Below are 115,000 nucleotides of genomic sequence, written 5' to 3'. Positions count from 1 at the left end.
ATCTGAACATTGTTTACAATCATGGCCACCAGCAGCCAGAGCGATTCGGACCGAGAAAGCGACGATATCCCCATTAATTTCAGCGAGGATGAAAGATTTGTGGATGAGGAAAGTGAGAGTGAAGGACTAGGGAAAAAAAAAAAAAAAGGACTAGAGGGCAGTGGGAGCGATTCAGATAGGGAAGACGCTGTGAGAGGCGCTGTGGCAGGACCACTCGGCCAGGCCCAACCGCAACAAGGGATAGAGCCATACCGCTTTGAACTCGACGCCGTCGGTGACGGTCAGGAGGACGCTGCTGATATTGATGCTTGAGTAGCACACAACATAGATCGCCTTCAGAATGGTATTTTTTTTTTCTCGAAATGATCGCTCCATAATACACTGTACTTTGTGTGTGTGGTCCAATCCAACCGTGTTCGCTTGACATCTCTGTTCCATAGTAAAGCTTCACCGTCATCTTTCGGGAATGTCAACAATGAAACACCGGCTGTGTTCCACCCATCCATCTTCTTCCGCTTATCCGAGGTCGGGTCGCGGGGGCAGCAGCCTATGTAGGGAAGGCCAGACTTCCCTCTCCCCAGCCACTTCGTCTAGCTCTTCCCGGGGGATCCAGAGGCGTTCCCAGACCAGCTGGGAGACATAGTCTTCCCAACGTGTCCTGGGTCTTCCCCGTGGTCTCCTACCGGCTGTGTTTGTGTTCCTAAAGCTGGCCGCAATACACCGCTTCCCACCTACAGTTTTCTTTTTTGATGTCTCCATTGTTCATTGAACAAATTGCAAAAGATTAACCAACACAGGTGTCCAGAATACTGTGGAATTTTGCGATGAAAACAGACGACTTAATAGCTAAGCACGGTGCTGGCACAAAATGTCCTCTACAATCCGTGACGTCACGCGCAGGCGTCATCATACCGAGATGTTTTCAGCTGGATTTTTCGGTGCGAAATTTAAAATTGCACTTTAGTAAGCCGTACTGGCATGTGTTGCAAGTGTTCATCATTGATATATAAACTATCAGACTGCGTGGTCGGTAGTAGTGGCTTTCAGTAGGCCTTTTAAGTACCAAAGATTGTCACACAAACACTAGGTGTGGTGAAATGTCTCGTCTGCATTTGACCCATCCCCTTGATCACCCCCAGGGAGGTGAGAGGAGCAGTGAGCAGCAGCGGTGGCCACGCCCGGGAATCATTTTTGGTGATTTAACCCCCAATTCCAAGCCTTGATGCTGAGTGCCAAGCAGGGAGGTAATTGCTCTCATTTTTTATAGTCTTTGGTATGAAGCATCTGTGTAAACATTTACACAGATGCCTAGAGTATATCCCACCCTCTTACCACTTAATGTACGTAATGACGTACGCACATGACACATGCATTAGCTTTAGCTGTTTGCTAATAATAGCAATTTGTACAGTTAGTGTTAGCTGCCATTGAATGTATATTCTTATTGTAACAACAATGTGACTGCAAATTGTTTGTTGCTTCACTTGGATAGTTTTGTATGTGTGCACTATGGGACCAAGGTACCAAAATGTATTTGGATAGTTTTCTAATAAAGGGGACCACAAAACAGGGGGCCACAAAAAATGGGACTGTTGGCTTTATTTTAACAAATAATCTTACGGTAAATTAAACATGTTTATTATTGCAATGTTGTCCTTAAATAAAATAGTGAACATACTAGACAACTTGTCTTTTAGTAGTAAGTAAACAAACAAAGGCTCCTAATTAGTCTGCTGATGTATGCAGTAACATATTGTGTCATCTATACGCCTATTGAATTGTCTACATAAAGGGTGGGCATTACGTCGATCGCGATCGACTGGTCGATCTCGGAGGGTGTGTCAGTCGATCTCAAGCCAGGCATAAAAGAATAGACATAAAAATGAGCAATCATCAATCATACCAAGACTTCACTTTCGTCAGTTGTTTGACATTCTCGGCACCCGAGGATCTTGTGAGATGACGCTGGCTGCTGCGAGCTCATATTTAAGAAAAAAATCACTAACAGGGCGGACGCAGAGAAACACATTTTATTTCTAGAGACTCCGTACCTACTGTCAAAACTCTAAAGACCGACTGCACAGTTCCTGTCTTCACCATAAAAGACCAGTTTCATCCTGCCTGTGCTAACAAAATAAGAGTCTCAGAAAGCTAGCGTGCACAAGCTAGCAAGCTACGGAGTTTGATGCCAATGTATTTCAGCGACCGCTTTCTCACTTGCTTGCCCACCCGCACACTCACTGACGTCACTCACCTGCTGCCAGACATTAAAGGGCCACACACATATGCTACTCTCATAACAAAGTGTTTAAAAACGAGTATGCAAGTTGGACAAATGAGATGCCAAATCCAACCACTTTCATGTGGTATTGGACAGAAAGGAGGACTTTTTTTTTTCCTCCATTTGAAAATGCGGACGTTATCAGCACCACTGTCTAATTCCAATCAATGCAAGTCATCAGAATCAAATACACCAACTTATATCCTTGTCTTCCTGAAAGAAAGGAATCTATGTGTGTTAAACATGCTTGTATTATCATTAAACACCATTAACTTGTTAACAAAAATGTCTCTTTCATAAATAAATAAATATAAATTATAAATATGAATGAGGTAGATCTCCTCGACTTGGTCAATTGAAAAGTAGCTCACCTGCAGAAAAAGTGTGAGCGCCCCTGGTCTACATTATTAAGGACAAGCTGTAAAAATGAATTATTAATCTACTTGTTCATTTACTTTTAATATCTGCATACTTATAACATGTTCTAGGGACAAACGGTAGAGAATGGACTCTGTTAAAATGTAATAATCACTTATTCTTCTGTTGTTTGGATACTTGACATTAGTTTTGGATGATACCACAAATGTAGGTATCGATGCGATACCAAGTAGTTACAGGATCCTACTTTGGTCATATTCAAAGTCCTCATGTGTCCAGGGACGTAGTTGCTGACTTTATAAACATAATATGCATTTTAAAAGAAGGACAAAAGATTTTGTGACGATAAAAAATATTGATGTAAACATAGTAGTATCGACTAGATGGGATGCAGATGGATGTTAGCCGCTAACTAGCTAGCCATGTTTTAAAGCACCTCTTTCTGAGGGTGTTTTAGGGTTATAACTTCCCCTTTATTGTTACTTTTTACGCCAAAATGCGTCCGTTCTTTAAAGGCCTACTGAAAGCCACTACTACCCACCACGCAGTCTGATAGTTTATATATCAATGATGAAATATCAACATTGCAACAGCGGTCAATACGGCCGCTTTAGTTTACTAAATTGCAATTTTAAGTTTCCCGCAAAGTGTCCTGCTGAAAACGTCGCGGAATGATGACGCGTGCGCGTTACGTCACGAGTTGTAACAGACATGTTCTCCCAGCACTGATCACGGCTAAAAGTCGTCTGCTTTAATCGCATAATTCCACAGTATTCTGGACATCTGTTTTACTGGATCTTTTGCAATTTGTTCAATTAATAACGGAGACTATAAAGAAGAAAGATGTTGGTGGAAAGCAGCGTATTGTGGCCGGCTGTAGCAACACAAATACAGCCGGTGTTTCTTTGTTTACATTCCCTAAAGATGACGGTGAAGCTTTAATATGGAACAGAGCGGTCAAGCGAACATGGCTCTCTACCACATGTCAACCGGCAGGTTTCGGTGAGAAACTTGTGGTAATAAGTCGGCTCTTACCGTAGACATGAGCGGAGCTTGTGTCGTTCCTCCTGCAGCTGCGACTCTCTTGGCTCTTACGTGGCTTCCCTCAGAGACACTGGCGGTCGCCACACCCATGGCCACACCCCAAGACTTTCAGGTACGACTATATAATCTCACTAAAACACTAGTAACACAATAAGCAGATAAGGGATTTTCCAGAAATATCCTAGTAAATGTGTCTAACATCTGAGTCGCTCCCACTGCTCTCATCTTTTTTTTTCTTCTTCTAGTCCTTCACTCTCACTATCCCCATCCACAAATCTTTCATCCTTGCTCAAATTAAATGGGGAAATTGTCGCTTTCTCGGTCCGAATCTTTCTAGCTGCTGGTGGCCATGATTGTAAACAAAGTGAGGATACGAGGAGCTCTACAACCTGTGACGTCACGCGCACATCGTCAGCTACTTCCGGTACAGGCAAGGCTTTTTTATTAGCTACCAAAAGCTGCGAACTTTATCGTGGATGTTCTCGACTAAATCCTTTCAGCAAAAATATGGCAATATCGCGAAATGATCAAGTATGACACATAGAATGGACCTGCTATCCCCGTTTGAATAAGAACATCTCATTTCAGTAGGCCTTTAAAGTCACATCCAACAATTGCGACAACCACTTTTTACTGTGAACTGAGTTCCGATTTTAATGATTTCTGCTGGTGGTGTGCCTCTGCATTTTTTCAATGCAAAAAATGTGCCTTGGTTCAAAAAAGGTTGAAAAACACTGAGCTAGCCAATGGCGTTGTTGGTATATTTTTGCTGCGATGAAGTTGTAAACATCACCTGTTATAAGAAGAGATATGATCTTACCTGTACTGGAACACCGCGTGTTGCTTGGAGCAGGATGGATGATCGATGGGAATGTCGGCAATTTTGCGCTGCCGCCCCATCAAATAGGCACTCTGTCGGTGAACGTACATGACTGGAAGCTGCTCATCATTCTTGAAAGGGTAGAGTCGCCATCGCCGCTTGGGAATGCGAGCCTCCGGCGGCTCGTTGTACTTAATCACCACGCCGCGGAACGTGTTCGTGTCTTCCGTAAGCGCTCCCGACAAACCAAAGTTTGGTTTCTCCTTGTCGGGGGGCGGCTCGGACGGACTGTTGCCTCCGCTGTCGGGACGTCCGAAGTCAAGCTCTTGGTTTTCTTCGCGCTGCCGGCGGGTTTCCCGGCGCTGGTCGTCGTGATGCCGACGCTCAGCCTGCTGGGAGGAGGCGGCGTCGCGGTCCCGCCGCCGGTCGCCGTTGCGGTCTCTCTCCGGAGGCCGGTCCGATTCCCACCTGCTGCGCCTTTCCTCCGGCAGCTCGGTTCTTCTTCTGTGGTCCTCTCCGGCGGAGCGATGCTCCTCACGCTCCTGTGTTCATTTTGTGAGAAAGAGGAGCAAGTTAGGGAGCACACATTCATATCTTGCTGGACCTGGACATATGACATCACTCTTACACACGCACACACACATCAGTGAGTAAGCGTGCATTGGGTGTTGACTTTTAGATTATTTTCATCCTTTTTAAATATGATTGCGAAATGTGTGTGTTATGATTACATCACAATCATCATGACTGAGCTGCAGGTGCACGCATGCCATTTTTTGTCTTTTGTTTAGCTCTGGCTGAGGACTGTGGTTTTCTGACTAGTTTTCTGTAGTCCGGTTCAATTGCACTGGAGCACAACAATAGTTGCACAATATGGCCCATATAGTCAATATATAAGCTTTCAATACTATCGCCTATGGTTGTCTCGATACCAACATTTTGGTACTGGTACCAAACTGTAGACAGATTTTGGTTTTTCGTCGACAGTTGCTCTGGTTTCTCGCAGTAGTTCTTGATGAGGGCTGGAAGTAGAAAGGACGATACAGTACACGTAGGGCTGGACGATATGGCCTTTTATTAATATATCAAGTCGACACCTCATCACAGGGCCAACACAGATAGACAACATTCACACTCACATTTACACACTAGGGACCATTTAGTGTTGCCAATCAACCTATCCCCAGGTGCATGTCTTTGGAGGAAGTATACACACATACACATATATATATATACATATTATATATATATATACATATTATATATGTCAATCAGAGGTGGGTTGTAATGCGCTACATTTACTCCGTTACATCTATTTGAGTAACTTTTGGGATAAATTGTACTTCTAAGAGTAGTTTTAATGCAACATACTTTTACTTTTACTTGAGTATATTTATAGAGAAGAAACGCTACTTTTACTCCGCTTCGTTTATCTACATTCAGCTCACTACTGTTTTTTATCGATCTGTTAATGCACGCTTTGTTTGTTTTGTTTGTCACACAGACCTTCAAAGTAGGATCCATCACATGCCTGCGTTTCACCAATCAAATGCAGTCACTGGTGACGTTTGACTCCGTTTCACCAATCAAACAGAGCCAGGCGGTCACATGATTAACTGCACACTTTTTCTTTATATAAACCTTTATTTATAAATTTCAACATTTACAAACAGTTGAAAATAATAATCAAAGTAAGTACAAAAACCGTACAAAACAGCGCCAGGGGTTGTTAATTCAAAGTAACTACAATAGAATGCAAGAAAAAAAAAAAAAATATATATATATATATATATATAAAATAAACAAAGTGCAAAACCATAGGCTCACTCAATCTCAGTAAATAATTTAAATTTGGAACACAGCATCATCATTTTCACAGCTTTTTGCTTGTTAGAGGTAGAGTGTTTTAATGTAGAGTTATAAATCTTTTTTAAAGGCACAAAAAACAGGTCGGGTATTGACAAACTTACATTTATGAATATAAAATTTAGTCAATAGTATAATGAGGTTGCAAAGGTAAAATTCATTTTCAAATTTTTTTTTTCAATAAAGTGTAAAACCAAATATATATTATTTAATATATATTATTGTTTTAGTTGCTTAAGAGATATTCCTGGCTCTGAATTTGTTCATTGCTATTTTTATGTTTTTGTGCATTACTTGTTGCCGTCATCATTAAAGGGGAACATTATCACCAAACCTATGCAAGCGTCAATATATACCTTGATGTTGCAGAAAAAAGACCATGTATTTTTTTAACCGATTTCCGAACTCTAAATGGGTGAATTTTGGCAAATTAAACGCCTTTCTATTTATCGGTCTTTTAGCGATGACGTCAGAACGTGACGTCACCGAGGTAACACACCCGCCATATTCATTTTCACATTACAAACACCGGGTCTCAGCTCTGTTATTTTCCGTTTTTTTGACTATTTTTTGGAACCTTGGAGACATCATGCCTCGTGGGTGTGTCGTCGGAGGGTGTAACAACACTAACAGGGAGGGATTCAAGTTGCACCACTGGCAAGCAATCTGTCGCCAGACCCCCATTGAATGTACCAAAGTGTCTTCACATTTTACCGGCGATGCTAAGACAGACATGGCACAGAGATGTATGGATAACCTGCAGATGCATTCACGATTAAGTCAACGAAATCACAAAGGTGAGTTTTGTTGATGTTGTTCACTTATGTGCTAATCAGACATATTTGGTCAAGGCATGACTGCCAGCTAATCGATGCTAACATGCTACGCTAATCGATGCTAACATGCTATTTACGCTAGCTGTATGTACATTTGAAACTAGATACCCATATTTAATGCGAAACAAACACTTACCAATCGACGGATTTAAGTTGCTCCAGTGTCACAAGATGCGAAAGTCCTGATCGTTTGGTCCGCACATTTTACCGGCGATGCTAATAAGGCAGCCATGCTATGGGCCACTTCATTAGGTACACCCACGCTATGGCCGAATAGCGTCAATAGCTATTCGCTCAATAGCTTCAATTTCTTCTTCAATTTCGTTTTCGCCATCCGCCTCCATACTCCGACCATCTGTTTCAATACATGCGTAATCTGTTGAATCGCTTAAGCCGCTGAAATCCGAGTCTGAATCCGAGCTAATGTCGCTATATCTTGCTGTGGTAACCGCCATGTTGTTTTTATTGGCAGCCCTGTATGACGTCACAGGGAAATGGATAATGGTTTCGAAGATAGCGTAAATAAGGCAATTTAAAGCTTTGTTTATTTATATTCCGGGACCGGTAAAATTTTGAAAAAAAAAACTTCAAAAAATACAACAAGCCACTGGGAACTGATTTTTATTGTTTTTAACCCTTTTGAAATTGTGATAATGTTCCCCTTTAAAAGGAACAGGTTACTCATCAGTTACTCAGTACTTGAGTAGTTTTTTCACAACATACTTTTTACTTTTACTCAAGTAAATATTTGGGTGACTACTCCTACATCTCTAAAGTAACAGTACTCTTACTTGAGTACAATAACTGGCTACTCTACCCACCTCTGATATTATATATATATATATATATATATATATATATATATATATATATATATATATATATATATATATATATATATATATATATATATAGTGTCTTAATTAGATTATCCAGAGAATAGTCCTCTATATCGTGGTAGAGTGCAATATATGTACAGTGAGAGTAAAAAGTATTTGATCCCTTGCTGATTTTGTTGGTTTGCCCACTAGTTAAGACATGATCATTCTATACTTTTAATGGTAGATGTATTCTAACATGGAGAGACAGAATATCAAAACAAAAATCCAGAAAATAACTTTCAAGAATATATTTTAATTCATTTGTATTTCATTGAGGGAAATAAGTATTTGATCCCCTAGTGTGCATTAGGATTTCTGGCTTTCACAGAGCAGTTAGACACTCCCAATCACCTTGGGAATTGAAGACTGAATTGAAGACACCTGTTCTAACTAATCACCTGTATAAAAGACACCTGATCAGAGACTCAGACAGATTCCAAGCTCTCCAACATGGGTAAGACAAAAGAACTCTCTCAGGACCTCAGAGACAGGATTGTTGACCTGCACAAATCGGGAATGGGCTACAAAAACATTAGCAAGATGCTGGGAATCAAAGTAACAACCATTGGTGCAACTGTTAGAAAATTTAAAAAGTATAACATGACCATCAACAGACCTCGATCTGGTGCTCCACAGAAGATTTCACCTCGTGGGGTTGCAATGATCATGAGAACTGTGAGAAATGGTCCTGCAACCACTCAGCAGGAGTTAGTGAATGACCTCAAGGCAGCTGGGACCACAGTCACCAGGAAAACAGTTGGCAACACTTTGCGACGGAACGGGTTAAAATCCTGCAGTGCCCGAAAGGTACCCCTGCTTAAGAAGGCACATGTGGAGGCCCGCCTAAAGTATGCCAATGATCACCTCAAAGATGCACAAAGTGATTGGGAGAAGGTTCTATGGTCAGACGAGACCAAAATTGAACTATTTGGCCTAAACTCTACACGTCGTGTGTGGAGAAAGAAAAATGCTGCCTATGACCCAAAGAACACTGTGCCCACCATCAAGCATGGAGGTGGAAGCATTATGTTTTCGGGGTGTTTCTCTGCCAAGGGCACAGGGCTACTACACCGCATCAGTGGTAAGATGGATGGAGCCATGTACCGTGCAGTCTTGAGGGACAACCTCCTGCCCTCTGCCAGGAAGCTGAAAATGGGCCGTGGTTGGGTCTTCCAACATGACAACCATCCAAAGCATACAGCAAAGGCAACAAAGGAGTGGCTCAAAAAGAACCATATTAAGGTCATGGAGCGGCCCAGCCAGTCTCCGGACCTCAATCCTATTGAAAATCTATGGAGGGAGCTGAAGGTCCGAGTTGCCAAGCGACAGCCCACCAACCTGAATGATCTCGAGAGGATCTGCAAAGAAGAGTGGGCCAAAATTCCCCCTGATATGTGTGCTAACCTTGTGGTTAACTACCACAAACGTCTGACCGCTCTGCTTGCAAACAAAGGCTTTGCCACCAAGTATTAACTGCTTTTGTCTAGAGCAGGGGTGCCCATTACGTCGATCGCGATCGACTGGTCGATCTCAAGCCAGGCATTAAAAAATAGACATAAAAATGAGCAATCATCAATCATACCAAGACTTCACTTTCGTCAGTTGTTTGACATTCTCGGCACCCGAGGATCTTGTGAGATGACGCTGGCTGCTGCGAGCTCATATTTAAGAAAAAAAATCACTAACAGGGCGGACGCAGAGAAACACATTTTATTTCTAGAGACTCCGTACCTACTGTCAAAACTCTAAAGACCGACTGCACAGTTCCTGTCTTCCCCATAAAAGACCTGTTTCATCCTGCCTGTGCTAACAAAATAAGAGTCTCAGAAAGCTAGCGTGCACACGCTAGCAAGCTACGGAGTTTGATGCCAATGTATTTCAGCGACCGCTTTCTCACTTGCTTGCCCACCCGCACACTCACTGACGTCACTCACCTACTGCCAGACATTAAAGGGCCACACACATATGCTACTCTCATAACAAAGTGTTTAAAAACGAGTATGCAAGTTGGACAAATGAGATGCCAAATCCAACCACTTTCATGTGGTATTGGACAGAAAGGAGGACTTTTTTTTTCCCTCCATTTGAAAATGCGGACGTTATCAGCACTACTGTCTAATTCCAATCAATGCAAGTCATCAGAATCAGGTAATACACCAACTTATATTCTTGTCTTCATGAAAGAAAGGAATCGATGTGTGTTAAACATGCTTGTATTATCATTAAACACCATTAACTTGTTAACAAAAATGTCTCTTTCATAAATAAATAAATATAAATTATAAATAGGAATGAGGTAGATCTCCTAGACTTGGTCAATTGAAAAGTAGCTCGCCTGCAGAAAAAGTGTGAGCGCCCCTGGTCTAGAGGGGTCAAATACTCTTTTCCCTCAATGAAATACAAATGAATTAAAATATATTCTTGAAAGTTATTTTCTGGATTTTCGTTCTGATATTCTGTCTCTCGGGCTTCACGGTGGCAGAGGGGTTAGTGCGTCTGCCTCACAATACGAAGTTCCTGCAGTCCTGGGTTCAAATCTAGGCTCGGGATCTTTCTGTGTGGAGTTTGCATGTTCTCCCCGTGAATGCGTGGGTTCCCTCCGGGTACTCCGGCTTCCTCCCACTTCCAAACACACGCACCTGAGGACAGGTTGATTGGCAACACTAAAATTGGCCCTAGTGTGTGAATGTGAGTGTGAATGTTGTCTATCTGTGTTGGCCCTGCGATGAGGTAGCGACTTGTCCAGTGTGTACTCCGCCTTCCGCCCGATTGTAGCTGAGATAGGCGCCAGCGCCCCCCGCGACCCCGAAAGGGAATAAGCGGTAGACAATGGATGGATGGATTCTGTCTCTCCATGTTAGAATACATCTACCATTAAAAGTATAGAATGATCATGTCTTTATTAGTGGGCAAACCAACAAAATCAGCAAGGGATCAAATGCTTTTTACCCTCACCGTATGTGTGGCAAAAATCACAAGACTACTTCATCGCTACAGAACTGTTTCATGAGTGAAGTGAATTATATTTATATAGCGCTTTTCTCAAGTGACTCAAAGCGCTTTACATAGTGAAACCCAATATCTAAGTTACATTTAAACCAGTGTGGGTGGCACTGGGAGCAGGTGGGTAAAGTGTCTTGCCCAAGGACACAACGGCAGTAACTAGGATGGCACAAGCGGGAATCGAACCTGAAACCCTCAAGTTGCTGGCACGGCCGCTCTACCAACCGAGCTATACCGCCCGGAGGGGTTCCCTCTCCTGATGATTGAGGGAACCCCTCATGAAACAGTTCTGTAGAGATGTAGTAGTTTTGTGATTTTTCCCACACATACACATACATATATATATACATTTATTGTTTTTATTTTTATTTTAGGCCATATCAGCCATCCAAAGCATAAGTACGTGTTGTTGTAAGTAATAAACTAGAAGTGAATTACCCGCTTTAACTTGACGTCGGCACTGCGATGAGGACTTCTCCTCCGCGGGCTTCTGCTGCCTCGTCGGGCCGGGGAGGTCTCCCTCCTTCCCGCAGAGCGGTTCCTCGTCCTGCCGGGCGACCTGCTTGGAAACAAACACTATTATTATTATTATCATCATTATTATTATTATTGTCCTGGGGATAGGTTGATTGGCAACACTAAATTGGCCCTAGTGTGTGAATGTTGTCTGTCTGTCTGTCTGTCTTGGCCCTGCGATAAGGTGGCGACTTGTCCAGGGTGTACCCCGCCTTCCACCCGATTGTAGCTGAGATAGGCGCCAGCGCCCCCCTCGACCACAAAAAAAGGGAATAAGCGGTAAGAAATGAATGGATGGATTATTATTGTTATTCCCATTATTGACACACATGTTGCTTAGCTAACACATGCTAATGGCTACGCTAGCAAGAAAAGGACACGGCCCATTGGTTGACAGAACATCAGGGAATTTAAAAAAAATGCAAAACTAGAAACCTGGTTTGATCAGGTAAGTTTGAATAAAAAAAGGCAGAAATATAAACCTGCTCGGTCTCCTCCTCGCCGGGCTGCTGGTTCTTCTTCGCGGCCTGTCCGGGCTCAGCTTCTCCTGCTTCACCTTTACTTTCACCTCCGGGGACTCCCTTCGCTTGTGTCGCTTTTCTTTGGCCATGATTCCACAGTTTCAAAGAAGGAGTCTCACTTGGATTAAGCGTGCATTCTTCTCTCCGTAATCAAACAAACAAAGCACAGGACTGCAGCAGCTGAACGTCGGTACTGATTATGTCCTTTGTTTCCGCTTCCGGTCGGAGGCGGACACACCGTCTTGTCCACGGACATGTTATGAGGGTACACACTGGGGCGCGGACGAGACGTGCCGCCGCCATCTTGGAGTGGTGATTCGCTCCACTCAGTGCAATTCATTTAACAGAAGCAATGTTAAATGTGTGTCAGCACATTTCATTCATCTTAGCTCACTTTATATATTCACTAACTGAATATATAAAGGGATAAATATCCAAATGTATTGCTATTCTTTATAAAGTAAGACACATGCTGAATGAGAGATGCCTGCGTATGTTGTATTATTCTTTTATTTTTCCATATTTAACGTGTTGTGTTGAAATTTGGAGAAATGTTTATAAAACAAACATAGACCCAATAATACAACTTCGAATAAGGGTCATTAGAATAATACACAAAGTGTGCTACTATGAACATACCAAACCATTATTTATAAGTTGTTTGTATACTCTAGCCTTTAAATAGACTCCCTTTTTAGACCAGTTGATCTGCCGTTTCTTTTCTTTTTCTCCTATGTCCCACTCTCCCTTGTGGAGGGGGTCCGGTCCGATCCGGTGGCCATGTACTGCTCGCCTGTGTATCGGCTGGGGACATCTCTGCGCTGCTGATCCGCCTCCGCTTGGGATGGTTTCCTGCTGGCTCCGCTGTGAACGGGACTCTCGCTGCTGTGTTGGATCCGCTTTGGACTGGACTCTTGCGACTGTGTTGGATCCATTAAGGATTGAACTTTCACAGTATCATGTTAGACCCGCTCGACATCCATTGCTTTCCTCCTCTCCAAGGTTCTCATAGTCATCATTGTCACCGACGTCCCACTGGGTGTGAGTTTTCCTTGCCCTTATGTGGGCCTACCGAGGATGTCGTAGTGATTTGTGCAGCCCTTTGAGACACTAGTGATTTAGGGCTATATAAGTAAACATTGATTGATTGATTGATAAGTTCAAATGTATTAAAATGTTCAGACATTGTATTTTGAAAAACAATGGAAATTATGTTTCCAGTAAAGAACAACAGCCTTCCAGCTTGTATTCTTAGGTTATTTCATTTAAGAGGAGAAAACTATAATTTACGGGTGATATTGATTTTTGAAATAGGTAAAGCGAGAACGGATATAGAATACAAATGTATTTCAGTTTTAGGAGTTAAATGGTGGGACAAGCTCAGTGATGAGCTGAAGACATGCACTTCTTTGTTAAGGTTTAGGAAAACCTTGAAAGGTGAAATAACTGAAAATTAAATTAAAATATAGTAACAATTACTTTCATCCCATTGAATTTTTTTTTTTTTTAACGTTAAATAGGTTGTATTTGTATAGCGCTTTTCTACCTTCAAGGTACTCAAAGCGCTGTGACACTACTTCCACATTTACCCATTCACACACACATTCACACACTGATGGAGGGAGCTGCCATGCAAGGCGCTAACCGGCAGCCATCAGGAGCAAGGGTGAAGTGTCTTGCTCAGGACACAACGGACGTGACGAGGTTGGTACCAGGTGGGGATTGAACCAGGGACCCTCGGGTTGCGAACGGCCACTCTACCACTGCGCCACAGTTGTTGTTCCAGGCAATCTAATTTTCAGTGAAGGTATAGGATAGGCCTACCGTATTTCCTTGAATTGCCGCCGGGGCGCTAATTATTTTAAAACCTCTTCTCACTCCGGCACTTACCAAAGGCATGCAGTAAAAATTTGAGTGTGATGTAAGCTTGGACCTTAAATCCTACTGAATAGCTCCTAATCTTCTTCTCTTTATGCGATTTCAAATTAGCGGTATTGAAATCAGCCTCCTCCATTTTGAAAATGATGACAGGGGAAGTGTCACTCGTGACGTGACGAGTTTGACCCTGCAGTAATTCTAGGCAGGCGCATACTATATACCCTGCGGCAATTCAGGGAAATACGGTATTCCTTTTTCGGTCATTTTTTTTATTTTCTTTTGTGTGTGTACAGTATGTGTATGATTGTTTATGTATAAGCTGTACTGTAAAACTGATCACACAAAAATGGTTGATTGATTATATGACCAAAATAAACTTATTTCATTCATTCAATACCAATGATTGTCACGCTCGTTTTTGTCACACGTGTAGCTGTGACAAAGGCGTGTTTTATTATTCATAGTTTGCTTAACAGTAATAGAATATTTGCATATGCTATAAATCAGTGGTTCTCAAATGGACAGTCCCGCAAAAGAGGACCTGTCCTAAGGAAAGAGGACGTATGGTCAGTCTAGACTTGTATAATACTGTATAGAACAGGGGTCACCAACACGGTGCCCGCGGGCACCAGGTCGCCCGTAAGGACCAGATGAGTCGCCCACTGACCTGTTCTAAAAATAGCTCAAATAGCAGCACTTACCAGTGAGCCGCCTCTTATTTTTTAAATGTTATTTATTTACTAGCAAGCTGGTCTCGCTTTGCTCGACATTTTTAATTCCAAGAGAATTTGAAAATCCAAGAAAATATTTTAAAGACTTGGTCTTCAATCAATCAATCAATCATTTATATAGCCCCAAATCACAAATGTCTCAAAGGACTGCACAAATCATTACGACTACAACATCCTCGGAAGAACCCACAAAAGGGCAAGGAAAACTCACACCCAGTGGGCAGGGAGAATTCTCATCCAGTGGGACGCCAGTGACAATGCTGACTATGAGAAACCTTGGAGAGGACCTCAGATGTGGGCAACCCCCCCCCCCCTCCTCTAGGGGACCAAAAGCAATGGATGTCGAGCGGGTCTAACATGATGCTGTGAAAGTTCAATCCATAGTGGCTCCAACACAGTCGCAAGAGTCCAGTCCAAAGCGGATCCAACACAGCAGCGAGAGTCCCGTTCACAGGAAACCATCTCAAGCGGAGGCGGATCAGCAGCGTAGAGCTGTCACCAACCGATACAGGCGAGCGGTCCATCCTGGGTCCCGACGAGCGGTCCATCCTGGGTCTCGACTCTGGACAGCCAGTACTTCATCCATGGTCATCGGACCGGACCCCCTCCACAAGGAAGGGGGGGACATAGGAGAAAGAATGCTTAAATAAATGCATTTCTTTATTTTTTTTACTTTGCTTCTTATAACTTTCAGAAAGACAATTTTAGAGAAAAATACAACCTTAAAAATGATTTTAGGATTTTTAAACACATATACCTTTTTACCTTTTAAATTCCTTCCTCTTCTTTCCTGACAATTTAAATCAATGTTGAAGTAAATTCATTTTTTTTTATTGTAAAGAATAATAAATACATTTTAATTTAATTCTTCATTTTAGCTTCTGTTTTTTCGACGAAGAATATTTGTGAAATATTTCTTCAAACTTATTATGATGAAAATTCGAAAAAATTATGCTGGCAAATCTAGAAAATCTGTAGACTCAAATTTAAATCTTATTTCAAAGTCTTTTGAATTTCTTTTAAAATTTTTGTTCTGGAAAATCTAGAAGAAATAATGATTTGTCTTTGTTAGAAATATAGCTTGGTCCAATTTGTTATATGTTCTAACAACATGCAGATTGGATTTTAACCTATTTAAAACATGTCATCAAAATTCTAAAATTAATCTTAATCGGGAAAAATTACTAGTGATGTTCCATAAATTATTTTTTCAAAAAAGATTCAAATTAGCTATTTTTTCTCTTCTTTTTTTTCCGGTTGAATTTTGAATTTTAAAGAGTCGAAATTGAAGGTAAACTATGTTTCAAAATTTAACTTTCATTTTTTTCCTGTTTTCTCCTCTTTTAAACCGTTCAATTAAGTTTTTTTTTTCATCATTTATTCCCTACAAAAAACCTTCCGTAAAAGGAAAAAAAATGTACGACGGAATGACAGACAGAAATACCCATTTTATATATATATATATATATATATATATATTTATTTATTAAAGGTAAATTGAGCAAATTGGCTATTTCTGGCAATTTATTTAAGTGTGTATCAAACTGGTAGCCCTTCACATTAATCAGTACCCAAGAAGTAGCTCTTGCTTTCAAAAAGGTTGCTGACCCCTGTAGCCGCTGTCCATCTGATTGTCTAGTTAGCTAACCTTTATTACCACCCTACACAATCTGGACTTTGGTCCTAACTTTTACTCTGAATTGATTAAACAAGTTGAAAAAGTTATTGGGGTGTTACCATTTAGTGCTCAATTCCACACAATATGTACTGTACTGTGCAATCTACTAATACAAGTTTCAATCAATCAATCAAAAAAAAAATCCCTGTTGGCTTTAACAATCTTTATCTTCATCATTTTTTTCAACTTTTTGTTATTCAAGTATGACATTTTCAAATGTAATCAATTTAACTGACAAGCAATTCTATTATGGTCATACTCTTGTTTGCTAGCGGCTAGGATTTCAGTACTATTGAAGATCGTTGCTCCTTCTCAACTCTGTGCTAATATTCTTTTCACAAAATACAACCAATAGTACGTTAATTTTAAATCTAACTAGTGAAAAGTAATCCCACGATTCCTATTTCCAACAGTCCGCTCATTTGTTTTCTAGCTGTCAAATGTAAGTTTAGGCTGCTCATCACCACTTCAAGATGGCGGCACAACTTCTCGCGTCACAGCAGCCAATGTTAGAAAATGGCTACGGTCTCGTCCGTACACAACAGGGTTTTAGTCACTTGGTTCCGTTTGTCTTGTTTACCGACGCACTTTCATTGACAAAGTGCAAAATATCGCTTATAAAAATAAAAAAAAAACAAATAAAAAACAGTGAGTATTTTATGCTTGTGCTAAATAAGATTTATAAGTCGAAGGTACCGCAAATCTGGCTGGAATCCTCTCCAACTCCACACGGACCAATTAAATGGAACACTCGGATAATGTTGCCATAACGACGCTAAACGTCAACGCGAACTTTTTTTTTTTTTCCTCCTCGCAGAAATTCCATCTTTTCGCAAATATAATTACTTTACCGACTTTAGATATAAATATTTGACAGTTTAAAAGGCGTGCAGCATGGAGTCTCTCCTCAAATATGACACTCCGCTTCTACTCACCAAAGGCAATGTCAGGAAATCAGTAAAGGTGAGTGTGGAAAACTTTTAAACACAAAATTGCACGGAAAAAAAATTACTTGTTAATATTAGTGGAATACTAAACAAGCAAGCACCATTATTTTTCTGCTGGATAGCACTGTAAATAGCCTTAAGATGAATTAACACTGAATATACAGTATATTACTAAAATGATGAACACTCAAGCTCTGTTTTGTCCTGCTGGATACAAAACTGACAAAAGTGGATTTAAACAATATGAGGAATAAATACCCATTAGATTATTTTAAGCACGATAACAGTTTGCCATGTTACTGTAGAAGTGTGTATTTTCAGGTATTGTAATACCATTCAGTGACGTGCAATACCACTCATTTCTTTACGATCCGATACGGAGTAAAATTCAGGCTGGTATCGGCCATACCTGTGCAAATATACCTAATATGTCTGCAAAAAATTAAAAAAAGTTGTGTATTTCAAATAATAACGTGGCATATAGAATACACTTATTTATCATATTGTATTTATTATTATTATTTCTGTAAAATTCAGGCTGTTATTGGCCATACCTATCTGATACTTTGTGCAAATATACCTAATGTCTGCTAAATTTGAAAAAAAAATGTGTATTTTAAATAACATGGCATAAAGAATAAACTTATTTATTGTATACAGTATTATCTATTATTATTTCTAATTCATTTTAATATATACACACCGAGTAAAATTCAGGCTGGTATCGGGCATACCTATCTGATACTTTATGCACATATACCTAAGATGTTTGCTAAAATTTAGAGTTGTATTTTTGAAATTATAACATAGCATAAAGAATACACTGATTTACTTTTCACAGTAGTATTTTTTTTAAATTATTTTTTCATTTTAATATTATATACCGAATAAAATTCAGACTGGTATCGGCCATACCTACCTGATACTGTGTGCAAATATACCAAATATGTCCGTACATTTTTTTTAAAAGTTGTGTATTTCAAATGACAACATGGCATAAAGAATATACTTATCATATAGTATTTATCATTTTTATGAATTAATTCTAATATATATATATATATATATATATATATATATATCAGGTAGATATTGGCCATACATACCTGATACTTTGTGCAAATATACAAAATGTCTGCTAAAATTTTAAAAGTTGTGTATTTCATAAGGAATACTCTTATTTCTCATAAAGTATTTATTATTATTATAATTAATTGTAATATACAGTATATATATACATATATATATATACACACCGAGTAAAAACCAAACAGGTATTGGCCGTACCTACCTGATACTTTTGGCAAATGTACTTAATATGTCTGCTAAAATTTAAAAAGTTGTGTATTTCAAACAATAACTCGCCATAAGGAATGCACTTATTTATTATATACAGTAGTACTTTTTAATTATTATCAATTAATTTAAATATGTATATACCAAGTAAAATTCAGACTGGTATCGGCCATACCTGTCTGATACTTTGTGCAAATATACCAAAGATGTCTGAATTTTTTTTTTAAAGTTGTGTGTTTAAAATAGCCGACTTGTCCAGGGTGTACCACGCCTTCCACTCGAATGCAGCTGAGATAGGCTCCAACGACCCCAAAGGGAATAAGCGGCAGGAAATGGATGGATGTGTTTCAAATAATAACATGGCATAAAGAATACACTTATTTATTTATAATTAATTCATTTTAATATATTTATCTTTTTATTATATAATTGCTTAGTTATTATATAATTATTTAATTAAAATTCTGAAGTATAATAAAAATATAGCCCAACTAATAGGACATCATACAAAGTCAACAAAAATTGTGTCTAACACCATAACAAAAATATCAATCAATCAATCAATTTTTACTTATATAACCCTAAATCACTAGTGTCTCAAAGGGCTGCACAAACCACTACGACATCCTCGGTAGGCCCACATAAGGGCAAGGAAAACTCACACCCAGTGGGACGTCGGTGACAATGATGACTATGAGAACCTTGGAGAGGAGGAAAACAATGGATGTCGAGCGGGTCTAACATGATACTGTGAAAGTTCAATCTATAATGGATCCAACACAGTCGCGAGAGTCCAGTCCAAAGCGGATCCAACGCAGCAGCGAGAGACCCGTTCACAGCGGAGCCAGCAAGAAACCATCCCAAGCGGAGGCGGATCAGCAGCGCAGAGATGTCGCCAGCGGATACACAGGCAAGCAGTACATGGCCACCGGATCGGACCGGACCCCTTCCACAAGGGAGAGTGGGACATAGAAGAAAAAGAAAAGAAACGGCAGATCAACTGGTCTAAAAAGGGAGTCTATTTAAAGGCTAGAGTATACAAATGAGTTTTAAGGTGAGACTTAAATGCTTCTACTGAGGTGGCATCTCGACTGTATCGATAGATAGATAGATAGTACTTTATTGATTCCTTCAGGAGAGTTCCTTCAGAAAAATTAAAAAAGGAAATAAAGCAACATAATAAAAGCATTAAAATAAACGAATGAATAAGAACTACTGTTGGAATACAAAGCAGGTCTAAGTTCAGTTACATGAACATGTAAACAAAGGCATTGGACACAATGCCTCGTTCATTTTTTTAATGACACACATTGTCCAAAATAACTAAAATATCAAAAGTATTGATGTTTGGATTTGAGACTCAATATCAGAACAGAAAGATTTGTTATCTGCATTGTCGATATTTCCGTATCGATCCATACATCGCTAATAAAATTTTTATTTAGGTTCATTGAAAAGTTTCCCTCTATTTAGACGGGAGGTCACACGGAGAAAAATCTACTCCCAAGTGGGCCGGACTGGTAAAATCACGGCACGATAACTTAAAAATAAAACCAACTTCAGATTGTTTTCTTTAACAAATGGAACAAGCACGTTCTGAAAATGTACAAATCATAATGTTTTTTTTTACTAGTTAATAGTGTTCTACCTTTAATTGTTGTTATTTATCCAACCATCCATTTTTCTACCACATTTTGGGGTGACGGGGGGTGCTGGAGCCTATCTCAGCTGCATTCGGGTGGAAGATGAGGCACACCCTGGACAAGTTGCAGGTCGTTATTTATCATTTCTGAATAAATGTGACAATATTTATCAGTCAACTCATTGGTGTTAATTATCAATCTATAAAGATTAAAAAAAAACTATCAAAATCTAATTACAGGATGTTATTTATGTAGTTTAGTCATTTTCCTCGACTGATGTACTAACACGTGGTTTATTTTCAGTTTCACATATGTAGCATCGTCTACAAAGAATTGCTATTGCGACATCTAGTGGACACTTTTACAACAGCAGTTTCTTAGTTGGCTATTTTTTACACTTAAACTCAACCCGCGGGTCGGATAAAACCTGTTCCTGGGGCTTACGTTTGACACCCCTGCTCTCCAGGGACGTCCTTTCAAAGTGAGCCAGCACCAGCCGGCGGACTCCCCGGTTCCCCCGCCCCCTAAAAGCAAAGCCCCCGATGGCATCAAGCAACAGAACGAGGAAATCCTCCACGTCATGTTCACCCCCAGGTAACACCTGTCGTCTTCCTCCTTGCAACATCAAGCCAGCCTGAGTGAGTGACAGGTGACCCGCGGCAGGGAGTGGACGGAGGGGGGGCAGGTGTGGATGCAGAGGGTGTCCACGGCGCCGTGCACGCGAGCGGACGTCCTCAACCTGGAGGAAGCGCTGGACCGTAGGCTGCAGCAGAGGCGCGCCTTGGAAACAGGGATCTGTCCCGTCCGCAGGGAGCTCTACTCTCAGTGCTTTGGTAAAAACACTCAAGTTCAACTATCACGGTACGGTACGGTATACCGGTACTACAAACTCTGTTTCCATATGAGTTGGGAAATTGTGTTAGATGTAAATATAAACAGAATACAATGATTTGCAAATCCTTTTCAACCCATATTCAGTTGAATATGCTACAAAGACAACATATTTGATGTTCAAACTCATAAACTTTAGGTTTTTTTTTCAAATAATCATTAACTTAGAATTTCATGGCTGCAAGACGTGCCAAAGTAGTTGGGAAAGGGCATGTTCACCACTGTGTTACATCACCTTTTCTTTTAACAACACTCAATAAACGTTTGGGAACTGAGGAAACTAATTGTTGAAGCTTTGAAAGTGGAATTCTTCCCCATTCTTGTTTTATGTAGAGCTTCAGCCGTTCAACAGTCCGGGGTCTGCGCTGTTGTATTTAACGCTTGATAACGTGCCACACATTTTCCATGGGGGACAGGTCTGGACTGCAGGCGGGCCAGGAAAGTACCCGCACTCTTTTTTTACGAAGCCACGCTGTTGTAACACGTGCTGAATGTGGCTTGGCATTGTCTTGCTGAAAAAAAGAGGGCGCTTAGATGGCAGCATATGTTGTTCCAAAACCTGTATGTACCTTTCAGCATTAATGGTGCCTTCACAGATGTGTAAGTTACCCATGCCTTGGGCACTAATGCACCCCCATACCATCACACATGCTGGCTTTTCAACTTTGCGTCATTAACAGTCTGGATGGTTCGCTTCCCCTTTGGTCCGGCTGACACAACGTCGAATATTTAAATGTGGAGTCTTCAGACCACAGAACACTTTTCCACTTTGCATCAGTCCATCTTAGAAGATATCAGGCCTAGAGAAGCAGACGGTGTTTCTGGATGTTGTTGATGAATGGCTTTCGCTTTGCATAGTAGAGCTTTAACTTACACTTACAAATGTAGTGACCAACTGTCATTAGTGACAGTGGTTTTCTGTAGTGTTCCTGAGTCCATGTGGTGATATCCTTTAGAGATTGATGTTGGTTTTTGATACAGTGCCGTCTGAGGGATGGAAGGTCACGGTCATTCAATGTTGGTTTCCGGCCATGCCGCTGACGTAGAGTGATTTCTCCAGATTCTCTGAACCCTTTGATGATATTATGGAGCGTAGATGTTGAAATACCTAAATTTCTTGAATTTGCACTTTGAGAAACGTTGTTCTTAAACTGTTTGACTATTTGCTCACGCAGTTGTGGACAAAGGGGTGTACCTCGCCCCATCCTTTCTTGTGAAAGACTGAGCATTTTTTGGGAAGCTGTTTTTATACCCAATCATGGCACCCACCTGTTCCCAATTAGCCTGCACACCTGTGGAGTGTTCCAAATAAGTGTTTGATGAGCATTCCTCAACTTTATCAGTATTTATTTCCAACTTTCCCAACTTCTTTGTCACGTGTTGCTGGCATCAAATTCTAAAGTTAATGATTATTTGCAACAAAAAAAATATTTATCAGTTTGAACATCAAATATGTTGTCTTTGTAGCATATTCAACTGAATATGGGTTGAAAAGGATTTGCAAATCATTGTATTCTGTTTATATTTACATCAAACACAATTTCCCAACTCATATGGAAACGGGGTTTCTAGAATATAAAACATGTTTTCAGTTATTTCACCTTTTTTTGTCAAGTACATAACTCCACATGTGTTCATAGTTGTGATGTGACTATCTACAATGTAAATAGTCATGAAAATAAAGAAAGCGCATTGAATGAAAGAGAAGAACTTTTGGCCTGGACTGTAATAATAATAATAATAATGGATTAGATTTATATCGCGCTTTTCTATTGTTAGATACTCAAAGCGCTCACAGAGAAGTGGGAACCCATCATTCATTCACAGCTAGTGGTGGTAAGCTACATCAGTAGCCACAGCTGCCCTGGGGTAGACTGACGGAAGCGTGGCTGCCAGTTTGCGCCTACGGCCCCTCCGACCACCACCAATCATTCATTCATCATTCATTCTCCGGTGTGAGCGGCACCGGGGGCAAGGGTGAAGTGTCCTGCCCAAGGACACAACGGCAGCGTTTTTTGGATGTCAATAGGTGGGAAGCGAACCTGCAACCCTCAGGTTTCTGGCACGGCCGCTCTACCCACTACGCCATGCCGCCCGACTGTATCCATCCATTTTCTACCGCTTATTCCCTTTTTGGGGTCGCGGGGGGCGCTGGCGCCTATCTCAGCTACAATCGGGCGGAAGGCGGGGTACACCCTGGACAAGTCGCCACCTCATCGCAGGGCCAACACAGATAGACAGACAACATTCACACTCACATTCACACACTAGGGCCAATTTAGTGTTGCCAATCAACCTATCCCCAGGTGCATGTCTTTGGAAGTGGGAGGAAGCCGGAGTACCCGGAGGGAACCCACGCATTCACGGGGAGAACATGCAAACTCCACACAGGAAGATCCCGAGCCTGGATTTGAACCCAGGACTGCAGGAACTTCGTATTGTGAGGCAGACGCACTAACCCCTCTGCCACCGTGAAGCCCGACTGCATATTGTTTGGGTTTTAAAACTAAAAAATACATATTTTAATCGTGCGGCACTAAGTGGAAAAAGTTCGGACCCCCACCCCGATTTAAACCATTCAAAAAATATAACATTCCAACATGGAGAATTAAACATTTTGGTCTGATCCACTGTTGGGACCCAGCTTGCATTTTTGACCTGCAGTGTTTTAAACCAAAAATAACTTTTCAATCATTGAAGTAGTATAATCCGGACTAAATTAGAGCCATAACCCAATCTTCTTTTCTTCGCTGGTATCAGAGGAGCTGATTCGACAGGTGACCATCAACTGCGGCGAGAGGGGCCTCCTGCTGCTGCGGGTCCGAGACGAGATCCAAATGACCATCTCGGCCTACCAGAGCCTCTACGAGAGCAGCGTAGTGTTTGGCATGAGGAAGGCTCTGCAGGCCGAGCAGGGCAAGGTGGACATGCAGCAAAGAGTAAGACTTGCCAGGTTTATTGCCCGCGTTTCTGTCATGAATCCAGCAGAGGGCAGCCTTCACTTATAAAGCAGACTTTCCTCGGCCCTTAGATAGAAGATTTGGAGCGAGAGAAACGAGAGCTGATCAATCAACTCAATGAGCTAAAAGCAGAGAGCGTGGCGACGCAGAAGAGGGAAGAGGAGAAGCGTGACGCACAGGAAAAGAAGCACATGGAACAAACTCAGTTTCTGAAGAGAACCAACCAGCAGCTGAAGGTGAGGATGAAGGAAAAAAACTATCAACAATTTCCTTTTTAACGTTTGGATTTGTACTCCCACTTAGGCGCAGCTGGAAGGAATCGTTATGCCGAAGAAGTAACGCCAATGATGAAGTTAAGATTGTTCCAGATGACTATTGAACATTTATTCTAAAAATAAAGTACGATTGAAAGTCTTTTTAGGAATATTTACTAGCTTGCTTAGCGTTTGGCTCTCTTTGCCTTACTGCCCTGTGAAGGTGCCGCCTGCACCTCTACTTTCTTGTTCTTGTTCCTGTTTTTCACATTGTGTGTTTCGTAATAGCGTGCGCCCACTTTCTTTGACTTGCTGGCGCGCTCCTTTGCTCTTTTCTGCGGAGGCAAAAAAACATGTTAATATGATATTTGAAGCCCTCCCCCCCAAATAAAGAGTGTTACCTCTTTGGATGACAGGTTGGCTCGCTGGGAGGGTTCTTCATCCTCAGCTTTCCTCTTCCTGTTTCTCAGGGGGGCAGCTGAGGTGGAACACAAACACTCAACTTAACCTTCAGATCGACTATACGCACTCACTCTTAACCGGGTTTAAAAGTGTCCACATTTTAGACTTAGACAAACTTTAATGATCCACAAGAGAAATTGTTCTACACCAGGGGTGCCCACACTTTTTCTGCAGGCGAGCTACTTTTCAACTGACCAACTCGAGGGGATCTACCTCATTTATATGTATCATTTATATTTATTTATTTATGAAAGAGACATTTTTGTAAACAAGTTAAATGTGTTTAATGATAATACAAGCATGTGTAACACATAAAAATGTCTTTCTTTCACGAAGACAAGAATATAAGTTGGTGTATTACCTGATTCTAATGACTTGCATTGATTGGAATCAGACAGTAATGATGATAACGCCCACATTTTCAAATGGAGGAGAAAAAAAGTTGTCCTTTCTGTACAATACTACATGAAAGTGCTTGGTTTTTGGCATCTAATTCATCCAGCTTCCATACACTTTACAAGAAAAACATTGGCGGCAAATTCCGTAGCTTGCTTGATTGACATTCACGGCACCCGAGGGTCTTGTGAGATGACGCTGGCTGCTGCCAGTTCGTTATTATGAAAAAATGACAGAGAGGAAGGCGAGAAACACTTTTTATTTCAACAGACTTTCGCGCCGTCCCTTCCGTCAAAACTCTAAAGGCTAACTGCACATTTCCTATCTTCACAATAAAAGCCCTGCTTCATGCTGCCTGCGCTAACAAAATAAGAGTCTCGGAAAGCTGGCGTGCACAAGTGATGTGCACGCCAGCTTTCTGAGGGATCGCTTGTGCACGCCAGTTTTCCGAGACTCTGTATTTTGTTAGCGCAGGCAGCATGAAGCAGGGCTTTTATTGTGAAGATAGGAAATGTGCAGTCGGCCTTTAGAGTTTTGACGGAAGGTACGGCGCGATAGTCTGTTGAAATAAAAAGTGTTTCTCGCCTTCCTCTCGGTCATATTTTAATAATAATGATCTTGCAGCAGCCAGCGTCATCTCACAAGACCCTCCGGTACCGTGAATGTCATTTAAGTGACGTCTTGGTGAAGATTGATGATCACTAATTTTTAGGTCTATTTTTTTTAAAAGCCTGGCTCGAGATCGACTGACACACCCCCCGCGGTCGACTGGTAGCTCGCGATCGACGTAATGGGCACCCCTGTTCTACACAGTAGCTCAGTTACAGTGATGGAAAAGATGGAAAGGACAATGCAGGTATAAAACACACTAAAAGCTAGGGATGTCCGATAATATCGGCTAATAAATGCTTTGTGATATTTGAAATTATCGATATCTGTTTCAAAAAGTTAAATTTAATACTTTTTAAAACGCCGCTGTGTACACGGAAGAGAAGTACAGAGCGCCAATAAACCTTTGCGTGCCGGCCCAATCACATAATATCTACGGCTTTTCACACACACAAGTGAATGCAATGCATACTTGGTCAACAGCCATACAGGTCACACTGAGGGTGGCCGTATAAACAACTTTAACACTGTTACAAATATGCGCCACACTGTGAACCCACACCAAACAAAATGACAAACACATTTCGGGAGAACATCCGCACCGTAACAAAACAGAAGAAACACCCAGGATCCCTTGCAGCTCGAACTTTTCTGGGACGCTACAATATACACCCCACGTTAGCATCCATCTATCCATCCATTCATTTTCTACCGTTTATTCTCTTTGGGGTCGCTGGTGCCTATCTCAGCTACAATCGGGCGGAAGGCGGTGTACACCCTGGACAAGTCGCCACCTCATCACAGGGCCAACACAGATAGAGAGACAACATTCACACTCACATTCACACACTAGGGACAATTTAGTGTTGCCAATCAACCTATCCCCAGGTGCACGTCTTTGGAGGGGGGAGGGGCTTATCCCCAGGTGCATGTCTTTGGAGGTGGGAGGAAGCCGGAGTACCCAGAGGGAACCCATGCATTCACAGGGAGAGCATGCAAACTCCACACAGAAAGATCCCGAGCTTGGGATTGAACCCAAGACTATTCAGGACCTTCGTATTGTGAGGCAGAGGCACTAACCCCTCTGCCATATCATTATTGTAATTCCCCATTCATCCCCATGGACGGTGTCCAACTTTGAATAATCAAATAATGGTCAATATTTCCAAACTTCCCCTGGTAAGTTTCCGGAAATTTACCGGAAAGTTTCCTCTCCTTTGCAACCCTAATCGTGATACTGTTTTCAGCCACATCGCCCAGCCAAAATATGTATAATTGCCCAGGATCATTTTCATTGCATTTCAGCGGTTTTAAAGGCAGTTTACCAGGTTTATCTGCACATAAACAGAGAGACAAAAAGCACAGGCTACCGAGAAGCAAAGATGACCATGAGAGCCAAGCCACATGATGGATGGAAGAAAGAAAACCTGGACCAAGTATTGATGTTCAGACTACAAACTATCAATCAATCAATCTAAGTTTTAAATATATAGCCCTAAATCACAAGTGTCTCAAAGGGCTGCACAAGCCATAACGACATCATCGGATCAGATCTCACATCAGGGCAAAGCAAAACTCAACCCAATGGAACAATGAGAAATATTGGAGGGGACCGCAGATGTGGGGAGCCCCCCTGGCGACCAGTGCAATGGACGTCGAGTGGAATATTGTGAGAGTCCAGTCCATAGTGGATCTAACATAATAGTGTGAGAGTCCAGTCCATAGTGGATCTAACATAATAGTGAGAGTCCAGTCCATAGAGGATCTAACATAATAGTGTGAGAGTCCAGTCCATAGTGGATCTAACATAATAGTGAGAGTCCAGTCCATAGAGGATCTAACATAATAGTGAGAGTCCAGTCCATAGTGGATCTAACATAATAGTGAGAGTCCAGTCCATAGAGGATCTAACAATAGTGTGAGAGTCCAGTCCATAGTGGATCTAAGATAATAATGGGAGTCCAGTTCATAGTGGATCTAACATAATAGTGTGAGAGTCCAGTCCATAGTGGATTTAACATAATAGTGAGAGTCCAGTCCATAGTGGATCTAACATAATAGTGTGAGAGTCCAGTCCATAGTGGATCTAACATAATAGTGTGAGAGTCCAGTCCATAGTGGATCTAACATAATAGTGTGAGAGTCCAGTCCATAGTGGATCTAACATAATAGTGTGAGAGTCCAGTTCGTAGTGGATCTAACATAATAGTGTGAGAGTCCAGTCCATAATGGACCTAACATAATAGTGAGAGTCCAGTCCATAGTGGATCTAACATAATAGTGAGAGTCCAGTCCATAGTGGATCTAGTATAATATTGTGAGAGTCCAGTTCATAGTGGATCTAACATAATAGTGTGAGAGTCCAGTCCATAGTGGATCTAACATAATAGTGAGAGTCCAGTCCATAGTGGATCTAACATAATAGTGAGAGTCCAGTCCATAGTGGATCAAACATAACAGTGTGAAAGTCCAGTCCATAGTGGATCTAACATAATAGTGAGAGTCCAGTCCATAGGGGATCTAACATAATAGTGTGAGAGTCCAGTCCATAGTGGATCTAACATAATAGTGTGAGAGTCCAGTCCATAGTGGATCTAACATAATAGTGAGAGTCCAGTCCATAGTGGATGTAGTATAATAGTGAGGGTCCAGTCCATAGTGGATCTAACATAATAGTGAGAGTCCAGTCCATAGTGGATCTAACATAATAGTGAGAGTCCAGTCCATAGTGGATCTAACATAATAGTGAGAGAGTCCAGTCCATAGTGGATCTAACATAATAGTGAGAGTCCAGTCCATAGTGGACCTAACATAATAGTGAGAGTCCAGTACATAGTGGATCTAACATAATAGTGAGAGTCCAGTCCATAGTGGATCTAGTATAATATTGTGAGAGTCCAGTCCATAGTGGATCTAACATAATAGTGAGAGTCCAGTCCACAGTGGATCTAGTATAATATTGTGAGAGTCCAGTCCATAGTGGATCTAACATAATAGTGTGAGTCTAGTCCATAGTGGATCTAACATAATAGTGTGAGTCCAGTCCATAGTGGATCTAACATAATAGTGAGAGTCCAGTCCATAGTGGATCCAACATAATAGTGTGAGAGTGCAGTCCATAGTGGATCGAACATAATAGTGAGAGTCCAGTCCATAGTGGATCTAACATAATAATGTGAGAGTCCAGTCCATAGTGGATCTAACATAATAGTGAGCGCAGCCAACTAGATTATGAAGTTCTTCTAACCTAACATGATAGCCTGTTTCAAAGGTCATGTTTTACCTTTCTTCTGTGCTTGCTTCTTAGAAGCTTCTGGTCGTTTCTTCTTGATGTCGCTCAGCACTTTGTCAGAAAGTGATTTAGGTATTCTGTTCCATACAAAAAAAGACGCAGGTTAGTTTCTCCTCCTGACAACATGAAGTTAGGTTTAAAGTCGACTGACCGTATCGCAGAGAAGCGCTTGGATTTGGCCCGGTCCAGAAACTGCTTATACTTGGCGATCTTATCATCCAGCTCGCGGATCACCTGCTTGGAAGTCTTGCTGGGAGCCGGGGTGGACTCAACGACCGCAACCTTATCGCCAACTGGCTCGCTGGTGTCTTCCTCCTCTTCCTTCTTTTTCTCTGCGCCGTCCTCCTCCTCGCTGTCCTCTTCCACTTCAGCCTCAGAACCAGAAAAGTCAGAGAGGTCCAGGTCGGGCATTTCCACGGGGACCAGGTCTTCCTCGTTGAATTCTGGCGCCACGTTGATCTTGCCGAAGTTCTGTCGCACGTTTGAGACAATCTTGTCTAGCTGCTCCTTTTCTTTTTTCTTGTGTTCATCTTCCACAGCAGGGAGTTTGTCATCAGTCTGTCCAACATCTACTGCTTCTGAGGGCTCTTCTACTGGCAGCGCCTCCTTGTGCCAGACCAAGATTGAACAGTTTTAACATGGACGGCTCTTGTGAAAAACGTAACCTTTATGAAATATTTTTACCTCGTGGTGTCCCTGGTCTCCCTGAGGTCCTGGGGGCTTCACAAAAAAAGGTATACGCCCCCGCTGCCAATCATTCAACACCATTTTGGACACAGTGGGGAGATCTGGTTCGCCTCCCTGCACAATGAAAAATATGTTATACTTGTAACTAAGGCTGGGCGATATATGGAATATACTCAATAAATCGTGGGTTTGAACAGTAACTCTATTTGAATATAGGAAAATAAAACTGTAATCAAGTAACGCTTGGCATACCACTAGATCCGTGTTTTTCAACCACTGTGCCGTGAGATACAGTCTGGTGTGCTGTGGGAGATTATCTAATTTCACCTATTTGGGTTAAAAATGTTTTTTGCAAATCAGTAATTATTGTCTGCAAATGATGTGTTGTTGTTGAGTGTCGGTGCTGTCTAGAGCTCAGCAGTGTAACCGTGTAATACGCTTCCATATCAGTAGGTGGCAGCTGGTAGCTAATTGCTTTGTAGATGTCGGAAACAGCGGGAGGCAGTGTGCAGGTAAAAAGATATCTATTGCTTAAACCAAAAATAAAGAAAAGGTGAGTGCCCCTAAGAAAAGGCATTAAAGTTAAAGTAACAATGATTGTCACACACACACTAGGTGTGGCAAAATTATTCTTTGCATTTGACCCATCACCCATGTTCCCCCCCTGGGCAGAAGAAGCGGTACCGCGCCCAGGAATCATTTTTGGTGATTTAACCCCCAATTCCAACCCTTGATGCTGAGTGCCAAGCAGGGAGGTAATGGGTCTCATTTTTATAGTCTTTGGTATTGCTCGGCCCGGGTTTGAACTCAAAACCTACCGAACTCAGGGTGGACACTCTAACCAATAGGCCACTGAGTAGGTTGTTTTGATTGATTGATTGATTGATTGACAAAATTAAAGCTTAGGGAAGGCTAAGCAGAACAAAACTAAAACTGAACTGGCTACAAAGTAAACAAAAACAGAATGCTGGATGACAGCAAAGACTTACTGTGGAGCAAAGACGGCGTCCACAATGTACATCCGAACATGACATGACAATCAACAATGTCCCCACAAAGAAGGATAAAACCAACTGAAATATTATTGATTGCTAAAACAAAGTAGATGTGGGAAATATTGCTCAAAGGAAGACATGAAACTGCTACGGGAAAATACAAAAAAAAAAGAGCGCAGGACAAGGGGTAAAACAGCAAAAAAGTCCAAATAAGTCAGGGTGTGATGTGACAGGTGGTGACAGTATACCTACTTTGAGACAAGAGCTATATTGATGCATGCTTGGTTATGCTTTAAAGTCATATCCAACAATTGCGACAACCACTTTTTAATGTCAAATGAGTTTAGTTTTTTAATGATTTCTGCTGGTGGTGTGCCTCCGCATTTGTTCAACACAAAAAATCTGGTTTGGCTCAAAAAAGGTTGAAAAACACTGCACAAGATGGAGCCTGCATGCCACAGTTTGAGAATCACTGAACTAGAATAAGCAAAAATCATATTGTGGAGTTTGGGTGTCTGTTCTCCCATTTTAAGAGATAGCATGCAGCATTTTTGACTGCTTTTGGAACTATGAGATAACCTGCAAAACAGCAACACGCTGCTAATGACATTTATTGGCTGCATGTGAGCCGCATTAGTGTGTCGACCTGGCAGTTACCATTAATATGTGGTGTCTGCGTTGTCCAAATATTTTTGTGGCTCTAAAGGCATCACTGGATGAGCAGAGTGTGCAATTAAAGAGAGCAGCTGCTGTCAATACATGTATGCTTTAAATGTTTTGGTGTGATTATGGAGAAAATGAACACTTTTGCCTGAGAGATAATAGAAAAGTTGCTGAAGTGTTGGTGTGGTTAAGGCCGACTGGTGTCAGTTTTGCTCAATAAAATGATCTTTGATGCAGACCACCTTCTTCTACTCCTTAAAACATCTCCACAGAGTTCATCATTGTTTTATCTGTTGTGACCACTTGTTACCTGTCACTCACACAGAATAAAATGTGTTTATTTAGTTCAGAATTCAGGTTGGATTTGGTGTGTTACATTTTCCTTGAGCAGAAGACACAGAAACAGTGTGCAGAAGCACTTTAGATCAGTGGTTCTCAAATGGGGGTACACTTACCCCTGGGGGTACTTGAAGGTATGCCAAGGGGTACTTGAGATTTTTTTTTAATATTCTAAAAATCGAAAAAAATTAAAAAATCCTATATAAATATAATAATTTAATAATACTTCAATAAAATATGAATGTAAGTTCATAAACTGTGAAAAGAAATGCAACAATGCAATATATAGTGTTGACAGCTAGATTTTTTGTGGACATGTTCCATAAATATTGATGCTAAAGATTTCATTTTTTGTGAAGAAATGTTTACAATGAAGTTGATGAATCCAGATGGATCTCTATTACAATCCCCAAAGAGGGAACTTTAAGTTGATGATTACTTCTATGTGTAGTAATCTATAATTGAATCACTTGTTTATTTTTCAACAAGTTTTTAGTTATTTTTCTGTCTTTTTTCCAAATAGTTCAAGAAAGACCACTACAAATGAGCAATATTTTGCACTGTTTACAATTTAATAAATCATAAACTGATGACATAGTGCTGTATTTTACTTCTTTATCTCTTTTTTTCAACCAAAAATGCTTTGCTCTGATTAGGGGGTACTTGAATGAAAAAAAATGTTCACAAGGGGTACATCAATGAAAAAAGGTTGAGAACCACTGCTTTATAGAGTACAATGCTTATATGTCCTTTTTGGCTTTGGGATATTGTCTAATAACTGCCAGTGTATCGTAGGTCTGTGAAAGAATCAATCAATCAAAGTTTACTTATATAGCTTTAAATCACGAGTGTCTCAAAGAGCTGCACAAGCCACAACAACATATAAGTGACAATAGTGTCACTTGCATCACATCTCATCAACTTGATTACACATTGTGTCCAATATTTTCCACAAAGATTATTTTCCACATAAGTCATATTTTAGGTTTATTTACTAGTTAAAACAACATGTGATTTTTTTGTTTTTTTATTAAAAAAAAAAACCCCAAAACATTCTCATTATCATTTTGGATTATTGTGTGTAGAATTTGAAGGACAAAAATGAACTTATGCCATTTTTGGAATAAGGGTATAACATAACAAAAAGGTGGGGAAAGTGAAGCGCTGTGAATATGTTTCTGATGTATGTTTTTACACTTGAATTAAAATCATCACCAAGCATCGATAATCAGGCTGCGGTCAATTACGGGTTTAAAAAATATCAGATTTGAAAGTGCTTAATAAAATTTGAGAACAACTTTAGGAGCAGGTATTAACATTCAATTAATAAACAGTGTATACAATAACAATTGTTGTAAGAGGAGGGCTGAAAGATCCATAAACTGGTGGTGTCGACACCAGGGCTAATATCCCTATATGATCGATACTAAGGGGATTGTAAGATTGATATAGATATATTTTTTTTGGGCAAAATAATTGTTTTATTTTTGATAATCCTTGCATCCAACAGATTAACACAGGAGGACTTAAAAGAATATTGCATGTCATAAAAGACAATAAGAAAGTAGTTGAAACATTGTCAACACTGTCAATATCATTCACCATAAATACATGAAACATTTGCAGTTAATACATATGATCAGTATTGGTATCGACCGATCTCATTAATAAATGATCGGTATCGGAATCGGCAGTTCAAAACCCTTCTGAGAGGATCCTGACTGACATGTCTGACGTGTGTGTGTGTAAAATTAGAGCAAGACTGATACTCCGGCTTCCTCCCACCTCCAAAGACATGCACCTGGGGATAGGCCCCTCCCACCTCCAAAGACATGCACCTGGGGATAGGCCCCTCCCACCTCCAAAGACATGCACCTGGGGATAGGCCCCTCCCACCTCTAAAGACATGCACCTGGGGATAGGCCCCTCCCACCTCCAAAGACATGCACCTGGGGATAGGTTGATTGGCAACACTAAATGGTCCCTAGTGTGTGAATGTGAGTGTGAATGTTGTCTATCTGTGTTGGCCCTGCAATAAGGTGGTGAGAGAGAATTGGACATACATTTTTTTTTAAATATGAAAATAAAATCCCTCTTAGAAAAAATCATATATATTTGACTAATAACAAACATTATGGCCAAAAATAGAACAAAAAAGTCAGCCTTTTTCTCCTTAATTATATAAATTTTGATGTATTTTGCCATCATTTTGATGTAGTCATTTATTTGCCATCACTATTCTTCTCATACCTTTAAAAGTTTTCCAAAGCGAAATGCCAACTTCTCCAGGAAATCCTCCGGGGAGGTCCACATGGGGACGCGGTAGGTCTTCTGGATGTATTCTGGTTTGGCTCGCTCCAGCACCGCCCCTATGTGCTCCTCGGGGTTCTTGACCTTCTCTACTTGAACCTTCATGAGGGGGAAAAGCCATGAGACAAAGTTTAATGGCGGGTGAGGTGGGTGACCCACTGCTTGTTGTCCAAAAGGACCAGAACATGTTGAGATGTTTTTTTTTTTTTTTTTAAATCTCGAGGGGTGTGAATACTTGCTAAATGTATCGCCAGTCCTAAGTCGACAATTGAGCACAAGACGTCTATTAAGAGCACTGAGTAGTACGGCATGCTACATTCACAGACAGTCCCATTATAATGTGTTACGAGTAAAAGCGAAATAGCTTAAATTTACTTGTTGCCGTTAAGAAAAAGTGCGCTGGGCAACTCTCATTTCCTTTTCCTGCCGGTCAGACATGGAAGACAATACCTGTAAGTATAAAAGCAACTCAACAGAGGCCTCATTTAATAAGGCCTTACAAATGGCTGGTTAGGGGATTGTGAGAATGAGATATTTTTAAGTGTTCTTTTTTAATCCATAGTCATGTTTAAAGCAGCTGGTATATTCCCATGTAGTGTGTCTTCTCGTGACCTCCTTGCTTTTATCAGGAGGTAATAAAGGAAGATCTCCATCGAGAAAGAGAGACTTTTAAAACTGAAGAAAGATAAGGAAGACTTCTATAAACAAGTTATCGATGCTTTTGATCAGAAGGAGCTGCGCATGGACTTCATTTATAAGTAAAAGTAAGACCATAATAACGTTTTTTTTCATTTAATTTGCTTTTCATGATGGTATCCTTACATCACACTCAAATTTATAAGTGCAGGTCTAAATCTACCGCATGCCTTTGGTAAGCGCCGGAGTGAGAAGAGGTTTTAAAATAATTAGCGCATGCTTGCCTTTACCGCATGCCTTTGGTAAACGCGAGAAGAGGTTTTAAATTAATTAGCGCCCCGGCGGCAATTCAAGGAAATATGGTTAATCTAAATCTAAAATATAATTTTGACAGAGTGCAAGAAATAAACACTATAGAGCTTTTCATTACAACAGAACAAAACGTACCACTCCTTTGAGGACAATATCAGTTTCGTTGTCTTCCGAGGGGTAGACCACACCGGGACAATCAATGAGGAAGATACGGCGCATTAAAGTGATGTATTGCCACACCTGGGGAACAAAAGTCCAAGTAATAATTACAGGAAAAAAAAGCTAACATGCTCATTTTGATTGACAAGAAACACTACCTTTGTTTCTCCAGCAATAGGCGCCACGTTGCAGACCTTCTTGGAGCGCAGCGTGTTGATGACTGAGCTCTTTCCCACATTTGGATAACCAATGAAGCCCACGCTTATTTGTTTCTTATCTGTGTGGAGCTGCAGTAAGATGGAAATTCGGGTCATTAGGGACAATTTAAAGGAAGGCTCTGGTACCCGAGTGTGGGGTTTACCTTTCCAAACTGCCTGAGGAGCTGAATGAGGGAGCCTTTGCCGAAAGAGTTGGTAAGGCTGGCGTGAAAAGCCAGCGTGGGATACTCCTGAGACAACAGCGCCACCCAGCGTTTCTGATTGAACAAATTCGAGGACATGTTTGAGTGCGGCTGCTCAGAGTAGAATGCAGGGAAAAGATGAAAGACTCACAGTGACCCAGGTGGGGATGAGGTCACACTTGTTGAGAACAAAGATCAGATGCTTCCAAGATTTCTCCTTCTTGATGTATGATTCGATGTTCTGGGAGCGCGTTCCCATAGGGTCGCGGGCGTCCAGCACCTGGATGACCACGTCTGACGAGTCAATCACCTGAAGGGACAAGATACTGTAAATAAATCTAACAACTACATTTCACAATTTCCGCACAGTGGAACATAAAACATTGCTATAGACATTTTTCAAAGTGTAAACCAGGGGTGCCCATTACGTCGACCGCCAGCCAGGCATTAAAATAATACGCCTAAAAATTAGTGATCGTCAATCTTCACTATGACGTCACTTGATTGACATTCAAGACACCTGAGGATCTGGTGAGAGGACTGGCTGCTGCCAGCGCAGTATGAAGGAGAAAAAGACCGTCAGGAGGGCGAGAAACACTTTTTATTTCAACCGTACCGCCCGTCAAAAGCCTAAAGACTGATTGCACAGTTCCTGTCTTCACAATAAAAGTGCTGCTCTTTTTTTGAGAGGAATTATTGTACAATCTTGGGTAGCAGGTTATAGTTTGCTTTGTACATCATTTTAGCTGTTTGCAAATGCAGCAAGTCATTGAATTTCAATATTTGTGTTTCAATAAATAGGGTTTGTTTGTTCTCTATGTCCAACATTATGTATTATTCTATTTGATCTTTTTTGTAACACAGTTTGTGAATGAAGCACACATTTGTAATTGTTTCCCCATATTTCTACACAATAACTCAGATATGTAACACTAGCAAGCAGTAAAGAATATGAAGTGATTTTTGGTCCTTTTTTTTTTTCTTTGTAATGAAAAAGGGAAGTTTTTGTGGTTGGTGCACTAATTGTAAGTGCATATTGTGTTTTTTATGTTGAATTAATAAAAATAAAAATATATATATATGTATATATATTTTTTTTTTATAAAAATGAATACAAAATTATTCTGCGGCCCGGTACCGATCGGGCCATGGCCCGGTGGTTGGGGACCACTGGCCTATACCACTCAAGAGTTAGCAGGTCAGTCTAATAAACTAGTGCTTGCAAGATGTGAATTAAGACAATGTTAACGTTATCCTATTTCAAATGATGACATTCTTGACAGCCAGAGTGACCAGGGCAGTTTTTGCTCTGTAGCACTGAGCGTTAACCCATCTACCATAGCGAGGTATAATGCAGAGCGCAGCAAGTTGTGAGAATGAGAGTAACATTACTCGCAAGCTAAAAAGAATGATGGTAAAAAATCTCCTCCCCTTCAACTAGGTGAACACAGACGTATACAAGTAGGTTAATAATTCTATTTTGCTGACATGTAACGGAGCAAAAGATAAACAACACCATTACTCTGAGATTTGTTTCAAATGTAAAGTGCTGTACAATACAAATTAATGCAGGATTTTCCCTGCATGTATTTTTCTTAGGTGGCCCACTTAAAGGGGCACTAACAGTCAATATTTATTAAATTATTTATTTTGGGGGTAACAACAGTCAATATTGATTTATTATTTAAAAACAAAATAAAAGTGAGCTTTTGTTAAACCAGGTATTGTGTGTTTTTTTCCCATATACAACAACCTATCTGGATTCGATTAGAGAATTGATAAGGAATCGGTTTGATAAGTGGATTCGATAATGGCCTCGAAATCGATCATTTCTAAACAAACATCATCCCTATATGGCAGGGGTCGGGAACCTTTTTGCCTGAGAGAGCCATGAAAGCCAAATATTTAAAAATGTATTTCCATAAGAGCCATATAATATTTAATAACACTGAACACAACTAAAAGCGTGCATTTTTAAGTAAGACCAACATTTCTAGAGTAGAATAGGTCTCTTATTCTTTGGAATAACATTATTATTCTGAAGCTAACTGTGGTGGGGGTGTGGCCTGTGGGCCTGCAGCAAACTTGGGTGTCCCAGGACCGGCCTCGAAATCAGCGACAGGTGCGTAGATAGCCCACCTGGGCCTTGTTATCTAACCACCTGTCGCTCTGTTATAAGCAGCAGCCAGGAGGAGAGACGGGGTGGAGGTTGGAGCCAGAGCGCGAGCGAGAGAGAAAAATACAATTGCTGGAAAGCAACTGAGAGACTTATTGAAAAATAAAACAATAATGTAATCCTGAAAAGGGCTCTCATGTCGGTGCTTGGTGGTCTGAAGAACCCCCAGGAGGGCAAGCCCCACACTAACCAATAATAAATAAATTACTACTTACCATTAACGCAACTTCTTGAACATAAAAAAGCATGAGAATGTTTTATATTTTGAACGTTATTTTTAACACTGTGATTACAAGTGGAATTATTCATTACTTATCGTGTTAAGGAATGTCAGCTCAGATTTATCCGAGAGCCAGATGCAGTCAACAAAAGAGCCACATCTGGCTCTAGAGCCATAGGTTCCCTACCCCTGCTATATGGTGTACCCCGCCTACCGCTCGAATGCAGCTGAGACAGGCTCCAGCGACCCCCCCCCGACCCCGAAAGGGACAAGCGGTAGAAAATGGAGATATATATATATATATATATAAATAAATATATGACCTTGACTTGGTCATTTAAAAAGTAGCTTGACTGCTGTAAACTGTCATCACCATGGTTTATTACGTGCACATGCAAAGATTTAAGATTTAATGATGACTCGTGCCCGTGACGTCACGGGTTGTAACAGACATGTTCTCCCAGCCCCGATCACGGCTAAAAGTCGTCTGCTTTAATCGCATAATTCCACAGTATTCTGGACATCTGTTTTACTGAATCTTTTGCAATTTGTTCAATTAATAATGGAAACTATAAAGAAGAAAGATGTTGGTAGAATGCAGCGTATTGTGGCCGGCTGTAGCTACACAAACACAGCCGTTGTTTCTTTGTTTACATTCCCTAAGATGACTTTAATATGGAACACAGCGGTCAAGCGAACATGGATCTCTACCACATGTCAACCGGCAGGTTTCGGTGAGAAAATTGTGGTAATAAGTTGGCTCTTAATGTAGACATGAGTGCAGCTCGTGTCGTCCCTCCTGCAGCTGTCAAAGAGGCAGCTGTGACTCTCTTGCCTCCTCCGTGGCTTCCCTCAGAAACACTGGCGGTCACCACACCCCTCCGACTGTCAGGTACGACTATATAATCTCACTAAAACACTAGTAACACAATAAGCAGATAAGGGATTTTCCAGAAATATCCTAGTAAATGTGAATCGCTCCCACTGCCCTCGTCTTTTTTTCTTCTTCTAGTCCTTCACTCTCACTATCCTCATCCACGAATCTTTCATCCTTGCTCAAATTAATGGGGAAATTGTCGCTTTCTCGGTCCGAATCTTTCTAGCTGCTGGTGGCCATGATTGTAAACAAAGTGAGGATACGAGGAGCTCTACAACCTGTGACGTCACGCGCACATCGTCAGCTACTTCCGGTACAGGCAAGGCTTTTTTACTAGCGACCAAAAGTTGCAAACTTTATCGTCGATGTTTTCTACTAAATCCTTTCAGCAAAAATATGGCAATATCGCGAAATGATCAAGTATGACACATAGAATGGACCTGCTATCCCCGTTTGAATAAGAACATCTCATTTCAGTAGGCCTTTAAAGTCACATCCAACAATTGCGACAACCACTTTTTACTGTCAACTGAGTTCCGTTTTTAATGATTTCTGCTGGTGGTGTGCCTCTGCATTTTTTCAATGCAAAAAATGTGCCTTGGTTCAAAAAAGGTTGAAAAACCCTGAGCTAGCCAATGGCGTTGTTGGTATATTTTTGCTGCGATGAAGTTGTAAACAGCACCTGTTATAAGAAGAGATATGATCTTACCTGTACTGGAACACCGCGTGTTGCTTGGAGCAGGATGGATGATCGATGGGAATGTCGGCAATTTTGCGCTGCCGCCCCATCAAATAGGCACTCTGTCGGTGAACGTACATGACTGGAAGCTGCTCATCATTCTTGAAAGGGTAGAGTCGCCATCGCCGCTTGGGAATGCGAGCCTCCGGCGGCTCGTTGTACTTAATCACCACGCCGCGGAACGTGTTCGTGTCTTCCGTAAGCGCTCCCGACAAACCAAAGTTTGGTTTCTCCTTGTCGGGGGGCGGCTCGGACGGACTGTTGCCTCCGCTGTCGGGACGTCCGAAGTCAAGCTCTTGGTTTTCTTCGCGCTGCCGGCGGGTTTCCCGGCGCTGCTCGTCGTGATGCCGACGCTCAGCCTGCTGGGAGGAGGCGGCGTCGCGGTCCCGCCGCCGGTCGCCGTTGCGGTCTCTCTCCGGAGGCCGGTCCGATTCCCACCTGCTGCGCCTTTCCTCCGGCAGCTCGGTTCTTCTTCTGTGGTCCTCTCCGGCAGAGCGATGCTCCTCACGCTCCTGTGTTCATTTTGTGAGAAGGAGGAGCAAGTTAGGGAGCACACATTCATATCTTGCTGGACCTGGACATATGACATCACTCTTACACACACACCCACACACCCCCACCCCCACACCCACACCCACACACACACACACACACCAGTGAGTAAGCGTGCAGTGGGTGTTGACTTTTAGATTATTTTCATCCTTTTTAAATATGATTGCGAAATGTGTGTGTTATCATTACATCACAATCATCATGACTGAGCTGCAGATGCACGCATGCCATTTTTTGTCTTTTGTTTAGCTCTGGCTGAGGACTGTGGTTTTCTGACTAGTTTTCTGTAGTCCGGTTCAATTGCACCGGAGCACAACAATAGTTGCACAATATGGCCCATATAGTCAATAAATAAGCTTTCAATACTATCGCCTATGGTTGTTTCGATACCAACATTTTGGTACTGGTACCAAAATGTAGACAGATTTTGGTTTTTCGTCGACAGTTTTCTTGATGATGGCTGGGAAGTAGAAAGGACGATACAGTACACGTAGGGCTGGACGATATGGCCTTTTATTAATATATCAAGTAGCCACCTCATCACAGGGCCAACACAGATAGACAGACAACATTCACACACTAGGGACCATTTAGTGTTGCCAATCAACCTATCCCCAGGTGCATGTCTTTGGAGGAAGTATACACACATTCACACACACACACATATATATATATATATATATATATACATATTATATATATCAATCAGAGGTGGGTCGTAATGCGCTACATTTACTCCGTTACATCTATTTGAGTAACTTCTGGGATAAATTGTACTTCTAAGAGTAGTTTTAATGCAACATACTCTTACTTGAGTATATTTATAGAGAAGAAACGCTACTTTTACTCCGCTTCATTTATCTACATTCAGCTCGCTACTGATTTTTATCGATCTGTTAATGCACGCTTTGTTTGTCACACAGACCTTCAAAGTAGGATCTATCACATGCATGCGTTCCACCAATCAAATGCAGTCACTGGTGACGTTTGACTCCGTTTCACCAATCAAACAGAGCCAGGCGGTCACATGATTAACTGCACACTTTTTTTTATGAACCTTTATTTATAAATGTCAACATTTACAAACAGTTGAAAATAATAATCAAAGTAAGTACAAAAACCGTACAAAACAGCGCCAGGGGTTGTTAATTCAAAGTAACTACAATAGAATGCAAGGAAAAAAAAAAAATATATATATATATAAAATAAACAAAGTGCAAAGCCATAGGCTCACTCAATCTCAGTAAATAATTTAAATTTGGAACACAGCATCATCATTTTCACAGCTTTTTGCTTGTTAGAGGTAGAGTGTTTTAATGTAGAGTTTTAAATCTTTTTTAAAGGCACAAAAAACAGGTCGGGTATTGACAAACTTACATGTATGAATATAAAACTTAGTCAATAGTATAATGAGGTTGCAAAGGTAAAATTCATTTTCCAATTTTTTTGTCAATAAAGTGTAAAACCAAATATATATTATTTAATATATATTATTGTTTTAGTTGCTTAAGAGATATTCCTGGCTCTGAATTTGTTCATTGCTATTTTTATGTTTTTGTGCATTACTTGTTGCCGTCATCATTAAAGGGGAACATTATCACCAAACCTATGCAAGCGTCAATATATACCTTGATGTTGCAGAAAAAAGACCATGTATTTTTTTAACCGATTTCCGAACTCTAAATGGGTGAATTTTGGCAAATTAAACGCCTTTCTATTTATCGGTCTTTTAGCGATGACGTCAGAACGTGACGTCACCGAGGTAACACACCCGCCATATTCATTTTCACATTACAAACACCGGGTCTCAGCTCTGTTATTTTCCGTTTTTTCGACTATTTTTTGGAACCTTGGAGACATCATGCCTCGTCGGTGTGTTGTCGGAGGGTGTAACAACACTAACAGGGAGGGATTCAAGTTGCACCACTGGCAAGAAATCTGCCGCCAGACCCCCATTGAATGTACCAAAGTGTCTTCACATTTTACCGGCGATGCTAAGACAGACATGGCACAGAGATGTATGGATAACCTGCAGATGCCTTCGCAATGATTAAGTCAACGAAATCACAAAGGTGAGTTTTGTTGATGTTGTTCACTTATGTGCTAATCAGACATATTTGGTCACGGCATGACTGCCAGCTAATCGATGCTAACATGCTATGCTAATCGATGCTAACATGCTATTTACGCTAGCTGTATGTACATTTGAAACTAGATACCCACATTTAATGCGAAACAAACACTTACCAATCGACGGATTTAAGTTGCTCCAGTGTCACAAGATGCGAAAGTCCTAAACGTTTGGTCCGCACATTTTACCGGCGATGCTAATAAGGCAGCCATGCTATGGGCCACTTCATTAGGTACACCCACGCTATGGCCGAATAGCGTCAATAGCTATTCGCTCAATAGCTTCAATTTCTTCTTCAATTTCGTTTTCGCCATCTGCCTCCATACTCCGACCATCTGTTTCAATACATGCGTAATCAGTTGAATCGCTTAAGCCGCTGAAATCCGAGTCTGAATCCGAGCTAATGTCGCAATATCTTGCTGTGGTAACCGCCATGTTGTTTTTATTGGCAGCCCTGTATGACGTCACAGGGAAACGGATAATGGTTTCGAAGATAGCGTAAATAAGGCAATTTAAAGCTTTATTTATTTATATTCCGGGACCGGTAAAATTTTGAAAAAAAACTTCAAAAAATACAACAAGCCACTGGGAACTGATTTTTATTGTTTTTAACCCTTTTGAAATCGTGATAATTTTCCCCTTTAAAGGAACAGGTTACTCATCAGTTACTCAGTACTTGAGTAGTTTTTTCACAACATACTTTTTACTTTTACTCAAGTAAATATTTGGGTGACTACTCCTACATCTCTAAAGTAACAGTACTCTTACTTGAGTACAATAACTGGCTACTCTACCCACCTCTGATATATATATACATACATATATATATATATATATATATCAATATATATCAATATATATATATATATATATATATATATATATATATAGTGTCTTAATTAGATTATCCAGAGAATAGTCCTCTATATGGTGGTAGAGTGCAATATATGTACAGTGAGAGTAAAAAGTATTTGATCCCTTGCTGATTTTGTTGGTTTGCCCACTAGTTAAGACATGATCATTCTATACTTTTAATGGTAGATGTATTCTAACATGGAGAGACAGAATATCAAAACAAAAATCCAGAAAATAACTTTCAAGAATATATTTTAATTCATTTGTATTTCATTGAGGGAAATAAGTATTTGATCCCCTAGTGTGCATTAGGATTTCTGGCTTTCACAGAGCAGTTAGACACTCCCAATCAACTTGGGAATTGAAGACTGAATTGAAGACACCTGTTCTAACTAATCACCTGTATAAAAGACAGCTGATCAGAGACTCAGACAGATTCCAAGCTCTCCAACATGGGTAAGACAAAAGAACTCTCTCAGGACCTCAGAGACAGGATTGTTGACCTGCACAAATCTGGAATGGGCTACAAAAACATTAGCAAGATGCTGGGAATCAAAGTAACAACCATTGGTGCAACTGTTAGAAAAATTTAAAAAGTATAACATGACCATCAACAGACCTGGATCTGGTGCTCCACAGAAGATTTCACCTCGTGGGGTTGCAATGATCATGAAAACTGTGAGAAATGGTCCTGCAACCACTCAGCAGGAGTTAGTGAATGACCTCAAGGCAGCTGGGACCACAGTCACCAGGAAAACAGTTGGCAACACTTTGCGACGGAATGGGTTAAAATCCTGCAGTGCCCGAAAGGTACCCCTGCTTAAGAAGGCACATGTGGAGGCCCGCCTAAAGTATGCCAATGATCACCTCAAAGATGCACAAAGTGATTGGGAGAAGGTTCTATGGTCAGATGAGACCAAAATTGAACTATTTGGCCTAAACTCTACACGTCGTGTGTGGAGAAAGAAAAATGACCCAAAGAACACTGTGCCCACCATCAAGCATGGAGGTGGAAGCATTATGTTTTGGGGGTGTTTCTCTGCCAAGGGCACAGGGCTACTACACCGCATCAGTGGGAAGATGGATGGAGCCATGTACCGTGCAGTCTTGAGGGACAACCTCCTGCCCTCTGCCAGGAAGCTGAAAACGGGCCGTGGTTGGGTCTTCCAACATGACAACCATCCAAAGCATACAGCAAAGGCAACAAAGGAGTGGCTCAAAAAGAACCATATTAAGGTCATGGAGCGGCCCAGCTAGTCTCCGGACCTCAATCCTATTGAAAATCTATGGAGGGAGCTGAAGGTCCGAGTTGCCAAGCGACAGCCCACCAACCTGAATGATCTCGAGAGGATCTGCAAAGAAGAGTGGGCCAAAATTCCCCCTGATATGTGTGCTAACCTTGTGGTTAACTACCACAAACGTCTGACCGCTCTGCTTGCAAACAAAGGCTTTGCCACCAAGTATTAACTGCTTTTGTCTAGAGCAGGGGTGCCCATTACGTCGATCGCGATCGACTGGTCGATCTCGGAGGGTGTGTCAGTCGATCTCAAGCCAGGCATTAAAAAATAAACATAAAAATGAGCAATCATCAATCATACCAAGACTTCACTTTCGTCAGTTGTTTGACATTCTCGGCACCCGAGGATCTTGTGAGATGACGCTGGCTGCTGCGAGCTCATATTTAAGAAGAAAATCACTAACAGGGCGGACGCAGAGAAACACATTTTATTTCTAGAGACTCCGTACCTACTGTCAAAACTCTAAAGACCGACTGCACAGTTCCTGTCTTCACCATAAAAGACCTGTTTCATCCTGCCTGTGCTAACAAAATAAGAGTCTCAGAAAGCTAGCGTGCACAAGCTAGCAAGCTACGGAGTTTGATGCCAATGTATTTCAGCGACCGCTTTCTCACTTGCTTGCCCACCCGCACACTCACTGACGTCACTCACCTGCTGCCAGACATTAAAGGGCCACACACATATGCTACTCTCATAACAAAGTGTTTAAAAACGAGTATGCAAGTTGGACAAATGAGATGCCAAATCCAACCACTTTCATGTGGTATTGGACAGAAAGGAGGACTTTTTTTTCTCCTCCATTTGAAAATGCAGACGTTATCAGCACCACTGTCTAATTCCAATCAATGCAAGTCATCAGAATCAGGTAATACACCAACTTATATTCTTGTCTTTCATGAAAGAAAGGAATCTATGTGTGTTAAACATGCTTGTATTATCATTAAACACCATTAACTTGTTAACAAAAATGTCTCTTTCATAAATAAATAAATATAAATTCTAAATAGGAATGAGGTAGATCTCCTCGACTTGGTCAATTGAAAAGTAGCTCGCCTGCAGAAAAAGTGTGAGCGCCCCTGGTCTAGAGGGATCAAATACTTATTTCCCTCAATGAAATAAAATATATTCTTGAAAGTTATTTTCTGGATTTTCGTTTTGATATTCTGTCTCTCCATGTTAGAATACACCTACCATTAAAAGTATAGAATGATCATGTCTTTATTAGTGGGCAAACCAACAAAATCAGCAAGGGATCAAATGCTTTTTACCCTCACCGTATGTGTGGCAAAAATCACAAGACTACTTCATCGCTACAGAACTGTTTCATGAGTGAAGTGAATTATATTTATATAGCGCTTTTCTCAAGTGACTCAAAGCGCTTTACATAGTGAAACCCAATATCTAAGTTACATTTAAACCAGTGTGGGTGGCACTGGGAGCAGGTGGGTAAAGTGTCTTGCCCAAGGACACAACGGCAGTAACTAGGATGGCACAAGCGGGAATCGAACCTGAAACCCTCAAGTTGCTGGCACGGCCGCTCTACCAACCGAGCTATACCGCCCGGAGGGGTTCCCTCTCCTGATGATTGAGGGAACCCCTCATGAAACAGTTCTGTAGAGATGTAGTAGTTTTGTGATTTTTCCCACACATACACATACATATATATATACATTTATTGTTTTTATTTTTATTTTAGGCCATATCAGCCATCCAAAGCATAAGTACGTGTTGTTGTAAGTAATAAACTAGAAGTGAATTACCCGCTTTAACTTGACGTCGGCACTGCGATGAGGACTTCTCCTCCGCGGGCTTCTGCTGCCTCGTCGGGCCGGGGAGGTCTCCCTCCTTCCCGCAGAGCGGTTCCTCGTCCTGCCGGGCGACCTGCTTGGAAACAAACACTATTATTATTATTATCATCATTATTATTATTATTGTCCTGGGGATAGGTTGATTGGCAACACTAAATTGGCCCTAGTGTGTGAATGTTGTCTGTCTGTCTGTCTGTCTTGGCCCTGCGATAAGGTGGCGACTTGTCCAGGGTGTACCCCGCCTTCCGCCCGATTGTAGCTGAGATAGGCGCCAGCGCCCCCCTCGACCACAAAAAAAGGGAATAAGCGGTAAGAAATGGATGGATGGATTATTATTGTTATTCCCATTATTGACACACATGTTGCTTAGCTAACACATGCTAATGGCTACGCTAGCAAGAAAAGGACACGGCCCATTGGTTGACAGAACATCAGGGAATTTAAAAAAAATGCAAAACTAGAAACCTGGTTTGATCAGGTAAGTTTGAATAAAAAAAGGCAGAAATATAAACCTGCTCGGTCTCCTCCTCGCCGGGCTGCTGGTTCTTCTTCGCGGCCTGTCCGGGCTCAGCTTCTCCTGCTTCACCTTTACTTTCACCTCCGGGGACTCCCTTCGCTTGTGTCGCTTTTCTTTGGCCATGATTCCACAGTTTCAAAGAAGGAGTCTCACTTGGATTAAGCGTGCATTCTTCTCTCCGTAATCAAACAAACAAAGCGCAGGACTGCAGCAGCTGAACGTCGGTACTGATTATGTCCTTTGTTTCCGCTTCCGGTCGGAGGCGGACACACCATCTTGTCCACGGACATGTTATGAGGGTACACACTGGGGCGCCGACGAGACGTGCCGCCGCCATCTTGGAGTGGTGATTCGCTCCACTCAGTGCAATTCATTTAACAGAAGCAATGTTAAATGTGTGTCAGCACATTTCATTCATCTTAGCTCACTTTATATATTCACTAACTGAATATATAAAGGGATAAATATCCAAATGTATTGCTATTCTTTATAAAGTAAGACACATGCTGAATGAGAGATGCCTGCGTATGTTGTATTATTCTTTTATTTTTCCATATTTAACGTGTTGTGTTGAAATTTGGAGAAATGTTTATAAAACAAACATAGACCCAATAATACAACTTTGAATAAGGGTCATTAGAATAATACACAAAGTGTGCTACTATGAACATACCAAACCATTATTTATAAGTTGTTTGTATACTCTAGCCTTTAAATAGACTCCCTTTTTAGACCAGTTGATCTGCCGTTTCTTTTCTTTTTCTCCTATGTCCCACCCTCCCTTGTGGAGGGGGTCCGGTCCGATCCGGTGGCCATGTACTGCTCGCCTGTGTATCGGCTGGGGACATCTCTGCGCTGCTGATCCGCCTCCGCTTGGGATGGTTTCCTGCTGGCTCCGCTGTGAACGGGACTCTCGCTGCTGTGTTGGATCCATTAAGGATTGAACTTTCACAGTATCATGTTAGACCCGCTCGACATCCATTGCTTTCCTCCTCTCCAAGGTTCTCATAGTCATCATTGTCACCGACGTCCCACTGGGTGTGAGTTTTTCCTTGCCCTTATGTGGGCCTACCGAGGATGTCGTAGTGGTTTGTGCAGCCCTTTGAGACACCAGCGATTTAGGGCTATATAAGTAAACATTGATTGATTGATTGATAAGTTCAAATGTATTAAAATGTTCAGACATTGTATTTTGAAAAACAATGGAAATTATGTTTCCAGTAAAGAACAACAGCCTTCCAGTTTGTATTCTTAGGTTATTTCATTTAAGAGGAGAAAACTATAATTTACGGGTGATATTGATTTTTGAAATAGGTAAAGCGAGAACGGATATAGAATACAAATGTATTTCAGTTTTAGGAGTTAAATGGTGGGACAAGCTCAGTGATGAGCTGAAGACATGCACTTCTTTGTTAAGGTTTAGGAAAACCTTGAAAGGTGAAATAATTGAAAATTATAAAATATAGTAACAATTACTTTCATCCCATTGAATTTTTTTTTTTTTAACGTTAAATAGGTTGTACTTGTATAGCGCTTTTCTACCTTCAAGGTACTCAAAGCGCTGTGACACTACTTCCACATTTACCCATTCACACACTGATGGAGGGAGCTGCCATGCAAGGCGCTAACCGGCAGCCATCAGGAGCAAGGGTGAAGTGTCTTGCTCAGGACACAACGGACGTGACGAGGTTGGTACCAGGTGGGGATTGAACCAGGGAGCCTCGGGTTGCGAACAGCCACTCTACCACTGCGCCACGGTTGTTGTTCCAGGCAATCTAATTTTCAGTGAAGGTATAGGATAGGTAAATATAAGCTTTGGCTTCAGCCTACCGTATTTCCTTGAATTGCCGCCGGGGCGCTAATTATTTTAAAACCTCTTCTCACTCCAGCACTTACCAAAGGCATACAGTAAAAAAATTGTGTGTGATGTAAGCTTGAACCTTAAATCCTACTGAATAGCTCTTAATCTTTTTCTCTTTATGCGATTTCAAATTACCGGTATTGAAATCAGCCTCCTCCATTTTGAAAATGATGACAGGGGAAGTGTCACTCGTGACGTGACGAGTTTGACCCGGCAGTAATTCTAGGCAGGCACATACTATATACCCTGCGGCAATTCAAGGAAATACGGTATTCCTTTTTCGGTCATTTTTTTTATTTTCTTTTGTGTGTGTACAGTATGTGTATGATTGTTTATGTATAAGCTGTACTGTAAAACTGATCACACAAAAATGGTTGATTGATTATATGACCAAAATAAACTTATTTCATTCATTCAATACCAATGATTGTCACGCGCGTTTTTGTCACACGTGTAGCTTTGACAAAGGCGTGTTTTATTATTCATAGTTTGCTTAACAGTAATAGAATATTAAATAGAATATCAAATGGACGGTCCCGCAAAAGAGGACATGTCCTAGGGAAAGAGGACGTATGGTCAGTCTAGACTTGTATAATACTGTATAGAACAGGGGTAACCAATACGGTGCCCGCGGGCACCAGGTCGCCCGTAAGGACCAGATGAGTCGCCCATTGGCCTGTTCTAAAAATAGCTCAAATAGCAGCACTTACCAGTGAGCCGCCTCTTATTTTTTAAATGTTATTTATTTACTAGCAAGCTGGTCTCGCTTTGCTCGACATTTTTAGTTCTAAGAGAATTTGAAAATCCAAGAAAATATTTTAAAGACTTGGTCTTCAATCAATCAATCAATCAATGTTTATTTATATAGCCCCAAATCACAAATGTCTCAAAGGACTGCACAAATCATTACGACTACAACATCCTCAGAAGAACCCACAAAAGGGCAAGGAAAACTCACACCCAGTGGGCAGGGAGAATTCACATCCAGTGGGACGCCAGTGACAATGCTGACTATGAGAAACCTTGGAGAGGACCTCAGATGTGGGCAACCCCCCCCCCCCTCTAGGGGACCGAAAGCAATGGATGTCGAACGGGTCTAACATGATACTGTGAAAGTTCAATCCATAGTGGCTCAACACAGCCGCGAGAGTTCAGTTCAAGCGGATCCAAGACAGCAGCGAGAGTCCCGTCCACAGGAAACCATCTCAAGCGGAGGCGGATCAGCAGCGTAGAGATGTCCCCAACCGATACACAGGCGAGCGGTCCATCCTGGGTCTCGACTCTGGACAGCCAATACTTCATCCATTGTCATCGGACCGGACCCCCTCCACAAGGGAGGGGGGGACATAGGAGAAAGAATGCTTAAATAAATGCATTTATTTAATTTTTTTACTTTGCTTCTTACAACTTTCAGAAATACAATTTTAGAGAAAAAATACAACCTTAAAAATTATTTTAGGATTTTTAAACACATATACCTTTTTACCTTTTAAATTCCTTCCTCTTATTTCCTGACAATTTAAATCAATGTTGAAGTAAATTCATTTTTTTTTATTGTAAAGAATAATAAATACATTTTAATTTAATTCTTCATTTTAGCTTCTGTTTTTTCGACGAAGAATATTTGTGAAATATTTCTTCAAACTTATTGTGATGAAAATTCGAAAAAATTATGCTGGCAAATCTAGAAAATCTGTAGAATCAAATTTAAATCTTATTTCGAAGTCTTTTGAATTTCTTTTAAAATTTTTGCTCTGGAAAATCTAGAAGAAATAATGATTTGTCTTTGTTAGAAATATAGCTTGGTCCAATTTGTTGTATGTTCTAACAACATGCAGATTGGATTTTAACCTATTTAAAACATGTCATCAAAATTCTAAAATTAATCTTAATCGGGAAAAATTACTAGTGATGTTCCATAAATTATTTTTTCAAAAAAGATTCAAATTAGCTATTTTTTCTCTTCTTTTTTTTCCGGTTGAATTTTGAATTTTAAAGAGTCGAAATTGAAGGTAAACTATGTTTCAAAATTTAACTTTCATTTTTTTCCTGTTTTCTCCTCTTTTAAACCGTTCAATTAAGTTTTTTTTTTCATCATTTATTCCCTACAAAAAACCTTCCGTAAAAGGAAAAAAAATGTACGACGGAATGACAGACAGAAATACACATTATATATATATATATATATATATATATATATATATATATATATATTTATTTATTAAAGGTAAATTGAGCAAATTGGCTATTTCTGGCAATTTATTTAAGTGTGTATCAAACTGGTAGCCCTTCACATTAATCAGTACCCAAGAAGTAGCTCTTGCTTTCAAAAAGGTTGCTGACCCCTGTAGCCGCTGTCCATCTGATTGTCTAGTTAGCTAACCTTTATTACCACCCTACACAATCTGGACTTTGGTCCTAACTTTTACTCTGAATTGATTAAACAAGTTGAAAAAGTTATTGGGGTGTTACCATTTAGTGCTCAATTCCACACAATATGTACTGTACTGTGCAATCTACTAATACAAGTTTCAATCAATCAATCAAAAAAAAATCCCTGTTGGCTTTAACAATCTTTATCTTCATCATTTTTTTCAACTTTTTGTTATTCAAGTATGACATTTTCAAATGTAATCAATTTAACTGACAAGCAATTCTATTATGGTCATACTCTTGTTTGCTAGCGGCTAGGATTTCAGTACTATTGAAGATCGTTGCTCCTTCTCAACTCTGTGCTAATATTCTTTTCACAAAATACAACCAATAGTACGTTAATTTTAAATCTAACTTGTGAAAAGTAATCCCACGATTCCTATTTCCAACAGTCCGCTCATTTGTTTTCTAGCTGTCAAATGTAAATTTAGGGTGCTCATCACCACTTCAAGATGGCGGCACAACTTCTCGCGTCACAGCAGCCAATGTTAGAAAATGGCTACGGTCTCGTCCGTACACAACAGGGTTTTAGTCACTTGGTTCCGTTTGTCTTGTTTACCGACGCACTTTCATTGACAAAGTGCAAAATATCGCTTATAAAAATAAAAAAAACAAATAAAAAACAGTGAGTGTTTTATGCTTGTGCTAAATAAGATTTATAAGTCGAAAGTACCGCAAATCTGTCTGGAATCCTCTCCAACTCCACACGGACCAATTAAATGGAACACTGGGATAATGTTGCCATAACGACGCTAAACGTCAACGCGAACTTTTTTTTTCCCCCTCCTCGCAGAAATTCCATCTTTTCGCAAATATAATTACTTTGCTGACTTTAGATATAAATATTTGACAGTTTAAAAGGCGTGCACCATGGAGTCCCTCCTCAAATATGACACCCCGCTTCTGCTCACCAAAGGCAATGTTAAGAAAACAGTAAAGGTGAGTGTGGAAAACTTTTAAACACAAAATGGCACGGAAATATATTACTTGTTAATATTAGTGGAATAATAAACAAGCAAGCACCATTATTTTCCTGCTGGATAGCACTGTAAATAGCCTTAAAATGAATTAACACTGAATATACAGTATATTAGTAAAATGATGAACACTCAAGCTATATTTTGTTCTGCTGGATACAAAACTGACAAAAGTGGATTTAAACAATATGAGGAATAAATACCCATCCCAATTAGATTATTTTAAGCACGATAACAGTTTGCCATGTTACTGTAGAAGTGTGTATTTTCAGGTATTGTAATACCATTCAGTGATGTGCAATACCACTCATTTCTTTACGATCCGATACCTGTGCAAATTTACCTAATATGTCTGCAAAAAATTAAAAAAGTTGTGTATTTCAAATAATAACGTGGCACATAGAATACACTTATTTATCATATTGAATTTATTATTATTTCTGTAAAATTCAGGCTGTTATAGGCCATACCTATCCGATACTTTGTGCAAATATACCTAATGTCTGCTAAATTTGAAAAAAAAAATGTGTATTTTAAATAACATGGCATAAAGAATAAACTTATTTATTATATACAGTATTATCTATTATTATTTCTAATTCATTTTAATATATACACACCGAGTAAAATTCAGGCTGGTATCGGGCATACCTATCTGATACTTTATGCACATATACCTAAGATGTTTGCTAAAATTTAGAGTTGTATTTTTGAAATTATAACATAGCATAAAGAATACACTGATTTACTTTTCACAGTAGTATTTTTTTTAAATTATTTTTTCATTTTAATATTATATACCGAGTAAAATTCAGACTGGTATCGGCCATACCTACCTGATACTGTGTGCAAATATACCAAATATGTCCGTACATTTTTTTTAAAAGTTGTGTATTTCAAATGACAACATGGCATAAAGAATATACTTATCATATAGTATTTATCATTTTTATGAATTAATTCTAATATATATATATATATATATATATATATATATATATATATATATATATATATATCAGGTAGATATTGGCCATACATACCTGATACTTTGTGCAAATATACAAAATGTCTGCTAAAATTTTAAAAGTTGTGTATTTCATAAGGAATACTCTTATTTCTCATAAAGTATTTATTATTATTATAATTAATTGTAATATACAGTATATATATACATATATATATATACACACCGAGTAAAAACCAAACAGGTATTGGCCGTACCTACCTGATACTTTTGGCAAATGTACTTAATATGTCTGCTAAAATTTAAAAAGTTGTGTATTTCAAACAATAACTCGCCATAAGGAATGCACTTATTTATTATATACAGTAGTACTTTTTAATTATTATCAATTAATTTAAATATGTATATACCGAGTAAAATTCAGACTGGTATCGGCCATACCTGTCTGATACTTTGTGCAAATATACCAAAGATGTCTGAATTTTTTTTAAAAAGTTGTGTGTTTAAAATAGCCGACTTGTCCAGGGTGTACCACGCCTTCCACTCGAATGCAGCTGAGATAGGCTCCAACGACCCCAAAGGGAATAAGCGGCAGGAAATGGATGGATGTGTTTCAAATAATAACATGGCATAAAGAATACACTTATTTATTTATAATTAATTCATTTTAATATATTTATCTTTTTATTATATAATTGCTTAGTTATTATATAATTATTTAATTAAAATTCTGAAGTATAATAAAAATATAGCCCAACTAATAGGACATCATACAAAGTCAACAAAAATTGTGTCTAACACCATAACAAAAATATCAATCAATCAATCAATTTTTACTTATATAACCCTAAATCACTAGTGTCTCAAAGGGCTGCACAAACCACTACGACATCCTCGGTAGGCCCACATAAGGGCAAGGAAAACTCACACCCAGTGGGACGTCGGTGACAATGATGACTATGAGAACCTTGGAGAGGAGGAAAGCAATGGATGTCGAGCGGGTCTAACATGATACTGTGAAAGTTCAATCTATAATGGATCCAACACAGTCGCGAGAGTCCAGTCCAAAGCGGATCCAACGCAGCAGCGAGAGACCCGTTCACAGCGGAGCCAGCAAGAAACCATCCCAAGCGGAGGCGGATCAGCAGCGCAGAGATGTCGCCAGCGGATACACAGGCAAGCAGTACATGGCCACCGGATCGGACCGGACCCCTTCCACAAGGGAGAGTGGGACATAGAAGAAAAAGAAAAGAAACGGCAGATCAACTGGTCTAAAAAGGGAGTCTATTTAAAGGCTAGAGTATACAAATGAGTTTTAAGGTGAGACTTAAATGCTTCTACTGAGGTGGCATCTCGACTGTATCGATAGATAGATAGATAGTACTTTATTGATTCCTTCAGGAGAGTTCCTTCAGAAAAATTAAAAAAGGAAATAAAGCAACATAATAAAAGCATTAAAATAAACGAATGAATAAGAACTACTGTTGGAATACAAAGCAGGTCTAAGTTCAGTTACATGAACATGTAAACAAAGGCATTGGACACAATGCCTCGTTCATTTTTTTAATGACACACATTGTCCAAAATAACTAAAATATCAAAAGTATTGATGTTTGGATTTGAGACTCAATATCAGAACAGAAAGATTTGTTATCTGCATTGTCGATATTTCCGTATCGATCCATACATCGCTAATAAAATTTTTATTTAGGTTCATTGAAAAGTTTCCCTCTATTTAGACGGGAGGTCACACGGAGAAAAATCTACTCCCAAGTGGGCCGGACTGGTAAAATCACGGCACGATAACTTAAAAATAAAACCAACTTCAGATTGTTTTCTTTAACAAATGGAACAAGCACGTTCTGAAAATGTACAAATCATAATGTTTTTTTTTTACTAGTTAATAGTGTTCTACCTTTAATTGTTGTTATTTATCCAACCATCCATTTTTCTACCACATTTTTGGGTGACGGGGGGTGCTGGAGCCTATCTCAGCTGCATTCGGGTGGAAGATGAGGCACACCCTGGACAAGTTGCAGGTCGTTATTTATAATTTCTGAATAAATGTGACAATATTTATCAGTCAACTCATTGGTGTTAATTATCAATCTATAAAGATTAAAAAAAAACTATCAAAATCCAATTACAGGATGTTATTTATGTAGTTTAGTCATTTTCCTCGACTGATGTACTAACACGTGGTTTATTTTCAGTTTCACATATGTAGCATCGTCTACAAAGAATTGCTATTGCGACATCTAGTGGACACTTTTACAACAGCAGTTTCTTAGTTGGCTATTTTTTACACTTAAACTCAACCCGCGGGTCGGATAAAACCTGTTCCTGGGGCTTACGTTTGACACCCCTGCTCTCCAGGGACGTCCTTTCAAAGTGAGCCAGCACCAGCCGGCGGACTCCCCGGTTCCCCCGCCCCCTAAAAGCAAAGCCCCCGATGGCATCAAGCAACAGAACGAGGAAATCCTCCACGTCATGTTCACCCCCAGGTAACACCTGTCGTCTTCCTCCTTGCAACATCAAGCCAGCCTGAGTGAGTGACAGGTGACCCGCGGCAGGGAGTGGACGGAGGGGGGGCAGGTGTGGATGCAGAGGGTGTCCACGGCGCCGTGCACGCGAGCGGACGTCCTCAACCTGGAGGAAGCGCTGGACCGTAGGCTGCAGCAGAGGCGCGCCTTGGAAACAGGGATCTGTCCCGTCCGCAGGGAGCTCTACTCTCAGTGCTTTGGTAAAAACACTCAAGTTCAACTATCACGGCACGGTACGGTATACCAGTACTACAAACTGTGTTTCCATATGAGTTGGGAAATTGTGTTAGATGTAAATATAAACAGAATACAATGATTTGCAAATCCTTTTCAACCCATATTCAGTTGAATATGCTACAAAGACAACATATTTGATGTTCAAACTCATAAACTTTAGGTTTTTTTTTCAAATAATCATTAACTTAGAATTTCATGGCTGCAAGACGTGCCAAAGTAGTTGGGAAAGGGCATGTTCACCACTGTGTTACATCACCTTTTCTTTTAACAACACTCAATAAACGTTTGGGAACTGAGGAAACTAATTGTTGAAGCTTTGAAAGTGGAATTCTTCCCCATTCTTGTTTTATGTAGAGCTTCAGCCGTTCAACAGTCCGGGGTCTGCGCTGTTGTATTTAACGCTTGATAACGTGCCACACATTTTCCATGGGGGACAGGTCTGGACTGCAGGCGGGCCAGGAAAGTACCCGCACTCTTTTTTTACGAAGCCACGCTGTTGTAACACGTGCTGAATGTGGCTTGGCATTGTCTTGCTGAAAAAAAGAGGGCGCTTAGATGGCAGCATATGTTGTTCCAAAACCTGTATGTACCTTTCAGCATTAATGGTGCCTTCACAGATGTGTAAGTTACCCATGCCTTGGGCACTAATGCACCCCCATACCATCACACATGCTGGCTTTTCAACTTTGCGTCATTAACAGTCTGGATGGTTCGCTTCCCCTTTGGTCCGGCTGACACAACGTCGAATATTTAAATGTGGAGTCTTCAGACCACAGAACACTTTTCCACTTTGCATCAGTCCATCTTAGAAGATATCAGGCCTAGAGAAGCAGACGGTGTTTCTGGATGTTGTTGATGAATGGCTTTCGCTTTGCATAGTAGAGCTTTAACTTACACTTACAAATGTAGTGACCAACTGTCATTAGTGACAGTGGTTTTCTGTAGTGTTCCTGAGTCCATGTGGTGATATCCTTTAGAGATTGATGTTGGTTTTTGATACAGTGCCGTCTGAGGGATGGAAGGTCACGGTCATTCAATGTTGGTTTCCGGCCATGCCGCTGACGTAGAGTGATTTCTCCAGATTCTCTGAACCCTTTGATGATATTATGGAGCGTAGATGTTGAAATACCTAAATTTCTTGCAATTGCACTTTGAGAAACGTTGTTCTTAAACTGTTTGACTATTTGCTCACGCAGTTGTGGACAAAGGGGTGTACCTCGCCCCATCCTTTCTTGTGAAAGACTGAGCATTTTTTGGGAAGCTGTTTTTATACCCAATCATGGCACCCACCTGTTCCCAATTAGCCTGCACACCTGTGGAGTGTTCCAAATAAGTGTTTGATGAGCATTCCTCAACTTTATCAGTATTTATTTCCAACTTTCCCAACTTCTTTGTCACGTGTTGCTGGCATCAAATTCTAAAGTTAATGATTATTTGCAACAAAAAAAATATTTATCAGTTTGAACATCAAATATGTTGTCTTTGTAGCATATTCAACTGAATATGGGTTGAAAAGGATTTGCAAATCATTGTATTCTGTTTATATTTACATCAAACACAATTTCCCAACTCATATGGAAACGGGGTTTCTAGAATATAAAACATGTTTTCAGTTATTTCACCTTTTTTTGTCAAGTACATAACTCCACATGTGTTCATAGTTGTGATGTGACTATCTACAATGTAAATAGTCATGAAAATAAAGAAAGCGCATTGAATGAAAGAGAAGAACTTTTGGCCTGGACTGTAATAATAATAATAATAATGGATTAGATTTATATCGCGCTTTTCTATTGTTAGATACTCAAAGCGCTCACAGAGAAGTGGGAACCCATCATTCATTCACAGCTAGTGGTGGTAAGCTACATCAGTAGCCACAGCTGCCCTGGGGTAGACTGACGGAAGCGTGGCTGCCAGTTTGCGCCTACGGCCCCTCCGACCACCACCAATCATTCATTCATCATTCATTCTCCGGTGTGAGCGGCACCGGGGGCAAGGGTGAAGTGTCCTGCCCAAGGACACAACGGCAGCGTTTTTTGGATGTCAATAGGTGGGAAGCGAACCTGCAACCCTCAGGTTTCTGGCACGGCCGCTCTACCCACTACGCCATGCCGCCCGACTGTATCCATCCATTTTCTACCGCTTATTCCCTTTTTGGGGTCGCGGGGGGCGCTGGCGCCTATCTCAGCTACAATCGGGCGGAAGGCGGGGTACACCCTGGACAAGTCGCCACCTCATCGCAGGGCCAACACAGATAGACAGACAACATTCACACTCACATTCACACACTACGGCCAATTTAGTGTTGCCAATCAACCTATCCCCAGGTGCATGTCTTTGGAAGTGGGAGGAAGCCGGAGTACCCGGAGGGAACCCACGCATTCACGGGGAGAACATGCAAACTCCACACAGGAAGATCCCGAGCCTGGATTTGAACCCAGGACTGCAGGAACTTCGTATTGTGAGGCAGACGCACTAACCCCTCTGCCACCGTGAAGCCCGACTGCATATTGTTTGGGTTTTAAAACTAAAAAATACATATTTTAATCGTGCGGCACTAAGTGGAAAAAGTTCGGACCCCCACCCCGATTTAAACCATTCAAAAAATATAACATTCCAACATGGAGAATTAAACATTTTGGTCTGATCCACTGTTGGGACCCAGCTTGCATTTTTGACCTGCAGTGTTTTAAACCAAAAATAACTTTTCAATCATTGAAGTAGTATAATCCGGACTAAATTAGAGCCATAACCCAATCTTCTTTTCCTCGCTGGTATCAGAGGAGCTGATTCGACAGGTGACCATCAACTGCGGCGAGAGGGGCCTCCTGCTGCTGCGGGTCCGAGACGAGATCCAAATGACCATCTCGGCCTACCAGAGCCTCTACGAGAGCAGCGTGGTGTTTGGCATGAGGAAGGCTCTGCAGGCCGAGCAGGGCAAGGTGGACATGCAGCAAAGAGTAAGACTTGCCAGGTTTATTGCCCGCGTTTCTGTCATGAATCCAGCAGAGGGCAGCCTTCACTTATAAAGCAGACTTTCCTCGGCCCTTAGATAGAAGATTTGGAGCGAGAGAAACAAGAGCTGATCAATCAACTCAATGAGCTAAAAGCAGAGAGCGTGGCGACGCAGAAGAGGGAAGAGGAGAAGCGTGACGCACAGGAAAAGAAGCACATGGAACAAACTCAGTTTCTGAAGAGAACCAACCAGCAGCTGAAGGTGAGGATGAAGGAAAAAAACTATCAACAATTTCCTTTTTAACGTTTGGATTTGTACTCCCACTTAGGCGCAGCTGGAAGGAATCGTTATGCCGAAGAAGTAACGCCAATGATGAAGTTAAGATTGTTCCAGATGACTATTGAACATTTATTCTAAAAATAAAGTACGATTGAAAGTCTTTTTAGGAATATTTACTAGCTTGCTTAGCGTTTGGCTCTCTTTGCCTTACTGCCCTGTGAAGGTGCCGCCTGCACCTCTACTTTCTTGTTCTTGTTCCTGTTTTTCACATTGTGTGTTTCGTAATAGCGTGCGCCCACTTTCTTTGACTTGCTGGCGCGCTCCTTTGCTCTTTTCTGCGGAGGCAAAAAAACATGTTAATATGATATTTGAAGCCCTCCCCCCCAAATAAAGAGTGTTACCTCTTTGGATGACAGGTTGGCTCGCTGGGAGGGTTCTTCATCCTCAGCTTTCCTCTTCCTGTTTCTCAGGGGGGCAGCTGAGGTGGAACACAAACACTCAACTTAACCTTCAGATCGACTATACGCACTCACTCTTAACCGGGTTTAAAAGTGTCAACATTTTTGACTTAGACAAACTTTAATGATCCACAAGAGAAATTGTTCTACACCAGGGGTGCCCACACTTTTTCTGCAGGCGAGCTACTTTTCAACTGACCAACTCGAGGGGATCTACCTCATTTATATGTATCATTTATATTTATTTATTTATGAAAGAGACATTTTTGTAAACAAGTTAAATGTGTTTAATGATAATATAAGCATGTGTAACACATAAAAATGTCTTTCTTTCTCGAAGACAAGAATATAAGTTGGTGTATTACCTGATTCTAATGACTTGCATTGATTGGAATCAGACAGTAATGATGATAACGCCCACATTTTCAAATGGAGGAGAAAAAAAGTTGTCCTTTCTGTACAATACTACATGAAAGTGCTTGGTTTTTGGCATCTAATTCATCCAGCTTCCATACACTTTACAAGAAAAACATTGGCGGCAAATTCCGTAGCTTGCTTGATTGACATTCACGGCACCCGAGGGTCTTGTGAGATGACGCTGGCTGCTGCCAGTTCATTATTTTGAAAAAATGACAGAGAGGAAGGCGAGAAACACTTTTTATTTCAACTGACTTTCGCGCCGTCCCTTCCGTCAAAACTCTAAAGGCCGATTGCACATTTCCTATCTTCACAATAAAAGCCCTGTTTCATGCTGCCTGCGCTAACAAAATAAGAGTCTCAGAAAGCTGGCGTGCACAAGTGATGTGCACGCCAGCTTTCTGAGGGATCGCTTGTGCACGCCAGTTTTCCGAGACTCTGTATTTTGTTAGCGCAGGCAGCATGAAGCAGGGCTTTTATTGTGAAGATAGGAAATGTGCAGTCGGCCTTTAGAGTTTTGACGGAAGGTACGGCGCGATAGTCTGTTGAAATAAAAAGTGTTTCTCGCCTTCCTCTCGGTCATATTTTAATAATAATGATCTTGCAGCAGCCAGCGTCATCTCACAAGACCCTCCGGTACCGTGAATGTCATTTAAGTGACGTCTTGGTGAAGATTGATGATCACTAATTTTTAGGTCTATTTTTTTTAAAAGCCTGGCTCGAGATCGACTGACACACCCCCCGCGGTCGACTGGTAGCTCGCGATCGACGTAATGGGCACCCCTGTTCTACACAGTAGCTCAGTTACAGTGATGGAAAAGATGGAAAGGACAATGCAGGTATAAAACACACTAAAAGCTAGGGATGTCCGATAATATCGGCTAATAAATGCTTTGTGATATTTGAAATTATCGATATCTGTTTCAAAAAGTTAAATTTAATACTTTTTAAAACGCCGCTGTGTACACGGAAGAGAAGTACAGAGCGCCAATAAACCTTTGCGTGCCGGCCCAATCACATAATATCTACGGCTTTTCACACACACAAGTGAATGCAATGCATACTTGGTCAACAGCCATACAGGTCACACTGAGGGTGGCCGTATAAACAACTTTAACACTGTTACAAATATGCGCCACACTGTGAACCCACACCAAACAAAATGACAAACACATTTCGGGAGAACATCCGCACCGTAACAAAACAGAAGAAACACCCAGGATCCCTTGCAGCTCTAACTTTTCTGGGACGCTACAATATACACCCCACGTTAGCATCCATCTATCCATCCATTCATTTTCTACCGTTTATTCTCTTTGGGGTCGCTGGTGCCTATCTCAGCTACAATCGGGCGGAAGGCGGTGTACACCCTGGACAAGTCGCCACCTCATCACAGGGACAACACAGATAGAGGGACAACATTCACACTCACATTCACACACTAGGGACAATTTAGTGTTGCCAATCAACCTATCCCCAGGTGCACGTCTTTGGAGGGGGGAGGGGCTTATCCCCAGGTGCATGTCTTTGGAGGTGGGAGGAAGCCGGAGTACCCAGAGGGAACCCATGCATTCACAGGGAGAGCATGCAAACTCCACACAGAAAGATCCCGAGCTTGGGATTGAACCCAAGACTATTCAGGACCTTCGTATTGTGAGACAGAGGCACTAACCCCTCTGCCATATCATTATTGTAATTCCCCATTCATCCCCATGGACGGTGTCCAACTTTGAATAATCAAATAATGGTCAATATTTCCAAACTTCCCGTGGTAAGTTTCCGGAAATTTACCGGAAAGTTTCCTCTCCTTTGCAACCCTAATCGTGATACTGTTTTCAGCCACATCGCCCAGCCAAAATATGTATAATTGCCCAGGATCATTTTCATTGCATTTCAGCGGTTTTAAAGGCAGTTTACCAGGTTTATCTGCACATAAACAGAGAGACAAAAAGCACAGGCTACCGAGAAGCAAAGATGACCATGAGAGCCAAGCCACATGATGGATGGAAGAAAGAAAACCTGGACCAAGTATTGATGTTCAGACTACAAACTATCAATCAATCAATCTAAGTTTTAAATATATAGCCCTAAATCACAAGTGTCTCAAAGGGCTGCACAAGCCATAACGACATCATCGGATCAGATCTCACATCAGGGCAAAGCAAAACTCAACCCAATGGAACAATGAGAAATATTGGAGGGGACCGCAGATGTGGGGAGCCCCCCTGGCGACCAGTGCAATGGACGTCGAGTGCAATATTGTGAGAGTCCAGTCCATAGTGGATCTAACATAATAGTGTGAGAGTCCAGTCCATAGTGGATCTAACATAATAGTGTGAGAGTCCAGTCCATAGTGGATCTAACATAATAGTGAGAGTCCAGTCCATAGAGGATCTAACATAATAGTGTGAGAGTCCAGTCCATAGTGGATCTAACATAATAGTGAGAGTCCTGTCCATAGAGGATCTAACATAATAGTGAGAGTCCAGTCCATAGTGGATCTAACATAATAGTGAGAGTCCAGTCCATAGAGGATCTAACAATAGTGTGAGAGTCCAGTCCATAGTGGATCTAAGATAATAGTGGGAGTCCAGTTCATAGTGGATCTAACATAATAGTGTGAGAGTCCAGTCCATAGTGGATTTAACATAATAGTGAGAGTCCAGTCCATAGTGGATCTAACATAATAGTGTGAGAGTCCAGTCCATAGTGGATCTAACATAATAGTGTGAGAGTCCAGTCCATAGTGGATCTAACATAATAGTGTGAGAGTCCAGTCCATAGTGGATCTAACATAATAGTGTGAGAGTCCAGTCCATAGTGGATCTAACATAATAGTGTGAGAGTCCAGTTCGTAGTGGATCTAACATAATAGTGTGAGAGTCCAGTCCATAATGGACCTAACATAATAGTGAGAGTCCAGTCCATAGTGGATCTAACATAATAATGAGAGTCCAGTCCATAGTGGATCTAGTATAATATTGTGGGAGTCCAGTTCATAGTGGATCTAACATAATAGTGTGAGAGTCCAGTCCATAGTGGATCTAACATAATAGTGAGAGTCCAGTCAATAGTGGATCTAACATAATAGTGAGAGTCCAGTCCATAGTGGATCAAACATAACAGTGTGAAAGTCCAGTCCATAGTGGATCTAACATAAAAGTGAGAGTCCAGTCCATAGGGGATCTAACATAATAGTGTGAGAGTCCAGTCCATAGTGGATCTAACATAATAGTGTGAGAGTCCAGTACGTAGTGGATCTAACATAATAGTGTGAGAGTCCAGTCCATAGTGGACCTAACATAATAGTGAGAGTCCAGTCCATAGTGGATCTAACATAATAGTGAGAGTCCAGTCCATAGTGGATCTAGTATAATATTGTGAGAGTCCAGTCCATAGTGGATCTAACATAATAGTGAGAGTCCAGTCCATAGTGGATCTAGTATAATATTGTGAGAGTCCAGTCCATAGTGGATCTAACATAATAGTGTGAGAGTCTAGTCCATAGTGGATCTAACATAATAGTGTGAGTCCAGTCCATAGTGGATCTAACATAATAGTGTGAGTCCAGTCCATAGTGGACCTAACATAATAGTGAGAGTCCAGTCCATAGTGGATGTAGTATAATAGTGAGGGTCCAGTCCATAGTGGATCTAACATAATAGTGAGAGTCCAGTCCATAGTGGATCTAACATAATAGTGAGAGAGTCCAGTCCATAGTGGATCTAACATAATAGTGAGAGTCCATTCCATATTGGATCTAACATAATAGTGAGAGTCCAGTCCATAGTGGATCTAACATAATAGTGTGAGAGTGCAGTCCATAGTGGATCGAACATAATAGTGAGAGTCCAGTCCATAGTGGATCTAACATAATAATGTGAGAGTCCAGTCCATAGTGGATCTAACATAATAGTGAGCGCAGCCAACTAGATTATGAAGTTCTTCTAACCTAACATGATAGCCTGTTTCAAAGGTCATGTTTTACCTTTCTTCTGTGCTTGCTTCTTGGAAGCTTCTGGTCGTTTCTTCTTGATGTCGCTCAGCACTTTGTCAGAAAGTGATTTAGGTATTCTGTTCCATACAAAAAAAGACGCAGGTTAGTTTCTCCTCCTGACAACATGAAGTTAGGTTTAAAGTCGACTGACCGTATCGCAGAGAAGCGCTTGGATTTGGCCCGGTCCAGAAACTGCTTATACTTGGCGATCTTATCATCCAGCTCGCGGATCACCTGCTTGGAAGTCTTGCTGGGAGCCGGGGTGGACTCAACGACCGCAACCTTATCGCCAACTGGCTCGCTGGTGTCTTCCTCCTCTTCCTTCTTTTTCTCTGCGCCGTCCTCTTCCTCGCTGTCCTCTTCCACTTCAGCCTCAGAACCAGAAAAGTCAGAGAGGTCCAGGTCGGGCATTTCCACGGGGACCAGGTCTTCCTCGTTGAATTCTGGCGCCACGTTGATCTTGCCGAAGTTCTGTCGCACGTTTGAGACAATCTTGTCTAGCTGCTCCTTTTCTTTTTTCTTGTGTTCATCTTCCACCGCAGGGAGTTTGTCATCAGTCTGTCCAACATCTACTGCTTCTGAGGGCTCTTCTACTGGCAGCGCCTCCTTGTGCCAGACCAAGATTGAACAGTTTCAACATGGACGGCTCTTGTGAAAAAACGTAACCTTTATGAAATATTTTTACCTCGTGGTGTCCCTGGTCTCCCTGAGGTCCTGGGGGCTTCACAAAAAAAGGTATACGCCCCCGCTGCCAATCATTCAACACCATTTTGGACACAGTGGGGAGATCTGGTTCGCCTCCCTGCACAATGAAAAATATGTTATACTTGTAACTAAGGCTGGGCGATGTATGGAATATACTCAATAAATCGTGGGTTTGAACAGTAACTCTATTTGAATATAGGAAAATAAAACACTCTACTGTCATCAAGTAACGCTTGGCGTACCACTAGATCCGTGTTTTTCAACCACTGTGCCGTGAGATACAGTCTGGTGTGCCGTTGGGAGATTATCTAATTTCACCTATTTGGGTTAAAAATATCTTTTGCAAACCAGTAATTATTGTCTGCACATTATGTGTTGATGTTGAGTGTCGGTGCTGTCTAGAGCTCAGCAGTGTAACCGTGTAATACTCTTCCATATCAGTAGGTGGCAGCTGGTAGCTAATTGCTTTGTAGATGTCGGAAACAGCGGGAGGCAGTGTGCAGGTAAAAAGATATCTATTGCTTAAACCAAAAATAAAGAAAAGGTGAGTCCCCCTAAGAAAAGGCATTAAAGTTAAAAGTACCAATGATTGTCACATACACACTAGGTGTGGCAAAATTATTCTCTGCATTTGACCCATCACCCATGTTCACCCCCTGGGAGGTGAGGGGAGCAGTGGGCAGAAGCGGTACTGCGCCCAGGAATCATTTTTGGTGATTTAACCCCCAATTCCAACCCCTTGATGCTGAGTACCAAGCAGGGAGGTAATGGGTCTCATTTTTATAGTCTTTGGTTTTGAACTCAAAACCTACCGAACTCAGGGTGGACACTCTAACCACTAGGCCACTGAGTAGGTTGTTTTGATTGATTCATTGATTGGTTGACAAAATTGAAGCTTAGGGAAGGCTAAGCAGAACAAAACTAAAACTGAACTGGCTACAAAGTAAACAAAAACAGAATGCTGGATGACAGCAAAGACTTACTGTGGAGCAAAGACGGCGTCCACAATGTACATCCGAACATGACATGACAATCAACAATGTCCCCACAAAGAAGGATAAAACCAACTGAAATATTATTGATTGCTAAAACAAAGTAGATGTGGGAAGTATTGCTCAAAGGAAGACATGAAACTGCTACGGGAAAATACCAAAAAAAAAAAGAGCGCAGGACAAGGGGTAAAACAGCAAAAAAGTGCAAATAAGTCAGGGTGTGATGTGACAGGTGATGACAGTATACCTACTTTGAGACAAGAGCTATATTGATGCATGCTTGGTTATGCTTTAAAGTCATATCCAACAATTGTGACAACCACTTTTTAATGTCAACTGAGTTTAGTTTTTTAATGATTTCTGCTGGTGGTGTGCCTCCGCATTTGTTCAACACAAAAAATGTGGTTTGGCTCAAAAAAGGTTGAAAAACACTGCACTAATGGAGCCTGCATGCCACAGTTTTAGAATCACTATTGTGGAGTTTGGGTGTCTGTTCTCCCATTTTAAGAGATAGCATGCAGCATTTTTGACTGCTTTTGGAACTATGAGATAACCTGCAAAACAGCAACACGCACATACTGTAACACGCTGCTAATGACATTTATTGGCTGCATGTGAGCCGCAATTAATTTGTGGGGTCTTCGTTGTCCAAATATTTTTGTGGCTCTAAAGGCATCACTGGATGAGCAGAGTGTGCAATTAAAGAGAGCGGCTGCTGTCAATACATGTATGCTTTAAATGTTTTGGTGTGATTATGGAGAAAATGACCACTTTTGCCTGAGAGATAATAGAAAAGTTGCTGATGTGTTGGTGTGGTTAAGGCCGACTGGTGTCAGTTTTGCTCAATAAAATGATCTTTGATGCAGACCACCTTCTTCTACTCCTTAAAACATCTCCACAGAGTTCATCATTGTTTTATCTGTTGTGACCACTTGTTACCTGTCACTCACACAGAATAAAATGTGTTTATTTAGTTCAGAATTCAGGTTGGATTTGGTGTGTTACATTTTCCTTGAGCAGAAGACATAGAAACAGTGTGCAGAAGCACTTTAGATCAGTGGTTCTCAAATGGGGGTACACTTACCCCTGGGGGTACTTGATATTTTTTTTTTAATATTCTAAAAATAGAAAAAAATTCAAAAATCCTTTATAAATATAATAATTGAATAATAATTCAATAAAATATGAATGTAAGTTCATAAACTGTGAAAAGAAATGCAACAATGCAATATATAGTGTTGACGGCTAGATTTTTTGTGGACATGATCCATAAATATTGATGCTAAAGATTTCATTTTTTGTGAAGAAATGTTTACAATGAAGTTGATGAATCCAGATGGATCTCTATTACAATCCCCAAAAAGGGAACTTTAAGTTGATAATTACTTCTATGTGTAGTAATCTATAATTGAATCACTTGTTTATTTTAGTTATTTAGTTATTGTTTAAGTTTTTAGTTATTTTTATATCTTTTTTCCAAATAGTTCAAGAAAGACCACTACAAATGAGCAATATTTTGCACTATTTACAATTTAATAAATCATAAACTGATGACATAGTGCTGTATTTTACTTCTTTATCTCTTTTTTTCAACTAAAAATGCTTTGCTCTGATTAGGGGATACTTGAATGAAAAAAAATGTTCACAAGGGGTACATCACTGAAAAAAGGTTGAGAACCACTGCTTTAGAGAGTACAATGCTTATATGTCCTTTTTGGCTTTGGGATATTGTCTAATAACTGCCAGTGTATCGTAGGTCTGTGAAAGAATCAATCAATCAAAGTTTACTTATATAGCTTTAAATCACAAGTGTCTCAAAGGGCTGCACAAGCCACAACAACATATAAGTGACAATAGTGTCACTTGCATCACATCTCATTAACTTGAATACACATTGTGTCCAATATTTTCCACAAAGATAAAATAAGTCATATTTTAGGTTTATATACTAGTTAAAACAACATGTGATTTTTTTGTTTTTTTATTTAAAAAAAAAAACCCAAAACATTCTCATTATCATTTTGGGTTATTGTGTGTAGAATTTTGAGGACAAAAATGAACTTATGCCATTTTTGGAATAAGGCTATAACATAACAAAAAGGTGGGGAAAGTGAAGCGCTGTGAATATGTTTCTGATGTATGTTTTTACACTTGAATTAAAATCATCACCAAGCATCGATAATCAGGCTGCGGTCAATTACGGGTTTAAAAAATATCAGATTTGAAAGTGCTTAGTAAAATTTGAGATCAACTTTAGGAGCAAGTATTAACATTCAATTAATAAACAGTGTATACAATAACAATTGTTGTAAGAGGAGGGCTGAAAGATCCATAAACTGGTGGTGTCGACACCAGGGCTAATATCCCTATATGATCGATACTAAGGGGATTGTAAGATTGATATATATATACATATATATTTTTGGGGCAAAATAATTGTTTTATTTTTGTTAATCCTTGCATCCAACAAATTAACACAGGAGGACTTAAAAGAATACTGCATGTCATAAAAGACAATAAGAAAGTAGTTGAAACATTGTCAACACTGTCAATAGCATTCACCATAAATACATGAAACATTTGCAGTTAATACATATGATCAGTATTGGTATCGACCGATCTCATTGATAAATGATCGGTATCGGAATCGGCAGTTCAAAACCCTTCTGAGAGGATCCTGACTGACATGTCTGACGTGTGTGTGTGTAAAATTAGAGCAAGACTGATACTCCGGCTTCCTCCCACCTCCAAAGACATGCACCTGGGGATAGGCCCCTCCCACCTCCAAAGACATGCACCTGGGGATAGGCCCCTCCCACCTCCAAAGACATGCACCTGGGGATAGGCCCCTCCCACCTCTAAAGACATGCACCTGGGGATAGGCCCCTCCCACCTCCAAAGACATGCACCTGGGGATAGGTTGATTGGCAACACTAAATGGTCCCTAGTGTGTGAATGTGAGTGTGAATGTTGTCTATCTGTGTTGGTCCTGCGATAAGGTGGTGAGAGAGAATTGGACATACATTTTTTTTTAAATATGAAAATAAAATCCCTCTTAGAAAAAATCATATATATTTGACTAATAACAAACATTATGGCCAAAAATAGAACAAAAAAGTCAGCCTTTTTCTCCTTAATTATATAAATTTTGATGTATTTTGCCATCATTTTGATGTAGTCATTTATTTGCCATCACTATTCTTCTCATACCTTTAAAAGTTTTCCAAAGCGAAATGCCAACTTCTCCAGGAAATCCTCCGGGGAGGTCCACATGGGGACGCGGTAGGTCTTCTGGATGTATTCTGGTTTGGCTCGCTCCAGCACCGCCCCTATGTGCTCCTCGGGGTTCTTGACCTTCTCTACTTGAACCTTCATGAGGGGGAAAAGCCATGAGACAAAGTTTAATGGCGGGTGAGGTGGGTGACCCACTGCTTGTTGTCCAAAAGGACCAGAACATGTTGAGATGTTTTTTTTTTTTTTTTAAATCTCGAGGGGTGTGAATACTTGCTAAATGTATCGCCAGTCCTAAGTCGACAATTGAGCACAAGACGTCTATTAAGAGCACTGAGTAGTAACGGCATGCTACATTCACAGACAGTCCCATTATAATGTGTTACGAGTAAAAGCGAAATAGCTTAAATTTACTTGTTGCCGTTAAGAAAAAGTGCGCTGGGCAACTCTCATTTCCTTTTCCTGCCGGTCAGACATGGAAGACAATACCTGTAAGTATAAAAGCAACTCAACAGAGGCCTCATTTAATAAGGCCTTACAAATGGCTGGTTAGGGGATTGTGAGAATGAGATATTTTTAAGTGTTCTTTTTTAATCCATAGTCATGTTTAAAGCAGCTGGTATATTCCCATGTAGTGTGTCTTCTCGTGACCTCCTTGCTTTTATCAGGAGGTAATAAAGGAAGATCTCCATTGAGACAGAGAGACTTTTAAAACTGAAGAAAGATAAAGAAGACTTCTATTAACAAGTTATCGATGCTTTTGATCAGAAGGAGCTCCGTATGGACTTCATTTATAAGTAAAAGTAAGACCATAATAACGTTTTTTTTTCATTTAATGTGCTTTTCATGACGGTATCCTTACATCACACTCAAATTTATAAGTGCAGGTCTAAATTTACCGCATGCCTTTGGTAAGCGGCGGAGTGATAAGAGGTTTTGAAATAATTAGCGCATGCTTGCCTTTACCGCATGCCTTTGGTAAACGCGAGAAGAGGTTTTAAATTAATTAGCGCCCCGGCGGCAATTCAAGGAAATACCGTAAATCTAAATCTAAAATATACTTTTGACAGAGTGCAAGAAATAAACACTGTAGAGCTTTTCATTACAACACAACAAAACGTACCACTCCTTTGAGGACAATATCAGTTTCGTTGTCTTCCGAGGGGTAGACCACACCGGGACAATCAATGAGGAAGATACGGCGCATTAAAGTGATGTATTGCCACACCTGGGGAACAAAAGTCCAAGTAATAATTAGAGGAAAAAAAAGCTAACATGCTCATTTTGATTGACAAGAAACACTACCTTTGTTTCTCCAGCAATAGGCGCCACGTTGCAGACCTTCTTGGAGCGCAGCGTGTTGATGACTGAGCTCTTTCCCACATTTGGATAACCAATGAAGCCCACGCTTATTTGTTTCTTATCTGTGTGGAGCTGCAGTAAGATGGAAATTCGGGTCATTAGGGACAATTTAAAGGAAGGCTCTGGTACCCGAGTGTGGGGTTTACCTTTCCAAACTGCCTGAGGAGCTGAATGAGGGAGCCTTTGCCAAAAGAGTTGGTAAGGCTGGCGTGAAAAGCCAGCGTGGGATACTCCTGAGACAACAGCGCCACCCAGCGTTTCTGATTGAACAAATTCGAGGACATGTTTGAGTGCGGCTGCTCAGAGTAGAATGCAGGGAAAAGATGAAAGACTCACAGTGACCCAGGTGGGGATGAGGTCACACTTGTTGAGAACAAAGATCAGATGCTTCCAAGATTTCTCCTTCTTGATGTATGATTCGATGTTCTGGGAGCGCGTTCCCATAGGGTCGCGGGCGTCCAGCACCTGGATGACCACGTCTGACGAGTCAATCACCTGAAGGGACAAGATACTGTAAATAAATCTAACAACTACATTTCACAATTTCCGCACAGTGGAACATAAAACATTGCTATAGACATTTTTCAAAGTGTAAACCAGGGGTGCCCATTACGTCGACCGCCAGCCAGGCATTAAAATAATACGCCTAAAAATTAGTGATCGTCAATCTTCACTATGACGTCACTTCATTGACATTCAAGACACCTGAGGATCTGGTGAGAGGACTGGCTGCTGCCAGCGCAGTGTGAAGGAGAAAAAGACCGTCAGGAGGGCGAGAAACACTTTTTATTTCAACCGTACCTCCCGTCAAAAGCCTAAAGACTGACCGCACAGTTCCTGTCTTCACAATAAAAGGGCTGCTCTTTTTTTGAGAGGAATTATTGTACAATCTTGGGTAGCAGGTTATAGTTTGCTTTGTACATCATTTTAGCTGTTTGCAAAAGCAGCAAGTCATTGAATTTCAATATTTGTGTTTCAATAAATAGGGTTTGTTTGTTCTCTATGTCCAACATTATGTATTATTCTATTCGATCTTTTTTGTAACACAGTTTGTGAATGAAGCACACATTTGTAATTGTTTCCCCATATTTCTACACAATAACTCAGATATGTAACACTAGCAAGCAGTAAAGAATATGAAGTGATTTTTGGTCCTTTTTTTTTTTTCTTTGTAATGAAAAAGGGAAGTTTTTGTGGTTGGTGCACTAATTGTAAGTGCATATTGTGTTTTTTATGTTCAATTAATAAAAATAAAAAAATAAAAAAATATATATATGTATATATATATTTTTTTTATAAAAATGAATACAAAATTATTCTGCGGCCCGGTACCAATCGGGCCATGGCCCGGTGGTTGGGGACCACTGGCCTATACCACTCCAGAGTTAGCAGGTCAGTCTAATAAACTAGTGCTTGCAAGATGTGAATTAAGACAATGTTAACGTTATCCTATTTCAAATGATGACATTCTTGAAAGCCAGAGTGACCAGGGCAGTTTTTGCTCTGTAGCACTGAGCGTTAACCCATCTACCATAGCGAGGTATAATGCAGAGCGCAGCAAGTTGTGAGAATGAGAGTAACATTACTCGCAAGCTAAAAAGAATGATGGTAAAAAATCTCCTCCCCTTCAACTAGGTGAACACAGACGTATACAAGTAGGTTAATAATTCTATTTTGCTGACATGTAACGGAGCAAAAGATAAACAACACCATTACTCTGAGATTTGTTTCAAATGTAAAGTGCTGTACAATACAAATTAATGCAGGATTTTCCCTGCATGTATTTTTCTTAGGTGGCCCACTTAAAGGGGCACTAACAGTCAATATTTATTCAATTATTTATTATGGGGGTAACAACAGTCAATATTGATTTATTATTTAAAAACAAAATAAAAGTGAGCTTTTGTTAAACCAGGTATTGTGTGTTTTTTTCCCATATACAAAAACCTATCTGGATTCGATTAGAGAATTGATAAGGAATCGGTTTGATAAGTGGATTCGATAATGGCCTCGAAATCGATCATTTCTAAACAAACATCATCCCTATATGGCAGGGGTCGGGAACCTTTTTGCCTGAGAGAGCCATGAAAGCCAAATATTTAAAAATGTATTTCCATAAGAGCCATATAATATTTAATAACACTGAACACAACTAAAAGCGTGCATTTTTAAGTAAGACCAACATTTCTAGAGTAGAATAGGTCTCTTATTCTTTGGAATAACATTATTATTCTGAAGCTAACTGTGGTGGGGGTGTGGCCTGTGGGCCTGCAGCAAACTTGGGTGTCCCAGGACCGGCCTCGAAATCAGCGACAGGTGCGTAGATAGCCCACCTGGGCCTTGTTATCTAACCACCTGTCGCTCTGTTATAAGCAGCAGCCAGGATGAGAGACGGGGTGGAGGTTGGAGCCAGAGCGCGAGCGAGAGAGAAAAATACAATTGCTGGAAAGCAACTGAGAGACTTATTGAAAAATAAAACAATAATGTAATCCTGAAAAGGGCTCTCATGTCGGTGCTTGGTGGTCTGAAGAACCCCCAGGAGGGCAAGCCCCACACTAACCAATAATAAATAAATTACTACTTACCATTAACGCAACTTCTTGAACATAAAAAAGCATGAGAATGTTTTATATTTTGAACGTTATTTTTAACACTGTGATTACAAGTGGAATTATTCATTACTTATCGTGTTAAGGAATGTCAGCTCAGATTTATCCGAGAGCCAGATGCAGTCAACAAAAGAGCCACATCTGGCTCTAGAGCCATAGGTTCCCTACCCCTGCTATATGGTGTACCCCGCCTACCGCTCGAATGCAGCTGAGACAGGCTCCAGCGACCCCCCCCGACCCCGAAAGGGACAAGCGGTAGAAAATGGAGATATATATATATATATATATATATATATATATAAATAAATATATGACCTTGACTTGGTCATTTAAAAAGTAGCTTGACTGCTGTAAACTGTCATCACCATGGTTTATTACGTGCACATGCAAAGATTTAAGTCACACAAAGTGCAACATCAAGTGTACCTATGTTAACAGTAAAATTCTTAGCTTTGATGACACGAAATGACGGCTTGTCACACAAGTGTAAAAAGAAGTTAAGCACAGTCTACCTTTACTTCAAAAACAGGTGACAATCGCATCCTTTATCATTTTAATGGGAGTCCTCTAACTTTCGGTGCGTATTTTTTTTAGGTGTTGCAAAAATCCCAAGAAAAAGCCAAGGTTTATATTTCTATATAGGTTCATTGGAACTGCGAGAAGAGGAAGCAATACCTTGTAAAGTTCTCCCCATATCCTCTTGGACTGACCCTTTTTGAAAATTTCCTCGCGGACTGCGACTCTGTAGCAAAGAAATTACAACATGAACGATTACGCACAGATTACGGTTGGACCTGCAAAGTGAAATAGTAATTAGTATAATGAGGTGGCGACTTGTCCAGGGTGTACGCCGCCATCCGCCCGATTGTAGCTGAGATAAGCACCAGCGCCCCACGAAAATGGATGGATAACAAAAGTTATTGCCTTACCGGACCCCTGTGTCCTCTGTCACCAGGTCCTGGTCCTTCTCTGCACTGTAGCTCATGGTGGAAGCTTCAGCCTGCGCCAACAGGTCCTTCATATCACTCACCACCAGACTGGGCCTCTTTCTCTGAGCTTTGGGCCCAAATGTAGTCTCAAAACCTTCTGTGTCTAAAATGTGCACCTTTGAGTTCTGAAACAAACAATAAAGATGATTTACTCCACATTAAAGGATTTATTTGATCAAAAGTTAATTATCTCTACTTTATTTGAATAGGCTTAAAGGCCTACTGCAATGAGATTTTCTTATTTAAACGGGGATAGCAGGTCCATTCTATGTGTCATACTTGATCATTTCGCGATATTGCCATATTTTTGCTGAAAGGATTTAGTAGAGAACATCCAGGATAAAGTTGGCAACTGGAGAAAAGCTCTGCCTCTACTGGAAGTCGCAGAAGATGACGTCACATGTTGATGGCTCCTCATATATTCATTGATTTTAATGGGAGCCTCCAACAAAAACAGCTATTCGGACGGAGAAAACGACAATTTCCCTATTAATTTGAGCGAAGACAAATGATTCGTGTTTAAGAATATTGATAGCGACGGAGTAGAAAAAAAAAAAAAACGTGATTGCAATCGCGTTGCATTGAGACGGATTCTTATGTTTTTAGAGACATTTACTACGATAATTCTGGGAAATCCCTTATCTTTCTATTGTGTTGCTAGTTTTTGAGTGAGTTTAACAGTACCTGATAGTCGGAAGTGTACGTCCACGCGCAGTGTCTCGGGGAAGTCGACGGCAGCTGTTCGGGAGGCACAAGCTCAGCTGATCTCCGATAAGTGGCGGCTTTTTAACCGCAATTTTCTCACCGAAACCTGCTGGTTGACAAGTGGTCGGGATCTATGTCCGCTGTGGTCCATAGTAAAGTTTCAACTCCGTGAATTTTAAACAAGGAATCATCGTGTGTTTGTGTGGCTAAAGGCTAAAGCTTCTCAACTCCATCTTTCTACTTTAACTTCTCCAATATTAAGTGAACAAATTGCAAAAGATTCAGCAACACAGATCTCCAAAATACTGTGTGATTATGTCGTTAAAGCAGATGACTTTTAGCTGTGTGTGCGTGCAGCGCTCATATTCATAACAGCCCGTGACGTCACGCGTACACGTCATCATTACACAACGTTTTCAAGAAAAAAGAACCGGGAAATTTAAAATTGCAATTCAGTAAACCAAAAAGGCCGTATTGGCATGTGTTGCAATGTTAATATTTCATCATTGATGTATAAACTATCAGACTGTGTGGTGGGTAGTAGTGGGTTTCAGTAGGCCTTTTAAAGTAAAAAACGTAATTTTACACTTAGTTAAAAATATTTTAAAAATGAAACAACTAGGGCTGGGCGATATATGGAATATACTCGATATATCGTGGGGTAGTCTCTGTTTAATTAAAATAATTACTATATTGTGATATTTGAGTATACCTTCTCACGCAGTTGTTATTAGCTGCGGGCATTACACTACAGGCTCTTCTCACTCTTTCTTGTCTTTCCTTCTCACAGAGACATACAACAAGCGCACCTTGCCCTTATGTGGGCCTACCGAGGATGTCGTAGTGGTTTGTGCAGCCCTTTGAGACACTAGTGATTTAGGGCTATATAAGTAAATATTGATTGATTGACCTTCTTACATACGTCACATACTGTCGCATGTGCAACCTCATACGCTCTCGCGGAGCAGAGAAGTAGCAGCGTGGGTAACGTTAGCTGTGGTGCTAACGGTGCGGTGCGAGTGGTAGTACGAGAGAGAGAAGGTGACAATCTGGCGACCAATGAAGGAATAATTAATTCCCAGGAAAAACAGCAGAGGGTCCATCGTCTGGCGGTAGTTTGGCTTCAAGCGGAAATATGTCAAACAGATATATGTAATATGTAATGTATGCGGCAAAAGCGTTGCTACAAAAAGTAGCATTAATGCTAATTTGTAGCATCATTTGAAAAGTCACCCGCTAGAGCAGGGGTAGGGAACCTATGGCTCGAGAGCCAGATGCGGCTCTTTTGATGACTGCATCTGGCTCTCAGATAAATCTTAGCTGACATTGCTTAACACAATAAGTAATTAATAATCCGGCTGGTAATCACAGTGTTAAAAATAAAGTTTAAATTATAAAACATTCTCATGCATTTTAATCCAACCATCCGTTTTCTATTGCACCTGTCCAAGATGTCGCATGGTAAGAAGTATGATATTTATTATTGGTTAACTTTAGAATAACAATGTTATTAAAAAGAATATGAGACTTATTATACTTATAATTACTTAAAAATGCACACATTTAGTTGTATTCAGTGTTAAAAAAAATATTATATGGCTCTCACGAAAATACATTTTTAAATATTTGGCTTTCATGGCTCTCTCGGCAAAAAACGTTCCCGACCCCTGCGCTAGAGAATGAAGAGTGCTTGAAACTCTGCATGTCAACCTCTTTGTTCGGAGCCACACCAACAAAACGCCGAGGCAACCTTTTCCACATCAACACCGTATGAAAAAAATAGTCAACAACAGAAAGAGATAATGTCTGCAGGATACATACAGGATGACATACTGTCACGTCATACGTCACATACGTATACGCCCTCACGGAGCAGAGAGGTAGCAGCATGGCTAACGTTAGCTGTGATGCTGGCGGAGCCATGCGAGTGGTAATACGTGAGAAAGAAGGTGCGAATGAAGGAATAATTAATTCCCAAGAAAAACAGCAGAGGGTCCATCGTCTGAGGGTGGTTTGGCTTCAAGTGGGAAGATGTCGTATAAACAATTTTAATTTGTCAAGTGTGGGCACAAGCGTTGCTACCAAAAGTAGCATTACTGCTAATATGTAGCATCATTTGAAAAGTCACCTGCTAATAACTGTTTAATAAATACAGTTTTGGTCAATTGACTTACTTGTGATTTCCCTCTCTGCATGAAAGTTTAAAAGTAGCATATATTAATGCAGTATAAAGAAGAATGTTTGAATGTAGACACATAAAATCATCATACTGCTGTGATTATATGCATCAAGTGTTCATTCAAGGCTAAGGTAAAATATGGAGGTATAAATGGTGTATCGCGATATGGCCTAAAAATATTGAGATATTAAAAAAAGGCCAAATAAAATTGAGCTGCATAATAGGAAATCAAATTGCTATGTGGTAGTTTACTGCAGACGTTATCTCCTTCTGTTGTTCACTATTTTTTTCATACCGTGTTGTGGAAATGTTTGCCTCAGCATTTTGTTGGTGTTGTACTGAATAGAGATGTTGAGATGCAGAGTAAACACACTTCATTCTCTGGCTTCTCAAATGATGTTACATATTAGCAGTAATGCTACTTTTTGTAGCAACGCTTTTGCCCCACACTTGACAAATTACAGTTGTCTGTTCGACATATTCCCACTTGAAGCCAAACCACCGCCAGACGATGGACCCCCTGCTGTTTTTCTTGGGAATTAATTATTCCTTCATTTGTTACCATATTTGCACCTTCTTTCTCTCGTATTACCACTAGCACCACAGCTAACGTTACCCATGCTGCTACCTCTCTGCTCCGCGAGGGCGTATACGTATGTGACGTATGAGGTGACAGTATGTGACGTATGTAAGAATGTGTGCTTTTTTTCTGTGAGAAGGAGAGACCAGAAAGGGGTGGGAAGAGCATGTAGTGTAATGCCCGCAGCTAAAAGCAACTGCGTGAGAAGGTATACTCCAATATCACCATATAGTCATTTTCTATATCGCACAGAAACAAAACCGCCATTTATCGATATATCGCCCAGCCCTACTAGAAGGATACTCACGCAGTCACAGGGAGAACATTCAAACGCCACACAGAAAGCCAGGGAATCGAACCTTCTCACTGTGAGGCACTAGTGCTAACCACTCTCCCACATTTTGGCTGCCTGTATATACCTAAAAAGGTTTATGTGGTGGTGACAGTAAACCTTTTGTTTAAAGGTTTACTGTAGTATGCTGAGGAGTTCTCCATCTTGGTCAGTACTCACGTGGGCTTTGACTCGGTCGTGCAGCAGAGACATGGGCAGTCTGCTTTGTCGCATTACCACTCGATACGGATCTTTCTGCACGGCGCTCATTTCCTCTTGGAACTTCTGCAGGGATGTCTGCTTGATGACACGTGTGTTTGCTGTAACACAAAAGGTTTACTTTATTTACAGTGAAACCCGCTGATCAATGTTTACCAATGTATTAAATAGCAGTCCTTCTATTAGGGCTGCGAATCTATGGGTATCCCACGATTCGATTCAATATCGATTCTTGGAGTCACGATTCCATTCAAAATCAATTTTTTTTTTTCAATTCAACACGATTCTTGATTCAAAAACCATTTTTTTCCCGATTTAAAAGGATTCTCTATTCATTCAATACATAGGACTTCAGCAGGATCTTCCCCAGTCTGCTGACATGCAAGCAGAGTAGTAGATTTTTAAAAAAAAGCTTTTATAATTGTAAAGGACAATGTTTTATCAACTGATTGCAATGATGCATTATGTCGCTTCTAAACAACTCTGCCAACTCCAAAGGTATGCGCCGCTTCCTCTTGTCGTTTTCTGCTTCATATTTCATTACGTCCAGCTTGTAATCTGCAGTACATGATTTCCTTTTCGGTGCCATTTTTTTCCAGCCATTCTCAGTTTTTATAAGTTACCGACATCAATGAAATGATCCATTTTAATAGCTACGGCAGTAGCATATAGCACATAGCAGTTAGCATCCCATGACCCACAATGCACTTCTGCTAGGACCCTCCCCCACCGAATTCTTATTGGTTGACGTGTGTGTGACGATTGCTGACATTTTCTTCGTCTCTTCCGCGAATGAGATAAATAATATTATTTGATATTTTACAGTAATGTTTTAATAATTTCACACATAAGTCGCTCCGGAGTATATGTCGCACCCCCGGCCAAACTATGAAAAAAACTTCGACTTATAGTCCGAAAATACGGTATATCGATAGTGCGATATTTTCTTAATTCATATCTTGTTTAAAAATATATCGATACATCTTACAAACTCGATATATCGCCTAGCCCTTATTTATTGATTCAGAAGTAGCTAAAACAATGCGGACGAACATTAGCCGCTAGCTATGTTAAAGTGTATATAGCGTTAGTTTTAAAGCTAAAATACGTCCATTCTCCCTCTTTTTTCTCCACACTATTTCAGCTAGCAAGTGGTCTGGGCCTGTTTTGACTCACAACATGCGCCTCAGCGCACCATCAGGCAAATTAAAATAAGTACAGGTATTTTTCAAAGGCAGTATACAGTAAACATTTTTAAAAAGTATTTAGTACTGAGGTACTTTATTAGTGCCGGTGATCTTGCAACAAATACAGTACCGGCTAAAGGTTTGGACACATCTTCTCATTCAATGTGTTTTGTTTATTTTCATGTCTATTTACATTGTAGATTGTCACTAAAAGCATCAAAACTATGAATGAACACGTGTGGGGTTATGTACTTAACAAAAAAAGTTGAAATGACTGAAAACATGTTTTATTTTCTAGTTTCTTCAAAATGCACACTCTCGGCATTCTCTCGATGAGCTTCAAGCACACCTGTGAAGTGAAAACCATTTCAGGTGATTTCCTCTTGAAGCTCATGGAGAGAATGCCAAGAGTGTGCAAAGCACTAAACAGAGCAAAGTGTGGCTATTTTGAAGACACTAGAAAATAAAACATGTTTTCAGTTACTTCACCTTTTTTTGTCAAGTACATAACTCCACGTGTTCATTCATAGTTTTGATGTGACAATCTGCAATGTAAATAGTCATGAAAATAATAATAATAATAACATTGAATGAGAAGGTGTGTCCAAACTTTTGGCCTGTACTGTACATAACTCAAATTAGCATGAAAATAATAATAATAATAATAATAACATTGAATGAGAAGGTGTGTCCAAACTTTTGGCCTGTACTGTACATAATTCAAATTAGCACTTCATTCGTGCCAAAATAATGTACAAAAATATACATCCACAATGTCGTGAAGCCGCAATATATGAAGCGCGAAGTGGCAATTGCTGATATTCTAATTGGGGTGGCATGGCTTGGTTGGTAGAGTGGCCATGCCAGCAACTTGAGGGTTCCAGGTTCGATCCCTGCTTCTGTCACCCGAGCCACTGCATTGGGCAAGACAATTTACCCACCTGCTCCCAGTGCCACCCACACTGTAACATAGATATTGGGTTTCACTATGTAAAAGAGCTTTGAGTCACTAGAAAAAAGCGCTATATAAATATAATTCACTTCACTAATTTAATGTTTTCAATGCCATTTGAAAAAAATATCCAACTGCTAATGGTTATTGTATATAGTCCAAAGCTTACAATTCTCTGTGCTCACACAAAATTGTAAGCTTTTGACAATTTTAATGTTGATTATTTGACAAGTTTACAATATAAGTCAAGTTATAAGTTTACATTTTACTATCTAGTTAATGAGAATTGTCTTGCAAGTCTTTTTCATTTGAGAATTTATTTTTCTGCGGTAACAACTGGTGTTCTGACTTTGTGCACGGCCGCAGACAATAACATCCCACTGTACCTTCAATCAACTGTTCAGCTCTCTAAATAAACATCCAGATCTGAAATAGTTGATGAATACAATATACCCAGAAGTCATTTGAAAAATGCTACCGCTCTAAAACACGCTGTACAAATGCATATCCTCCGAAACTAAGCCTTTTGATAGCCACAAACTGGAGGATACTTACTAAACCACTTGATGTTTGGTTCCACTCGGGCCATCGTTCCCGGAGTCACAGTGGACTGGAACTGCAAAGGTCTGATGACTTTTCCTCTCTTATCACTGCAGAACCAAAAAATGGGATCATAAAACACTGCATTGGCTTTTAAATATTGGTCACACAAGAAACAACGACGTCTGTCACTTACCATCTCTTTTTTTGTCTGTACATATTCAGACGCTTGATGGTGGCTCGGTCCCTCATGTTGCTGTCTCCAGCTCCCTTGACCCGATCTGAGACAAATGCAAGTGTATTTACATCACGTATCACATCACCACAATTCACACGTCTATTTTATTTCAACTTATCTTCTTCAATAAAACTACAAGATTGAGTTTTGATTAACTTAGAATTGTATTCATTATCTGTATCCAACCTACTGTGGAGATATTCGGGGCAATAAATATATAAGTAGGGCTGGGCGATGTATAGAATATACCCGATATATCGCGGGTTTGTCTGTGCGATATAGAAAATGACTATATCGTGATATAGTTCACGAGTGGGGGAAGAGTGGATCGTGAGATCGACAGGCGGATCGGTGCGGCGTCTTCAGTAATGCGGACGTTGTACCGATCCGTTGTGGTGAAGAAGGAGCTGAGCCGGAAGGCAAAGCTCTCAATTTACCGGTCGATCTACGTTCCCATCCTCACCTATGGTCATGAGCTTTGGGTCATGACCGAAAGGATAAGATCACGGGTACAAGCGGCAGAAATGAGTTTCCTCCGCCGTGTGGCGGGTCTCTCCCTTAGAGATAGGGTGAGAAGCTCTGCCATCCGGGAGGAACTCAAAGTAAAGCCGCTGCTCCTCCACATGGAGAGGAGCCAGATGAGGTGGTTAGGGCATCTGGTCAGGATGCTACCAGAACGCCTCCCTAGGGAGGTGTTTAGCGCACGTCCAGCTGGTAGGAGGCCACGGGGAAGACCCAGGACACGTTGGGAAGACTATGTCTCCCGGCTGGCCTGGGAACGCCTCGGGATCCCCCGGGAAGAGCTAGACGAAGTGGCTGGAGAGAGGGAAGTCTGGGCTTCCCTGCTTAGGCTGCTGCCCCCGCGATCCGACCTCGAATAAGCGGAGGATGATGGATATATCGTGATATGCCAATATTCGTTCTCACACAGCTACTTTTAGCTGCTGGCATTACACTACAGGCTCTTCTCACTCTTTCTTGTCTCTCCTTCTCACAGAGACGTAAAACAAGCGCACCTTCTTACATACGTCACATACTGTCGCACGTGCAACATCATACGCCCTCGCCGAGCAGAGAGGTAGCGAAATGGCTAACGTTAGCTATGATGCTAGCGGTGGGTGCGAGTGGTAATACGAGAAATAGAAGGCGCCAATCTGATAACAAATGATGGAAGAATAATTAATTCCCGGGAAAAACAGCACGGTTTTCATTGTCTGGCGGTGGTTTGGCTTCAAGCGGGAAGATATTGAACTGACAGACCGCAATATGTCAAGTATGCGGCTAAAGTAGCATTACTGCTAATTTGTAGCATCGTTTGAAAAGTCACCAGCATTCTGTTTTGGTTGACTTTGTAGCCAGTTCAGTATTAGTTTTGTCCCTAAACTTAAATGCCTTTTCTTAGGAGCACTCACCTTTTTGCTTATTTTTGGTTTAAGCATTAGTCACCTTTTTACCTGCACGCCGACATCTACAAAGCAATTAGCTACCGGCCGCCACCTACTGATACGGAAGAACATTACACGGTTACACTGCCGAGCTCCAGACAGCACCGACACTCAACAACAACACAGCATTTGCAGACTATAATAACTGGTTTTCAAAAAAGATTTCTTACCCAAATAGGTGGAATTAGATAATCTCCCACGGCACATTAGTGCGCCGCGGCACAGTGGTTGAAAAACACTGCTTTACATTATTCATATGTAAAAAAATACCCAAGTGTTTATTGTGAGAGAACTGTGGTGCTGAATTTCCCCCAGGGATCAATAAAGTACTTTCTATTCTATTCTACTATTATATCCTGGATCTGCGTATGTTCTATGACTGTATCTTTTTACTGTTATTCTATTTTATTATTTCATGTATCATTTCTTTTACTTGTAATTGGATTTGTGTATGTTTTGAAACTGGATTTATGTATTATTATTTTATTTTGGACTTTTGAAAAGGACCCCAGGAAGACTAGCCTGGCCATTGTGCGTCGGCTAATTGGGATAATTAATAATTAATAAACAACAATCCATTTTATACCGTTTGTCCCTTTCGGGGTGGCAGGGGGTGCTGGTGCCTATCCATGATCGACTAAATCAACCATGACACAGTTCATTGTAATACTAGGAGTCAAAGTTGCGTTTACATAAGTAGACAAAGTAAAATATCTGACAAGTTAAATGTCATGTTAGCTCGCGGCTAACTCGGTTAGCTTACCCGGGTTGCTGCTGGAGCTGGAGGGATTAATTGACATTTTCCCCTTAAACTGAGGCTTCACCATCTTGGCTGGTAAGAGGATAATTCCTCCGGTGATATTTAAAAAAAAACAGAGGCACCAAATGTCAAGTTTAATCGTTGTTTTCCTCCCCTCGGCTGGAAACTGTGTGATGACACACGTGTCGGGGGGTAAAGGGGAAGCCGGAAGTACGTCATTAATGCACGACGATGATGCTGACCAATCAGAGAGAGGCAGCATGGAGCGCTACAGCCTACCGGCGCTGACGAGACACAGGGCCGCCATCTTGGAGTGGTGATCCGCTCCGCCCAGTGCAATTCACTGTGCATAGTTAAGTTGATATTCCAGGAGATGTGAACCTAAAAGTGATATCTGTTTTGATTGATTGATTGATTGATTGATATATTTTTATTTCAAATATGCAAAAAAAAAAAAAAAAACAAGAGCAAGCATGATCCAATACAGTGCTATAGCCTTAATGGCTATTAAAACAAAATAAAAACAATGGAGAATAAAAAAAACAAAAACAAATGAGCATTCGATTTTTTAATTTTTTTTTACATATTTGAAAAGGAGTGAGAATCAATCAATCAATCAATGTTTATTTATATAGCCCCAAATCACAAATGTCTCAAAGGACTGCACAAATCATTACGACTACAATATCCTCGGAAGAACCCACAAAAGGGCAAGGAAAACTCACACCCAGTGGGCAGGGAGAATTCACATCCAGTGGGACGCCAGTGACAATGCTGACTATGAGAAACCTTGGAGAGGACCTCAGATGTGGGCAGCCCCCCTCTAGGGGACCGAAAGCAATGGATGTCGAGCGGGTCTAACATGATACTGTGAAAGTTCAATCCATAGTGGCTCCAACACAGCCGCGAGAGTTCAGTTACAGCGGATCCAAGACAGCAGCGAGAGTCCCGTCCACAGGAGACCATCTCAAGCGGAGGCGAATCAGCAGCGTAGAGATGTCCCCAACCGATACAGGCGAGCGGTCCATCCTGGGTCCCGACGAGCGGTCCATCCTGGGTCTCGACTCTGGACAGCCAGTACTTCATCCATGGTCATCGGACCGGACCCCCTCCACAAAGGAGGGGGGGACATAGGAGAAAGAAAAGAAGCGGCAGATCAACTGGTCTAAAAAGGAAGTCTATTTAAAGGCTAGAGTATACAGATGAGTTTTAAGGTGAGACTTAAAAGAAGAAGTATACACTTATTCAATCCCACCCCTTTTCTTTAAATCATAAATTACTCTGAGCTCGAACTTCCTTGTTCACTCTATGTACAAACTTAATGAACTTGTATATAAATAAATGATAAATATATACATACACATGCACACTACACACATACATAGCCACACCGTTACCACAAGTGCTCATGGAAATAGTATCATGAGAAACACAGCAGTACCAAGACATTATGTATCTTGCATCTAAAGGTCGGAGTCAAACGCCCAAATCGTTATTATAAATTTTAATAATCATAGTCTGAGTGTGTGCCAAATTTGAGGAAAACACATCAAAAAATTCTTGAGATATGGCGTTAACAATGTGCAAAGTTAAGACCAAATAATGAAAAAATTTAAAAATAATAAAAAAAAACTCAAGACCTGTTGTGACATAAAAACATTGTTTTGTTCATGTAAATATTGTTTTTGATTGATTGATTGAAACTTTTATTAGTCGATTGCACAGTACAGTACATATTCTGTACAATTGACCACTAAATGGTAATACCCGGTCCTGTCCCCATGGGCACAGCTCGAAGAGGCACTGTGGGTCCCCCCTCCAATGGGCGCACCACTCATGGGAGGGGCCATAGAGGTCGGGGGCGATTGTGAGCTGGGCGGCAGCCGAAGGCAGGGCACTTGGCGGTCTGATCCTCGGCTTCATAAACTAGCTCTTGGGACGTGGAACGTCACCTCACTGGGGGGGGAAGGAGCCTGAGCTAGTGCGCGAGGTAGAGAAATTCCGGCTGGATGTAGTCGGACTCACCTCAACGCACAGCAAGTGCTCTGGAACCAGTTCTCTCGAGAGGGGCTGGACTATTCCACACTGGCGTTGCACGCAGTGAGAGGCGACGAGCTGGGGTGGCAATTTTTGTTGCCCCCCCCCGGTCAAAGCCTGCACGTTGGAGTTCAACCCAGTGGACGAGTAGTACACTCCCTCCGCCTTCGGGTGGGGGGACGGGTCCTGACTTTTGTTCGTGCTTACGCACCAAACAGAAGTTCAGAGTGCCCACCCTTTTTGTATACACTCGAGGGAGTACTGGAAAGGTTTGGTGGCTGCGGGATTAGGTCTCTGCTTTTTGCATGTGATGTGGTCCTGATGGCTTCATCTGGCCAGGGATTTTCAGCTCTCACTGGATCGGTTCGCTGCCGAGGGTGAAGCGACCGGGATGAGAATCAGCACCTCCAAGTCCGAGTCTATGGTTCTCACCGGTAAAAGGGTGCAGTGCCATCTCCAGGTTGGGGAGGAGACCTTGTCCCAAGTGGAGGAGTTCAAGTACCTCGGAGTCTTGTTCACAAGTGAGGGAAGAGTGGATGGTGAGATCGGTGCGGCGTCTTCAGTAATGCGGACGCTGTACCGATCCGTTGTGGTGAAGAAGGAGCTGAGCCGGAAGGCAAAGCTCTCAATTTACCGGTCGATCTACGTTCCCATCCTCGCTTATGGTCATGAGCTTTGGGTCATGACCGAAAGGACAAGATCACGGGTACAAGCGACCCAAATGAGTTGGCGGGTCTCTCCCTTAGAGATAGGGTGAGAAGCTCTGCCATACAGGACGACTTCCAAGTAAAGCTGCTGCTCCTCCACATGGAGAGGAGCCAGATGAGGTGGTTTGGGAATCTGGTCAGGATGCCACCCGAACACCTCCCTAGGGCACATCTGAACGGTAGGAGGCCAAGGGGAAGACCCAGGACTATGTCTACGGCTGACCTGGGATCCCCCGGGAAGAGCTGGAAGAAGTGGCTGGAGGAGAGGGAAGTCTGGGCTTCCCTGCTTAGGCTGCTGCCCCCACGACCCGACCTCGGATAAGCGGAAGAAGATTGATGGATGGATTATTGTAATAATAAGCAATGAAAACACTCACATAAGCAATTTAATACATTTATTTACATGTTAAATCATTAAAAAGCAAGGATTGAATGTAATCATTTGCCAACATGTAGATTCCCTTACCATTTTAAAAAAAATAAATGTGATGGCAAAAAGAAATGTAAAAGTCCAACCGTAACAAAAGCAGCAACACATTTACAGCCAACCATACACTTTCTAGAATGCACATTGTGCATAAAAAAACAACAACAATGTGCTTTCCCACTGTTCCATGTCTCCGTTCCTCAGAGACGCAGACGTAGGAATTTGCCTGGAAAACATTGGCCTCCCACACGTGGTCCTTGCCAAACCATATTCCAGATACATTTGGGTGGGCACAAAGGTAGTGGGAATCACTCGGGGTCAACGTGACGGAGACATATCCGCGTATGTGAACATTTGTGGATAATACGTCAGCCTGTCCTACTTGCAAGAGTCTCTGCTTTGAGTCAAAAAATTGGAACGTCGGCAAGGTGAGGGGGTCGACTAAACAAAGACAGACAACTGATGAAGGCCACTTTTTGTGCTGGAGCGAAAGCGACGGGGGAAAGAGCGACAGCCACCATAGAGTCCAAGTTGCTTAAGTGTTGCGGAGAGGAAACCTTCGCCGAGTCCATAAAGCACAAAGCAAATTCTGTAGCCTTGTGTGCTTAAAACTTAAAAGTCCCTTTGTAACGGCATCCAAGTGCAAGTTCCTTGACAATTAAGGCCATAAGTCATTTAAAAGGCATTTTCTCCCCATCTGTAAGCACTGGAGAGAGCACATGCGGCGCAGCCAGGAGCTACAGTCTTAGTCACATCCTACACAGCAGACCTGGGCAAAGTAAGGCCCGGGGACCACAAGCGGCCCGTTAAGGTTTTCAATCTGATCCCCAAATCGTTTTTTTAGATCTTTAAGATGGAAAGTGTAGATGCCATCATGATGTGCACTCGTGTTTTCTAATGGAAAGTATTTCAATGGTTGGAATCTGCACTTTTGCATGATACACTAGTTACTATGGGAATCTAATTAGTTGCTATGGTAATCTAAATGGTTAAATCAATCAATCAATCAATGTTTATTTATATAGCCCTAAATCACGAGTGTCTCAAAGGGCTGCACAAGCCACAACGACATCCTCGGCTCAGATCCTATGCTCATCTAATTAGTTACTATGGTAATGTAATTAGTTACTATGCTAATGTAAGCAGTGTGGGTGGGGAGCGTTTCCACAGAGTGTTTCCAGAGCCTGAAATGTGGGTGTCAGGGACAGGAGATTTCTCAACAAAGTTCTAAAGCTTAGTCATATATCAGACGTAAAGGTGTTTTTTTTTTTTTTTTTACCCTTCGCGTTCATATTTTGCTGTGTTTGCTGCATTTTTGTTCCGTTTTGCTTGATTGTAAAATATGTGGCTGGAGAGGGGGTGTGATGTTCATATGTTGTCAATATTCAGTGTTTTATCCTTCATAGTTAATATTGTGTGGGCTTCACGGTGGAAGAGGGGTTAGTGCGTCTGCCTCACAATATGAAGGTCCTGGAGTCCTGGGTTCAAATCCAGGCTCGGGATCTTTCTGTGTGGAGTTTGCATGTTCTCCCCGTGAATGCGTGGGTTCCCTCCGGGTACTCTGGCTTCCTCCCACTTCCAAAGACATGCACCTGGGGATAGGTTGATTGGCAACACTAAATTGGCCCTAGTGTGTGAATGTGAGTGTGAATGTTGTCTGTCTATCTGTGTTAGCCTTGCGATGAGGTGGCGACTTGTCCAGGGTGTACCCTGCCTTCCGCCCGATTGTAGCTGAGATAGGCGCCAGCGCCCCCCGCGACCCCGAAAGGGAATAAGCGGTAGAAAATGGATGGATGGATAGTTAATATTGTAAATCCAGGCCTCAAATTTTTACTTTTTAAGGTCAAAGCAAGTGTTGCCTTAAAGGAGGGCTCATATTTCAGGGCACTAAGGCAAACATTAGTTTCTTTTGAGGCAGGGACTTCAAAGCACATTTATACAGTATAGATGTACTGTATATATACATATATATATATTAGGGCTGGGCAATGATTGAAAATTTAAATCAAAGTTAAACGCACTATTTCTCCGATTAATCGCGATTAACTGCATTTTATACGCAAAGCCCAAAAATGAATTCAAAAGTAGTGTGTAGTGCACCTTTATTGGAATATTCTCCCACATGAACAAAAGTTAAGTTATCCTGTTTGTTATGGAAAATAAATATAATCTACATACAAATCTCTGAGCCACAATCATAACATCTGAACAGGCAATTTCTGAGGTAACAGCAGAAACATTTTTTTTATCAGGGATCTTATGTTTAAAAAACCTATATTATAGGTAGTGGGCTGTTTTAGGGAATTTTTGATCAAATTATCCGTAGTAGCAATATTAATAATGTTGTGTTTATTCTGCGTAGTGCACTTAAAATAATTATGACCATATCTAGGAATTGATATGATGGGAATTTTCCGATTGTTTCTTTGGACTTTGATAAACTGAACACATCATATACATGGTACTATATTGTGATGTTATGAGCCAGGGGAAAAAGAACTACCCTACCCAGTATGCAACAGGAGTGACGAGCATGCGCGGTAGCCCGGTATAGGTTGTGTCGCCATGACGGCATCTTGTATGTTGTGATATGCATGCTCTGAAAGTAAACGTTAAGAACTCAGCCAACACTCCTGGTCTGCATTATTCATAAATAGACAGACAACACATATACTCCGCTGCTTCACAGGCCGCTGGATGTAGCCGGCAAAGTATTCCCATGCTAGCTAGCCGGTCTAGCAAGCACGCGTCATTCAGTCCAAAACGGCCCGATCTATCCACATCCAGAATTGTCTGGCGGTCGTAAGTGATCCCGGAGTGATCACGCTGTAAGCCAGCCATGAAATTTGCAGAATTGTCCGGTATTTTTGCCAAATCTTCCATCTTTACCAAGAGCCCCTCATAGCCGAAGCTTATCCGGGCGACGCCATCTTGTTAAGAAAAGGCGTTAACAAAATAAAAGCATGTAAATAACTTACGCAAATGTGCGATAAAATAATTGTCGGCGTTAATAGATTGATGAGTTAACTCGTAATTAACGCATTAATTTGCCCACCTCTAATATATATATATATATATATATATATATATATATATATATATATATATGTATATATATATATATATATATATATATATATATATATATACACATCTATTTTCTACTGCTCATTCCCTTTGGAGTCGCGGAGGGCGCTGGTGCCTATCTAAGCTACAATCGGGCGGAAGGCAGTTTACACCCTGGACAAGTCGCCACCTCATATATATATATATATATATATATATATATATATATATATATATATATATATATATATATATATATCCATCCATCCATCTTCTTCCGCTTATCCGAGGTTGGGTCGGTGGGGCAGCAGCCTAAGCAGGGAAGCCCAGACTTCCCTCTCCCCAGCCACTTCAACCAGCTCTTCCCGGGGGATTCTGAGGCGTTCTCAGGCCAGCCAGGAGACTATATATATATATATATATATATATATATATATATATATATATATATATATATTGAATTGCCACTGGGGCGCTAATTATTTTAAAACCTCTTCTCACTCCGGCGCTTACCAAAGGTATGCGGTAAAAATTTGAGTGTGATGTAAGCTTGGACCTTAAATCCTACTGAATAGCTCTTAATCTTCTTCCCTTTATGCGATTTCAAATGACCGGTATCGAAATCAGCCTCCTCCATTTTGAAAATGATGACAGGGAAAGTGTCACTTGTGACGTTACGAGTTTGACCAGGCGGAAATACTAAGCACACGCTAATTATTTTGGGAAGCTAGTTTGACCCGGCAGTAATTCAAGTTAGGCGCATACAATATACCCGGCGGCAATTCAAGGAAATACGGTATATATATATATATATATATATATATATATATATATATATATATATACATATACATACTGTTTGTCTATTGTTGGAATAAATATGTATATTTTATCACACATCTCTGATGCTTATGGGCCGTTGCTATAGTTATTATCAATTGTGCTGAAGTTGTATTTTTCTATCCGTGCAAAGCTGGCAATCCACATATTTCACAATCAAACAAAAGGCAATAAAAATGCAACAAACACAGCAAAATATGAACCTGAAGGGTAAAAACTAAACCTACCTACAATCTGATATATCTGATATATCACAAAATTTTAGAAGTTTGTTGTAAAAATCTCCTTCCGCGTCTGTCCCTGACATTGTCACTGACACTGGAGATATCTTTGGAACCTACCAAGAGTAAGACTCGTAACACTCCACTGTGTAGGGGAGAAGCATGATGAAGGTGTTCATGTTTCTTTCATGTATTGTAATCAACAGAAAGATATTGTTTTAACCCAAGGACTATAAAAGCGAAGAGGAAGCAGGACCAGAATCCCCTCCAAGTGACCTCCTTTTCCCACTGTTTTACAAACGTCTCTTTGAAGTCCTTTACGAACATCTTCTTTGAACTGTTTTACAACCTTTTCTGTGAACTGTATATGACCCTTGTCCGCTAAAAACAGCTGTGGACATGTGGTCAGAGAAAGTCCAAATAAAGGGGGAGAAATACAATCTTTGGCCAGAGTGTGGGTGACACTGTAAGAGGTTAAAGGTTGACATGTTTCTCCTCAATTGAGCCAAATTGAATTCTGTCTTATGTTTAATTATTTGCTTCTTGTCTTGTTTAATAGATGCCATCAGTGTTTGAACCTGACACGCTGATGTGGCTTTTTGATGCGGTACCGCCTGAGGGATCGAAGGTCACGGGCATTCAATGGTGGTTTTTGGCCTTGCCGCTTACGTGCAGTGATTTTCCAGATTCTTTAAACCTTTGGATGATATTACAGGCCGTAAATGGTGAAATCCCCCAAATTCGTTGCAATAGCTGGTTGAGAAATGTTCTTCTTAAACACTTTGCTCAGGCATTTGTTGACAAAGTGGTGACCCTCGCCCCATCCTTGTTTGTGAATGACTGAGCATTTCATGGAAGCTGCTTTTATAGCCAATCATGGCACCCACCTGTTCCCAATTAGCATGTTCACCTGTGAGATGTTCCAAATAAGTGTTTGATCAGCATTCCTGAATTTTTACAGTCTTTTTTTGCCACTTGTGCCAGCTTTTTTCGAAACATGTTGCAGGCATCAAATTCCAAATGAGCTAAAATTTGCGAAAAACAACAAAGTTTTCCAGTTCAAATGTTAAATATCTTGCCTTTGCAGTCTATTCAATTGAATGCAAGTTGAAAAGGATCTGCAAATCATTGTATTCTGTTTTTATTTATCATTTACACAACGTGACTACTTCACTGGTTTGGGGTTTTGAAGTTGTGGTATTTAGTGGCTCATTCAGCCCTTGTATCAGTATTATATTATTTAAATAATGAAGATTGTAAATGTGACTGGGATGAACGGGACTGCACATTTTACAAATGAAGAACAATCCCTAATGGTTTCTATTTCCTTTCCATTTGCTCCCACTAAAGACTTGAATGCTCTTTACGGTCTTTGCATCACCTTGAAGAGGAGAGAATCCATCCATGGCTTCAGACGACACAAAAAATGAGCTGGATTTGTTCAAATCAGACGGGAGCTCTGGGCTTCCGGTCTGCGATGCAAGCGCGCTGAGTCAGCGTCAGCCATGGGGCTTTTGCTGTGAGTGTTTCTGTGTCGCCGTCACCACGTCTACAGGCGGACTTTGTCACTCTTCCTCTGGAGTTTAAGTGACGGAGCTGCTTGTGATGTTGGGAATGTCCGTGGTCCTGCTTTGCCCTTTCCTCACTCTTCCGCCTCGACTGCCTTTTATGACGTCTACTCCTGGAGTCTTCTTCTTGTCTAAAGGGGAAATGGACAAAAAAGACAAGGTTTGGATGCAAGAAAATAAGTTGCAAATGATAGTTTTTATGACCAGAATGATGTTTTACTTACTACTTGTCACATGTAATAAACAAAGTGTCTAAATTGGTTTGTTTAATAACAAGTACTGACGCCCTGGGCAGGATATATATATATCCATCCATCCATCCATCCATTTTCTACCGCTTATTCCCTTTCGGGGTCGCGGGGGGGTCACGATTCGGTTCATTTCCGGTACAGTAAGAAAACAACAAAATATAACTTTTTGGGTTATTTATTTACCAAATTTGTAAACAATGGCATAACATACATGTACACACATGGTCCATTGTCAATGTTAATGAGGTCAACATATATAAAATAAAACCTAAATAAGATAACGCTCTGAATGGTTTCTTAACAAAACCTTTCTACATATAAAGTGCTTTTTTTGATTGATTGATTGAGACTTTTATTAGTAGATAGCACAGTACAGTACATATTCCGTACAATTGACCACTAAATGGTAACACCCCAATAAGTTTTTCAACTTGTTTAAGTCGGGGTCCACGTTCATCAACATTAAATTGTCTCAAGTTGTTGTTCAGATGAAATAAAATGACAAAACTTTTCTTCTACATATAAAAAGTGCAACATTAAACAGTTTCAAGTCAACTCAGCCTTAGATTAACTTTTCTTTTCTCCCAGCCTGGCTAACTTGGCAGTAAGAGGAGATATGGGCTCATTGTTCTTCCACCATAGAAGTGGGTCAAAATCTAGTTTTTAACGCAATACAGCAACCCCCCGCGACTCCAGACGGGACAAGCAGTAGAAAATGGATGGATGGATGGTCTTAAATCTACTGCTATATAAACAATTGTTATTGCTTCAGTCCTGCCTGACTCGCCGAGGAGAGGCTTTTTGAATGCGGTGGTGACGCTTCAAAGGGGTTAGCATGTTTGACGGGTTGGCAGAAGTATACCCTACTGCTGCTCAACAATGTCGCCAAACCTCTGTCCTCCATTGTTGTATCGCACCGTGCAGCCGAAGTGTTCCCAAACGGGAGATGTTAACGAGGCAGGAGGGTCTACCAGCTCTGGCTCTTACATGTTGTCCTAGCCCGGTCGCTGCTAGCATGCTGTGTGTTGTGCAGTGGTGTGCATTGTTTACACAACCTGCGGTGCGATACCTAATATGTCCGTGTGGAAACTCGCTCGGTACACCTACGAACCATACCTAGACCACCGTACTGAAACGGTTCAATACAAATACACATACCGTTACACCCCTAATATATATATATATATATATATATGTATATATATATATATATATATATATATATATATATATATACATACATATATATATACATATATATATATACATATATATATATATATATATATATACATGTACATATACATATATACACACACACACATATATACATGTATATATATAAATGTATATACTGTATATACATATATATACATACGTACATGTATATATATACATATATACATATGTACATATATATGTGTGTGTGTATGTATATATATACACGTATATATATATATATATGTATATATATATATATATATATATATGTATATTATGTATACATATATATATATATATATATATATATATATATATATATATATATATATTATATATACATATATATACTGTGAAGAGGTGGCGACTTGTCCAGGGTGTACCCTTCCTTCCGCCCGATTTTAGCTGAGATAGACACCAGCGCCCCCCGCGACCCCAAAGGTAATAAGCGGTAGAAAATGAATGGATGGATATATATATATATATATGTATATAAATTAAAAAAAAAAAAAAAAAAAAAAAAAAAAATATATATATATATATATATATATATATATATATATATATATACATATACAGTATATTTTACTCTCTGTAAAGCACCAGTTCCATTGGCAGCAAAACAGGCCCAGAGCATAATACTACCACCACCATGCTTGACGGTAGGTTTGGTGTTCAGGGGCATTAAAGGTCTCACCTTTTCTCCTCCAAACATATTGCTGGGTATTGTGGCCAAACAGCTCCATTTTTGTTTCATCTGACCACAGAACTTCCTCCACAAGGTCTTATCTTTGTCCATGTGATGTCAGATGAAACACTAATGAAGCTGTTTGGCCACAATACCCAGCAATATGTTTGGAGGAGAAAAAGTGAGGCCTTTATCCCCAGGAAAACTGTTCCTACCGTCAAGCATGGTGGTGGTAGTATTATTCTGTGGGCCTGTTTTTCTGCCAATGGAACTGGTGCTTTAAATGGGATAATAAAAAAGGATTACCTCCAAATTCTTGAGGACAAGCTAAAATCATTGACCCGGAGGTTGGGTCTTGGGCGCAGTTGGGTGTTCCAACAGGACAACGACCCCAAACACACATCAAAAGTGGTAAAGGAATGGCTAACTCAGGCTAGAATGAAGGTTTTAGAATGGCCTTCCCAAAGTCCTGACTTAAACGTGTGGACAACGCTGAAGAAACAAGTTCATGTCAGAAAACCAACAAACGTAGCTGAACTGCACCAATTTTGTCAAGAGGAGTGGTCAAATATTCAAGCAGAAGCTGGAATTCTGCCTTATTGCAGTGAAACTTGCCAAGGGACATGTAAACACAAATTTACATTGCTGTATGTATTCTTTTGACCCATATTTTCAGTAGAGCCAAAATAAATTCATAAAAGAAGCAAACTTCATGAATGTTTTTTGTGACCAACAAGTATGTGCTCCAGTCACTCTATACCAAAAAAATAAGAGTTGTAGAAATTTTCGGAAAATCAAGACAGCCACGACATTATAAGTTAAAGTTAAAGTACCAATTAGTGTCACACACACACTAGGTGTGGTGAAATTATTCTCGTCATTTGACCCATCACCCTTGATCACCCCGTGGGAGGTGAGGGGAGCAGTGAGCAGCAGTGGAATCATTTTTTTGGGTGATTTAACCTCCAATTCAAACCCTTGATGCTGAGTGTCAAGCAGGGAGGTAATGGCTCCCATTTTTATAGTCTTTGGTATGACTCGGTTTGAACTCACAACCTCCCAGAGACAGAGTTAAATTGTACTCATTGCTCTAAAGCACAGCCCTCGGGCTCCACTATTTATTCGGGAGGTCCCTGGTTACATCACTGAGGCTGCTTCTGAAGAAAAAGGGGGGTAATTTCAACAGCCCCAGTTAGACAAAATATAGGACTATTCAGAAACGGAAATGTGCTGACACTCGTGATATCGCCCTGTCTCAGCTTTGTCTGCGTCAGGGTACTCGATGTTCGCCCTTGGCAGTCAGCAGGCCGGGTCTGGACAAAAACACTGATCGCAGTCCCTTTGCACAGATAGAAAAGTACAACTTTAGCACAATTGATAATAACTATAGCTACGGTCTTTAAACATAAAAGTTGTGTTATAACCTATATATATTTATTCTCACATTTCCAACCTGTTTATCGCATAACTTCCATAGAATCTTCTTATCTCTAATAACTTCTTCTAGCATATATACATACAAGCCGGCCAGAGCACTGATAGCAATAGTGCTTTTTGGAGACACAAACTCTGTCAGCATTAAAGCTAAATACATGTACGGACAAAACAGCAGGTTCCCACATCATAGAACGATTTTCAACAGTCTAAATTCAATTTTCAAGGATATATTGTGGACCGCAGCAAGGTGGAAGAGGGGTTAGTGTGTCTGCCTCACAATACGAAGGTCCTGAGTAGTCCTGGGTTCAATCCCGGGCTTGGGATCTTTCTGTGTGGAGTTTGATTGTTCTCCCCATGACTGCGTGGGTTCCCTCCGGGTACTCCGGCTTCCTCCCACCTCCAAAGACATGCACCTGGGGATAGGTTGACTGGCAACACTAAATGGTCCCCTAGTGTGTAGCTATAGCTCGGTTGGTAGAGGGTTGCAGGTTCGATCCCCACTTCCGCCATTCTAGTCAATGCCGTTGTGTCCTTGGGCAAGACACTTTACCCACCTGCTCCCAGTGCCACCCACACTGGTTTAAATGTAATGTAAATGTAATGTTTAAATGTAACTTAGTCATCTATGTTGCTGCTCCTCGATCTTAGCGCTGCTTTCGATACTGTCGATCATAATATTTTATTAGAACGTATATGGTTTCCTGCTGGCTCCGCTGTGAACGGGACTCTCGCTGCTGTGTTGGATCCGCTTTGGACTGGACTCTTGCGACTGTGTTGGATCCATTATAGATTGAACTTTCACAGTATCATGTTAGACCCGCTCGACATCCATTGCTTTCCTCCTCTCCAAGGTTCTCATAGTCATCATTGTCACCGATGTCTCACTGGGTGTAACGTATTATTTTCGGGTCTCCCCATGTCTAGCATTAAAAGATTACAGTTGGAACAAAATGCGGCTGCTAGACTTTTGACAAGAACAAGAAAGTTTGATCACATTGCGCCTGTACTGGCTCACCTGCACTGGCTTCCTGTGCACTTAAGATGTGACTTTAAGGTTTTACTACTTACGTATAAAATACTACACGGTCTAGCTCCATCCTATCTTGCCGATTGTATTGTACCATGTGTCCCGGCAAGAAATCTGCGTTCAAAGGACTCCGGCTTATTAGGGATTCCCAAAGCCCAAAAAAAGTCTGCGGGCTATAGGGCGTTGTCCGTTCGGGCTCCAGTACTCTAGAATGCCCTCCCGTTAACAGTTCGAGATGCCACCTCAGTAGAAGCATTTAAGTCTCACCTTAAAACTCATTTGTATACTCTAGCCTTTAAATAGACTCCCTTTTTAGACCAGTTGGTCTGCCGTTTCTTTTCTTTTTCTTCTATGTCCCACTCTCCCTTGTGGAGGGGGTCCGGTCCGATCCGGTGGCCATGTACTGCTTGCCTGTGTATCGGCTGGGGACATCTCTGCGCTGCTGATCCGCCTCCGCTTGGGATGGTTTCCTGCTGGCTCCGCTGTGAACGGGACTCTCGCTGCTGTGTTGGATCCGCTTTGGACTGGACTCTCGCGACTGTGTTGGATCCATTATGGATTGAACTTTCACAGTATCATGTTAGACCCGCTTGACATCCATTGCTTTCCTCCTCTCCAAGGTTCTGGGTGTGAGTTTTCCTTGCCCTTATGTGGGCCTACCGAGGATGTCGTAGTGGTTTGTGCAGCCCTTTGAGACACTAGTGATTTAGGGCTATATAAGTAAACATTGATTGATTGATGGGCTTCACGGTGGCAGAGGGGTTAGTGCGTCTGCCTCACAATACGAAGGTCCTGCAGTCCTGGGTTCAATCCCGGGTTCGGGATCTTTCTGTGTGGAGGTTCCATGTTCTCCCCGTGAATGTGTGGGTTCCCTCCGGGTACTCCGGCCTCCTCCCACCTCCAAAGACATGCACCTGGGGATAGGTTGATTGGCAACACTAAATTGGCCCTAGTGTGTGAATGTGAGTGTGAATGTCGTCTGTCTATCTGTGTTGGCCCTGCGATGAGGTGGCGACTTGTCCAGGGTGTACCCCGCCTTCCGCCCGATTGTAGCTGAGATAGGCGCCAGTGCCCCCCCCCCCCCCCCCCCCCCGCGACCTCAAAAAAGGAATAAGCGGTAGAAAATGGATGGATGGGATGGATGATTGATTGATTGATTGATTGAGATATTGGGTTTCACTATGTAAAGCGCTTTGAGTCACTAGAGGAAAGCGCTATATAAATATAATTCACTTCACTTCACAATGTTGTCTGTCTATCTGTCTTGGCCCTGCGATGAGGTGGCGACTTGTCCGGGGTGTACACCGCCTTCCGCCCGATTGTAGCTGAGATAGGCAACAGCGCCCCGCGGCCCCAAAGGGAATAAGCGGTAGAAAATGGATGAATGGATGGATTCTGGACCGCAATCTTCTAAAATATTATTGTTATTTCCAGTGCTGACAACTGCTAAATACTTGTGTTTAATATTGATCAATTGCAACAATTAACACACATTTCAGTCAGACAAGGGTGGCCACATAAAGAGCCCGGGAGGAAACTGGAAATGAACAGAAGTCTATTACTCAGGCTGCACTCATAAGTATTCCGCTTTGTTTATGCCAGGCGGAGCAGTTAGCTCCACTGACGGATGTTTGTTATGAACTTGGCTGAAGGAGCACACACGTGTGTAAGGGCTGGACAGTGTTTGCCGTGTCGTCGGCCGCAACATGAAACTTATGTTTACCGCGGTGCAATCGTTTCTATTGACTGTAGCCTTTGCACAAACCTTAAGTTAGTGAAATGGTGACTCGACTGTCACCAAAAAGGACAATCCAATCCAATCCACTTTATTTATAAAGCACATTTAAACAACAATAACGTTGCCAAAGTGCTGCACAGCCATGTTAAAAACAATTGTAAAAAAAAAAAAAAAAAAAATAGAATTAAAAAAAGTATATATATATATATATATATTATGCTCCACCAATGACTGAATAAAAACAAAAAATAAATAAATATAAAACCAATAAAAACAATATAAAAACAAATATGATTAAAAACTATTTTAAAGGGTGAGATCGACAGGCGGATCGGTGCGGCGTCTACAGTAATGCGGACGTTATATCGATCCGTTGTGGTGAAGAAGGAGCTGAGCCAGAAGGCAAAGCTCTCAATTTACCGGTCGATCTACGTTCCCATCCTCACCTATGGTCATGAGCTTTGGGTCATGACCGAAAGGATAAGATCACGGGTACAAGCGGCCCAAATGAGTTTCCTCCACCGTGTGGTGGGTCTCTCCCTTAGAGATAGGGTGAGAAGCTCTGCCATCCGGGAGGAGCTCAAAGTAAAGCCGCTGCTCCTCCACATCGAGAGGAGCCAGATGAGGTGGTTCGGGCATCTGGTCAGGATGCCACCCGAACGCCTCCCTAGGGAGGTGTTTAGGGCACGTCCAACCGGTAGGAGGCCACGGGGAAAACCCAGGACACGTTGGGAAGACTATGTCTCCCGGCTGGCCTGGGAACGCCTCTGGATTCCCCGGGAATAGCTAGACGAAGTGGCTGGAGAGAGGGAAGTCTGGGCTTCCCTGCTTAGGCTGCTGCCCCCGCGACCCGACCTCGGATAAGCGGAAGATGATGGATGGATGGATGGATTTAAAGGGTAAAATCAATTAAAACAGTTAAATAGAAATCAAAGTGTATAAAAAACACACAGGACAACAGCGGACAGAGGACCACACAACTCACGTAGTGTTAAAAGCCAAAGAATAAAAGTGGGTCTTAAGACGAGACTTAAAACACTCCACTGTGGAAGCAGTTTGAACATGGAGGGGCAGAGTGTTCCAGAGCTTAGGGCCGACCACAGAGGAGGCCCTGTCTCCCCTGGTCTTAAGTCTGGTCTTGGGCACCAGGAGCTGGAACTGGCTCTCGGACCTCAGAGCGCGCGCAGGAATGTAAATTTGGATGAGGTCCGAGATATATTGAGGTGCCAGTCCATGTAAAGATTTAAAAACCATCAGCAATGTTTTAAAATCAATTCTAAAATGAACAGGGAGCCAGTGCAAACTCTGAAGAATTGGGGTTATATGCTGGCGTTTCCTGGCCCCGGTTAAAAGTCCTGCTGCCGCGTTCTGGACTAACTGCAACCGGGAGAGAGCTTTTTGGCTAATGTGAAGTGAATTATATTTATATAGCGCTTTTCTCAAGTGACTCAAAGCGCTTTACATAGTGACACCCAATATCTAAGTTACATTTAAACCAGTGTGGGTGGCACTGGGAGCAGGTGGGTAAAGTGTCTTGCCCAAGGACACAACGGCAGTAACTAGGATGGCACACGCGGGAATCGAACCGGCAACCCTCAAGTTGCTGACACGGCCACTCTACCAACCGAGCTATGCCGCCCCAGCATAAAGTGCATTGCAGTAGTCCAGGCCACTTGAAATAAAAGCATGCACGACTTGTTCAAAAAGGTTAAAAGATAAAAACGGTTTAACCTTCACTAAAAGACGAAGGTGATAAAAACACAATTTTAAAACGCCATTGACTTGTTTGTCTAGTCTAAAATGGCTGTCTATAGTGACGCCAAGGCTGGTGACTTTGGGACGCACATGATTTTGCAATGGTCCCAAGTCAGTGAGGGCCGGACCAAAAACTAAAATTTCCGTTTTTCCCTTGTTCATTATTAAAAAATTCTGGGCTAACCAAGCCTTGACGTCGCATAGACAGTTAAGAAGGGCATAGTTCAAAGAAAGAAAACAGTAGTAGGTCCGTGCTAATGGAGGCTGGAGTTCGAGATGCCACCTCAGTAGAAGCATTTAAGTCCCACCTTAAAACTCATCTGTATACTCTAGCCTTTAAATAGACCTCCTTTTTAGACCAGTTGATCTGCCGTTTCTTTTCTTTTTCTTCTATGTCCCACTCTCCCTTGTGGAGGGGGTCCGGTCCGATCCGGTGGCCATGTACTGCTTGCCTGTATATCGGCTGGGGACATCTCCGCGCTGCTGACCCGCCTCCGCTTGGGATGGTTTCCTGCTGGCTCCGCTGTGAACGGGACTCTCGCTGCTGTGTTGGATCCGCTTTGGACTGGACTCTCGCGACTGTGTTGGATCCATTATGGATTGAACTTTCACAGTATCATGTTGGACCCGCTCGACATCCATTGCTTTCCTCCTCTCTAAGGTTCTCATAGTCATCATTGTCACCGACGTCCCACTGGGTGTGAGTTTTCCTTGCCCTTATGTGGGCCTACCGAGGATGTCGTAGTGGTTTGTGCAGCCCTTTGAGACACTAGTGATTTAGGGCTATATAAGTAAACATTGATTGATTGATTGATTGATTACTTCTCCATCCATTTATGACAGCCCTGATTGCAGCGCCGCTCCATCCAGTCCAAACAATTACGCCTGACAAATGCAAGGAGGCGTTCTCGCGTGAGACTCCTTCGAGGTACCTCACCAAAGGCGGTGCGGCACTAAATCACACATGGTTACACAAGCCCTGCCCTCTTGACTCCCCCCGGATCAATTCAGAGCTGCTCCACCTTCACCGTGCAAGAACGATGACATACTGCTTCGCTCCTCAGCCGACACCCCGCATCCCAGTTGGAAGTTTTTATGAGATAGTTTATAATATTTCACTGCTAATTGTTCTGAATTCTTTCCACGGTGAACATTCTCATTTCTCAAAAAAAAAAAACGCCGCCGTCCGCTGAACAGCCGACTTCCATCCACAAAGAGGTGAATCATTTTAAACAGACAAATTCCCAAACGTTTTTGAACTCCTCCAGTTCGGGCAGGGTCTCCTCCACCACGGACTCGAACTTGGAGGTGCTGATTCCCATCCCGGTCGCTTCACACTTGGCTGCGAACCGATCCGGTGAGAGCTGAAGATCCCGGCCGGATGAAGCCATCAGGACCGCATCACTTGCAAAAAGCAGAGACCTAATCCTGCAGCCACCAAACCGGAATCCCTCAACGCCCTGACTGCGCCTAGAAATTCTGACCGAGTGAGGGAAGGAGTGGATGGTGAGATTGACGGGCGGAGCGGTGCGGCGTCTTCAGTAATGCGGACGCTGTATCGATCTGTTGTGGTGAAGAAGGAGCTGAGCCGGGAGGAGCTGGACGAAGTGGCTGGGGAGGGGGAAATCTGGGCTTCCCTGTTTAGGCTGCTGCCCACGCGACCCGACCTCAAATAAGCGGAAGAAAATGGATAGATGGATGGACTTACTGGTAAAACCTGCCAGAAAATTGCAGTTTATAATATTTCATTTAGATCGTTAGTAAAGCTAAACAGTTTTAAAAACCCCGTTTCCATATGAGTTGGGAAATTGTGTAAACGGAATACAATGATTTGCAAATTATTTTCAACCCATATTCAGTTGAATATGCTACAAAGACAACATATTTGATGTTCAAACTGATAAACCTTTATTTTGTGTGCAAATAATCATTAACTTTAGAATTTGATGCCAGCAACACGTGACAAAGAAGTTGGGAAAGGTGGCAATACATACTGATAAAGTTGAGGAATGCTCATCAAACACTTATTTGGAACATCCCACAGGTGTGCAGGCTAATTGGGAACAGGTGGGTGCCATGATTGGGTATAAAAACAGCTTCCCAAAAAATGCTCAGTCTTTCACAAGAAAGGATGGGGCGATGTACACCCCTTTGTCCACAACTACGTGAGCAAATAGTCAAACAGTTTAAGAACAACGTTTCTCAAAGTGCAATTGCAAGAAATTTAGGGATTTCAACATCTACGCTCCATAACATCATCAAAAGGTTCAGAGAATCTGGAGAAATCACTCCAGGGAAGCGGCATGGCCGGAAACCAACATTGAATGACCGTGACCTTCCATCCCTCAGACGGTACTGTATCAAAAACCGACGTCAATCTCTAAAGGATATCACCACATGGGCTAAGGAACACTTCAAAAAAACACTGTCACTAAATACAGTTCATCACTACATCTGTAAGTGCAAGTTAAAGCTCTACTATGCAAAGCAAAAGCCATTTATCAACAACATCCAGAAACGGCGCTGGCTTCTCTGGGCCCGAGATCATCTAAGATGGACTGATGCAAAGTGGAAAAGTTTTCTGTGGTCTGACAAGTCCATATTTCAAATTGTTTTTGGAAATATTTGACATTGTGTCATCCGGACCAAAGGGAAAGCGAACCATCCAGACTGGTATCGACGTAAAGTTCAAAAGCCTGCATCTGTGATGGTATGGGGGTGCATTAGTGCCCAAGGAATGGGTAACTTACACATCTGTGAAGACACCATTAATGCTGAAAGGTACATACAGGTTTTGGAACAACATATGCTGCCATCTAAGCGCCATCTTTTTCATGGACGCCCCTGCTTATTTCAGCAAGACAATGCCAAGCCACGTGTTACAACAGCGTGGCGTAATAGTGAAAGAGTGCGGGTACTTTCCTGGCCTGCCTGCATTCCATACCTGTCTCCCATGGAAAATGTGTGGTGCATTATGAAGCGTAAAATACGACAGCGGAGACCCCGGACTGTTGAAGGACTGAAGCTCTACATAAAACAAGAATGGGAAAGAATTCCACTTTCAAAGCTTCATCAATTAGTTTCCTCAGTTCCCAATCGTTTATTGAGGGTTGTTAAAAGAAAAGGTGATGTAACACAGTGGTGAACATGCCCTTTCCCAACTACTTTGGCACGTGTTGCAGCCATGAAATTCTTAGTTGAAAATGATTTGCAAATCATTGTATTCTGTTTATATTTACATCAAACACAATTTCCCAACTCATATGGAAACGGGGTTTGTACATTCGCCTCCCTTACCGTCCCAAAAATGAAGCGAACTATGACCTTCAAAGTGAGGTACTTACTGTATGTGTGAAACACTCAATGTCGCTGCTGGTCTTGCCAACTATGCAAGCCCCTTTGTTCTTCATGCATGTGAACAATTGCGACATCTTCCTCGTTGTTATCGTTTGCAAAATGTTAGATTGTTGACCCCAAATAGCTCAGATGAAAGTTTTAAAGCCTGTTTATGCCTCACTCTGTTGAACGTCCAGATTGATTGTCAAACAAATCTCCCAAAGCGTCATTCATTGGCTATTGCGAAACAATAAGTTGATGTTGCAAGCAGTTCCGCAGGTGACGACAAAACAATAGTAAATAAGCATCCAATACATTCTAGACTGCTTGTGTGGCGAATGAAGCCAATAAGATAACTTGTGACACAGGACTGGACGGTCCCTCGCAGCCTAACTTTCTTCATCTGCTTGTCGCAATCCGCCAACTTTATTGTTTACACGCGGAGAAGTCAAAAAGGCTCGAAATTCTCTTGGCGAGCTCGGCCGGGCCAAACCAAACCTAATCAGAACGCGGCCGCTCACTGACTCAGCAGCAGGAATTCAAGCTCACTTCAGTGTGGCGTTCGGGGTCCAACATGTTTATTATTGGCCTTGCGACCGCACTCCATCATTTTGCCCCTCTCACAGAGCTAAATCCAGGTAACCCCTCACCTGTTGAAAACTCATGTGTCCACTCAGTGTACACAATGTTTCACAGACCACAACATGCGTTTGTCTACTTTTATAAAACCGACAATGGAAAAAAAACAAACAAGCATTCCATTATTTCCGTTGTATGAAAGGCAGCAGGTGGATCCAGAATTCCCAGCAAGGCACAAGACATTGAAACAATGTTGAGAAATCGTTGAATTAGGTCCTGATGTCGATCAGCTCAAAATGAATGTTAGAAAAATGTGCTTTTTGATGACGTTTCATCAATGTTGGGTTCTGACGTTGGTTTGACCATTGAAATTTGGTCATTTTTCCAACCAATATTCTACAACAACAAATGCAACGTTGGAGCAACATACTTTGTGACAATGTTTATTCAATGTCAGGCTGGTACGGTGTATTGACCATTGAAATGTGGTCATTTTTTTTAACCAATATTCTACAACACATTGAATAAACGTTGTCAAAAAGCATGTTGTTACAACGTTGCATTTGTGGAAAAAGGACCAAATTTCAATGGTGAAACCACTGTCACGGCCTGACATTGAATAAACATAACATGCTTTTTGGCAACGTTTATTCAATGTCAGGTTGTGACAGTGACCATTGCATTTTGGTCATTTTTCCAACCAATATTCTACAACACATTGAATAAACGTCGTCAAAAAGCATGTTGTTCCAACGTTGCATTTGTTGTTGTAGAATTTTGGTTAGAAAAATGACCAAATTTCAATGGTCAAACCAACGTCAGAACCCAACATTGATTAAACACAAATACAATGTTGGAATAACATACCAAAATTGTACTTTTTGACAATTTTTATTCAATGTCAGGCTGTTACAGTGATATGACCATTGAAATTTGGTCATTTTTCTAACCGATATTCTACAACACATTGAATAAACAATGTCAAAAAGCATGTTGTTACAACGTTGGATTTGTGTTGTAGAATATGGGTTGGAAAAATGACCAAATTTCAATGGTGAAACCACTGTCACGGCCTGACATTGAATAAACATAATATGCTTTTTGACAACGTTTATTCAATGTCAGGTAGTGACAGTGATATGACCATTGAAATTTGGTCATTTTTCTAACCGATATTCTACAACACATTGAATAAACAATGTCAAAAAGCATGTTGTTACAACGTTGCATTTGTGTTGTACAATATTGGTTGGAAAAATGACCAAATTTCAATGGTGAAACCACTGTCACGGCCTGACATTGAATAAACATAACATGCTTTTTGACAACGTTTATTCAATGTCAGGTTGTGACAGTGACCATTGCATTTTGGTCATTTTTCCAACCAATATTCTACAACATAAATACAACGTTGGAATAACATACAAAAATTGTACTTTTTGACAATTTTTATTCAATGTCAGGCTGCTACAGTGATATGACCATTGAAATGTGGTCATTTTTCTAACCGATATTCTACAACACATTGAATAAACAATGTCAAAAAGCATGTTGTTACAACGTTGCATTTGTTTTGTACAATATTGGTTGGAAAAATGACCAAATTTCAATGGTGAAACCACTGTCACGGCCTGACATTGAATAAACATAACATGCTTTTTGAAAACGTTTATTCAATGTCAGGTTGTGACAGTGACCATTGCATTTTGGTAATTTTTCCAACCAATATTCTACAACACAAATACAATGTTGGAATAACATACAAAAATTTTACTTTTTGACAATTTTTATTCGATGTCAGGCTGTTACAGTGATATGACCATTGCAATTTGGTCATTTTTCTAACCGATATTCTACAACACATTGAATAAACGTTGTCAAAAAGCATGTTGTTACAACGTTGCACAATATTGGTTGGAAAAATGACCAAATTTCAATGGTGAAACCACTGTCACGGCCTGACATTGAATAGACATAACATGCTTTTTGACAACGTTTATTCAATGTCGGGTTGTGACAGTGATATGACCATTGAAATTTGGTCATTTTTCTAACCGATATTCTACAACACATTGAATAAACGTTGTCAAAAAGCATGTTGTTACAACGTTGCATTTGTGTTGTACAATATTGGTTGGAAAAATGACCAAATTTCAATGGTGAAACCACTGTCACGGCCTGACATTGAATAAACATAACATGCTTTTTGACAACGTTTATTCAATGTCAGGTTGTGACAGTGACCATTGCATTTTGGTCATTTTTCCAACCAATATTCTACAACATAAATACAACGTTGGAATAACATACAAAAATTGTACTTTTTGACAATTTTTATTCAATGTCAGGCTGCTACAGTGATATGACCATTGAAATGTGGTCATTTTTCTAACCGATATTCTACAACACATTGAATAAACAATGTCAAAAAGCATGTTGTTACAACGTTGCATTTGTTTTGTACAATATTGGTTGGAAAAATGACCAAATTTCAATGGTGAAACCACTGTCACGGCCTGACATTGAATAAACATAACATGCTTTTTGACAACGTTTATTCAATGTCAGGTTGTGACAGTGACCATTGCATTTTGGTCATTTTTCCAACCAATATTCTACAACACAAATACAACGTTGGAATAACATACCAAAATTGTACTTTTTGACAATTTTTATTCAATGTCAGGCTGTTACAGTGATATGACCATTGAAATTTGGTCATTTTTCTAACCGATATTCTACAACACATTGAATAAACGTTGTCAAAAAGCATGTTGTTACAACGTTGCTTTTGTGTTGTACAATATTGGTTGGAAAAATGACCAAATTTCAATGGTGAAACCACTGTCACGGCCTGACATTGAATAAACATAACATGCTTTTTGACAACGTTTATTCAATGTCAGGCTGTGACAGTGATTTGACCATTGAAATCTGGTCACTTTTCTAACTAATATTCGACAACACATTGAATAAACGTTTAATCAATGTTGGGTTCTGACGTCAATTTGACCACTGAAATTTGGTCAAATACAATGTTGAAACAACTTGTTTTTTTTTTTTTAAACGTTTATGTTCAGGTTGTCTCCATTTTCAAATACAACTATTTTGCAACGTTGTTTCGAAGCCAGCTTTAAAGGATGTAAAATCAATGTTGTATCACTGTCATGTGCCTGCTGGGTTAGTAATTACGCACCGTTATAAATAAATAAATGGGTTGTACTTGTAGAGCGCTTTTCTACCTTCGAGGTACTCAAAGCGCTTTGACACTACTTCCACATTCACCCATTCACACACACATTCACACACTGATGGAGGGAGCTGCCATGCAAGGCGCCAACCAGCACCCATCAGGAGCAAGGGTGAAGTGTCTTGCTCAGGACACAACGGACGTGGTTCTAGGTGGGATTTGAACCAGTGACCCTCGGGTTGCGCACGGCCACTCTACCACTGCGCCACGCCGTCCCTGCGTTCTCACTCCGGCGCTTACCAAAGGCATGTGGTAAAGGCAAGCATGCCCTACTTATTTTAAAACCTCTTCTCACTCCGGCGCTTACCAAAGGCATGCGGTAAATTTGGGCCTGCGCTTATAAATTTGAGTGTGATGTAAGGATACCATCATAAAAAGCACGTTTAATAAATAAAACGTTATTATGGTCTTACCTTTACTTATAAATGAAGTCCATGCCCAGCTCCTTCTGATCAAAAGCATCAATAACTTGTTTATAGAAGTCTTCCTTATCTTTCTTCAGTTTAAAAGTCTCTCTGTCTCAATGGAGATCTTCCTTTATTACCTCCTGCTTCCATTGAAAGTCCATCCATTTTATACCACTTACTCCCTTTGGGGTCATGGGGGGCGCTGGTGCCTATCTCAGCTACAATCGGGCGGAAGGCGGAGTACACCCTGGACAAGTCGCCACCTCAGCGCAGCAATTGAAAGTCCAGTTTAGAAAACTGTTTTATTTTAGATACGTAATCCTCCATGTTAAAAGTGCAAGCAAGAGGAAAAAATCAACAATCGCTGCTCACTCTTGCTGCTTGTTGTCACTTCTTCTGCAGCCGAGTATCACTAGCGCCCTCTACCACCAGGAGGCGGCAGTCATTTAAAAACTCATATTTGACACACGCAGCTACGGTATGTTAATAAAACATAGCTGCTTACTGTTCTTTTTCGCAAATTCAATAGCTTGGACCTTAAATTTAATCTTCTTCCCTTTATGCGATTTCAAATGATTGAAATCAGCCTCCTCCATTTTGAAAATGTTGACAGGTGAAGTGTCACTCGTGACGTGACGAGTTTGACCAGGCGGAAATTCTAGGCATGCGCTAATAAAAATAATTTAGCGAAATGAGTTTGACCCAGCGTTAATCCTGAGCCGGCGGTAATGCTAAGCATGTGCTAATTATTTTGCGAAACGAGCAGTAATTCTAGTCATGCGCATACTATATTCAAGGAAATACTGTAATTGTTCTGCCCGTCATTCCGCATCACTAATGAAGTAAAATTGGATATTGTGTGTTGTATTGTAATGTGTGATTACCTCTCACACAGGGTATCTTGGCCACCGTGCATTTTCTCCTCTCGGTCTGTGCTCCACACCTCTGAGAAAGACCCCCGGCCGAGGGGGTCACGGACTTGCGGGCGTGATGCACTGGGAGCCGAACACGAGACTGCGTCCCTTTTTTAAAGCCGCACGTTTTGTTCTTCTTGGTGCACGATCCCCACTGGCTCCACTCGGCCAGTTCGCACTCTGCTTAGAAAAAAAACACATTATTAAGTGGAAGACATGTATTACGGGAAATAAACACGGCTTTTCAAATTCGGCCCGTCTAGCAATACTTTCTTTTCCATGACCACAGCACTTGTTGCTAGGCAGAATTCACAAGATGCGCCCGTCTGTGCCTCTAAGCCCGATGGTAAGGAATACATTGGCATAGTGTACTGTTCCCTTGGCAACCGAGAATGGACAGGAACAGTTGGCAGAAACAGGAAATGCGAAAAACACACAAACACGACAAAAGTTCCTACCATTTATCTATCCGTGAAGAGATATGTTCATCAACAGTTGGCAGAAACAGGAAATGCGAAAAACACACAAACACGACAAAAGTTCCTACCATTTATCTATCCGTGAAGAGATATGTTCATCAAAGACAGATACTAGTTTTTTTCCACCGCGACAGTAGAAATAACATTGTGTTCAATTCACACAGCTCTGCGCAAATTTGGATTACTTTTTTTTAATGCAAGATCATCAATAACTGGCAGTAGAGGCGAGGCTCAGATGGTAGAGTGGCCTTCCAGAAAGTGATGTAAACCTTTCTCACATAGACACCAAAGAAATGAAAGTGCTTTATTCTGTTTCTTTATTCGATTTTTTGATAGAAAAAAATAATCCAACAAAAGGGGCAGACCTTCGTGAAGCGTTTTTGTTACAAATTGACTTAATTTAATTCCTTTTATTCGCCCATTTACACGCACACACACACACACACACACACACGCACACACACACACACACACACACACACACACACACACACACACACACACATTTTGGAAAGGCTTGGGAAACAAATAAGCAAAACATTCTCATTAAAATTACGTTTAAAGTGGTTTCTAAACCCAAAACCAGTGAAGTTGTCACGTTGTGTAAATGGTAAATAAAAACAGAATACAATAATTTTCAAATCCTTTTCAACTTATAATCAATTGAATAGACTGCAAAGACAATATACTTAATATTTAAACTACAAAAATGTTGTTTTTTGAAAATAGTAGCTCATTTGGAATTTGACGCATGCAACATTGTTCAAAAAAGCTGGCACAAGTGTCAAAAAAGACGGAGCAAGTTGAGGAATGCTCATCAAACACTTATTTGGAACATCCCACAGGTGTGCAGGCTAATTGGGAACAGGTGGGTGCCATGATTGGGTATAAAAACATATCCACCACAGTGGATATGTTTATTTTACTTTTTATTCATAGCTGTATGTAGAAGTGTCTGGTTGTATCTGCTGCTTTAATGTCTTTAATGTCCTTTGTGTTCTTTGATGTTTGATGTTTCCCTCTTACACACATGGAAGAGGGATGTGTACTATGGCTATGAGTTGTTGTTGTTGTTTTGTTTTTTTTTCCCCCTTGGCCTCAGTCTGCACCCCCACTCCAGGGCCTAGGCTAGACCGATTTTTAAATTTTATTTTAATACATTTTTTTTCCCCACCCCCCTTGTTTACCTGCATGTCATCTTTTTTGTAAGGGGCGCTGGAAGCCGGCAGACCCGTCAGCGATCCTGTTCTGTCTCCCTGTAATGTTTGTCTGATCTTGAATGGGATTGTGCTGAAAATTGTAATTTTCCTGAAGGAACTCTCCTGACGGAATAAATAAAGTACTATCTATCTATCTATCTATCAATCTATCTATCTATCTATCTATCTATCTATCTAAAAACAGCTTCCCCAAAAAATGATCAGTCTTTCACTAAAAAGGATGGGGCGAGGTACACCCCTTTGTCCACAACTGCGTGAGCAAATAGTCAAACAGTTTAAAAACAACGTTTCTCAACGTGCAATTGCAAGGAATTTAGGGATTTCACCATCTACGCTCCGTAATATCATCAAAAGGTTCAGAGAATCTGAAAAATCACAGCATGTAAGCGGCAATGCCCGTGATCTCTGATCCCTCAGGCAGTACTGCATCAAAAAGAGACATCACTGTGTAAAGGATATCACCACATGAGCTCAGGAACACTTCAGAAAACCACTGTTAGTAACTACTGTTGTCACTACATCTGTAAGTGCAAGTTAAAACTCTACTATGCAAAGCAAAAGCTATTTATCAACAACACCCAGAAAGGCCGCCGGCTTTGCTGGGCCCGAGCTCAACGAAGATGGACTGATGCACAAAAATAGTTTTTTAATAAACATCTTACTATTAAATTGAACCACTTTCCACCTTAATATGGAGTTACAAAAACAAGTTAAACAGTTTGCTTACAGACTTATCTTTTCCAAGGCTTGTAAGAGCTAACACAACTTGCCTGCTTCTCAATTGTCTATTGAACTGACTTCCTAACATCGTCAACCCGGAAGTGCCTAAACAAATCAAGCGTAGTATTTTCTTATCGCCACAAGGTGTCAATAAGAGTCTACAAGCAAATGGGCATAACAGTAAGTGCAGGTTTAAACGCTGCTATGCAAAGTGAAAGCTATTTAACGACAACACCCAGAAACACCGCCGGCTTCGCTGGGCCTGAGCTCAACTACGACGGACTGAGGCAAAGAGGAAAAGTGTTCCTTGGTCTGACGAGTCCACATTTCAAATAATTTATGGAAACTGCGGACGTCCAAAGAGGAAAAGAACCACCCGAACTGTTCTAGGCGCAAAGTTGAAAAGCCAGCATCTGTGATGGTATGGGGGTGCATTAGTGCCCGAGGCATGGGTAACTTACACATCTGTGAAGGCACCATTAATGCTGAAAGGTATGGTGGCAGAGGGGTTAGTGCGTCTGCCTCACAATACGAAGGTCCTGAGTAGGCCTGAGTTCAATCCCGGGCTCGGGATCTTTCTGTGTGGAGTTTGCATGTCCTCCCCGTGACTGCGTGGGTTTCCCTCCAGGTACTCCGGCTTCCTCCCACCTCCAAAGACATGCACCTGGGGATAGGTTGATTGGCAACACTAAATGGTCCCTAGTGTGTGAACGTTGTCTGTCTATCTGTGTTGGCCCTGTGATGAGGTGGCGACTTGTCCAGGGTGTACACCGCCATCCGCCCATGTGCTGCTGAGATAGGCTCTAGCGACCCCCCGCGAACCCAAGAGGGACATGGGGTAGAAAATGGATGGATGGATGGGTACATTCAGGTTTTGGAGCAACATATGGTGCCATCCAAGCATTGTTATCATGGACGCCCCTGCTTATTTCAGCAAGACAATGCCAAGCCACGTGTTACAACAGCGTGGCTTCGTAGTAAAAGAGTGCGGGTACTAGACTGGCTTGCCTGTAGTTCAGACCTGTCTCCCATTGAAAATTTGTGGTGTATTATGAAGCGGAGACCCAGGACTATTGAACAACTTAAGCTGTACATCAAGCAAGAACGGGAAATAATTCCACCTGAAAAGCTTCAAAAAATGTGTCTCCTCAGTTCCCACACGTTTAATGAGTGTCGTTTAAAGGAAAGGCCATGTAACACATGTAAAAATGCACCTGTGACCATTTTTTTGCAATGTGTTGCTGCCATTAAATTCCAAGTTAATGTTGGTTTGAAAAAAACATTTTAGTTCGAACATGAAATATCTTGTCTTTGCAGTCTATTCCATTGAATATAAGTTGAAAAGGATTTGTACATTTTATTGTGTTTTTATTTACCATTTACACAAGGTGCCAACTTCACTGGTTTTGGTTTTGTATTTCCAATCCAACAAACACACGACTTGGAGATGAAGCCCCTCACCTCGGAGAATACGACTTTCGGTGCCGAGTGCACTCCAGGGCGATACGGCCTACCTCGCGTGGATGCGTCTTGCGTAGCGAGTGTGACGATTGGGGTAAAAGGTCATAGGTCACTCACCCACACACTCCATGGTGTCGTTGGCGGTGCGCTGGCCAGCTGGGCAGCTGACGTAGCAGCGGCCGCTGTTGGAGTAAAAGCCCTCCTTGCATTTTGTGCAGAAATTGTGGCTGAAACAGGCGGCGCAGTTGTCCAGCTTACATTCTGCAAGACAGGGAGAGGAGAAGGTGGACCACGTGATGTGGATCATCATTTTATGACCAACGGGATGCAAATGTACGGAGCCCCTAAAGCAGGAGTCGGCAACCCGCGGCTCCGAGGCCGCATGCAGCTCTTGGATCACTCTGATGTGGCTTAGCTGCATACTTGCCGACCCCACGATTTTCCGGGAGATTTATAGATTTCCATGCCTCTCCCGGAAATATCCCGGGGTAAACATTCTCCGATTTCACCCGGATAACAATATTGAGGACGTGCCACGGTGGCGATGCCTTTAACGTCCTCAAAAACATGTCGTCGCACCTGCTTGCGCACCGTACTGTCTGCTTTTCAACACACTTAAGTGACTGGAAGGCATACTTGGTCAACAGCCACATAAGTCACACTGAGGGTTGTGATATAAACAACTTTAACACTCTTACTAATATGCACCACACTGTGAACACACACCAAACAAGAATGACAAACACATGTCGGGAGAACATCCGCACTGTAACACAACGGAACAAATACCCAGAATCCCATGCATCCCTAACTCTTCCGGGCAACATGATACACCCCCGCTACCACCAAACCCCGCCCACCTCAACCGACGCACTGAGGGTGGGGGTGTATAATGTAGCCTGGTATAGTTAGGGATGCATGGGATTCTGGGTATGTGTTCTGTTAGGTTTATGTTGTGTTATGGTGGGTATGTTCTCCCGAAATGTGTTTGTCACTTTTGTTTGGTGTGGGTTCACAGTGTGGCACATATTCGTAACAGTGTTAAAGTTGTTTAAACGGGCACTCTCAATGTGACCTGTAAGGCTATTGAACAAGTATGCCTTTCAGTCACTTACGCGTGTCCGCAGAAACCACACACTACATATGACCGGGGTGGCAAGCTTTTTTAACTAGTTGTAGAAGGCGCTAAAGGCAGTGCCATCATGGCACTCCCTTATTGTTGTTGTTAAGGTGATAAATGGCAGATATTCGAGAGAATAGTTGCTCCGAAATTCGGAAGTCTCCCGGAAAAATTTTGGGAGGGCTGGCAAGTGTGATCCTGTCAAGCTTCATTCATATAAAACTTGCGGGTAGCACTAATATTAAATTTTCATATTAAGTGACTGCAAGGCATACTTGGTCAACAGCCACACAGGTCACACTGAGGGTTGTGATATAAACAACTTTAACACTCTTACTAATATGCACCACACTGTGAACCCACACCAAACAAGAATGACAAACACATGTCGGGAGAACATCCGCACTGTAACACAACATAAACACAACAGAACAAATACCCAGAATCCCATGCATCCCTAACTCTTCCGGGCTACATGATACACCCCCGCTACCACCAAACCCCGCCCACCTCAACCAACGCAAGGGGGTGGGGGTGTATAATGTAGCCCGGAAGAGTTAGGGATGCATGGGATTCTGGGTATTTGTTCTGTTAGGTTTATGTTGTGTTATGGTGCGGATGTTCTCCCGAAAGGTGTTTGTCATTCTTGTTTGGTGTGGGTTCACAGTGTGGCGCATATTCGTAAGAGTGTTAAAGTTGTTTAAACGGGTACTCTCAATGTGACCTGTATGGCTGTTGAACAAGTATGCCTTTCAGTCACTTACGCGTGTCCGCAGAAACTACACACTACATATGACCGGGCTGGCAAACTGTTTCAACAGGTTGTAGAAGGCGCTAAAGGCAGTGCCATCATGGCACTCCCTTATTGTTGTTGTTAAGGTGATAAATGGCAGATATTCGAGAGAATAGTTGCTCTGAAATTCGGAAGTCTCCCGGAAAAATTTTGGGAGGCCTGGCAAGCGTCATTTATATAAAACTTGCGGGTAGCACTAATATAAAATTTTCATATTAAGGTGCGGGCCGCGTGTTTGAGACCCCTGGTTAATACATAGCACAAACCAAAAAAAACTCTGTATGCAGCGTTATTTCATTTTGTGGCTCCAATTGTTTTCTCTATTTTGTGAAACGGGTCAAAATGGCTCTTTGAGTGGTAAAGGTTTGAACTCCCAACCTACCGATCTCAGGGCAGACACTCTAACCACCAGGCCACAGAGTAGGTTAGTTTCGGAGCAAAGGATACACCTCTTTGGGTCGCGTGGTAGATTTCATTCACCGGCAGTTACAGACAAGTGGGCTGCTGTGTGGATAGAGGTGGATGTACACTAAATGCAAGGATAATGGATTACACCTCAAGAAAGAAGAGGTACGCTTCATTCTTAAAGAACTTGACCCAAGGGGTGTTGAAGCTAGTTGTAAAACTTATCCAGGTGTTACCATTTAGTGGTCAATTTCAATCAATCAATCCATCGTCGAAACTATTTTGCAAAAGTGTTGTGTCTTCAATCAATCAATCAATCAATCAATC

General features: G+C 41.2%; 7 protein-coding genes across 8 annotated transcripts in view; 2 read left to right on the top strand and 5 right to left on the bottom strand.

Moving 5' to 3' along the window:
• Positions 1–12,377, bottom strand: part of snip1 (Smad nuclear interacting protein) — a 15,162-nt gene extending 2,785 nt beyond the window's left edge. Inside the window, exons 1-3 of one of the 2 annotated variants that reach the window (XM_061915111.1) lie at positions 12,108–12,377; positions 11,548–11,668; positions 4,524–5,065 (exon numbers count right to left, since the gene is read on the bottom strand). In XM_061915111.1, the coding sequence (XP_061771095.1) occupies positions 4,524–5,065; positions 11,548–11,668; positions 12,108–12,235 (791 nt within the window). In that variant the 5' untranslated portion in view covers positions 12,236–12,377. Of the gene's footprint in view, positions 1–4,523; positions 5,066–11,547; positions 11,672–12,107 lie in introns of both variants that reach the window. The other variant, XM_061915110.1, reaches the window with a different exon arrangement.
• Positions 12,378–17,327: 4,950 nt separating this feature from the next.
• Positions 17,328–24,509, top strand: LOC133562425 (axonemal dynein light intermediate polypeptide 1-like). The gene is made up of 6 exons (XM_061916612.1): positions 17,328–17,396; positions 20,786–20,913; positions 20,983–21,152; positions 23,971–24,149; positions 24,242–24,406; positions 24,474–24,509. Exons 1-6 carry the CDS (start codon positions 17,328–17,330, stop codon positions 24,507–24,509), a joined length of 747 nt encoding a protein of 248 aa, XP_061772596.1.
• A 14-nt stretch (positions 24,510–24,523) lies between these two features.
• Positions 24,524–37,073, bottom strand: LOC133562424 (nucleolar GTP-binding protein 2-like). The gene is made up of 11 exons (XM_061916611.1): positions 36,957–37,073; positions 35,836–35,994; positions 35,646–35,759; positions 35,443–35,571; positions 35,261–35,365; positions 34,118–34,276; positions 29,868–29,984; positions 29,335–29,789; positions 29,175–29,260; positions 24,826–24,902; positions 24,524–24,759 (listed from the first exon to the last, which is right to left on the bottom strand). The coding sequence occupies exons 1-11, from the start codon at positions 37,071–37,073 to the stop codon at positions 24,610–24,612; spliced, it is 1,668 nt and encodes a 555-aa protein (XP_061772595.1). The 3' UTR covers positions 24,524–24,609.
• A 2,589-nt stretch (positions 37,074–39,662) lies between these two features.
• Positions 39,663–47,126, bottom strand: LOC133561668 (smad nuclear-interacting protein 1-like). Its single transcript, XM_061915109.1, has 3 exons — positions 46,853–47,126; positions 46,293–46,416; positions 39,663–40,208 (listed from the first exon to the last, which is right to left on the bottom strand). The coding sequence occupies exons 1-3, from the start codon at positions 46,978–46,980 to the stop codon at positions 39,663–39,665; spliced, it is 798 nt and encodes a 265-aa protein (XP_061771093.1). The 5' UTR covers positions 46,981–47,126.
• A 4,895-nt stretch (positions 47,127–52,021) lies between these two features.
• LOC133562423 (axonemal dynein light intermediate polypeptide 1-like) lies at positions 52,022–59,195 on the top strand. The gene is made up of 6 exons (XM_061916610.1): positions 52,022–52,090; positions 55,472–55,599; positions 55,669–55,838; positions 58,657–58,835; positions 58,928–59,092; positions 59,160–59,195. The coding sequence occupies exons 1-6, from the start codon at positions 52,022–52,024 to the stop codon at positions 59,193–59,195; spliced, it is 747 nt and encodes a 248-aa protein (XP_061772594.1).
• Positions 59,196–59,209: 14 nt separating this feature from the next.
• Positions 59,210–83,228, bottom strand: gnl2 (G protein nucleolar 2). The gene is made up of 16 exons (XM_061915108.1): positions 83,010–83,228; positions 80,760–80,844; positions 80,579–80,673; positions 77,846–77,985; positions 73,811–73,995; positions 73,557–73,623; positions 70,609–70,767; positions 70,419–70,532; positions 70,216–70,344; positions 70,034–70,138; positions 68,890–69,048; positions 64,668–64,784; positions 64,134–64,588; positions 63,974–64,059; positions 59,512–59,588; positions 59,210–59,445 (listed from the first exon to the last, which is right to left on the bottom strand). The coding sequence occupies exons 1-16, from the start codon at positions 83,071–83,073 to the stop codon at positions 59,296–59,298; spliced, it is 2,187 nt and encodes a 728-aa protein (XP_061771092.1). The 5' UTR covers positions 83,074–83,228; the 3' UTR covers positions 59,210–59,295.
• A 6,884-nt stretch (positions 83,229–90,112) lies between these two features.
• Positions 90,113–115,000, bottom strand: part of rspo1 (R-spondin 1) — a 70,034-nt gene continuing 45,146 nt past the window's right edge. Inside the window, exons 4-6 of the mRNA XM_061914695.1 lie at positions 112,473–112,616; positions 108,446–108,655; positions 90,113–92,003 (exon numbers count right to left, since the gene is read on the bottom strand). Coding sequence (XP_061770679.1) covers positions 91,888–92,003; positions 108,446–108,655; positions 112,473–112,616 — 470 coding nt within the window. The 3' untranslated portion in view covers positions 90,113–91,887. The remainder of the gene's footprint in view (positions 92,004–108,445; positions 108,656–112,472; positions 112,617–115,000) is intronic.

This window comes from Nerophis ophidion, linkage group LG11 (assembly GCF_033978795.1).
Source record: "Nerophis ophidion isolate RoL-2023_Sa linkage group LG11, RoL_Noph_v1.0, whole genome shotgun sequence".
Classification (NCBI taxonomy): domain Eukaryota; kingdom Metazoa; phylum Chordata; class Actinopteri; order Syngnathiformes; family Syngnathidae; genus Nerophis; species Nerophis ophidion.
Note: the sequence above shows the minus strand (reverse complement) of the source record. Positions and strands in the feature narration are given on the sequence as shown.

Excerpts from the sequence above, each read along its gene's own strand:
- LOC133562425 (XM_061916612.1), top strand. The coding sequence starts at position 17,328 with ATGGAGTCTCTCCTCAAATATGACACTCCGCTTCTACTCACCAAAGGC. Across the intron at positions 20,914-20,982 it reads CACGTCATGTTCACCCCCAG|GGAGTGGACGGAGGGGGGGC; the intron begins GTAACACCTGTC and ends GACCCGCGGCAG. Across the intron at positions 24,150-24,241 it reads AGGTGGACATGCAGCAAAGA|ATAGAAGATTTGGAGCGAGA; the intron begins GTAAGACTTGCC and ends CTCGGCCCTTAG.
- LOC133562424 (XM_061916611.1), bottom strand. The coding sequence starts at position 37,073 with ATGTTACTCTCATTCTCACAACTTGCTGCGCTCTGCATTATACCTCGC. Across the intron at positions 29,985-34,117 it reads GCTTTGGAAAACTTTTAAAG|GGAGGCGAACCAGATCTCCC; the intron begins GTATGAGAAGAA and ends TTCATTGTGCAG. Across the intron at positions 24,903-29,174 it reads GAAGCAAGCACAGAAGAAAG|CTGCCCCCCTGAGAAACAGG; the intron begins GTAAAACATGAC and ends GTTCCACCTCAG.
- LOC133561668 (XM_061915109.1), bottom strand. The coding sequence starts at position 46,980 with ATGGCCAAAGAAAAGCGACACAAGCGAAGGGAGTCCCCGGAGGTGAAA. Across the intron at positions 46,417-46,852 it reads GCGAGGAGGAGACCGAGCAG|CAGGTCGCCCGGCAGGACGA; the intron begins GTTTATATTTCT and ends TTTGTTTCCAAG. Across the intron at positions 40,209-46,292 it reads CCGACGTCAAGTTAAAGCGG|GAGCGTGAGGAGCATCGCTC; the intron begins GTAATTCACTTC and ends AAATGAACACAG.
- LOC133562423 (XM_061916610.1), top strand. The coding sequence starts at position 52,022 with ATGGAGTCCCTCCTCAAATATGACACCCCGCTTCTGCTCACCAAAGGC. Across the intron at positions 52,091-55,471 it reads ATGTTAAGAAAACAGTAAAG|GGACGTCCTTTCAAAGTGAG; the intron begins GTGAGTGTGGAA and ends CCTGCTCTCCAG. Across the intron at positions 55,839-58,656 it reads GCTCTACTCTCAGTGCTTTG|AGGAGCTGATTCGACAGGTG; the intron begins GTAAAAACACTC and ends CGCTGGTATCAG.
- gnl2 (XM_061915108.1), bottom strand. The coding sequence starts at position 83,073 with ATGGTGAAGCCTCAGTTTAAGGGGAAAATGTCAATTAATCCCTCCAGC. Across the intron at positions 70,768-73,556 it reads TATGGGGAGAACTTTACAAG|GTGATTGACTCGTCAGACGT; the intron begins GTATTGCTTCCT and ends TTGTCCCTTCAG. Across the intron at positions 64,060-64,133 it reads AAGCGCTTCTCTGCGATACG|AATACCTAAATCACTTTCTG; the intron begins GTCAGTCGACTT and ends TGTATGGAACAG.